Below are 144,179 nucleotides of genomic sequence, written 5' to 3'. Positions count from 1 at the left end.
CAGTTGGAGTGTGACTCTGGCCTGCCAGGCATGTCCAAGGTCCAGGGATGAACGCTTCTGGAGAGAAAGCTCTTCCCCACAGTGAAACAGTGAAACAGACACTCTCAGAAGACTCTCCGTGAAATAACTTGTGCTTTTTATTCCGTGTAGACAGAGACGACATAAACATCGAGGAGTAGAGTGGAACTCAGGAGTAGATGCTTCCACTTGCTTAGTTTGGTCTGCTGGAGATGCTGTTTGCATGGGGAAAGACTCCAGGTGTTTTCACTACACTACAGATTGTCAAGGCCCTCTCAGTGGGATGTCTTGGTTAAGTGTTCCAGAGCAGGTAGAGTTAGCCAGGGAGTTGTCCCCACTCCTACAGTTCTCAATTCTGAGATTCACGGAGTGGAGTGCAGGCTTGCTCAAACTTACCAGTTCTGTTTCGTGGCATGACCCACTGGGCCCAAAGATATTTGTCGCCAAACCTGACTACCCAATTTATTCCTAGAATTTATGTGGTGGAAGGAAAGAACTGGTTCCTGTATGTTGTTGTCTTAGATCCAGACATGCACTGTGGAATTCATGTCTCCGTCTCCTTCTCCTTTGTCTCTGTCTCCTCCATCTCCGACTCTGTCTCCTTCTCTGTCTCCGTCTCTGTCTCCATCTCTCTATCTCTCCATTTCGTCGTCTTTCCATCTCTGTCTCTGTCGTCTCTTCCGCTCCCTCTTCCCTCCCCTCCCCCCCTCTCTCTCTCTCTCACACACACACACACACACACACACACACACACACACACACACAAGCTCACATGCTCACATGCTCACATGCTCACACACACAGGAGTATAAATTTTAAATTGTATTTAAAAGGAAACAAAGTCACAAAGCAATAGAAGACTTTTATTTCCCATATGGATCAGGTTGGTTATCAGCCTCACTGAACTCTTCTTTTTTGTTTCCTTCTGCAAGACTTGAAATGTCATCACCATAAGCTGCTTGACTTGTTGTTATCATTAGCATCAGAAGCAGCAAGGACTTGACATCTCACTTTGGCTGTTTTCTGTCTATCTTATCTTTATTAAAGGCAAATGGGATTTTGATAAAATGTGATATGTAGTCTCCATGAGATTTCAGGACTCTTCTTATCAGTCATTATGAACACTTGATGGTAGGAACTTGTTAGAAATTTCTAGTCTAAGATATCACATATTGTTTTAATTTATAGCCTTCCTTTTCCCCCCAGTGTGTGTTTATGTTTGCAGAACCACATATACTATGACATATGCAGAGTTCAAACTTTGTGCAATTTGATTTTTTCCTTCCATCATGTCGATTCAGGAGATCTATTTTATGTCTTCAGGCTTAACAGCAAGTGTCTTAAACTTCTAAGTCATCTTGCCAGTTTTCATTTCGTTTAGAAATCCTGGTGTCAGTTCTGTTTGTCATGATTATCAAAAGTCACAGCACAAGCCAAACATTTTTGTATTAATGTTATATCTAATATAAATTCACAGAAACAATTCTGAAGGAAGCAAAAAAGACAAGACTGAATACCAAAGTGCTACCATAGTAATATTGGAGATGTTTTAATTCTATCATATAGAAAATGTTGTTAGGATATTGCTGTAGTAAGGGACAAGTATATTGGCACATGCATACTGTAGTAAACTTTGGACAATACATCCATACATGCAGTTCCTGATAAACATAATTCTGATGCCTTCTGTGGGCATCATTGTGAGTATTAATGTGAAATAAGTTATTCTGGAAGATTTATGTAACTAATGAAAAGGTGGCTAGAAATAAATTAGAGCGGATCTCAGGATATACTAAACTTAGCATAATAATTTCTGATCACATGTCAAGCTGCTCATTCTTGTATACATAATCCCCATAATTAATTAATTCTCACATTATAGGACAATTGGGAGGGAAGGATTAAGCTAATTATTTTAATCCTTGTTTCAATGTTTACCAGGCTAATCTATAATAATACTGCCAGTTTCTGGGCATCAATTATACATACAATGTTTTCTTTCTTTAGCATGAATTGTTGTTAAACTGTGATTTCTGCCTCAGCTTTCATTCAGAGATTTGTCTTGTAACCTTGATTTAAAGATCATCTTAACACTGATCAGTGACGACAGACATGAATGGAACTTCCTAGAGCGAAGGCTATTTATATAAACTTACTTTTCACTTTAAAACTCAATCTGAAAGCATGCTTTCACTTTTTCAAGGTTTCTTTTTATTTTTTTATTGACAGTAGATTTTTTCAAAGTACATATATTAATTACAGTTCTTCCCCAAGTCCTTCAATTTCCCTACATCCCTTCCCATCCAAATCCACTGTACTTAGAAAGCAACCTGGCACCTACATGATAGTAACATAATAAGGTAAAACAAAAGCAAAACAACGCAAAAAAATACAGGAATATGACAAAGCAAACAGAAGGAAAAGAGCAGGAGGGAGGCATAAAAAACACCTAAATAAGTTGTTAGGATATTGCTGTGGTAAGGGACAATTATATTGGCACATGCGTACTGCAGTAAACTTTGAACAATGCATCCATATATGCAGTTCCTCATAAACATAATTCTGATGCTTTCTCTGGGCATCGCAAAGCGAAAGTTTGTATTAATCTAGTATCTTCAGAAGTTTGAAAACTTGGCTTTCATTTTCATGATTACTTTATTTAAGGAAGCATATATTTACATATTTCTGTATCTCTTTCTAGGTATATGTATGTAGAAATTTTCCCTCAGCAACGAAGACTATTTCTGCCCTTCATAAAGTAGGTTGCATAATGTTAAAAACGCTAACTATTATTCCTTAATTTCATTATTAGTATTGAAATTACACTGCCCTGCAAGTGACAATCATTAAGACAATCTGCTAAAAATAATTTTACATCGTGAAGGTTTGGTCTTTTGCTTTCCTGTAGCACTGTCTAGAGTTATGGGCTCTTTTCCTTCTCAGGTTCACTGACTCACAGCAGACTCTTTCCATAAGAAGAATGCAACCTACGCATTTAACTTCATTGTGACCTCCTTTGAGATTCCGCAGTATTAGTAATAATGAGAAAAGCAATGTGTAACTGAAATCTCTCAGTCTACCTTTCATTTTCTGTAGCTACAGTGAGGTTTATAAAAGAACTATTTCAGAAATTATTCTTGACGTCAGTTTTGATGTTGGAAAAACAAGAGACCAGTGTCCTTTGGCTGGAGTCCTGAGTAAAAATAGAAAAGAGTAAAGAATTCTGAGGTGACCACATTGTAACTACAGACTACAAATGAGAAGATCATGTGGCTAACAGTGCTTTCTTGTAAGGACATGATGGATCAGATGTAGGAAAGTCATTTCAAATCTCAACATAGAATCAATACTGACTTATTTCAGAAAGTTTTCAAAGTCAAGGTGGATTCAATTCAAGACTTCTGAGGTTTTGTTTTACTTTTTGTGCATGTCTTGCCTATGCCACAGTTCTCAGCAATTTGATAATTACAAGCTACATGAAGTATCATTATTTCTAACTAGCCATCTGGCTTAGAATTATGAAAATTCATAGTATATTTAATGTCTAAATTAAATTCACTCACTTCATGAGACATATGAAACTATTTATTTCATCCACCCACTTCAATAACTTCTATATCAGTTGAGAGTAAGTGGAGTATTTTAAACTATATTTCCTGGGATAATAGAAACTGTAATTCCTTTGCGTTTGTACATATTTATGCAAGGAATTTGAATTTCAGAATTAAATGAAAATTAGATCTTTTTCTTAAAAATAAATGGTTAACCAATGACCTGAGCAATAAGCTAAAAGAGGAAAGAGAAAATAGCTCATAGCACACACTGGGGTTATTAACTTCTCACTATGCATTAGAATATATTGAGTCAGAAATGCGACTTAAATCATAAACCTAAGGAAATTTATGTTTCCAATTTGAAATATGATTGGTATCAATAAAGATAATTATATGGAGCCAAATATTTTAACCTAAAAAAATCAAGATGCTTCTGTGTCATTGTTTCTTATTTGTTTGCTGTATTCTTGTTATTAGTGATAGAGGACTAATATGATCTGCATTTAAGTAATAATTCTTGTGGAAAATTCAGGACTTAAGAATTTACTCTTTGAAGGCAAGCATGATAGCATGTAACTTTAATCTCAGCACACATAAAGCAGAGGTACGCAGAGCTCCATGAGTTTGAGGCCATCCTGGTCTACCTAGCATATTCCAAGCAATCAAGGCTACAGAGAAAGACCTGTTTCAGGAAGAATGAAGGAAAGAGAGAAAGAAACAAAGAAAGAATCAAAGAAACCAAGCAACAAAGAAACAACGAAAGAATTCACATTTTGAAATATGCATTATTATTATTATCTGTGGTCACTTAATTTAAAATAGACAATTGGCTTTTAATTATAAACTTATTTTCACATAAATGATTGGTATTTTTTTCTTTTTAAACTGAGTAATAAATTATCAACACTATTAAAAATCTACAAATAATCAGATGAGAAAACAGTAAAGTTTAAGTCGTAAATTAGAAAATACTTCAGTATAGTTCGATTTTATTAGCACATTAACTGATGTGCATCCCAGATGTATGATCGATGTCTTGCTCTCCCATGCAGTTGGGGGCGTGAGTCCTTCCACTGGAGATATATGCTATGTATTTTGTCTGGAAGTTGCACTTATCAACATTTGTTGTAGCTATGCAACATGAAAAACATATTGTCCTTCCAGGTCAACGTGAAAATCATCTTAATAAGAACAGTAATCTAACTAGCTCCACATGCTGACTGCTTTTCTGTACCCAGTGACACCTGTTTGTAGGCATTATTACTGTACTTCCGAAAGCAAGCCATAGGTACGAAAGGTGATTCTGTTAAAGTGCAAATTTCACTTAGTTTTAAATGTCTTACCTCCTTCAATCTCCCTTAGTTTTCAATGTTCCCAGCAAAATATTTTATTAAATTTTTGAGATAAAAGGATCATTGGAGATTTTGTTTTAGTTTAATGAGTATGCAGATAAAATACAAATATAAAATGTTCATGTTGCCAAGTACAGCTACAAAATAAAGGCCTTTTGATATTTACATTATACACGAAACAGGTACACCGTATCAACTCAAATTATGCTGAAATCTTGAGGTAGTACTTCTCAATGGATGTGGAAACTTAATAAAGGTATCAGTGCAATGATACAACACTAGGAAAATTTTCAAAAATTGTTCTTTATTGTGCCTGTATTTATTTGTGTGTAAACATCTCTCTGTGCACCAGAACAGCATACATGTGGAGGGGAGAGCAAAATGTTCACAGTCCAGTTCACTCCTTGTACAAAGTGGGATGCATGGATGGAACTCAGGACCTCTGGCATGAGTGGTCATTACCTTTGTCTGCCAATCCTTCTCTCCAGCCCTAATTTTTTCTTAATAGATCATAGTCTTTGACAGTTCATGGCATGTTTAAGCTATAAATAGTGCTCACATCCGTTGTGACTATATTACTTACTGGCAGCATTCACGGTTGTTATCTTTCTTTATGCCCTATAGGCGGGATCATCTATAAATATCTGAATGTATAGAAAAAAGTCAGTAATTACTCCCAAATTAAGTTATTTATTCTATAAATTCTGAAGAAGTGGGCATGCGTGCTTTTCACTTCACACTTTACTTAGACAACACCAGTAGTCTGTACTATACAAGGCAACTAATTTGTAACATGAATTTAAATTTGAGCAAAATTTTAGGACTCTCTTTCAATTATCCTATTGAGGAAATATATAACATACTAGTATATCCTAATTGTGATTGTTTTCCCCAGAACATTATACATGCCTTGGTTATTCTGGGAAAAGTTGTCAGATGGAGTTTTATTTCTTTTTTCAGTCATTTAATATCTGCAGTTTTTCTTTTTGGTGGTCAAACAGGCTTCAAATCTTCTAAGACACAATAATCCACCCTCAAAGCTGTTTCTTCTTTACGAGCCATGCTCAATCTTTCCGACCAAGTGGAGGACCACTTAAGGCAGGGAATCAATCTTGCTTTTCACTGATCTAAGGGCTCAAGTGTCAAAACTTATGTTGCCATCAGTAAGCTGTCAATTTGTCACCGCTTGGTTACTTCTTACTCTATTGTGCTGGTTTCAGGACAATCAATGTGCAAAGAGTTACATCCCAGCTTGTGAGGCTGTAATTATAGTGATTTACTATCAGCATGGTGAAAAGGTTTACAGTTATTCCTTTCAAGACACCATGGCATGACCCAGGTTATTAAAACGACATTTTCCAAATGGGAGTGGTTGGCTGCGAGCTTCCTTTAATTCATCCAGGATCCCAGAGCATCTCTTTTTAAGTTCTGCCTCGTGTATATCTGAAGCTAAACATGAATATTATAAAAAGGAAATGAATTACCATAACCCATTGCTTTTGCCTCAGCAGCTCATCTCAGCTTAGGGGAACAGTTTGTGGGATGTGTTCTTTCTTTTCCCCCTTGAGTATGAGGACTGTACTCAGATCTTCATAGAGACAGCACGCACTGTTGCTGCCTGAGCGACCTTTCTGGCTCTGATTTTAAAATAAAATTAGCTGGGGCCTACCTTCGAGATGCAATTGATTCATTTTAAAAATTTAATTTTCCAGATATTTAAGTGTGTATTCATACTAATAGGCTGATATCTATTCTGTTCACAATCGTGTTGACCTCCTTAAAAGTGCACTTTCTCAAGTTAATTTGAAATATTAAATATAAATACAGGCTTTGCCTGAATTCAAGGTCAGTAGCAAAACCCTTAATCCTCATTTGTATTTACACTTCACATAAGTAATGTTAAAGAACTAACGCAGACTTTACAGTTTTCTTTATCTCCACAAAGACTGAGATAAATTTTCTGACATGCAAAAATTGTGTATATCAGAATCATTTTTAAAATAGACAAGTTAATTAAGCTCTTTGTACAGCCATGAGTTTCTTTCCCAGTGGTAAAGCCAGAACATTATGTATAGGGTGATGCATGAAGCACTAAGGGTAAAAGTTATAATTAAAATGAATTTATGTAGTCATGCTATTATTTTTCAAACTCTATCTAGACATGTTCACATGTCATTTTAACAGTTCAAATTTCAGAAATATATTCATTTAAATAAATTTGTAATTTTAAGATTACTCATTTATTTATTTCTATCAGTGTTTTGTCTGCATGAATATCTGTGTGAGGGTGTCAGACTTCCTGGAACTGGAGTTACAGCTGTTCAACTGCTTTGTGGTTGCTGGGAATTGAACCTGGGTCCTCTAGAAGAGCAGTCAGTGCTCTTAAAAACTGAGGGATTACTCCCACTTTTAAAACAATAATTTTATCAGTTGGAATTTTATTTAACACAATATTTTTATAAGTACTTGTAAACACTATGAAATTAGCTATCACCCAGTGCCTTACAAAGTATACAGAACATGACTTAAAAAGCATTTTGACATCTGTTTTACCCACCAAGCAATTTGGATAGGGAACTTATCTCATAAAGTAATATATCCAGATTTGCTTTCAGTCAACAAATTAATGAAAGATATTGGAATCTTAATGAAATTATTCTAGAAAAACTAATATATGTATTATTTTATATATATTATATATCATATATATACATATATATATATGACATAATCTAACATTTCAGACCACAATGTGTGTATATAGAAGAGATGCAGTAATGTGTATTAGAAAACAATATTTTTTCCAATTTTGGGGGTTTATGTTTATAAATATATTGACAACTGCTTTGAACTGGCTGGTTTTGTGTGTCAACTTGACACAAGTTAGGGTTACAACAGAAAAGGAGACTCAGTTGTGGAAATGCCCTCATGAGAGTCAGCAGAAAGCAATTTTCTCAACTACTTGTCAAGGTGGGCAGATCCAGCCCACTGTGGGTGGTGCCGTCCCTGGGCTGGTAGCCTTGGGTTCTATAAGAGAGCAAGCTAAGCAAGCCAGGGGAAGCAAGCCAGTAAGTAACATCCCTCTGTGGCCTCTGCATCAGCTCCTGCCTCCTGACCTGCTTGAGTTCCAGTCCTGACTTCCTTTGGTGATGAATAGCAATGTGGAAGTGTAAGCTGAATAAACCCTTTCCTCCCCAACCTGCTTCTTGGTCATGATGTTTGTGCAGCAATAGAAACCCTGACTAAGACATGCTTTAATTATAAGTAAAATAATATATTTATTAAAATATTCAAATATTGTAGAAAATATAATTCCTACATATAAAAATAGGGTCTTATATTAGCTGTAATAATGGTTTACCTCATCAGGTGTTGGGGAGGGATAGGACAGATGGCCAAATAGCTGTGAAAATGAATGGAATCCTTTAACTGACTAGGGTGAGGAGGAGGGGGGACATTTCCAGGACAAGACAGACACCAGGGATAAGGGAGGCACTCAAGAATCAATGGGGGTGACCTTATCTATCATTCACTACACTGGGTATATGGAACCTGAAGAGGTCACCTCCTGTAGCAAGGCAGGAACCTCAGTGGAGTGATAAAGACATGACCCCACCCAGAAAACATTGAACCCCAAGTTTATCCTGTCTCCAAGAAATGCTGGGAATGGGAATAGAGCAGAGACTGAGGGAATGGCCAACAAATAAGGGCTCAACTTGAGATGCATCACATGGGCATGCACCAATCTCTGACACCATTTATAAGACTCTACTGAGCTTGCAGACAAGAATATGTTGACCTCTGAGAAGCTTCACCCAGCAGTTGACTCAGACAGATAGAGGCGCACACAGCCAAACATTGGATGGAGCTTGGGAACTCTTGTGGAAGAATAGGAGGAAAGATTGTGAACCCCCCAAAAAGATAAGAACTCCACAGGCAGACCAACAGAGTTAATTAACCGGAAACTTTGGGGCTTTCAGAGTCTGAACCACCAACCAAAGTACATACACGGACTGGACCTAGGCCTCCCCACACAATATGTAGCAGAGGTGAAGCTTAATCTTCATGTGGATCCTGAACAAGAGGAGCAGGGGCTATCCCAAAATCTGTCACCTCTATGTTCTTTTAGCTGGGCTGCCTTATCTAGCCTCCCAGAGACTTGATGTTGCCAGGTGGCAGGACACCCACGGGGCCTTGGACCCGCTCAGAGGAGAAGGGGGGATGGTGGAAGAATTGTGAAAGAGGTTGACCATGATACAGTGGTGGGATTGGGGGAGGGTAGTGAGCAGGATGTAAAGTAAGTAAAAATTAAAGTTAAATTTCAAAAAATAATGATTTATCTCTAAGTTCTTATGGTTGTTCTTTTCAATTGTAAAAGTTCTCTTTGAAAAAGTTGTAAACAGGAAATGTTAATATAATCATACTCAGATGGTGATTATTGCAAGATTATTTTTTAAAATATGTTTCCAATTCTATATAACAAATAATTTCTAGAATAATACCCGAGAAACGCTACAGCGCACAAGTTATTGCATGTAAATGAATACATTTGAGCATAGTCACATTCTTGTCAGGTACAACTGGCTTCCAAATACTTAGCGGTCTGCATAATAACATTTCATTCCATAAAGGGAAGGTGTGCTTAGGACCTTGCGATAACAATCAAGGACAATGGGCTGAAAGGAGAGAAACAGAGAAGTATAAATTAAGTTGCAGATTTGATGCCCATAAATCATTTTTATGATTTAGTGCTTAATAAAAAGAGCTACATTTTTTTTTCTATGGATATAAAACCCACTTTTCACTCTTAAAAATATGTAATAATATTCTCCAAAGGCATGGCAAAATCAAAGAGAAAAATCTTTAAAGGAATTAATCAAAAATGTCATATAATATGCACACAATATTTATGTAACAAAAGTAACTTCCTTGTGCTTTGAAATTTGCCTGCATCACTTTTCAGAAAACTTTGACTTTTTACTTTAAACCCATTAGTTAAAATTTTAAACTAGGTTATAAATGTCTGTGTAAATTTCAAAAGCACACATTTAGATCTGGCACTGGTTATTTCTAATAGCATATAGCTATTGTACATATAACTGGATGCTGATAGACTAGAAAATTGAAATGGCTCAGTACAGTCAGTTGAAAATTTCATGTAAAAATTAAATGAAGCCCCTTTGTTTTGAACATTCTTCTATTTGCCTCTGTTGACAAACAAACTAGCTTAAATCTGTTTCTTCAATGGTATTCATAATTAATAGCAACTACTTTATAGAAAACATATGTAATATATATACTACATTATATGCATATTTATATAATAATAACTAGGTAACATATATCTTAATAAATCCAGTCAATATGAAAACATAGCATTAATAGCTATGGAATTTTAATTTTCTTATATTGAATTGTCATCTAATCATATACATGACCTATGGACTATTGCTAACTTTTCTTTTTTATTAATCATTTCATTCCTTTACATTTCAAATGATTATCCCCTTCCAGTTACCCCTCCACAAACCCCATCCTCTTTCTCTTCCCTCCTCCTTGCCTTGGTGAAGGTGCTTTACCACTCACTCACATCTACATCACAGTTCTGTTTATCCCCCTTCGCTGGGGCATCACGCTTCCACACAATCAAGGGCCTCTCCTCCCACTGATATCAGATAAGGCCATCCTATGCTTCATACGTATCTGGAACTACAGATACATATGTATACTCTTTGGTTGGTGATTTAGGCCCTGGGAGCTCTGAGTCGTAATTAGTTGACATCATTGTTCTTCCTATGAGGTTACAAACCCCTTTAGCTCATTCATTCTTCCCCTAGTCTTCCATTGGGGTCCCTGGGCTCAGTCCAATGGTTAGCTGTGAGTACCATCATCTGTATTGGTCAGGACTGGTAGAACTTCTCATGGAACAGATAGGGGCTGTAAATATTCTTTTATAAGAAAGCTAGAAAAGATACCTTCCTCATGACATTGGGAATAATAAAAACTGGAATATTATCTATGCACATACGTATGCATATACATACATATACACTTTAGAGGAAAATGTGAGTATGTTTCATGGATATTAGTGTTAATATATCATTGTTAAAAAATGACTTCTTGCCCTGTGTAATACAACGTTGCATATAAGTATTTTGTACACAAATTAATCAGATACATAATTAGGTATTCTAGTATTGGTTATATTTATAGTAAACAATTTTGTAATATTATTCTTATATATTATAAACATATATGAATGTATGCAAGCGTATATATAAATTGTCATATACTACATCTCCATGATAAAATTAAATAAACCAATGAGCAACTTATGCAATTGTTCTATTATTGTCTCCAGGTTCAATGTGCAAATCAACATAAACAAGTGTCTTTAATATCAAAATGCTCCAACAAACTCTTAGAACTCTGTTTCTGTCATCAGGCCATCTCTTTCTGTCATTTCACTTATCAGTCACTTTCTTGTTGTTCTTTGATGTAATAGGCATTCTATTAACTTGTGTATTCTTATGCTTGTTCCATTTTCCCCCCAAAATTTAGTTGGGCTACTCAGATAGTTCACTGGGAAAAGGTACTTGCTGTGCAAAAAATATGACTTGAGTTCAATACACGGAGCCCAAGTAAACGCAGACAGAGATATCTATACCAAGAAACACCTCAAACATCATAGTTCCAGATGCCTAAACCAGGTGCAAAATCATATACTCAAGAAAATGTGCCTCTTCCAGTAGATCAGGAACCCTGATACTGTGCTATAGCTAAGAAAAACAAATTAGTTGAAGCAAAAGACAAGGACTTCAAAATATCAATTCATTTACAGTGAATATGTATGGACCGAGGATTATGTTGATAAACTTACTGTGACATGACTATTACATTCTTTAATAGAAATTAAATAAAATAGTAAAATTTATGTATGGACAAAAGACATTCAATGAAGGTGACAACTTAATTCTAGAATAACAAATATTACATATAATATCTTCAAAGTTACCAGAAATAGTCTTTTAGAAGTACCATGGCTATCCTCTGTATCTTTGACTATAATGATACATGTTGAGGTGATACTTGTTCATTATTACCAATTGAAAATACTTCACATATGATAGTTTTGTAGTTCCTGTCACTGTCAATGCAGACAATTGCCAGGCAAATACAGTGGCTGCCTAGTCCCCCCGCAGGCTTGATGCAGCACACATTGTCACACTATTACATAATGATGTGATGAACTGCAATGCCGTTGCTATTTTTTGAAGTTACTAAAATCTGACTTCCCATTTCTAAAATAATCAGCTTTATTTTCAAGAACAAGGGTGGAACACAGTGGGCCTCTCTAATTCATATATAAACTATATTTTAGGATAACCATACGTATCAATTTTTTTCAATATCAGCATGCGAGGAAGACACTATAACAGTGATTTTAATGTATTATTTAAGGTAAGAAATTTCTAATCAAGGATCTAGTTATTAAGTAGCTAATTTATGAGGACAATAAAAAATAAATCCTAAATTATACAGAAAACCATTTAAAATGGTGCAACTGTCACCTCTAGGGCTAGTGAGTAAATAAAATGGATCTGCCTCATTAAAATATGTCCGAACACTAAGTCTCTAAGCAGATACTGTTGGGCTTATGTGCTCCTGTGAGAGGCAATTTTCAGGGGGATCAGGTCCACACCTTCACAAACATTACAATCGTACATAGTATGTAATAAAGCTGTTTGAACAAGTGATAGGCATATTGGTACCTCTGTAAAGAAGATTTACCGCAGAGATGAAGCTGCTTGTGATATGAATAAGAAAGAAGATGGCAAGCACAAAACATGAGAGAGAAAGATAAGTCTTCTTTCCATGGCTTTGCATACTGTCTGGCTTGCTCTGTTACCAGATCAAACATAAGGCTAGCTAACAGGAAAGGTTGTAGCAACACTGATGGGTGTTATGAGGAATATAAGCCTTCAGCAATAAAATGCATGCCCCTTCCTGGAACCTAGTGTAGGATGTGAAACTGGCTAGCTTCTGCAAGCAGAGAATGGAATAGGTATGGTTGCTGAGATGAGATGCCTCCTAGAGGCTGAGTGTTGACTCCCTGCGGATAGGATAGGATAATTATTCATGAAGAATGGCCTTCTTGGATGAAGAATGTTACTAGAGGTGGCTCTAAGAGTTTCATGACTCTCGGCTATGCAAATTTTGTTCTCTCTGCTTCCTCTTTTCAGTTTGAGAAGTGAGCACTCAAGCCACAATCCCAAGTAAACTCTCTTTCAATTAGTTGGCTTGACCAAGTTGTTTCATAGTAAAATAACTAATACAAATAGTTAAAAGGCTGAGTGATGACAACTGATGTTCTAAATGCATAAAGTCTGAATCAGTCATGGGAAAAATGATTTCTTGTGTTAATAGTTTAAATTCAATTGCACACTGTGGCAGATAAAAATAAATGAAAAACTATATATTTTCAACTTCATTTGTGAGTACTAAATGTAATTACCACAAACTCTGTTAAGTATAAAGGTAAAGAGTATGTCAATGATCTTTACTAATCATTCCAGATTGTATTTATATATATATATCATAATATCACATTATTCATCATAAATATCAGCTAGTATAAAGGTAAAGAGTATGTCAACTGGCTTTATTTATCATTCCAGATTGTATTTATGTATCATAGTACATCATTCATCATAAATATCAGCTAGTATAAATGGTAAGAAATGGGATGGTAATAGTAAGAAACGGAATAAAAATAGATTTTTTAAAAAAACTCTAGGGATGAAAATATAATGTACAAAATATGAATAAAGTAAATATCATCATTGCCTTCTAAATCTAAAGCCTGTGTATCACAACACTGGTTTTTCAAAGCAGTCAGACCCTATTAGCTGCAGTTATAGACATAACATGAAAATACGCATGTTTAAATTGTTGTTAGAAATTACACCTAATTTTTATATATAAGAAATTAACTTTTTATATATAATTTTATTAAATATAAATTTAATATTCAAAAATTCTTATGATAAATTATTTGTATATTAGTGATATTAAATTTGTCACTTCAATCATCCTATTTAATTACTTCTTTGATTTACTGAGTTTTCTTTCTATTTGTAAGACAAATTAATCACTCATACGTTTTCATGGACATCCATTAAACACAAGAAGCTCTTTTTTATTATTATTTCTTTCTGAGTGGCATATAATCAGTTTAAGTCCTATGATCTTAACTTAATATGGAAGGGTCATATCAAGTGCATTATAACCTTCTAGCAGTCAAAAGTTAACAGCCTCATAAACATGTCACCATGACAAAAGAGCTAAGAAGTTGTAAATTTTAAATGAATGGTCACCACTCACAAGTGTCTTCCTTTTAATGGCAAAATTACTTTTTTATTATTACCATAATCTTATATAACATTAATAGAGATGCCAGTTGCATTATAATGTATATAATGATATATTTTAAGGACATATCTAAAATGAAGTATAATATAGATGTGATTATAGAATATAGTATAAAATGTATTCACACTTGATATATATGAGGACACTACCTGAAAAATGAAAGACTTGCATATACAGACTTTTAATGTTATTAAGTCACTATAAATAAGAAACCAGTTAATTTTCTTAGTACAGGTAATGTTGTCTATTATGATTGAAATGTGCCTGTAGTCTGTTTAAAGGCATATGGTGTTGCAGGTTATTTGATCACACTGTGAACCCCAAGATTGTGTCTTTTACTGAAAAAAACAAAAAACAAAAAACAAGCATAAAACAAATCAAAAATATAAACAACAAAAACCTTGTGGCCCTTCAGTTCATTGCAAGCAAGGATTTGTGGTATAGCTCAGCCCTACCATACACCTTTAACCCCAGAGCTAAATAAAGTCAATCCTAGGTCAGGAGGTGAATCAAGTACCCAACCAACAGGGAGTGAATAGAAATAAACAGAAGAAAGGTCTTTGAGTTGAAGGCTATTTAAGATACCTTGGAGCAGGAGAAAGAGTTTTTACCTTCTGGGACTTTAGTAGTCATCTGGGTACTTTGTCTACCTCTCTGATTTCACAAGTTTTCACCCCAGCATCTGGCACCTGGTCTTTCTTTTGTATAATGAACAGGTGGGGTTTTGTTTTGTTTTGTTTTTCAAATGACAAAAAGGCTTCAACTTAGAAATTGCTTTGTTTTTGCTATGGACACCTCTCATTCTTTAAAACAAGACTGGAGATGGTAAGCTTACAAATATTTTTACCTATTTACTTGAGTTTATTCCTATACAGAAGATCACTGATATTTACAATTGTGTCAAACAATTAAAATTAAATTAAAATAAAATTATTGAAATTGATAATGATAAATAACTTTTAGTAGAGTTAATGATAATAAAATAATACTCTTACTGGTAACTTGCAAAAATACATTCTTGTATAATTTGAAATAATCTACTATATCATGACCTCAACATTTGACTCTGAAGCCTGGAAATGATCTTATTTGATGCAAGTACTCATAAATGGATAGTAGAGACCTAAACTTACATTTCTTCTTACTTATCATATCAATTTTTGAAGTCCTAGGTCAATTCATTAAGAATCCTAGGACTAAGAGAATTATCAAGGCCTACTAACACTCAACTTCTCAGTTTTCTGAATGACAATGATGAAGCTTTTAAAGAATGTGAAGGGACAGTACAGCCCAGAGGTCAGGGACTGGGAGGTATAAAATGTACTCATCCAGCACTAACCCAGGTCTATAGGTGGATTTCATCCTGTGGTGGTTTGAACATATTTGGCCCAGGGAATGGAAAATGTGTGCTATTGGAGAAGATGTAGCCTGCTTGTAGGAAGTGTGTCTCTGTGGAAGAGGTACTTTGAGGTAGTGTATCTGTTCAAGTGTGAGACGCAGTCTTCTGTTGCCTTCCGAACAAGTTGTAGAACTCTTAGCTTCTCCAGTGCAATGCTTGCCTGGATGCTGTCATGACTCCCAACATGATGATAATGGGCTTAACCTTTGATCCTGTAAGCCAGCCCCAATTAAATGTTGTCCTTTATAAGAGTTGTCTTGGTCATGGTGTCTCTTCATATCAATGGAAACCCTAACTAAGATACATCATAACCCTCCCCTTTACAAGGAACAAGAGCTCCTATACAATGGTTGAGATCCACTACTGGCTCTGCTTCTAAACTCAAACATTCATAGATTTGATTGAATTTCATATCAATGAAGATAACTAAAGTTTTTCCTAATTTTTCTTTCATAACAATATATCTGGCAAAGCCTATTATTAATGAAAGTTCATCTTGTACTTTGGCGAAATTAATTTTGAATAAATTTTAATTGAAAGTCGGTTGATAAAATTTTTATAATAAATCCTCCTTCACTTTTTTATCTAGTTATACTTCCCTTTAATTGTATTTTTCTGCCATTTGCATATCACTGTGGTAATATGTGACAGCTAATAAACATATCTTCATGATATAACACACACCACACACACACACATATATATATATCATATGACAGTAAGCAATTTTACCAAACTATGTATTGTAGTCTTGAGATATATTCTACAAAGCAAATAGTTCACATTAATAATAAATATTTCCAACAAATTACTTTCTGATTAGCTTGGGAATTTCCTAGCTGTCCACACCACTAAAACAAACAAACAAAACTGAGGCTACAGAGAACTACCACCTAATAAAATTCACTTCTCTATTTTAAGCCTTAGATATTTTTCCAATTTCCGCTGAACAACCTAGACGTTTAACCATCTTACCCTCAAGTGGTACCCCTCAAGTGGTGGGCTTAATTTGTTCCAGTTACCTCATGCAACATTAACTAACTACTATCAACTACATTACAAGATGCAGGATGAGAACACTCAGCACATGAGGCATATTCATCCTTTTACATGAAGATAATGGAGAGACACCCAAGTAAATGCTTGTATTATAGCTGAAGAAGGTCAAAAGTAGGAAACACCAGTCTGTGAAATGGAGCTAATTTCACATCAGGGTAGCCTTTGCTTTGGAAATTGATTGTTTTATTAATGTAGACAGCACAATAAAATGTGGTCTGTGGCCAGTCAAAAGATACACTTTCAAATCCAATCATATTCCCAACATCTTTAAAACTAGGTCTCAACCAGATCTTTTACTTTCTGTGCTAATAAGAATATCAGTCTGAATGAATAGTGTTATAAAATAATTGTATACAATATCCCTCAATACATAGTGAAGTTATTATATTAAAGAGCAAAGGTTTACAATTTAATAAGACATACATACAGAGTATATTGTCATAGAAAGTATTTAAATTTGTGTGGTAGAAATTGAGTGTTCACATAACTAATGTAGCACAATACATTCTGTTTTGGGTAAACCTAATTATCATAAAGTATAGTTTAAAGAGTTCTCTTTTTTATGCTTGTATTATTCTCACAGAGGTATATCTGGATCACTGTCATCTACAGAAATAAATGTGTCTATAGAGGTGGCTTCCAAAGATTATCTGTGCATATGGGATGCTGCCACACAGTACTGGTAGAGGAATACCTGACCTACAAGCCAGCATAGATACATTGTGATTTACAGAGTAGCTTCCATAGAAAATGGAAAGAGAACAAGCATACTTGCAGAAGCAAACACTTGAGATAGACTTAAACTGTAATTAGTAAATGTTGATGCATAAGAATTTATTCAACGTATACCACCTCCAAATAATTGTACTCCTCGTAATTGGTAAACTAGAGAGTATGCCTTACTTATTGCACCTCATTGCTTTTGAGTCAGCAACACACTTAGAAAGAGGGTATGTTAGGTTCTAGAGATGCCCCTTCAACTGAAGGATGAGTGGTTTTAGAATTTGATCATTCAGCAGGCTGATATCTCATTCTGGTAGTTTACAGTTCATTGCATGGAGGAGTGTAGCTCTTCCAAGACTCCTGACCAGAGTCTAACTACTCTTCTAGTCTTACCACCTAGAAATAGGACATCTCACAATGTGGTTTCTTGAGCCAGTAAGAACTACATCTACAGTAAGGATGGAGATCCCCATTTTTCTGAAAGGTCCTATTTCTCATTGAATAAATATGATTCACTAGGGAGCAACTACCTTGAATCATAGAGTAATCCCTAATTCTATTTGTATCTTCTTTGGCAACCATTCTACTGTTATTTCAAAAATTGAAAGCTGGGGGAAAATTTGGCAAAAGGATCATGCCAAATGTGAAAAAGGACAGGAGTATCAGAATGCCCGTAGAAACATATAAACTGTGTTCTAATATAAAACTTTATGTGCAATATTATGCTGGATATTGTATAATACCCACACGTTCCAGATGTTCTTACAGTGTAAACAGAGGACAAATTATATACTTTTGTTTATAACTAAGAAATCATTAATTCAGGGAACTATATCATGATTTGATTTCAGTTTACTTTGTCACTTCGAGCTCCATTGAACAGAAAAGTTCATTGCCTACAAAACTTTCAGAGAAAATATAGGGTTGGCATCAAAGACGGAGTCATAATGGCCTCTCAAATTCTATTATAGCAATGTAAATAGACATTATGCAAAACAGCTGCTGCCCTTGTACAACAGCTGCCTTATATAATTAAATAAGTCAGCTGCTTCAGTGAACAGAACAGGGGATCACATAACAATCCTACTCCCTATAAAAAAAAACCAAAAACAATAAAACAAACGGCCAGCATAGATATTATAATATATCCTCATGTTCAGGCATAAAATTCTAAATAGGGGTAGAGAAATCTCAGCAGTAAGAAATGTGTGCTTGTACTTCAGAGGATCCAAACTTGTTTTCTCTGAGTACCAATGCTAGGTATCTAAAACCCACTTGACACTCCAGCACTGAGGGAAGCAACACTTTTCTGGACTCTACAGGTTCTACATCATTGCACAAATCTCTGTCATCACACACACACACACACACACACACACACACACACACACACTAAAAAGTAGGTTATGATAAAAAAAATATAATCCTGTGGAGTCCCAATCTCCATGCTCCATTTTTCAAGCTCTGGCTAGACCTGCCATATGTCTTTCACCAAAGTCTAGAAAGGTGATTCTGTCTGATCCTCCTATGCATACAATAACCACAATCCTCCAGAACAAGTCCATCTAGAAAATCTAATGTTCCAACCTAGTTTGACCATGACTACATGCTTCCTGACCACTCGTAAGAATTCTCTGACCAGCCTCTCATCTCTAGGATTTGAAGAAATACTAATCTTGCTCCGAGACAAACTCTTTTTCCTCCTTTAAGTTACTAACCAAGATAATTGACAATGTAAAAAGATGGGACTAATACTCGGTAGGTTAAGGTCCCAAGTTCCTGCAACAGTTCATCAGTGGTCCATTTACAGTCTACTTCAGTTTCTGTCAACAAGAGGAGATCATCTACATGCTGCTAAAGTATTGTCTTAGGACATCTCTGGTGAAATGGCAAGAGATTGGAATATAGTAAGCCATAAACACAGATGGGGACTTCATAAGTCCTGGAGTAATCAGGTCAGAGTAAGCTATTACATCTTCCATCTAGAACTGTCAATCTGAAAGCAAAGATAGGTTGACTCAGTTCTGCTGGCATAAAAATATCTTTCAAGTCCAAGATTTCTCCACATAATGCAAACTTATCAAGATATGTTGGTTTGGGGCTCTGGAATAAGTATAGATCCTGTTGTTTACATGTTTAAGGTCCTGGACCCACCAATCATCATGGTTTTCAAGTTTTTGATAAGCAAGAGGGGTATGTCTCAGGGTAACTTGCGGGGGCTGATGCCTAACTTCCTGACTTTGGACATGTGAATAACAATACCTTTCTTTGCTTCTAGGGCCATGACATATTGCTTGACACGAAAAGGTGTGCCTGAATCTGTTAACTGAACATGATTCTCATGATTTAGCTACCATCAAGGGATTGGGATCTTCCAACACTCCATGAAAGCTCTGCTACAGGTCTGAGAAATAGTCTGATTGTTTTCCTAGAATGGAGATAGGAACTTCTATTAGGAAGCGAGAAAGACAATAAAATTTGACTAGGTGGCTGTAGGTACAATTGTGCATCTTTACAGCTTTATGAGAAAAGGAGGTGGAAGTTTTGAGTTTAGGAAAGAGGTCTCATGCTACTACAGTTTAGGAGTCATCGGGCATAACTAAAACCTAGTGAGTTATAATTCCTTTTTCAAGATCAATGAAATAGGCAATAAGAGGAAGTTTTATTCTTTAACTTCCCAGACTATAGTCATTTGCTCAATCAGCTAGCTGGCTTAGTGTTCACTAAACAGTCAATTTATTTGCTCCCTATGTATTTCTTTTCTTTCTGTTTGGGAACATTTAATTTTTCCAATGTCATTTGTTCCTTAAAGTGGGCATTTGTATCTTTCTTTTGTGGTGGGTCTACTGGGTCCTTCCCACTTTTCACATAGGAAAACTTTATTTTAGGGGCTGCCTTATAGGGCAGCAACTAGTCTGTTAGCTACCCATCGAGTCTAAATTGTTAATTATCTTGTGAACCACCTCCAATATCTAAGATTATTATACCTCAAAACATTATAATCTTTGTATTCTTTTTTCTAATATCTGGAACCAACTGGATCATAAATGCAATGTTAACTTCCCATGCATTCTCTGGTACCTCCGGATCTCTGGGTATATAAGTATGGTCTGCCTGAAATAGTCATTCCAGGAATATAACAAGGTGCATTTCCCTGCATGAGCTTACTTACATTTGACAAATTTGTGGGCTTCTGAAATGCTATTCAGAGTCTAGGATGAAAATCCAGTGCTAGATTCCAAAGTTCCCATAACTTTGTTGCTGTTAGAATTTCAGTTGTGTCAGCTGGTGGGAGAATACATTCTCAAGTTGAAAGATTTCAAATCTATTCATTTTATCCCTCTATTGTAAATAGGGTAGGTGGTCAGTGTCTATTGTGAATTGTCCTAGTGTGGTAAGTTGCTTTGTAGCAGAATTTACCAGAGTTTCATTTTCTTAAATCCATCGTACAATTTCAATTACAGCACAGACTGACAAAATACACAACCAATAAAAATACACAAAACCAAATTGGTTGCCACCACAGCTTACAGATACAGAACAAAAAGTTCTATGGCATCCAGATACATCGAGCACAAATATAGTGAGTGCTTTCAGTATCTCCTTATGCCCCAGAAAGGAACCTGGGCTAGAAGCACGTTTAAATTCACCTCTAGAAGTCAGAACCTGCGGACTTGCAAAGAGGACTTATGTGGTAGCAACAGAAGTCCCAAGACTGCTACAATACTGAGAACACTTTTTGTCATCTGGAGCCTTCAAATGTCTCATGTTGAGCATCCTCTAGGAAAGCACCAATTGTGTACAGCAGTCTGTGGCTCACTCAATATCCCAAAGGTCTAGCTAGCTAGGGTTCCTTGAGATATCTTACTAGGGCCTCAAAATGTCATCTCAACAATAATAAAAATAAGTAAAAATTGTACAAATTTTATTGCCTTTTTTCATACCTCAGCAAGCAAATATAAATGCGTAATTCCAAAATTTCCTCAAAGTCCTAAACTGGAGTAAAAATTCCTTATAAAAGAGAATGAACGGGGTTGGGGATTTGGCTCAGAGATAGAGCGCATGCCTAGCAACCGCAAGGCCCTGGGTGCAGTCCCCAGCTCCGGAAAAAAAAAAAGAGAATGAAGTCATGGTATCATTCTCAAGTATTTTACTCTTAGCATTTCTGTGTATATGATTGTAATCAAAGCAATTAAAACTATATAAGTGAACATTAAAGTCATTTTGGTATCATAGTAAACAATTGATTAGAATAATACAAAGTTAACATTTTTATTGTCAAAACATAACTCCAGGATCCACTTATAACTGTAATCAATTAGAATTTAGTGTCCTAATTGTATTATAGCAGCAAATGTATATTGCCATTTTCTGAATTTAAATGTTATTATACATGTTAAATAAAGTAATTATAAATCGTGACTAAAACTCTACATTTAATTTAACTTATGTTTATTTATTAAGACACAACTGTAACTTACTAATAATGGGTTAAGTTCTATTCAGTAGGACGGGACTATTGTAAGTGGACAATATGAGTCGTCTCACTGAATCCTAACCAAAGCACTGGGAATTACGTTATTTCTTACAATTATCATTTCTTGTGAACAAGCAGGCACATCCTCAAGAACCTCAAAGATATTGATTTGCCTGTTTCTCTAGGTTGATATGAAAACACAGCAAAGAGGATAAGAAGCACATGTACTGTTAAAGACTCAGCATTGACAAGATAATTGTAAAAATATAGGTAATAAGGTCATTGCTCTTAAAGACAGTACCTCACACCCAAATCCCCTGGGATAGAGAACTCACCACCCAGACAAGTGGGCACTCCTGACTGCAGAACGGGAGAGACCACCAATACTGCCCACCCTTGCCCACATCTCTGGCCCAAGAGGAAACTGTATAGGGCCTCTGGGAACCGGAAGATAGGGTCACTCAAGCAGCAGGTCCTCTGTGGTCCAGACACCACCCGGATCTGAAGGGACCCAATCAAAAGCTCCCTGCACCCAAATCCTGGGGGAGGGAGAGCTAAACCTTCACAGGGGCAGACAAGCCTGGGAAGCCAGAAGAGACTACATTCTGCCCACATTTCTCACTCCAGAGGAAAACACCTAATGCCATCTGGGACCCCAGTGCGTGGGAGGAGGGGCCCGGGAAAAAGCTGAGCAGGTCCTCCTGGTTGCCGCACTCACGGAGAGCTCAAAAGCAGCCCCCTATGAGCAACTTCAGTCGTGGGACCACAGGTAAGACCAACTTTTCTGCTCCAAGGGACCTGCCTGGTGGACACAGGACATGAGCCCACAGAAATAGCTGAAGACCAGTAGACAGGAAAGACTACACGCCCGAAAGCAGAACACTCTGTTCCCATAACTGGTTGAAAGAAAACAGGAAAACAGGTCTACAGCACTCCTGACACACAGGCCTATAGGAAGGTCTAGCCACTGTCAGAAATAGCAGAAAAAGGTAACACCAGAGACAACCTGATGGCGAGAGGCAAGCAGGGACCCAAGCAACAGAAACCAAGACTATATGGCATCATCAGAGCCCAATTCTCCCTCCAAAGCAAACACTGAATATCCAAACACACCAGAAAAGCAAGCATGAACAAATTAAAATCATATTTGATCATGATGCTGGAGGACTTCAAGAAAGACATGAAGAACTCCCTTAGAGAAATGCAGGAAAACATAAATAAACAAGTAGAAGCCTATAGAGAGGAATCACAAAAATTCCTGAGAGAATTCCAGGAAAACAAACACATGAAGGAATTAAAAATGGAAATAGAAGCAATGAAGAAAGGGCACAGGGAAACAACCCTGGATATAGAAAACCAAAGGAAAAGACAAGGAGCCATAGATACAAGCATCACCAACAGAATACAAGAGATAGAAGAAAGAATCTTAGGAGCAGAAGATTCCATAGAAATCATTGACTCAACTGTCAAAGATAATGTAAAATGGAAAAGGCTACTGGTCCAAAACATACAGGAAATCCAGGACTCAATGAGAAGATCAAACCTAAGGATAATAGGTATAGAAGAAAGTGAAAACTCCCAACTCAAAGGACCAGTAAATATCTTCAACAAAATCATAGAAGAAAACTTCCCTAACCTAAAGAAAGAGATGCCCAGAAACATATAAGAAGCCTACAGAACTCCAAATAGATTGGACCAGAAAAGAAACTCCTCCAATCACATAATAGTCAAACCACCAAATGCACAAAGTAAGGAAAGAATATTAAAAGCACTAAGGGAAAAAGGTCAAGTAACATAAAGGCAGACCTATCAGAATTGGGTATTTCTTATTTACATTTCAATTGTTATTCCCTTTCCTGGTCTCCAGGCCAACATCTCCATAGCCTCTCCCCCTCCCCCTCCCCCTCCCCTTCTATATGGGTGCTCCCCTCCCCATCTTCCCCCCATTACTGCCCTCTCCCCAACAATCTCGTTCCCCTCAATATCAGTGGTCTTATTCCCCAAGAAAAAGAATAACAAAATGAAGGAGACAACATGATCCATCCATATATGGAACATTTCCCAACATTTAGAACAATCATCTTACAGCAAAGGATTGGTTAAATTACACCAAGTTAATGGACCTAAGAGGAAAGCTGACGTAGCCATTTTAATATCTGATAAATTAGACTTCAAACAAAAGCTTATCAAAAGAGGTGGTGAAAAACTTTTTGTACTCATCATACATTCTTCTCTGTACATGTTGGAACTTTCTCCAGACACAAAGTGAAAGCAGGGCTAAGAGGAAAGTTTGTATCACTAAGTGTCTATATTGAGACAGGGCGTGTGTGTGTGTGTGTGTGTGTGTGTATTAGAGAGAGGGAGAGAGAGAGAGAGAGAGAGAGAGAGAGAGAGAGAGAGAGAGAGAGAGAATTTTACAGTAACAACTTAATGCATACCTTAAATTCTAGAACAGAAAAGTAATTACAGTCAAGAGACCCAGACAGCAAGAAAAGCAAGAAATAATCAAAACGTGGGATGAAATCAATGAAATAGAAACAAAAAGAACAATGCAAAAAACAATGAAACAGAATTGGTTCTTCAAGAATCAATAAATTATACAACCCTTATCCAAACTAACTGAAAGACAAAGATAGAATATCCAAATAAACAAAATCAGAAACAAAAAAATGGGAAAACAAAGTGCATCCGATATCCAGAGAACCGAAAAGGACACACGTTCAAAATCTGAACAGGCTTCCTCCAGCAGCTGATGAAAGAAGATTCAGAGACACAAATATTATGCAAAAAGAGACTAAATTGGGGGTTTCTGAAGGGTTTCTTACCTCAGAGCTCATAGAACCCTGCAGAAGTTGGGAAGGAACGATTATGGAAGTCAGAGGGGATGGAGGATAAAAAGCAGAACATGGCACACTGAATTAACTAAGTAGGGGTAATGGGCTCACAGAGATGGAAGTGACAAGTGCTGGGCCTGCAAAAGACTATACCAGGTCCTCTATAAATAGAACTTTTTGATTAACTTGGTTGTTTTTTGTTGGATTCCTAAGTGAGAGAAATGTGGCTCTGACTCTTGCCTGTTCAAGGGAATCTTTTCCTTACTATTGGATTTCTTTCTACAGTCACAATAGGAAGGCATTTGTCATGATTCACTGTATCTCCTTTTGTTGTGTTTGGTTGTTGTATTCAGGAGATCTGTTCTTTTCTCAAGAGAAACAGAGAAAGACTGGATCTAGGAAAGATGGGATTCTTGTGGAGGAATATCAGAGTTGTGAAGTGTGCGAAACTATTCTAGGGTCATATTGCATAAGAGAATAATCTATTTTCAATGAACAAACAAACAAACCAAACATGTACTCACCAAATTGGAAAATCTAAAACAAATGGATACTTTTCTCAATAGGTACCAGCTCCCAAAATCAAAATCCAGTAAAAAAAATTAAATAGATATATTTATAATATAGTTAAATAGAAGCAGTCACTAAAAGTTTCATGACTTTAAAAACTAAAAAGCCCGATGGCTTTAAGACAGAAATCTAGTAGAGTTTTAAAGAATCACTATACTAATACTCCTCAAATTACTTAACAAAATAGAACCTGAAGGAACATTGCTAAATTTTCTTTATGAGGCTACAGTTACTGTGATATCCAAACCACATAAAGACTCAAAGAAGGAGAAATCCAGACCAATTTTCCTTACACACACTGATACAAATATACTCAGTAAAATACTTGCAAACCTACTCAAAAAACATACAAAAAAGTATTATCTACCATGATCAAGTAAGCTTCATCCCAGAGATTCAGTGAAGGTTCAATATACAGAAAGCATTAACTATAGTCTACCATATAAACAAACTGAAAGACAAATATCAATTGATCAACATATTAGGTGATAAAAGGCCAAAATTCAATACTTCTTTATAAAGGTCCTGGAAAGATTAGGGACGCAAAGGCTGTACCTAAACAGAGAAAAATCTACAACAAACCTATAGATAACATCAAATAAGATGGAGAAAACCTCAAAGCAATTACATTAAAATCCAGAACAAGACAAAGTTGTTCTGACTATATGTACCTATTCAATACAATACTTGAAGTTTTATCTAAAGCAATAATACACTTGAAAGAGATGAAGGGATACAAATTGGAACGGAGGAAGTGTAAATATTGTTATTGCGGATGATATGATAGTATACGTAAGTGGCATTAAAAGTTGCACTAGGGGGACTACTATAACTGATACAAACCTTCAGTGACAGGGTATAACTAAAAAGTAAATAACCCTTCTATACACACCTGACAAATGGACTGAAAAAGAAATCAGAAAATAGCATTATTCCCCAGAGCCTCACATAATATGAAATATTATGGGAAAATCAAGTGAAAGACTTGTATTACAAAAATTTCAAGTCTATGAAGAAAACATTTGAAGAAGATATCAGAAGATGGAAAGATCGCTTATGCTCATAGATCAGTTTGAACAACCATAGTAAGAACACTCATCCTACTCTTGGCAATCTACAGATTCATCACAATCCCCATCAAAATCCAAACATAATTCTTTTCAAAAAATTCAAAGAAAAAATTTCAGCTTCATATGGAAAACAAAAAACCCAGGATAGCTAAAACAGTCATGTGCAATGAAAGAAATGCATGATGTAACACTACTCCTGACATAATGTGGTACTATAAAATTATAATAATAAATAAAATTATAATAATAAAACCACATGGTAATGACACTTAATAAATACACTGACAAATGGAACCAAACTGAAAACTCAATATAATTCCAAACATATATAGATACCTGATATTTTATAAAGAACCCAGAAATATATTTGGATAAAAGACTAGTAATTGAACAAATGATGGTGTTTGTGTATAGGAGATTATAAATAGACCCTTATTTATCAATTTGCTCATAACTCAAATCAAAATTGACCAAATTACTCAACATAAAACCACATACACTGAACCTGATAAAAGAGAACTTGGAGAAATATCTTTGAACACATTGATACAGGAGATGATTTGCTGAACAAGGCACTATTAGTATACTCAATAAGATCAATAATTAATAAATGAAACTTGAGGAAAATGAAAAGCCTTTGTAAGGGGAAAACTACCACCAGTTGGACAAATTGAAAGAATATAGAATGGCAAAATATGTTTATAAAACCTCCACATTTGACAGAGTACTAATATCCAAATATGTAAAGAATTCCAGAAACTAAATGTCCAAATAGTAAGACAAAAAGCAAGTAATCCATTTAAAACTGTGTTACAGATCTAAACAAATATTTCTCCATAAAGGAATCTCGAATGGCTGAGAACCACTAGAGTAGTTTTCATCCTCCTTAGCTCTCAGGGAAATGGAAATCAAAACTACTTTGAGATTCCAAGCTCTATCTGCTAGAATAGCTAAGATGCTATCACACACATGACTTCTCATGCTGGTGGGGATTTACAGCAAGGGGAAGACTTCTCTACTGTTGGTGGAAGTGCAGACTTGACACACAAAATATGGAAATCAAAATGGGGGTTCTTCAGAAAGTTGACAATTGACTGACCTGAAGACCCACTGTAGCACTTTTGAGCATATACCCAAAGGGTACTCTCTCCTACCATAGGGACACTTGCTCAGTCATGTTAGTTGCTGTTTTATCATTAATAACGATGATGTAGAAACAATCTCAATATCCCTCAAACTAACAGTGGATAAAAAAGAAAAAACACGTGGTACATTTACTCAATGAAGTATTGCTCAGCTGTTAAAAAGACAACATGAAATTTATAGGTAAGTGGATGGATATAGAAAAAAAAATATCCTAACCTAAGTGAGGTAAGCTGGACCAAGAAAGAGAAATATGGTATATATTCACTTATAAGTGGATATTTGTCATTAGGCAAATTATAAGTAATCTACAGTCCATAGATTCAGAAGGTTGTAGGAGGGATACATGGAGTTCTCTGTGAAGGGTAACTAGAATGGATTTTGAGGATACTGTGGATTTGTGAAAAAAAATACCAGTAGAAGTCAGGTAGATTTTGGCAGAGGGGAAAATGGAATGGAGATAGAGTGCAGGAAGAGGCGACTAGAATTAGGTGGCACTTGAGGGATGGGTGGAAACCTAGTGCAATAGAAACTTCCTCGAGTCAATGAAGGTCATTCTAATGAGGATTTCTAGTTATGGGGATGAAAGACTGTCAACTGATTTTCTTTTGTAGCTAGGCATGCCTTCTAGTGGAGGGACTATGCTGCATTCAAATGAGTTGTTGGTCAAGGAAGTCCAATAAATCTCCAAACAAAATAGGCAGATGGTAAGACAGGGTTGCTCTCCACCAACTTACATAAGGCCCCCATTGCCTAGGATAACCTCCACAGAGCTGTTGAACATTGAAAAATCAAGCTTGTTTAAGGTTTAAAGAACCTTCATCCCTATGTTTTACTCTCTTGAATGTAGGAAGGTGTGCTGGTTGTTTGTTGTCATTGTTGTTGTCGTTGTTTGTTTGTGTGTCAATTTGACATAAGCTGGAGTTATCACAGAGAAAGTAGCCTTTCTTGAGGAAATGCCTCCATGAGATCCAGCTCTAAGGAATTTTCTGAATTAGTGATAAGAGTGGGATGCTCCTTTGTGCATAGTGCCATTCCTGGTCTGGTAATCTTGGATTCTATAAGAAAGGAAGCTGAACAGGCCAGGGGAAGCAAATAGTAAGTAACATGGCTTCTGCATCAGTTCCTGATTCCTGACCTGCTTGAGTTCCAGTGGTGACTTCCTTTGTGATGAACAGCAATGTGGAAGAGTAAGCTGAATAAACCCTTTCCTCCTTAACTTTCTTCTTAGTCATGATGCTTTTGTACAGGAGTAGGAACCCTAAGTCAGAAGGTATTGTGATAGTGCCTGAAAGACCAAGTAGTCACCAACCCAGCAACAAAATCTTTGCTCTGCAAGCTCTCCTGACTGTACAATATGCTAGGACAATGGCAACGCAAACTTATAGAAATAATCAACCCATGTCTGATTTGACTAAAGACCAACTCCATGAGAAGAAACCATACCTGATACTGCCTTGGTAACTAAGAATCTGATAGTGGAGAGGCAGATGTTCAGAGACCTAGAATAAAAATAAACATGATTGGTCTAAAAATGCCAATGATTATATTCTGCTATACTCATCCTGCTTTGTCTAGTCATTATCAGAGAGGATTCCTTTGGCAGCTAATGGAAATCAAAGCTAGAACCAAAATCCAAACAATGTATGGGAAGCAAATTTAAGATGGTGGTCTCATAGCTCAGAGAATTTTAAAAAAATAAAAAAGGATATTGTCTTGTTTATGTTATCTTTACAAAAGGCTGGTAGACCTTATGAGTGCTAATTTTTCTCTAGAGATTATGAGGCTACTGAGCCTCTGTCCTCACAAGAGGATAGATGTTTCAATCCAGAAGGAATAATTGCAAAATTCAATTTATAATCACACAAGAAAACATGTTTTTGTCATAATAACTGTACCCGTTGATAAACCTGTTCCCATGATTTTCTCATATGCAAATCTGTAAATTTAACTATAGCATACATTTAAGCAGTTTTACTGTAAGAGAAACTAGTTAAATAAGATTAATGAGAAAAAGTAAAATACTAATTAATGGTAATACAATAACACTTAAGTAATTCTTATGTCTTTATTTTTTGTTACATGTTTAGTTGTGCACTTACTAATTGTGTAGTGTATATTTCATGATTTCAAATTTCATAAAAATAAAATAAGGTAAATAAACCCCCTAAAGTACATTTGCAGTTATTAAAACTTATATTGTTTCATTGAGCAAAAGTAGTGGTCTCACTTGTGAACTTGGGAGTGACAGCACTCCTGGGAGACCAGCTCTCTCTGGGCAGGATTTGGATACAAAGAGCTGTGGCACAGCCTTAGCTTTGGGTCAAACCTGATATAGCTGTCGCCTGAGAGGCTCTGCCAGAGACTGATAAATACAGAGGCAGATGCTTGTAGCCCAGGGACCCCAGTGGAGGAGTTAGAGAAAGGACTGAAGGAGCTGAAGGGATTTGCAAACCCATAAGAACAATACCAACCAACCAGAGCTCCCAGGGTCTAAACCACCATCAAAAGAGTACACATGGACAGACCCATCACTGCAGCCGAATATGTAGCAGAGGACGGCCTTGGAGGGCATCAGTGGGAGGTGAGAAACTTGGTCCTGTGAAGGCTTGATGTCCCAGTGTAGGGAAATGCCAGGGCAGGGAGGTGGGAATGGGTAGGTGGGTGAGGAGCACCCTCATAGAAGCAGCAGAATTGGGGATGGCATAGGGGGTTTCCAGATGGGAAACCGGGAAAGGGATAGCATTTGAAATGTAAATAAATAGGATATGCAATTTAAAAATTTTTTAAAAATGTCTCATTGAACAGTGAAATTTTAGTAGGATTAGTTTTTTAAATTATTTTTGAGATCATAATGTAATTACATTTTTCCAATCACTTTCTTTCATATAAAATTTCAAATTCCTTCAAATTTATGAACTTTCTTTCATGAATTGTTACTAAATTCATATGTAGGTACATATATACACCAAAATATAAACATACATATATATATCTTTGTATGTATACATGCATATATAAAATATGCATATATGATGTATGTATTTCTAATTATATCCCATTGATTATGTGTAATATTATTTGTTTTATATTTTGCACGAATAATCATTTGGTACTAGACAACCATTGGTGTGCTCTCAATAGTGTATTCTTAAATGTTATGTTTTAAACCATGCTTTAGACTATATCTTAGTATGTATGTGCTACTCAAACAGCAGGATTCCTTAGAAAATAAGTACTTAGTTAATTCAAAACATTCTTCAAAGAAAGTAATGAAAAGGGTAAAGGGCAATAAATGAGTAATTATTTTTTTTTACATTTTATTTTTTTTATTAACTTGAGTATTTCTTATATACATTTCGAGTGTTATTCCCTTTCCCGGTATCCGGGCAAACATCCCCCTCCCTCCTCCCCTTCCTTATGGGTGTTCCCCTTTCAACCCTCCCCCCATTGCCGCCCTCCCCCCACCATAATATTGGTATGAGGTCTTCTATGAAGGTTTGATAGAATTCTGCACTAAACCCGTCTGGACCTGGGCTCTTTTTGGTTGGGAGACCTTTAATGACTGCTTCTATTTCCTTAGGAGTTATGGGGTTGTTTAACTGGTTTATCTGTTCCTGATTTAACTTCGGTACCTGGTATCTGTCTAGGAAATTGTCCATTTCCTGAAGATTTTCAAGTTTTGTTGAATATAGGTTTTTTTTTTTTTTCTTTTTTTTTCTTTCTTTTTTTTTATTAACTTGAGTATTTCTTATATACATTTCGAGTGTTATTCCCTTTCCCGGTTTCCGGGCAAACATCCCCCTCCCCCTCCCCTTCCTTATGGGTGTTCCCCTCCCAACCCTCCCCCCATTGCCGCCCTCCCCCCATAGACTAGTTCACTGGGGGTTCAGTCTTAGCAGGACCCAGAGCTTCCCCTTCCACTGGTGCTCTTACTAGGATATTCATTGCTACCTATGGGGTCAGAGTCCAGGGTCAGTCCATGTATAGTCTTTAGGTAGTGGCTTAGTCCCTGGAAGCTCTGGTTGCTTGGCATTGTTGTACTTTTGGGGTCTCGAGTCCCTTCAAGCTTTCTCTGATTCCTTCAATAGGGGACCTATTCTCAGTTCAGTGGTTTGCTGCTGGCATTCGCCTCTATATTTGCTGTATTCTGGCTGTGTCTCTCAGGAGCGATCTACATCCGGCTCCTGTCAGTCTGCACTTCTTTGCTTCATCCATCTTGTCTAATTGGGTGGCTGTATATGTATGGGCCACATGTGGGGCAGGCTCTGAATGGGTGTTCGTTCAGTCTCTGTTTTAATCTTTGCCTCTCCCTTCCCTGCCAAGGGTATTCTTTTTCCTCATTTAAAGAAGGAGTGAAGCATTCACATTTTGATCATCCGTCTTGAGTTTCGTTTGTTCTAGGGATCTAGGGTAATTCAAGCATTTGGGCTAATAGCCACTTATCAATGAGTGCATACCATGTATGTCTTTCTGTGATTGGGTTAGCTCACTCAGGATGATATTTTCCAGTTCCAACCATTTGCCTACGAATTTCATAAACTCGTTGTTTTTGATAGCTGAGTAATATTCCATTGTGTAGATGTACCACATTTTCTGTATCCATTCCTCTGTTGAAGGGCATCTGGGTTCTTTCCATTTTCTGGCTATTATAAATAAGGCTGCGATGAACATAGTGGAGCACGTGTCTCTTTTATATGTTGAGGCATCTTTTGGGTATATGCCCAAGAGAGTTATAGCTGGATCCTCAGGCAGTTCAATGTCCAATTTTCTGAGGAACCTCCAGACTGATTTCCAGAATGGTTTTACCAGTCTGCAATCCCACCAACAATGGAGGAGTGTTCCTCTTTCTCCACATCCTCGCCAGCATCTGCTGTCACCTGAGTTTTTGATCTTAGCCAATCGCACTGGTGTGAGGTGAAATCTCAGGGTTGTTTTGATTTGCATTTCCCTTATGACTAAAGATGTTGAACATTTCTTTAGGTGTTTCTCCGCCATTCGGCATTCCTCAGCTGTGAATTCTTTGTTTAGCTCTGAACCCATTTTTTAATAGGGTTATTTGTTTCCCTGCGGTCTAACTTCTTGAGTTCTTTGTATATTTTGGATATAAGGCCTCTATCTGTTGTAGGATTGGTAAAGATCTTTTCCCAATCTGTTGGTTGCCGTTTTGTCCTAACCACAGTGTCCTTTGCCTTACAGAAGCTTTGCAGTTTTATGAGATCCCATTTGTCGATTCTTGATCTTAGAGCATAAGCCATTGGTGTTTTGTTCAGGAAATTTTTTTTTTCCAGTGCCCATGTGTTCCAGATGCTTCCCTAGTTTTTCTTCTATTAGTTTGAGTGTGTCTGGTTTGATGTGGAGGTCCTTGATCCACTTGGACTTAAGCTTTGTACAGGGTGATAAGCATGGATCGATCTGCATTCTTCTACATGTTGCCCTCCAGTTGAACCAGCACCATTTGCTGAAAATGCTATCTTTTTTCCATTTGATGGTTTTGGCTCCTTTGTCAAAAATCAAGTGACCATAGGTGTGTGGGTTCATTTCTGGGTCTTCAATTCTATTCCATTGGTCTATCTGTCTGTCTCTGTACCAATACCATGCAGTTTTTATCACTATTGCTCTGTAATACTGCTTGAGTTCAGGGATAGTGATTCCCCCTGAAGTCCTTTTATTGTTGAGGATAGCTTTAGCTATCCTGGGTTTTTTGTTATTCCAGATGAATTTGCAAATTGTTCTGTCTAACTCTTTAAAGAATTGGATTGGTATTTTGATGGGGATTGCATTGAATCTGTAGATTGCTTTTGGTAAAATGGCCATTTTTACTATATTAATCCTGCCAATCCATGAGCATGGGAGATCTTTCCATCTTCTGAGGTCTTCTTCAATTTCTTTCCTCAGTGTCTTGAAGTTCTTATTGTACAGATCTTTTACTTGCTTGGTTAAAGTCACACCGAGGTACTTTATATTATTTGGGTCTATTATGAAGGGTGTCGTTTCCCTAATTTCTTTCTCGGCTTGTTTCTCTTTTGTATAGAGGAAGGCAACTGATTTATTTGAGTTAATTTTATACCCAGCCACTTTGCTGAAGTTGTTTATCAGCTTTAGTAGTTCTCTGGTGGAACTTTTGGGATCACTTAAATATACTATCATGTCATCTGCAAATAGTGATATTTTGACCTCTTCTTTTCCGATCTGTATCCCTTTGATCTCCTTTTGTTGTCTGATTGCTCTGGCTAGAACTTCAAGAACTATATTGAATAAGTAGGGAGAGAGTGGGCAGCCTTGTCTAGTCCCTGATTTTAGTGGGATTGCTTCAAGTTTCTCTCCATTTAGTTTAATGTTAGCAACTGGTTTGCTGTATATGGCTTTTACTATGTTTAGGTATGGGCCTTGAATTCCTATTCTTTCTAGGACTTTTATCATGAAGGGGTGTTGAATTTTGTCAAATGCTTTCTCAGCATCTAATGAAATGATCATGTGGTTCTGTTCTTTCAGTTTGTTTATATAATGGATCACGTTGATGGTTTTCCGTATATTAAACCATCCCTGCATGCCTGGGATGAAGCCTACTTGATCATGATGGATGATTGTTTTGATGTGCTCTTGAATTCGGTTTCCCAGAATTTTATTGAGTATTTTTGCGTCGATATTCATAAGGGAAATTGGTCTGAAGTTCTCTTTCTTTGTTGTGTCTTTGTGTGGTTTAGGTATAAGAGTAATTGTGGCTTCATAGAAGGAATTCGGTAGGGCTCCATCTGTTTCAATTTTGTGGAATAGTTTGGATAATATTGGTATGAGGTCTTCTATGAAGGTTTGATAGAATTCTGCACTAAACCCGTCTGGACCTGGGCTCTTTTTGGTTGGGAGACCTTTAATGACTGCTTCTATTTCCTTAGGAGTTATGGGGTTGTTTAACTGGTTTATCTGTTCCTGATTTAACTTCGATACCTGGTATCTGTCTAGGAAATTGTCCATTTCCTGAAGATTTTCAAATTTTGTTGAATATAGGTTTTTATAGTAAGATCTGATGATTTTTTGAATTTCCTCCGAATCTGTAGTTATGTCTCCCTTTTTATTTCTGATTTTGTTAATTTGGACACACTCTCTGTGTCCTCTCGTTAGTCTGGCTAAGGGTTTATCTATCTTGTTGATTTTCTCAAAGAACCAACTTTTGGTTCTGTTGATTCTTTCTATGGTCCTTTTTGTTTCTACTTGGTTGATTTCAGCTCTGAGTTTGATTATTTCCTGCCTTCTACTCCTCCTGGGTGTATTTGCTTCTTTTTGTTCTAGAGCTTTTAGGTGTGCTGTCAAGCTGCTGACATATGCTCTTTCCTGTTTCTTTCTGCAGGCACTCAGCGCTATGAGTTTTCCTCTTAGCACAGCTTTCATTGTGTCCCATAAGTTTGAGTATGTTGTATCTTCATTTTCATTAAATTCTAAAAAGTTTTTAATTTCTTTCTTTATTTCTTCCTTGACCAGGTTATCATTGAGTAGAGCATTGTTCAATTTCCACGTATATGTGGGCATTCTTCCCTTATTATTATTGAAGACCAGTTTTAGGCCGTGGTGGTCCGATAGCACGCATGGGATTATTTCTATCTTTCTGTACCTGTTGAGGCCCGTTTTTTGACCAATTATATGGTCAATTTTGGAGAAAGTACCATGAGGAGCTGAGAAGAAGGTATATCCTTTTGCTTTAGGATAGAATGTTCTATAAATATCCGTTAAGTCCATTTGGCTCATGACTTCTCTTAGTCTGTCTACATCACTGTTTAATTTCTGTTTCCATGATCTGTCCATTGATGAGAGTGGGGTGTTGAAATCTCCCACTATTATTGTGTGAGGTGCAATGTGTGTTTTGAGCTTTAGTAAGGTTTCTTTTACGTATGTAGGTGCCCTTGTATTTGGGGCATAGATATTTAGGATTGAGAGTTCATCTTGGTTGATTTTTCCTTTGATGAATATGAAGTGTCCTTCCTTATCTTTTTTGATGACTTTTAGTTGGAAATTGATTTTATTTGATATTAGAATGGCTACTCCAGCTTGCTTCTTCTGACCATTTGCTTGGAAAGTTGTTTTCCAGCCTTTCACTCTGAGGTAGTGTCTGTCTTTGTCTCTGAGGTGTGTTTCCTGTAGGCAGCAGAATGCAGGGTCCTCGTTGCGTATCCAGTTTGTTAATCTATGTCTTTTTATTGGGGAGTTGAGGCCATTGATATTGAGAGATATTAAGGAATAGTGATTATTGCTTCCCGTTATATTCATATTTGGATGTGAGGTTATGTTTGTGTGCTTTCATTCTCTTTGTTTTGTTGCCAAGACGATTAGTTTCTTGCTTCTTCTAGGGTATAGCTTGCCTCCTTATGTTGGGCTTTACCATTTATTATCCTTTGTAGTGCTGGATTTGTAGAAAGATATTGTGTAAATTTGGTTTTGTCATGGAATATCTTGGTTTCTCCATCAATGTTAATTGAGAGTTTTGCTGGATACAGTAACCTGGGCTGGCATTTGTGTTCTCTTAGTGTCTGTATGACATCAGTCCAGGATCTTCTGGCCTTCATAGTTTCTGGCGAGAAGTCTGGTGTGATTCTGATAGGTCTCCCTTTATATGTTACTTGACCTTTTTCCCTTACTGCTTTTAATATTCTTTCTTTATTTTGTGCGTTTGGTGTTTTGACAATTATGTGACGGGAGGTGTTTCTTTTCTGGTCCAATCTATTTGGAGTTCTGTAGGCTTCTTGTATGTCTATGGGTATCTCTTTTTTTAGGTTAGGGAAGTTTTCTTCTATGATTTTGTTGAAGATATTTACTGGTCCTTTGAGCTGGGAGTCTTCACTCTCTTCTATACCTATTATCCTTAGGTTTGATCTTCTCATTGAGTCCTGGATTTCCTGTATGTTTTGGACCAGTAGCTTTTTCCGCTTTACATTATCTTTGACAGTTGAGTCAATGATTTCTATGGAATCTTCTGCTCCTGAGATTCTCTCTTCCATCTCTTGTATTCTGTTGGTGAAGCTTGTATCTACAGCTCCTTGTCTCTTCTTTTGGTTTTCTATATCCAGGGTTGTTTCCATGTGTTCTTTCTTGATTGCTTCTATTTCCATTTTTAATTCCTTCAACTGTTTGATTGTGTTTTCCTGGAATTCTTTCAGGGATTTTTGCGATTCCTCTCTGTAGGCTTTTACTTGTTTATTAATGTTTTCCTGTGCTTCCCTAAGTGTGTTCACGTCTTTCTTGAAGTCCTCCAGCATCATGATCAAATATGATTTTGAAACTAGATCTTGCTTTTCTGGTGTGTTTGGATATTCCATGTTTGTTTTGGTGGGAGAATTGGGCTCCGATGATGGCATGTAGTCTTGGTTTCTGTTGCTTGGGTTCCTGCGCTTGCCTCTCGCCATCAGATTATCTCTAGTGTTATTTTGTTCTGCTGTTTCTGACAGTGGCTAGACTGTCCTATAAGCCTGTGTGTCAGGAGTGCTGTAGACCTGTTTTCCTTTCTTTCAGTCAGTTATGGGGACAGAGTGTTCTGCTTTCGGGCGTGTAGTTTTTCCTCTCTACAGGTCTTCAGCTGTTCCTGTGGGCCTGTGTCTTGAGGTCACCAGGCAGCTTTCTTGCAGCAGAAAATTTGGTCTTACCTGTGGTCCCGAGGCTCAGGTTTGCTCGTGGGGTGCTGCCCAGGGGCTCTCTGCAGCGGCAGCAACCAGGAAGACCTGTGCCGCCCCTTCCGGGAGCTTCAGTGCACCAGGGTTCCAGATGGTCTTTGGCTTTTTCCTCTGGCGTCCGAGATGTGTGTGCAGGGAGCAGTCTCTTCTGGTTTCCCAGGCTTGTCTGCCTCTCTGAAGGTTTAGCTCTCCCTCCCACGGGATTTGGGTGCAGAGAACTGTTTATCCGGTCTGTTTCCTTCAGGGTCCGGCGGGGTCCTGCCGCTCCTGGGCCCTCCCCCACGGGAGCCCAGAGGCCTTATACAGTTTCCTCTTGGGCCAGGGATGTGGGCAGGGGTGAGCAGTGTTGGTGGTCTCTTCCGCTCTGCAGCCTCAGGAGTGCCCACCTGACCAGGCGGTTGGGTTTCTCTCTCACCGGGTCTGGGAGCAGAGAGCTGCTGCGGGCCGGGATCCGCGGGTGGGGGACTTCCGGTAAACACAGAACGTGCTGGGTCCTAGAGAAATTCTGCTTCCATGTGTCCCAAGCTCACCAGGCAGCTTTCTTGCAGCAGAAAATTTGGTCTTACCTGTAGTCCTGAGGCTCAGGTTTGCTCGTGGGGTGCTGCCCAGGGGCTCTCTGCAGCGGCAGCAACCAGGAAGACCTGTGCCGCCCCTTCCCGAATATAGGTTTTTATAGTAAGATCTGATGATTTTTTGAATTTCCTCTGAATCTGTTGTTATGTCTCCCTTTTCATTTCTGATTTTGTTAATTTGGACGCACTCTCTGTGTTCTCTCGTTAGTCTGGCTAAGGGTTTATCTATCTTGTTGATTTTCTCAAAGAACCAACTTTTGGTTCTGTTGATTCTTTCTATGGTCCCTTTTGTTTCTACTTGGTTGATTTCCACTCTGAGTTTGATTATTTCCTGCCTTCTACTCCTCCTGGGTGTATTTGCTTCTTTTTGTTCTAGAGCTTTTAGGTGTGCTGTCAAGCTGCTGACATATGCTCTTTCCTGTTTCTTTCTGCAGGCACTCAGCGCTATGAGTTTTCCTCTTAGCACAGCTTTCATTGTGTCCCATAAGTTTGGGTATGTTTTACCTTCATTTTCATTAAATTCTAAAAAGTTTTTAATTTCTTTCTTTATTTCTTCCTTGACCAGGTTATCATTGAGTAGAGCATTGTTCAATGTCCAAGTATATGTGGGCATTCTTCCTTGATTGTTATTGAAGACCAGTTTTAGGCCGTGGTGGTCCGATAGCAGGCATGGGATTCTTTCTATCTTTCTGTACCTGTTGAGACCCGTTTTTTGACCAATTATATGGTCAATTTTGGAGAAAGTACCATGAGGAGCTGAGAAGAAGGTATATCCTTTTGCTTTAGGATAGAGTGTTCTATAAATATCTGTTAAGTCCATTTGGCTCATGACTTCTCTTAGTCTGTCTACATCTCTGTTTAATTTCTGTTTCCATGATCTGTCCATTGATGAGAGTGGGGTGTTGAAATCTCCCACTCTTATTGTGTGAGGTGCAATGTGTGTTTTGAGCTTTAGTAAGGTTTCTTTTACATATGTAGGTGCCCTTGTATTTGGGGCATAGATATTTAGGATTGAGAGTTCATCTTGGTGGATTTTTCCTTTGATGAATATGAAATGTCCTTCCTTATCTTTTTTGATGACTTTTAGTTGGAAATTGATTTTATTTGATATTACAATGGCTACTCCAGCTTGCTTCTTCTGACCATTTGCTTGGAAAATTGTTTTCCAGCCTTTCACTCTGAGGTAATGTTTGTCTTTGTCTCTGAGGTGTGTTTCCTGTAGGCAGCAGAATGCAGGGTCCTCGTTGCGTATCCAGTTTGTTAATCTGTCTTTTTATTGGGGAGTTGAGGCCATTGATGCTGAGAGATATTAAGGAATAGTGATTATTGCTTCCTGTTATATTCATATTTGGATGTGAGGTTATGTTTCTGTGCTTTCATTCTCTATGTTTTGTTGCCAAGACGATTAGTTTCTTGCTTCTTCTAGGGTATAGCTTGCCTCCTTATGTTGGGCTTTACCATTAATTATCCTTTGTAGTGCTGGATTTGTAGAAAGATATTGTGTAAATTTGGTTTTGTCATGGAATATCTTGGTTTCTCCATCTATGATAATTGAGAGTTTTGCAGGATACAGTAACCTGGGCTGGCATTTGTGTTCTCTTAGGGTCTGTATGACATCAGTCCAGGATCTTCTGGCCTTCATAGTTTCTGGCGAGAAGTCTGGTGTGATTCTTATAGGTCTGCCTTTATATGTTACTTGACCTTTTCCCCTTACTGCTTTTAATATTCTTTCTTTATTTTGTGCGTTTGGTGTTTTGACTATTATGTGATGGGAGGTGTTTTGTTTCTGGTCCAATCTATTTGGAGTTCTGTAGGCTTCTTGTATGCCTATGGGTATCTCTTTTTTTAGGTTAGGGAAGTTTTCTTCTATGATTTTGTTGAAGATATTTACTGGTCCTTTGAGCTGGGAGTCTTCACTCTCTTCTATACCTATTATCCTTAGGTTTGATCTTCTCATTGAGTCCTGGATTTCCTGTATGTTTTGGACCAGTAGCTTTTTCCGCTTTACATTATCTTTGACAGTTGAGTCAATGATTTCTATGGAATCTTCTGCTCCTGAGATTCTCTCTTCCATCTCTTGTATTCTGTTGGCGAAGCTTGTATCTACAGCTCCTTGTCTCTTCTTTTGGTTTTCTATATCCAGGGTTGTTTCCATGTGTTCTTTCTTGATTGCTTCTATTTCCATTTTTTAATTCCTTCAACTGTTTGATTGTGTTTTCCTGGAATTCTTTCAGGGATTTTTGCGATTCTTTCAGGGATTTTTGCGATTCCTCTCTGTAGGCTTCTACTTGTTTATTAATGTTTTCCTGTGTTTCCCTAAGGGAGTTCTTCACGTCTTTCTTGAAGTCCTCCAGCATCATGATCAAATATGATTTTGAAACTGGATCTTGCTTTTCTGGTGTGTTTGGATATTCCATGTTTGTTTTGGTGGGAGAATTGGGCTCCGATGATGCCATGCGGTCTTAGTTTCTGTTGCTTGGGTTCCTGTGCTTGCCTCTTGCCATCAGATTATCTCTAGTGTTACTTTGTTCTGCTATTTCTGACAGTGGCTAGACTGTCCTATAAGCCTGTGTGTCAGGAGTGCTGTAGACCTGTTTTCCTCTCTTTCAGTCAGTTATGGGGACAGAATGTTCTGCTTTCGGGCGTGTAGTTTTTCCTCTCTACAGGTCTTCAGCTGTTCCTGTGCGCCTGTGTCTTGAGTTCACCAGGCAGCTTTCTTGCAGCAGAAAAGTTGGTCTTACCTGTGGTCCCGAGGCTCAAGTTCACTCGTGGGGTGCGGCCCACGGGCTCTCTGCAGTGGCAGCAACCTGGAAGACCTGTGCTGCCCCTTCTGGGAGCTTCAGTGTACCAGGGTTCCAGATGGCCTTTGGTGTTTTCCTCTGGCATCTGAGATGTATATACAGAGAGCAGTCTCTTCTGGTTTCCCAGGCTTGTCTGCCTCTCTGAAGGTTTAGCTCTCCCTCCCACGGGATTTGCGTGCAGAGAACTGTTTATCCGGTCTGTTTCCTTCAGGTTCCAGAGGTGTCTCAGGCAGGGGTCCTGCTGCTCCTGGGCCCTCCCCCACGGGAGCCCAGAGGCCTTATACAGTTTCCTCTTGGGCCAGGGATGTGGGCAGGGGTGGGCCGTGTTGGTGGTCTCTTCTGCTCTGCAGCCTCAGGAGTGCCCACCTGACCAGGTGGTGAGGTCTCTTTCCCACGGGGTCTGGGAGCAGAGAGCTGCTGCGGGCTGGGATCCGCAGGTGTCGAGTCATTATATTTATTTTCATGAATTACAGAACATGTCACAAGATTAAATTGTAGCATATGATATGGAAAATGTATATATGTGTATATATATTTATTATATTGTGCCCAGTATTTGGACAAATTGTACTTTAATAAAACATTCATCACAGCGTATGACCTGAAGTGATACCAATAACCTTGTTAAAATCTTGCACTAAGATCCATTTACTTTTCTGTTCTTTGCCTTGAATCATTTTTTACTTTGTAGGATATGGAAAACTATGGTCCTTTGTTAAGTGTCATTTGGCAAATGACCTATATTCCCACATGTTGGCAGATTCCATTAGACAATGGAAAGTACCACGCTTACCTATCACTGTTCTCTTCTGATCAGATATGTTCTAGGATCCAATAAGCTGTCAAATTTCCAGTGGCAGAGGAATTTTAACAAATATGATTTTCTTTGAAAGCTCAAATTCTGTTGTTGACTGCAAGTACCTTCAGTTGTTTATCTTGGCATGAAAGACTTACTTTTCTCACTGTCAAAGAGAGGTCTGCTACTCTTCCAAATCAGAATCCTAGCAGTTTGTCATATTTTCACAGTGAGTTAAATTGTTGATAAGGAATATAACTAGTTTTGCTGTACTCAAGGGATTTTATAAGCAGTTTTCCTTAAGCTAAGCAGTGACATTTACTCTTGCAAAAATGCTGTGCCTGGAGCTCTTGTTCATGATATGGGTTACTAATCCAATGTCAAAATTCAATGTAATATAAGTTATATTGCTTTATTAAGAACGGTAAAATACTAAATAACAAACTGATAACAGTGCTCTGTTTTTACAATAGGAATGCTGACTTTGTAACTTAAATGACCATCTAAAAAGATGAACATACCTGGGAAAAGTTAAGTGTGTTCACACAATGAAATGCTATTGGTCCTTAAGAATGATGAGCATTAAGCCACCCCTATCTACATATTTCTTTGCCTGTAGATTAGTGCCACTTTCAGTCTTCAATAAAGGCATCTCTTTTTATAGCAGGCAATGGTGGTTACTAAAGAATCCTACAACTCGTCAAAATGTACAGGACTACTGCATCAGCCATAAAAGAGACATCCATATCATTAACCTCCCCCAAAGCTCATGGAGGCTTAAGAAGAAAGGGTGGGAAGACTGTAGGTAAGAGCCAAAGGTCAGAAATGAGTAGAGAAAAAAATCATCTTCTGAACATGACAAGACCACTGCATTTTAAAAACTCATAACAGCTGGAGTTGCTCTTGTGAAATGGCATAATATCAAGCCAATCCACACTCAGGACAGGTTAGGGAGGGGCTTTCAAGCTGCTATTACTATCTGAGGCCCCGTGAAGAGTTGATGGATGCTTGGGAAATGTCAGTTATTGTTCTACTGTTTGGAATGTGGTCCTTGATAGTTTACCTCTGTCCTCCTAGATAGCTCCACACCCATGTACACATGAAAAGAACTAATTAGACTTAGTGCGTTATAAAACAAATAAATGAATACTGATAGGTAAATGGGAGATGGATGTGGTACGGTCTGTAGAAGCTGGGAGGAAAGCAGAAAGTATGATCAAAATACTTAGTGCGCATGTGCAAAATTCTCAAATCAAAATATAATTTTAAAATAGTGAGAGTCCTAACATTTCATGAAATAGTCATGAATCTAGTAGAAATATTTTTGAGTGAAATCCATAAAAAATACCAGTACAATGAGGAATGTAGCAAGAGCTATATTTAACAACAAAAATGTAATGACTCAAAAATTCTTGGGTTTCATTTGAGTATTATTTGTCTTTATTTCTCACAAGTCTCCAATAAGCCACACTACACAGTAACAACATAATAGAACAATTGTTAATGAACATTAAAATACTACACTTGTAGAACTCACAAATACTACACTATATGCAAAACTTTTGTGATGCATTCAAAAATAAAATAATGCACGAATATTTGAAAATGTTAGGGAACGACAAGAGCCTGTGCTTGTTTTTTAATATGTAGGTTATTTTTTATATGTATATATATATATATACATATATGTATATATATGTGGGGGTGTTTAATTTAATAAAATTAAAATATTACTATAGTTTATCTTACTTTTTTTTAGATGTGGAAAAACTTCATTTTACTAACAAAATCCATTAGTAGAATAATATTTTGACTGTAATAATATATTTCTGTCTTTAGTTCTTAAAATGAAGTTCACATACATAATCCATTGAAATCATTAATAAAGCCTACATAAAAACTCTTGTATTTTAAATGAGCTATGAGCAGGCAAAATACATAAATTAGCCTTTATCTCATGCCATATAAAATGTCATCCCCAAGTAGATTAAAGACAAATATAAAATTTCTAAATACATAAACCCCTGAAAGCAACAACTTCAGTTTATAATACAATTAACATTGGCTATGATGTCAAAACTATATAGCAAATAAAATAAATTAGGGAAAAGCTGGAAGAAGCTAAGGAGGAGGGGGAACCTGGAGGAAGACCAGCAGTCTCTCCTAACCTGGAACCCCACCCCCAAGATCTCTCAGACACTAAGCTACCAACCAGGCAGCATACACCAACTGGTTTGAGGCCCCCAACACATATACAGCAGAGGACTGACAGGTCTGTACTCAGTCAGAGAAGGCGCACCTAACTCTCAAGAGACTTGAGGCCCCAGGGAGTGGGGAGGTCTAGTGGTGTGGGAATGGAGGAGTGGGGGCATCATGGTGGAAACAGAGTGAAGGAGGGGTTATGGCATGTAGAACAGTCAGAGGGTGGACCAGGAAGGGGATAAAATCTGGACTGTAAAAAACGTTAAGTAAAAAATAAATAAATAGACTTGCATTAAAAAAAATATTCTTCTCAGTAAAGGAAACATTGTAAAAATGGGCAGGGTCTCAAAATGTACACATACTTCTGTACTTGTAGTAGTGGTTTGTCTAGAAAATAGTATTGTAAGTTGAATATCATAGTTTAAAATTATGTTAATAGATAACCACAGGATGTCACAAGTCGCATAGTCCATTATGAAGATGTTAAAACGTGCTTTGATATTATGGTAAGCTAGATCACTATTTCATCATCACAAGAAAGCACCATGTCTAATGTCCCTATCCCAAGAGAAACTGCCATTTAAGATCGAAGTTCAACTGTTGATGAATACACAGAATTCATACCTGTGAAATGTTGAGTTGAAATCAGTAGGTCAGAGAGCATCTGTACCATGATTAAAGCTAACATGAAAAAAATGGGGGTTAAAACATAGGCAAAGCGGGGTTGGGGATTTAGCTCAGTGGTAGAGCGCTTGCCTAGGAAGCGCAAGGCCCTGGGTTCGGTCCCCAGCTCCGAAAAAAAAAAAAAAAAGAACAAAACATAGGCAAAGTACTTAAATAGACATTGATTTTTTTAAAGTAGATATAAAAGGCCAAAATACACATGAAAAATATCAATATTACCATAAAATAAATATTAATTGGAACCTCAGAAGACAGCATTTCAAAAAAGTTAGAAGGACTCTATCCAAATGGTTGAAAGATAGTAAGAAGATTAGTTTTCATGGGTTCAAGTTGAAAAAGGAACTTCCAAAAAAATTTTAATGGGAACATAATTTACTTCCTTGGAAGAAAAAAAATCTTTAAAATTATAAACTGGGTTGTAATACCATACAAGCTATATTGTTATGACCAAAATATATGTTGAAAGGAATAAAGGATGCAAGATTTATTTAGGATAAGGAGCTTAAAGGGCTCACTGCATGGTTAGTTGACAACATGGCCTGGACCTCCACATCAAACCAGATACACACAAACTAATAGAAGAAAACATGGGGAAGAATCTCGAACACATGGCCACTGGAGAAAATTTCCTGAACAAAACACCAATGGCTTTTGCTCTAAGATCAAGAATCGACAAATGGGATCTCATAAAACTGCAAAGCTTCTGTAAGGCAAAGAACATTGTTGTTAGGACAAAACAACAACCAACAGAGGGCTTATATCCAAAATATGCAAAGAACTCAAGAAGTTAGACTGCAGGGAGACAAATAACCCAATTAAAGATTGGGTTCAGAGCTAAACAAAGAATCCACAGCTGAGGAATGCCGAGTGGCTGAGAAACACCTAAAGAAATGTTCAACATCTTTATTCATGAGGGAAATGAGAATCAAAACAACCCTGAGATTTCACCTCACACCAGTGAGAATGGTAAGATCAAAAACTCAGGTGACAGCAGATGCTGACGAGCATGTGGAGAAAGAGGAACACTCCTCCATTGTTGGTGGGATTGCAGACTGGTACAACCATTCTGGAAATCAGTCTGGAGGTTCCTCAGAAAATTGGACATTGAACTACCTGAGGACCCAGCTGTACCTCTCTTGGGCATATACCCAAAAGATGCTCCAACATATAACAAAGACACATGCTCCACTATGTTCATAGCAGCCTTATTTACAATAGCCAGAAGCTGGAAAGAACCCAGATGCCCTTCAACAGAGGAATGGATACAGAAAATGTGGTACATCTACACAATGGAATATTACTCAGCTATCAAAAACAATGACTTCATGAAATTCATAGGCAAATGGATGGAACTGGAAAATATCATCCTGAGTGAGGTAACCCAATCACAGAAAAACACATATGGTATGCATTCATTGATAAGTGTATATTAGCCCAAATGCTCGAATTATCCTAGATGCACAGAACACATGAAACTCAAGGATGACCAAAATATGAATGCTTCACTCCTTCTTTAAAAGTGGAACAAGAATACCCTTGGGAGGAAATAGGGAGGCAAAGTTTAGAACAGAGGCAGAAGGAACACCCATTCAGAGCCTGCCCCACATGTGGCCCATACATATACAGTCACCAAACTAGATAAGATGTATGAAGCAAAGAGGTGCAGGCTGACAGGAACCACTGAACTGAGAACAGGACCCCCGTTGAAAGAATCTTAGAAAGGACTGAAAGAGCTTGAAGGGGCTTGAGACCCCATATGAACAACAATGCCAACCAACCAGAGCTTCCAGGGACTAAGCCACTACACAAAGACTATACATGGACTGACCCTGGACTCCAACTGCATACGTAGCAATGAATAGCCTAGTAAGAGCATCAGTGGAAGGGGAAGCCCTTGGTCCTGCCAAGACTGAACCCCCAGTGAACGTGATTGTTGGGGGGAGGGCAGTAATGGGGGGAGGATGGGGAGGGGAACACTCCTAGACAAGGGGAAGGGTAGGGGCAGGGGTATTTTGGCTCAGAAACTGGGAAGGGGAAAAGCAATCGAAATGTAAATAAGAAATGCTCAAGTTAATAAAGATGAAAAAAAAAGAATATGTCAGAAGCACTGGTCAGAGAGTCTCAAGAAGTGATATGAGATGGAACTCTCAAAGTCATGAGTAGAGTAACTTTTCTCCAACTATACCTAGCTGTTTAAAGTTTCTAGAAATTCCATAAATAGTAAGAAAAACTGCAGACCTAGTATGTAAGAAAAAAGCCCATTGGGAAACACTTCATTTCAGCTCAAAACCATTTCATTCTGGTCCACAATGGGCCATCTTACAGGGTCAAATGTACTTAGTCCCTGTCTAACGGTTTTCAAAATCTTACCATTTTATGTGTAAGTTTTCACATACAGGTATACATGTGTGCATATGTGCATGCAAACACACACACATACACACATGCACACACACACATGCACACACACAAGCACACATGCAAACACCCACATACACACATGCACAGACACACACTCACTAATGGGAAGGAGTGCTACTATAATTTGGTCTTAAAATTGTCGACATTCTAATTTTGTGATAATTATTAATTTGGAGTACTCAATTCTAATGAATTCAAACAGAGAAACACAAATGTTTCCATCAAATATCGCCCCTCTAAGCTCATTGAACTCCTGTGGAAGAGGAGGCAGAAAGAGTATAAGAATGAGAAGGGATGGTAGGCACACTGAAAACAAGGCCCTCTAACTCAACAAGGTTGACACAGCAGTGAATTCACAGTGACAGAGGCAGCACGCATTGGTTCTTCATGAACCAGATCTTAAAAAAGAAGTGAATACATGCCCTCATTACTAATCAATAAGCAATCTCTAATTGATAACCATTTGCAAATGTAAATTTAAATTTCCTCTAAGCAAGATTTACTGTGGAAACAAACTCCTTTAAAGGGTAAGCTTCATGCACAGCAGTAGATGGCCATAGAAAATGAAGTTAATAGCATCTTTTTTCCCTGTTAATTTATATATTTTTTCGCTTTACATCCTGATCACAACCCCTTTATTTTCCCAGCCACTCTCTTATTCAACCCCTCCTACCACCATTCTTTATCCTCACCTCTAAGAAGAGGGAGACCTTCCTCCTTTGATATCAATCCACCATGGCACCTCAAGTCACTGCTGGTCTAGGTACATCCTTTCCCACTAAGATCGGAAAAGGTAGCCTAATTAGGGGAAGAGGATCCACAGGCAAGCAACATAGTCAGAGTAAGCTCCTGCTCCAGTTGTTGCGGGACACACCTGAAGATCAAGCTGCATATCTGCCACATATGTGCAGGGGGCCTACATCCAACCTTTCTATTCTGTTTTGTTGGTAGCTCAATCTTTGGGATTCATCAAGGGTCCAGATTAATTGACTGTTGGTTTTCTTTTCGTGTATTTTTGCCCTTCAGGTCCCTCAATCCTCCCCCCAATTCTTCCACAAGACTTCCTGTGCTTGGTCTAATGTTTGGCTATAGGTTTATGAACCTGTTATTATCAAGTACTAGGTGGAGCCTCTCAGAGACTTAATTCTCTCAGAATACTCAGTGTTAGGCTCCTATCTGTGATTCCAAGCTGGCAGAAACAAACATAGTCTGAGGTTCCAAGGTAGTAAAAGACCGAAGGCAGACCTCAGATGTGTTCCTACTGATCCTCTGAGGACAGCTGGGTACATTCCCTCCTAATGAAAAGGCTTGCTACTGCATTCATTTATATCCATCTCACACAGGACACCTATGTATCCAGTCCAGCAATGATGAATATAGCTGTCAACAGTGTCTTTTCATGTTGTATATTGTGACAAGGCTTTAACTAACAAAGAGGCATCAAAGTCTCACAGTGTGTACTCATGAATCAACTACGTATGCAGTTACAGTCGTAGTTGTTTCCTCCATCCACTCCACAGACACATGCACGACTTGCACATTCATCAAAGCTGAGTTCACAGTGGTCTTCTGGGATTGCAAGTGCAGAATCACAGAGCTAAACCCAGAGGCAGATAATGGAAGTCAGGGCATTTCAATGGCATCGTCTAAAATTATTTGTCTCATAATGTCATGTCATAACTTTGCCTTTTTAAAAGTTTATCTTATTTATTATTTGTATTTATTTCATTTCATATATTTTCTTCTCTTTTTACCCTGCAGTTCCTTTGCATATTTGAAAAGAGTGGGTCTTTGTTTCTCATGCTTTTAGCCTCTTTTCCTTCTGCTTGATTTGTCTAATTCCTCAGTGTTAATTTTAGTTTTACCTTCTTTTATTATTTTCTTAAAGATGCCTGTTTATTTCCTAATGAGAGACAGAAAGTCAGTGGGTAATGATGGAATGGAGCCTCGGAAGGAATTGGAAAGAGTAGGTAGCAGGGATATGGTAATCAGACTATATAACGTGAGAAAAACTATAAATACAGGGGAGACATAAAATTATATTTACACATATAAAAAAGAATGGGGTTACAATTTAGACTCTACGAAGATATAAAAGTAATTCATAGACACATTTTGAAAAGTTTGAAAAGTTTGAAAAGTCATGTTGAAAGCAACGTTGTGATACAGAGAAACATATTTTAAAATTCTTTCAGATGAAATAATTGAATGATTTATTCACTGTATAAAGAAATATGTTGAACTACTTGATATGAGATAATATAACAGCCATTAAAGGTATTACAGTGAGCAACACTTGATTACTGCCCTTAATTGAAAATGAGAGGAAATTATGACCAATTTTCAATAGCAGCATACACAGAGCTTTTATGTATTTTTACTTTTCCCAAGAAGCATACAAAGTGCTCACAATAAATCCTACATCAAGAAATCGACAGTTTTACTTATTATTCATTCTGATAATAATTGCAGTCATATTCTCGGCAGGAAGAACATCTAATAATCAAATGAGTGGCACTGGACATTTGACCAATAGAAAGTAAAGTAAGAATGGTCAGTTAAATGCCATAATGGATAACTGTGCTATCCACACCCAGTTACTGAGGGGAGAGAGCTGATCTCACAGAAGTGCAGACACACCCAAGAACACAGGTAAAACCACCATTTCTGCTCACATTCTGGCCCAAGAGCAACCTGTACTGAATGCTCAGGACGCAGGAACCAAGGAGCAATCTGGAACAGGAACCTTATGGTTTCTGCCCGCACCTGGGAGACACTATGCTATGCCACAGCTCTCTGTACCCAGATCCCCCTGGGAGAAAGCTGGTCTACCAGGAGTGCTGACACACTTGAGACCACAGGTAAGACCACCACTTCTGCTCCTGGGGAAATGCTTGGAGCCCTCAAGACCTAGGGATTAAAAGCAGTCTGGGACAGGATCGTTCCGTTTTCTGTTTGTGCCCTGAGCTGATCCTGTGCCACATCTCTCTGTACCCACATCCTGCCAGGAAAGAGCCGTTCTCTCAGTCGTTCTGACAAACAGGCTTACAAGAGGGTCAACCCACTATCAGAGACAGCAAGACCAGCTAACACTAGATACAAGCAGATGGCAAGAGGCAAGGGCAAGGACCTAAGGAACAGAAACAAAGCCCACTTGGCGTCATCAGACCCAGTTTCCCCACCACAGAAGGCCTTGCATAGAACAACGCACTAGAAAAGCAAGAGTTTGATTTAAAATCACAACTCACGAAGATGTTACAGGACTTTAAGAAAGACACAAATAACTGCCTTAAAGAAATACAGGACCACACAGGTAAACAGGTAGAAGCCATTAAACAGGAAACACAAAAATCAACCAAACACGTGAAGAAGTTGAACAAAACCATTCAGTATCTAAGAATGGAAATAGAAATAATAAAGAAATCACAAAGAGAGACAACAGTGGAGATAGAAAACATAGGAAAGAGATCAAGAGTCATAGATGCAAGCATTACCAACAGAATATAAGAGATAAAAGAGAGAATCTCAGTGAAAGAAAATACCATAGAAAACAGACACCATCATAAAAGAAAATGCAAAACACAAAAAGTTCCTAACCCAAAATACACAGGAAATCCAGGACACAATAAGAAGATCAAACCTAAGGATAGTAGGTATAGAAGAGAGTGAAGATTCCCAACTTAAAGGGCCAGTAAATATCTTTAGCAAAATTATAGAAGAAAAGTTCTCTAACCTAAAGAAAGAGATGCCCATAAACATGTAAGAAGCCTACAGAACTCCAAATAGATTGGACCAGAAAAGAAATGCCTCCTGTCACATAATAGTCAAAACGCCAAATGCACAAAAGCAAAGAAAGAATATTAAAAGCAGTAAAGGAAAAAGGTCAAGTAACACATAAAAGCAGACCAATCACAATCACACCAGAGTTCTCAACAGAGACTTAGAAGCTTGAGGATGCTAGGCAAATGGCATAAAGACCCTAAAAGAACAAAACTGCCAGTCCAAGCTACTGTATTAAGCAAAACTTTCAAAGGCTGTAAATGGAGAAACCAAGACAATCCATTACAGAACCAAATTTACACAATATCTTTCTACAAAGGCCTACAAAGGATGATAGATGGAAAAACCCAAGACAAGGAGGGAAACTACATACTAGAAAAAGTAAGCAAGTAATTTTTTTTCAACTAACCCAAAAGAAGAGAGTCACAAAAACATAATTCCACCTCTAACAACTAAAATAAAAGGAAGAAGCAATCATTGGTTCCCAATATCTCTCAATAGCAGTGGACTCAATTCCCCAATAAAAAAGACATAGACTAACAGACTGGATATGTAAAGAGGACCCAGCATTTTGCTGCTCACAGGAAACATACCTCAGAGACAAAGACAAATACTATGTCAGAGTAAAAGGCTTGCAAACAATTTTGCAAGCAAAGAGTCCCAAGAAGCAAACTGGAGTAGCCATTCTAATTTCAAATAAAATCGACTTTCAATGAAAAGTTATGAAAAAAGATGAGTAAGGAAGACACTCCATATTCATCAAAGGAAAAAAATTCATGAAGATGAATTCTCAATCCTGAATATCTGTGCTCCAAAGCAAGGGCACATACATTTATAAAAGAAACTTTACTAAAGCTCAAAGCACACATTGCATATCACACAATAATAGTGGGAGAGTTCAACACTCTCATCAATGGACAGATCATGGAAACAAAATTTAAACAGAGACACAGAAAACTAATAGAAGTTATAAACCAAATGGATGCAGCAAATATCTAAAAAATGTTTCATTTTTATAAATAGAATATACCTTGTTCTCAGCACCTCATGTTACCTTCTCCAAAATTGAGCATATAATCGGTCACAAAATAGGCCTCAACAGATACAAGAATATTGAAATAATCCCATGAATCATATTAGATCATCATGGACTATAATATAACAACAAAAAAGACAGAAATTCCACATATACATGGAGGTTGAAAAACACTCTACTCAATGATAACTTGGTCAAGAAAAAAATAAAGAAAGAAATTAAAGACTTTTTATAATTTAATGATAATGAAGGCACAACATACCCAAATTTATGGGATACAATGAAAGCAATGCTAAGAGGAAAATTCATAGCTCTGAGTGCCTCAAAAAAGAAACTGGGGAGAGCAAACACTAACAGCTTGACAGCACACCTAAAAACTCTAGAACAAAAAGAGGCAAATACAGGCAAGAAGAGTACACAGCAGGAAATAGTCAAACTCAGAACTGAAATCAACCAAGTAGAAACAAAAAGATCTATCCAAAGAATCAACAAAACAAAACAAAACAAAACAAAAACAGGAGCTGGTGCTTTGAGAAAATAAAAGAGAGAGCTAGATACTTAGTCAGACTAATCAGAGGTCACAGAGGGAGTATTCAAATTAACAAAACCAGAAATGAAAAGCCAACATCAAACTTAATGGAGAAAAACTTGAAGCAATCCCACTAAAATCAGGAACTAGATAGGCTGCCCACTCTCTGCCTACCTGATCAATATATAGTACTCAAAATCCTACAAGAACAATCAGACAACAAAAGGAGATCAAAGGGACACAAATTGGAAAGGAAGAAGTCAAAATATCATTATTTGCAGATGATATAGTAGAATACTTATGGGACCCCAAAAGTTTCACGCAGAACTTCTAAGCCAGAAAAACAACTTCAATGAAGTGACTGAGTATAAAACTAACTCAAACCAATCAGTAGCCTTCCTCTACTCAAGGAATAAACAGGTTGAGAAAGGAAGGAGGAATATGACACCCTTCACAATAGTCACAAGTAATATAAAATATCTTGGTGTAACTCTAAGCAATTAAGTGAAAGATCTGTATAAAAAGAACTTCAAGTCTCTGAAGAAAGAAATTGAAGAAGATCTCAGAAGATGGAAAGATTTCCCATGCTCGTGGATTGGCAGAATTAACAGTGTAGAAAAGGCAAATTTGCCAAAAGCAATCAACAGATTCAATGTAATCCCCATCAAAATTCCAACTCATTTCTTCATAGAATTAGAAAGAAAAATTTGCAAATTCATTTGGAAGAACAAAAATACCAGGATAGCGAAAACTATCCTCAAAAATAAAAGAACTTCTGGGGGAATCACCATCCCTGACCTCAAGCTGTATTACAGAACAATAGTGATAAAAAACTATATGGTATTGGTACAGAGACAGGCAGGTAAATCAATGCAATAGAATTGACAACACAGAAATGAATCCACACACCCATGGTCACTTGATCTTTGACAAAGTAGTTAAAACCATCCAGAGGTAAAAAGATAGCATTTTCAACAAATGGTGCTGTTTCAATTGGAGGTCAGCATGTAGAAGAATGCAAATTACTCCATTCTTATCATCCTGAAAAATATTCAAGTCCATGTGGATTTAGGACCTCGACTTAAAACCAGATACACTCAAACTAATAGAAGGAAAAGTGGTGAAGAGTCTCTAACACATGAGCACTGTGGAAATTTTCCTGAACAGGACGCCATTACCTATGCTCTAAGATCAAGAATCAACAAATGGGCTGGGGATTTAGCTCAGTGGTAGAGCGCTTACCTAGGAAGCGTAAGGCCCTGGGTTCGGTCCCCAGCTCCGAAAAAAAGAACCAAAAAAAAAAAAAAAAACATCAACAAATGGGACTTCATGAAATTGCATGGTTTTTCTAAGGCAAAGGATACTGTTATTAGGACAAAAAGGCAACCAAGAGATTTGGAAAAGATCTTTACCAATCCTACTACTGTTAGAAGGCTAATATCTAATATTTACAGAGAATTAAAAAAGTTAGACTCTAGATAATCAAATACCCCTATTGAGAAATGGGTTACAGAGCTAAATAAAGAATTCTCAACTGAAAAATATTGAATTTCAGAGAAAAACCTAAAGAAATGTTCAACATCCTTACTCATCAGGGAAATGCAAATTAAAATGATCCTGAGATTCCACCTCACATCAGTCAGAATGGCTAAGAACAAAAACTCAGGCCACAGCAGATGCTGGTGAGGATGTGGAGAAAGAGGAACACTCCTCCATTGTTGGTAGGATTGCAAACTGGTACAACCTCTCTGGAAATCAGACTGGAGGTTCCTCAGAAAATTGGACATTCCACTACTGAGGATCCAGCTATTCCACTCCTGAGCATATAGCCAAAAGATGCTCTAACAAATAACAAAGATATCTGCTCCACTATGTTCATAGGAGCCTTATTTATAATAGCCAGAAGCTGGAAAGAATCTAGATGCCCTTCAACAGAGGAATGGATATAGAACATGTGGTACATCTACACAATGGAATACAGCTATCAAAACCAATGACTTCATGAAATTCTTACACAAATGGGTAGAATTAGAAAATATCATCCTTAGTGAGGTAACCCAATCACAGGAAAACACAAATGATATGAACTCATTGATAAGTGGATATTATCCCAAAAGCTCAAATTACACAAGATGCAATCAACAGACCACATGAAGCTCAAGAAGATGGATGACCAAAATGTGAATGCTTCCAATCTCTCTATCCATAGGAGTATCCATAGGACGGGATACGGAAGCAAACTTTAGAGCAAAACTGAAGGAACAGCCATTCAGAGCCTGCCCCACATGTGGTCCAAATATATACAGTCATCAAAACTAGAAAGATGGATGAAGTTAAGAAGTGCATGCAGACAGGAACCAGATATAGATATCTCTTGAGAGACATAGCCAGAACATGTCAAATACAAAGGTGCATGCCACCAGCAAACCACTGAACAGAGAACTGGACCCCTGTTTGAGGAATTAGAGAAAGGACTGAAAGAGCTGAAGGGGCTTGCAAACCCATAAGAACAATAATGCTAACCAATCAGAGTTTCCAGGGACTAAACCACTACCCAAAGACTATACATGGACTGACCCTGGGCTCCAACTGCATATATAGCGGTGAATAGCCTTGTTGTGTGGGGCACCAGTGGAAAGGGAAGCCAATGGTCCTGCCAAGGTTGGACCCCCAATGTAGGTGATTGTTGAGGGGATGATAAGGGGGAGAGGAAGGGGTTAGGGGGATGATGGACAGGACCTAGAAAGGGAATAACATTTGAAATGTAAATAAGAAGTACACAATTTAATAAAAAAATGGGGAACAAAGGAAATGCAAATCAAAACAACACTGAGGTTCTACCTACCACCAGTCAGAATTGCTAAGATAAAAAACTCAGGTGACAACAGATGCTAATGAGGATGTAGAGAAAGATGAACACTCCTCCATTGTTGGTGGGATTGCAAGCTAGAACAACCACTACGGAAATCAGTCTGTAGGTTCCTCAGAAAATTGGACATTCCACTACCTGAGGACAAAGCTATACTACTTCTGGGCATATACACAAATGATGCTCTGATATATAACAAGGACACATGCTCCCCTACGTCCAAAGCAGCTTTACTTTCAATAACCAGAAGCTGGAAAGAACCAAGATGTCCCACAACAGAGGAATGGATACAGAACATGTGGTACATTTATATAATGGAATACTACTCAGCTATTAAAAACAATGACTTCATGAAATTCATAGGCAAATGGATGGACTAGAAAATATCATCCCAAATGAGGTAGTGCAAATACAAAAAACACATATAGTATGGACTCACTGATAAGTGGATATTAGCCCAAAAGTTCAGATTACCCAAGATACAGTCCACAAATCACATGAAGCTCAAGAAATAGAACAACTAAAGTGCAAATGCTTTAGTCCTTCTTAAAATGGGGTGCAAAAATATTTACAGGAGGTAATAAAAGACAAATATTGGAGTAGAGACTGAAGGAAAGGCCATTCAGAGACTGCCTCACCTGGCGTTCCTCCCCTTATACAGTCACCAAACCCAGACAATATTTCTGATGTCAAGAAATGCAAGCTGACAGGAGCCTGATGTAGCTTTCTCCTGCGAGGCTCTGCCAGAGCATGACAAATATAGAGATGGATGGTCATATCCAACCATTCGAGAACAAGGTCCCCAACGGAGGAGTTCGAGAAAGAATTTAAGGAACAGAAGGGGTTTGCAATCCCATAAGTGCAATAACACCAACCAACCAGAGTGCCCTAGGACTAAACCATCATCCAAAGAGTACACATTGACAGACCCATGACTCCAGTTGCATATGCAGCAGAGGATGGCCTTGTTGGGCATCAATGGGAGGAGATGCCCTTGGTCCTGCCAAAGCTCAATGCCCCAGTGTAAGGGAATGCCAGGGCAGGGATTCAGGAAGGGGTAGTTTGGTTGGTGAGGGAACAGGGGGGAACACCCTAATAGTAGCAGGGGGTGGGGAGATGGGATAAAGGATATAAGGAAGGGAAACAGGAAAGAGGATCACATTTAAAATTTAAATAAAAAATATCCAATATAATATTTTTCAACTCATTCTCAGAAATAACACTGGAGTATATTATTGTAACCACAATTTTGTTTTATAGAACATGTAGAGGTAAATTTTTTGGCAAGTTGTCCTAAAAAAAACCATTTTAGTCTTTGTAAATTTAGAAATATTCTCAAGTTGTAAACAGCATCTATGAGCCCTGTTGAAAATAATAGGTTCAGACAAAAATTATGAAATCCATGAGCACTTCTTCTGGTAATAATAGTTGTCATTTAATGGAGTGAGCCTGACAACTTGCTTCGCAGTTGCTGAGATTTTCAAAGCTATTGATGTAACACTACTCAGGGGCTACTCTTCTAAACCACAGTCTAAAGGAAATTCTGGAAACATTGAAATTTACTACCTAAAGAACCTAATACACTAGGGTACATAATAATAATAATAGTAATAATAATAATAATAATAACAGAAGCAACAATAATAATAGTTCAATAACTTCAATGCCTTGTATGTGACTTTATTCTCAACACTGGTTATATGTATAGATAGATAGAGGACAGAAAAATAGAAAGGTTGATAATAGATAGATAGATAGATAGATAGATAGATAGATAGATAGATAGATAGATAGATAAGTAGATAGATAAGTAGATAGATAAGTAGATAGATGCATAGTTACATAGATAGATACATAAATGGGTTGTCTGGAAGGGAAGCATCAAATCTACTGAAGAATAGATAATTTATCTCCTATTCTCCTATACCCTCTTTCTCCTTCCCTGGACCTTTGTTCTTCACATGTTAACCTAAACTAGTCATATTCTAATTATGTAACTCATTCACTGTTTAACTTTTTCTGGTAGAATTTCTCTAGAAGGATACTTGGTGTCTTTAAATACTTCAAACTCCATCTAGTCATTGATCCAACCTCTCTAGCTGCTGGCTTGTTTACCTTAGAACTTCCATGTTAAAGGAACAAAGAACTGCAGAATGTTGAAATGTGTTAATATTCATAAGAAGAGAAAGTTTAAGAACTTTTGATTATCCCTGCCACCATGTGAAATATTAGCAGATGCTACTCTTTCTAGATACAGACCTACTTCATGCTTGTATGAGCTTCAATTACTTTTAAATTTGCACACAATTAAGTCATAACTCTTTCTATCATATTCCTTAGATTTTTCTTATCTGTTACTTTTGTTATGTGTGTGTGTGTATGTGCGTGTGTGTGTGTGTGTGTGTGTGTGTGTGTGTGTGTGTACAGTATTCTTCTATAGACTGTCAATCTATAGGTTTCATCCTCCCCAGTACTTGAATTACAGTTCTGTGCCACCATATATAAGTTTTATCTGCAATATTTTATGCATATATTTCTGAACCTTATTTCTTTAGATTATTTGTAATTCATGCCTTCCAGGGGCCATGCTCAGGCTTTTCTTTCTTTCTTGGTTCCCTCTTGAAGGCAAGCCAATGGGGAGGAGTGTCAGTGGAGGCGGGATATTTAAGAGTGCTGAATAATAATAAAATGTTTATCCATCTTAAGTCTGTCATTTGGCTGCAGTAACTGACCTGCCTGCCTAAGTTGCTCTCAGTACAGAGCTACACTCTCTTGCATTAGCACCTTATCTTCAAACAGCAGTGGTTTAAGTAATGGATTAATTGCTAGGGTATCCTTCCTCTTTTCCAGATGCCTCTCACTTGTCAGGCTAGGGAAAAGTTTGCAGTAAGACACTTATATTGAAATAGGAGAAAAGAGTTACACATCAGAAGTAAAAACTTTTACATGAGCAAATATGAATTAAACTCACATAAATTCATATACAGATTCATGCTTGTTAAATTTCCATTTGATCCAGTCATGCCAACTTTCATAGTATCTCATAATTGCATACCTACACACACACACACACACACACACACACACACACACATATACATATACATACATATATATATATATATATGGAGCAAGCATGAATCCAGAAAGAGCTCATTCATTCTTGATGAAAAATGAGCTCCAAGCTCCAATATTTATTGCATAGAGAAAGAAAAAGTTCTTACCCTTTTATTGCTAAATGAATTAAAACCAAGTCTGTAAGGAGAAAGTTTTGTTCTTTTTAGTAATATTAATCCTGCCTTGCTCTTAAGAAAAGACTAATTCTGTCCCATGGTAAGGAGAACTGCCTGCCTGTTCCTTCTGCTCTCTCTGTCACTTCTTTTTCCCTCTTTTGCTCTTCATGCTGCGTTAATGTTTTTAAGTTGCCCTATTATGCCACCCTTCATTCTCCTTCAATATTGCTCTCTGCTCTTTCTCTGATGTAACAGTAATGCTCTTACTCCCAACGCCTTTACTTCTAAGTTGTTCTTGTCTTCAGTACTATCTAAAAAGTTCTTCTCAGTTCTGTCTCTTCTTTTTGTCCTCAGCACTTTTAGAATAAATGATCATATGGTAAAATGTTCTCCACAAGTTTAAACATGAATTCAAACCATAAATTGAACAAGAAGTTTACAGCAAAGAACGTTTACATGCATATCCATTAAGAGTACTTGGCTAAACATTCATTATCTGTTACAAGCTCAACAAGGTTCATGGAAAGTTAAAAACCATAATTTTTGTTACTAAGGTGTTAGTGAAGTTTTGTATAGATAATCCCATTTAATATTGTATCTTTTGTCCTTGCACCTATAGTAAATACTTATTTCCCTTTTGGTTAATAGTTTTACAAATTCTTGGAATGTGTCCTGAGTAATGGGTATCTTCTTGTTACCTCAGAAGCAATTAACTCCTGACACTTGAAGACTGCCAAAGTTCTCATTGCAGTTTTGGCATCAGAAAAGTTTTAATAGCAGTCTTATTATAAAAGAGCTTAATAATTAGTAAAATTTTAGGAATTTTTATAGGATCAACATTAAAACTTAAGAGATAATTTATATGTCTATGTAGCATCAACACAAGACAGTACATCTTCATTGTTCGGCTGAGAACTGCTCAAAAGGGTGGGTTAATATATATTTAATAATAGCAGAACATACATATTAATAGCAAGAATCTTTCCTCTAATGATGTTCTCCTGGGCCTTGCTTACAGGAGTAAATCTGCCATAAATTTTAGTCCAAGGTGGAACCATCTCAGGAAGTTTTTAGCTTCTGGTGTTGGCTCCTGGCAATGCCCTACTATTATTGGAAAGAGATCAGTTTATCTGATGTCAACATTGTAAAATGGAAAGTTGTCTGTGTGATCCCACCCCAAATTTCTTTCTTTGAAACAGTATATGACATTCCTCCATGTTTGAAAGCACTTTTGCTCTTCCAGAGGTGTGTTGTTCAATTCTGATAACCTATATAGCACAACTCAGAAGTTTGTAACTTCAGTTCCAGGGAACCCTAGACACACTCCTAGCTTCTGTAGGCACCAGACATACATGAGATGCACAAAACTTTATGAAGATTAATTATTATGGATAAATTTTAAAAATAAATATAAACAAATTAATAAGCCAGATTAGTTAGTAAGGAGCCTCTATATCTCACTACACCTTCACTTACCTCACAGTCAAGAATATACTACAAGAAGAAGAGAGGATTAGGTTGTTACTTCCTGATGTAAAAACCATAGTCACTTTAATGACATTTTCTTATATGCAACTACAACCCATCTATACAGCATTATACCAAGCAGTAATTTAAACTGTGTGCAAACATTTTTCTACAGGGATCATTGTCTCTACAGACTGCAGTGCAGGTTCTCCAGATATCTGGACCCATAGAGAAACCTAGTAATTATAACTATGAGAAGATTTATGATCCCATCTCGTGAATTTAGAATCATCTTTGGTCCTCTGGAAGCCAGTATGAGATCCAGGAATATCACATTATCAAGCTTCCAATTTGGTGATTCCAGTAGTGATCTAGGGGGTCACTCCTGGATATGACATTGCTAGATAACATCATCATTTTCAAATAAGAGGAGAAGTGGTGACTTCATTTAAACCATATAAACAATTTGTTTCTTTGGAAAGATAATTTTCAGTGTGGTGGCTGGCAAAGAGAATATTGATAGTTTTTACCTTCTATTAATTAAATGTTTGCTATTTAAAACTGTGATTTCTATATGACAATAAATAAAAAATGTTTTGGGGGAACCTTAACAGTTTAGGAGAAGCACCACCTTCATCACCAGCACCTGTAAGTGGTACCAGACTGAGGATTTGTAGCCAGGAGGTTTGCATTTAGGAGAAGGTGTCTCCTAGAATTTCAAATGTTTTCTAGTGACAAGGGCTTGCCTCTTTTATTCTGAGGTATCTCAGATCTTTGTAACTACACATTCCATATTAATATTGCAGTTATCTAGGAGAACTCTGTGTGTTTGCCTTAAAATATTCACTATAAGTTATTAAATTCAACATCACCTGTTTTCAGTAATTTTACTTTTGCAAATTTTCTTCCTTAATGCTTATATTAAATGTTTCAATTTCTTCTATTAGGGGGAAAGAGAAGATGAACCAGGCATGGTTTGCCAAGCTCTTGTTTTCCACAAATACCAACTGTCTGTTTCTAAAATGAAAGTAATTTGAAAATAAAATAGGATCTGTAGAAAATTATACTACTCACGTTGATTGGCAACACTAAAATGTCTCCAAACAGAAACTTTTTCTGAAACATGCATGAATGGAAGCTTGGAATTCCAAGTTACAATTAATGAAGAAAAATAGTAAGTAAGTAGAAAACTCTCCATCATAACTCAAAAATGAAAGCCGGTAACAGGTAAATGCTAAAGTTTGGGTTAAAAAAATTATTTCAGAATTCACTGGACTGCAGTTAGATTTGCAGCACTAAGTAAGCACAGTTCTATGTCCTGAACTAATCTGCTAGAGCTCAGAGGTGAAGAAAAATGATAGGATGATAAAAGCATTGGATGGGAGCAGAAACCCTGAATAGAGCTTCAGTGTGATTAGTGTATTTGAGATTCTTTGATAAAGATGTAGATCAGCTGCATTAGGAATTATGTATACATACCAACAAAGCCAGAAGATGTAAGACAGAAGCTGATCCACAGGAATGAAGACTCCACCTTTGGCAGATATGTTAACACTCTGTTAACTTATTACAAAGGTGGTTGCTCAGTAATGATTAAACAACTCTAGGCAATTAGGCAAGTAAAAAATGAAAGGAAAAGTGTACAGTTTCTTATACGTGTTTCCAAATTACTTAGGTAAAATCTTTTGTCAGTTAAACCCACTTATTTTCTATGCAGATTTATTGACAACTTACTGTTTGAAAGTTGAATCAATTGACCATTCTATACTCTGGTAAAAAGAGGTCAGTTGTCATAATTCAAATAGCATTCATTAATTGTCATCCTCTGGATTTTGACTTCTTAGTAGGAATGACAGTATTCTGAATTTATTGACTAACAGGGAGTTGATTTTGATTCCTGAACCTGTGAAGGAATCATAATGTCCTGTTCTAAACTACTATGTATATTTCATTTCTGAGAAGACATCAAAACCTGAGTATGACCGGCCCAGATATACACCATGCTGAACCAAGCTGCCTCCACACAGTTGACTACTGATAAGTAAACACTCCTACTGTGTGACTCCTTTTGAATGAACTACAACTCAAAACTCTTCTTCTTGTTACAGTGATTTCATATAAACACTATTTTAGGATTTCTGATAGCTCAAATTATATAGACCAGGCTACAAGAGGGTGTTTGTTTAACTGCTTATCATTGGATCTAGCATAACTATTGAGTTATTCACTCCAGATATTAACACTCTTCTCTTTGCTTTTCTTACTCTCTTCTGTAACTCATCCAAAAATGGTGAAGGGCAAGATTACACAGAGATAGGAATAATAAGAAACTTACTTGACTTGAAAAATATCCAATTAGCAATTGATTTTGTTATTTAGAAAACTTACTTTCAAGTAAGTTTCTTTTTAAAAATGTCCACACTTTCTACAGTAACAAGAAATTATATGTATAGCCCTAAAATCAAGAATTTCGGTCTTCATGGTTGTTGCCGCCGCAGAGAGCCCGTGGGCAGCAACCCGTGAGCAAACTTGAGCCTCGGGACCACAGGTAAGACCAACTTGTCTGCTGCAAGAAAGCTGCCTGGTGAAATCGGGACACACAGAGGCAGAATTCCTCTAGGACCGGGCACGTCCTGTGTTTACCGGAAGTCCCACACCCGCGGATCCCGGACGGCAGCAGCTCTCTGCTCCCAGACCCCGTGGGAAAGAGACCTCACCGCCTGGTCAGGTGGGCACTCCAGAGGCTGCAGAGTGGAAGAGACCACCAACACTGCCCACCCCTGCCCACATCCCTGGCCCAAGAGGAAACTGTATAAGGCCTCTGGGCTCCCGTGGGGGAGGGCCCAGGAGCGGCAGGACCCCTGCCTGAGACACCTCCAGAACCTGAAGGAAACAGACCGGATAAACAGTTCTCTGCACTCAAATCCCGTGGGAGGGAGAGCTAAACCTTCAGAGAGGCAGACAAGCCTGGGAAACCAGAAGAGACTGCTCTCTGCACACACATCTCGGACAACAGAGGAAAACACCAAAGGCCATCGGGAACCCTGGTGCACTGAAGCTCCCAGAAGGGGCGGCACAGGTCTTCCTGGTTGCTACCGCCACAAAGAGCCCGTGGGCAGCACCCCGCGAGCGAACTTGAGCCTCGGGACCACAGGTAAGACCAACTTGTATGCTGCAAGTGACCTGCCTGGTGAACTCAAGACACAGGCCCACACAGGAACAGCGGAAGACCTGTACAGACGAAAAACTACACGCACGAAAGCAGAACACTCTGTCCCCATAACTGGCTGAAAGAAAACAGTAAAACAGGTCTACAGCACTCCTGACACACAGGCTTATAGGGACAGTCTAGCCACTGTCAGAAATACCAGAACAAAATAACACTAGAGATAATCTGATGGCGAGAGGCAAGCACAGGAACCCAAGCAACAGAAACCAAGACTACATGGCATCATCGGAGCCCAATTCTCCCACCAAAACAAACATGTAATGTCCAAACACACCAGAAAAGCAAGATCTAGTTTCAAAATCATATTTGATCATGATGCTGGAGGACTTCAAGAAAGACGTGAAGAACTCCCTTAGAGAAACACAGGAAAACATTAATAAACAAGTAGAAGCCTACAGAGAGGAATCACAAAAATGCCTGAAAGAATTCCAGGAAAACATACATAAACAAGTAGAAGCACATAGAGAGGAGACACAAAAATCCCTGAAAGAATATCAGGAAATCATAAATAAACAAGTAGAAGCCCATAGAGAGGAGTCAAAAAATCCCTGAAAGAATTCCAGGAAAACACAATCAAACAGTTGAAGGAATTAAAAATGGAAATAGAAGCAATCAAGAAAGAACACATGGAAACAACCCTGGATATAGAAAACCAAAAGAAGAGACAAGGAGCTGTAGATACAAGCTTCGCCAACGGAATACAAGAGATGGAAGAGAGAATCTCAGGAGCAGAAGATTCCATAGAAATCATTGACTCAACTGTCAAAGATAATGTAAATCGGAAAAAGCTACTGGTCCAAAACATACAGGAAATCCAGGACTCAATGAGAAGATCAAACCTAAGGATAATAGGTATAGAAGAGAGTGAAGACTCCCAGCTCATAGGACCAGGAAATATCTTCAACAAAATCATAGAAGAAAACTTCCCTAACCTAAAAAAAGAGATACCCATAGGCATACAAGAAGCCCACAGAACTCCAAATAGATTGGACCAGAAACAAAACACCTCCCATCACATAATAGTCAAAACACCAAACGCACAAAATAAAGAAAGAATATTAAAAGCAGTAAGGGGAAAAGGTCAAGTAACATATAAAGGCAGACCTATCAGAATCACACCAGACTTCTCGCCAGAAACTAGAAGAAGAAGAAGGCCAGAAGATCCTGGACTGATGTCATACAGACCCTAAGAGAACACAAATGCCAGCCCAGGTTACTGTATCCTGCAAAACTCTCAATTAACATAGATGGAGAAACCAAGATATTCCATGACAAAACCAAATTTACACAATATCTTTCTACAAATCCAGCACTACAAAGGATAATAAATGGTAAAGCCCAACATAAGGAGGCAAGCTATACCCTAGAAGAAGCAAGAAACTAATCGTCTTGGCAACAAAACAAAGAGAATGAAAGCACACAAACATAACCTCACATCCAAATATGAATATAACGAGAAGCAATAATCACTATTCCTTAATATCTCTCAACATCAATGGCCTCAACTCCCCAATAAAAAGAGATAGATTAACAAACTGGATACGCAACGAGGACCCTGCATTCTGCTGCCTACAGGAAACACACCTCAGAGACAAAGACAGACATTACCTCAGATTGAAAGGCTGGAAAACAATTTTCCAAGCAAATGGTCAGAAGAAGCAAGCTGGAGTAGCCATTTTAATATCAAATAAAATCAATTTTCAACTAAAAGTCATCAAAAAATATAAGGAAGGACACTTCATATTCATCAAAGGAAAATTCCACCAAGATGAACTCTCAATCCTAAATATCTATGCCCCACATACAAGGGCACCTACATATGTAAAAGAAACCTTACTAAAGCTCAAAACACACATTGCACCTCACACAATAATAGTGGGAGATTTCAAACCCCGCTCTCATCAATAGACAGATCATGGAAACAGAAATTAAACAGAGATGTAGACAGACTAAGAGAAGTCATGAGCCAAATGGACTTAACGGATATTTATAGAACATTCTATCCTAAAGCAAAAGGATATACCTTCTTCTCAGCTCCTCATGGTACTTTCTCCAAAATTGACCATATAATTGGTCAAAAAACGGGCCTCAACAGGTACAGAAAGATAGAAATAATCGCATGCATGCTATCGGACCACCACGGCCTAAAACTGGTCTTCAATAACAATCAAGGAAGAATGCCCACATATACTTGGAAATTGAACAATGCTCTACTCAATGATAACCTGGTCAAGGAAGAAATAAAGAAAGAAATTAAAAACCTTTTAGAATTTAATAAAAATGAAGGTAAAACATACCCAAACTTATGGGACACAATGAAAGCTGTGCTAAGAGGAAAACTCATAGCGCTGAATGCCTGCAGAAAGAAACAGGAAAGAGCATATGTCAGCAGCTTGACAGCACACCTAAAAGCTCTAGAACAAAAAGAAGCAAATACACCCAGGAGGAGTAGAAGGCAGGAAATAATAAAACTCAGAGCGGAAATCAACCAAGTAGAAACAAAAAGGACCGTAGAAAGAATCAACAGAACCAAATGTTGGTTCTTTGAGAAAATCAACAAGATAGATAAACCCTTAGCCAGACTAACGAAAGGACACAGAGAGTGCGTCCAAATTAACAAAATCAGAAATGAAAAGGGAGACACAACTACAGATTCCGAGGAAATTCAAAAAATCGTCAGATCGTACTATAAAAACCTATATTCAACAAAAATTGAAAATCTTCAGGAAATGGACAATTTCCTAGACAGATACCAGGTACCGAAGTTAAATCAGGAACAGATAAACCAGTTAAACAACCCCATAACTCCTAAGGAAATAGAAATAGTCATTAAAGGTCTCCCAACCAAAAACAGCCCAGGTCCAGACGGGTTTAGTGCAGAATTCTATCAAACCTTCATAGAAGACCTCATACCAATATTATCCAAACTATTCCACAAAATTGAAACAGATGGAGCACTACCGAATACCTTCTACGAAGCCACAATTACTCTTATACCTAAACCACACAAAGACACAACAAAGAAAGAGAACTTCAGACCAATTTCCCTTATGAATATCGATGCAAAAATACTCAACAAAATTCTGGCAAACCGAATCCAAGAGCACATCAAAACAATCATCCACCATGACCAAGTAGGCTTCGTCCCAGGCATGCAGGGATGGTTTAATATATGGAAAACCAACAACGTGATCCATTATATAAACAAACTGAAAGAAAAAAACCACATGATCATTTCATTAGACGCTGAGAAAGCATTTGACAAAATTCAACACCCCTTCATGATAAAAGTCCTGGAAAGAATAGGAATTCAAGGCCCATACCTGAACATAGTAAAAGCCATATACAGCAAACCAGTTGCTAACATTGAACTAAATGGAGAGAAACTTGAAGCAATCCCACTAAAATCAGGGACTAGACAAGGCTGCCCACTCTCTCCCTACTTATTCAATATAGTTCTTGAAGTTCTAGCCAGAGCAATCAGACAACAAATGGAGGTCAAGGGGATACAGATCGGAAAAGAAGAAGTCAAAATATCACTATTTGCAGATGATATGATAGTTTATTTAAGTGATCCCAAAAGTTCCACCAGAGAACTACTAAAGCTGATAAACAACTTCAGCAAAGTGGCTGGGTATAAAATTAACGCAAATAAATCAGTTGCCTTCCTCTATACAAAAGAGAAACAAGCTGAGAAAGAAATTAGGGAAATGACACCCTTCATAATAGACCCAAATAATATAAAGTACCTCGGTGTGACTTTAACCAAGCAAGTAAAAGATCTGTACAATAAGAACTTCAAGACACTGAAGAAGGAAATTGAAGAAGACCTCAGAAGATGCAAAGCTCTCCCATGCTCATGGATTGGCAGGATTAATATAGTAAAAATGGCCATTTTACCAAAAGCAATCTACAGATTCAATGCAATCCCCATCAAAATACCAATCCAATTCTTCAAAGAGTTAGACAGAACAATTTGCAAATTCATCTGGAATAACAAAAACCCCAGGATAGCTAAAGCTATCCTCAACAATAAAAGGACTTCAGGGGGAATCACTATCCCTGAACTCAAGCAGTATTACAGAGCAATAGTGATAAAAACTGCCTGGTATTGGTACAGACACAGACAGATAGACCAATGGAATAGAATTGAAGACCCAGAAATGAACCCACACACCTATGGTCACTTGATTTTTGACAAAGGAGCCAAAACCATCCAATGGAAAAAAGATAGCATTTTCAGCAAATGGTGCTGGTTCATCTGGACGTCAACATGTAGAAGAATGCAGATCGATCCATGCTTATCACCCTGTACAAAGCTTAAGTCCAAGTGGATCAAGGACCTCCACATCAAACCAGACACACTCAAACTAATAGAAGAAAAACTAGGGAAGCATCTGGAACACATGGGCACTGGAAAATATTTCCTAAACAAAACACCAATGGCTTACGCTCTAAGATCAAGAATCGACAAATGGGATGTCATAAAACTGCAAAGCTTCTGTAAGGCAAAGGACACTGTGGTTAGGACAAAACGGCAACCAACAGATTGGGAAAAGATCTTTACCAATCCTACAACAGATAGAGGCCTTATATCCAAAATATACAAAGAACTCAAGAAGTTAGACCGCAGGGAAACAAATAACCCTATTAAAAAAATGGGGTTCAGAGCTTATCGAAGAATTCACAGCTGAGGAATGCCGAATGGCTGAGAAACACCTAAAGAAATGTTCAACATCTTTAGTCATAAGGGAAATTCAAATCAAAACAACCCTGAAATTTCACCTCACACCAGTGAGAATGGCTAAGATCAAAAACTCAGGGGACAACAGATGCTGGTGAGGATGTGGAGAAAGAGGAACACTCCTCCATTGTTGGTGGGATTGCAGACTGGTACAACCATTCTGGAAATCAGTCTGGAGGATCCTCAGAAAATTGGACATTGAGCTGCCTGAGGATCCAGCTATACCTCTCTTGGGCATATACCCAAAAGATGCCCCAACATATAAAAAAGACACGTGCTCCACTATGTTCATTGCAGCCTTACATATAATAGCCAGAAGCTGGAAAGAACCCAGATGCCCTTCAACAGAGGAATGGATACAGAAAATGTGGTACATCTACACAATGGAATATTACTCAGCTATCAAAAACAATGACTTTATGAAATTCGTAGGCAAATGATTGGAACTGGAAAATATCATCCTGAGTGAGCTAACCCAATCACAGAAAGACATACATGGTATGCACTCATTGATAAGTGGCTATTAGCCCAAATGCTTGAATTACCCTGATGCCTAGAACAAATGAAACTCAAGACGGATGATCAAAATGTGAATGCTTCACTCCTTCTTTAAAAGGGGAACAAGAATACCCTTGGCAGGGAAGGGAGAGGCAAAGATTAAAACAGAGACTGAAGGAACACCCATTCAGAGCCTGCCCCACATGTGGCCCATACATATACAGCCACCCAATTAGACAAGATGGATGAAGCAAAGAAGTGCAGACCGACAGGAGCCGGATGTAGATCGCTCCTCAGAGACACAGCCAGAATACAGCAAATACAGAGGCGAATGCCAGCAGCAAACCACTGAACTGAGAATAGGACCCCCGTTGAAGGAATCAGAGAAAGAACTGGAAGAGCTTGAAGGGGCTCGAGACCCCATATGTACAACAATGCCAAGCAACCAGAGCTTCCAGGGACTAAGCCACTACCTAAAGACTATACATGGACTGACCCTGGACTCTGACCTCATAGGTAGCAATGAATATCCTAGTAAGAGCACCAGTGGAAGGGGAAGCCCTGGGTCCTGCTAAGACTGAACCCCTAGTGAACTAGACTGGTGGGGGGAGGGCAGCAATGGGGGGAGGGTTGGGAGGGGAACACCCATAAGGAAGGGTAGGGGGGAGGGGGATGTTTGCCCGGAGACCGGGAAAGGGAATAACACTCGAAATGTATAGAAGAAATACTCAAGTTTATAAAAAAAAATAAAATGTAAAAAAAAAAATCAAGAATTTCAACCAGGAAGAGAAGATACATATGAGATAGTAGAGGCCATGCATGTATGTTTCTGTATGTATAAAATATTAATATATGTGTAAGAATGAACATTTGTACTTATGTGTATATGTGTGTGTGTGTATACATGTGTGTGCATGATTATGTATGTAAGAGGCCACAAGGCTTAGTTTCTAATCAATTTCACTGAGAGATAAGTCTGAGGAAGGTTGCCTGACATACAATGTTCTTTCTAATCATCATCATCCAGCGTAGTGCTGACAAACTAAGAACAAATAAGGCTCACTCTCCTGGAGTTCTCAGTCAAATCAAGTGAAGTTATATAGAAAGAAGGGAAAACATTGCATGGAAGGGTTACCTTCTATCCTTCCTTCTTCCCTCCTTCCATCCCTTCATTTCTTTTCTCTTCTTTTGTCCCTCTGTCCCTCTGTCCCTCCCTTCCTCCCAACTTTTCTGTTCATTCCTCTGTCTTGTCTGTCTCTTTCTGTGTGCCTGTCTACCTGTCTATCATCTTTCTTAAGTGTCTGGGAAAATTATTTTATAGCCTAGCATAATTTTAGATTCAGAAATTGGCCCAAACTTGTCTTAAACAGACAGCAGTTCTCCCTCGTCAGTATTCTACGTGCTGAGGTTACAGGTTTGTGCTGATATGTACCATGATAGGACAGATAGATTTAGACTCTGAGGCCTTAGGTTGAGTCTATTATGAATTCAGAAATCAAGAATTCGAAGAGACAAGTTCTTGGTTATTCTTTATCAGCTCAGTACACTTTCTTTAATGTGCTGTTGAAACAAATTAATACATTTTAGATGATGTATAGAATTACTTTAATATATTTGCAAGATATAATTTGGTGGGTTCTTATTTTATTTTATAATACTAGTTATTTTATATTTAACAACATGAAATATGATAAGATAAAATGAGCTATTTTACATCAAAGCTAGATGAGGCAAGTAAACAATAGGAAAAGAGGCCAAGAGAAGTCAGAATCCTAGACCCACTTATTCACACAATCTCTATCAAGGAATCATGTCGATTTCTAATGATGTTTCTGACATGGCGCTTTAGAGCTTATCTCTGGAAATAAGTCTATGACAGTGTTTAGATTGTACATAGTACTCTTAGAAAATCCCTCTGTGGCAGGGCAATTTCAAATGCATCATGAATATGACTTCTAGCTTTAATCTACCTTACAAATTATGTTGCCATTATTCTAACGAACAATAAAAACATCATATCTAAAGTAATTAAGATGAATTCTACATGATTACCTTCAGAAACATAAGGTGTGTAGCTTCTAATCACGGCAATATATCCCTCCCTGGGTTTATTCATTATAGACTATGTAATGGATATGCAATAGAGATTAAAATGACATTAATTTATTAAGCAAATGTAAATTAGTTTGGGGGATGATGGAAAATGTAATAAAATGCTTAGGCTATAGAATCTAGAAGAATATCTGTAATCACAGTTCATAATATTACACAAGAAGTTGTCACCATTCATCAAATGCCTGTGAGAATGTCAACAACCTGAGAATTATGAATTAACTCACATGAAATAGAGAATTATTTTTATTTAGTTTATGGTCTTAGAAAATGTGGCATCACAAATAAGAAACCTAATTTGTTTCCTGTTACATTATACATGCTTCAGTGTTGTAGTCAGGAATATATTTAAATCTTAGCCATTGCAAGTTTAGCATCATCTGATTCATAAATCACTATGGAAGATAAATCCAGGCCATTTATGAATTTCTGTTTGATGAGAATTACCACTACTGATGACATAAAGGGACCTCAGCATTCCCTTTAGTACTTTTAATTTGGTAACCAAGTCTATTTGAGGCAACCATGCCCAGTGATATTTTCTTATTATCCCCGTGACAACTTTTTATTATTTCTATCCCTTAGCCTATATGAGTTTTAATAAAATGAAGTGATAACAGCCACTGGAGTGTAGTACAAGGCAGTTGGGTTAGAGCTGACTCAGTGGCAATTTACCAATCACAGTGCAGAGCCATTTCATACCATTAACTTTCTAATAAAAATACTTTGCTGTTGAGAAGTAGGTCAGAGGAAGGCTCATAAATGAACAGACAGGAAAAGATAAAAAAAGCAGGAAAAGTGGATATACTAAAACCTGTAGAATAGAACACATTAGGAACTATAACAGCTATATCTCAATTATGCTGCTTTAAAAAGCAGAGGAGAGATAGAAGAGTATTCTCTCTGCAGGCCTTTAAAACTGCAATACCATAAGGAAGAAACTTGGGTGAGTATCTCACAAAATTTAAGTTCTTTCCATTCAGTCTTTGAATTACATGGGTCATCAGAGTAATATTCAGGTTTGAAAATACAGTTTCATACCATTGCTCTAAATTCTCAACTAACAAGTTTTTTTTAGATTTTTTGTTTGCAATGAATAAAAAAATACAGTATCAAGTATTATTGTAAATATTTTGCTTGGTGTATGAAAGCAATTACAAATTTAAGAATATCATGGGACGTACTCCTCATGCTTCCCTGTTTGAGTTGGACTTTTTATTTTCTCCTGTTTATGATTTTCAATAATGAATGGGCTGCTTTTACCATAAATATTTATAAAATATTTTCTGAGGCATATATTTTATTAATTCATTCATTATATTTGATATGAAGCAATAAAACAAAACTATCTGATGGAACTAAGTCATAAATTCATAATGAAAATTAATTAAAATATTCTAATGTTTCAAACTAAGGGGCAACTATGGCACCAAATATTTAGTACTTTATTTGTATTTTCATTGATTCAGGATTGGCTAACTTTTAAAATATCCACATTTTTAATATAATAGAAAAATGTGTTTGCTTAGAAATCATATTCAAAAATTAATTTACTGATGATTGAAACTGCTAGAAATGACAGACAGAAAACTCTCAACTTTGCTGCATAATATTGAAAATTCAGGCTTAAAATTATGTTTTAAGTAATAAGAAGTATCAAGCATTACGTTACTTAGAGGCCTTAACCTTAGTTTAGAAATTTGCCCAATCCACGTCTTTTTCTCTAAATGGCTCAGTATTTGTTTTTTCATTTGTTTAAAATGCATATGGAGTCATAGTGCCCTGGTTAAGACCTGCTAATTTAAAGCCACTGAAGATGTGTGTGTTTGGTGATCTTGTTGGTTACTGCCTAAAGGCAGTAAGACTTTATATAGTTGTGTTTCTTTTAAAGGGCACTATTTTGCAAGTGGTTTGAAGTTTAAACAAACATTTATACAGTAATTATGCATTAAAGAACTCTGAAAAATTAACACCATTATAGATATAGTGTGTGCTTGGCATTGCTGTGCAATTTAATATGAAATCAAATGAGTATTGTCTTAGTATTAGTATGGCTAGGATGAAACACCATAGCTAACAAAACTTGGAGAGAAAAGGGTATATTTGCCTTAAACTTCTATATTGTACTCCATCACTGAAGGACCTCAGGACGGCAATTCAAACAGGGCCAGAACCTGGAACCAACAATAACTGCAGAGGCCATGAAAGAATGCTGATTACTCGTTTGATCCTCATGATTTGCTCAGCCTGCTTTCTTAGAGAACACAGGACCACCAGTCCAAAGATGGCACCATCCAGCATACACTGGGAACTTTTCCATCAGTCACTAAATAAGTCAGAAACCTCCATGCTTGCCTACAGTCTGATGTTATTTAGGGATTTTCATAATTAAAATTTCCTCTCAGATTATGTTTGCTTGAGTCAAGCTGATGAAAATCTATCAAGCAAAAGTAGTTATTGTCACCAGTAATGTACTTCAATATACTGTATTTTTTTTAGTTTTTGAGAAATGTTTATTTGTAAAACAAATGTTGATAAATAATTTAAAATATGTATCTATTCTTTCTTTTACATTCATTTAAATTAGCATATAAGGTAATGAGGATCATTATGGTATTTTCAAATATACTTTTTTAATTGGATATATTATGTACTTACATTTCAAATGTTATCCCCTTTCCCAGTTTCCCCTCTGCAAACCCCCTATCCCATCCCCCTCCCCATGATTCTATGAGGGTGTTCCCCTACCCATGTACCCACTCCTACTCCTATCTCACCACCCTGGCATTCACCTACACATGGGCATCAAGCCTTCACAGGACCAAGGGTCTCTACTGCCATATACGGTATTAAACATTATAAAAATGTATGAATTCCACATCTTGATGCCTTCATTTCTATTTCAGCATTTTAAACAAGCACATGAATACAGCCAATACTAAAAAGAAAATTCATATTTTACAAAATAGTAAAATTTGGATGTGTACCTTATTTTTGATTCCATGGTCAAACAACCCTATTGCTGAAAACACAAAATGTTATGAAATATTGCCATTTTAAAATCTGAACTAGACTATGTACATGTGCATGCCTGTGTGTGTGTGTGCATGTGTGTGTGTGTGTGTGTGTGTGTGTGTGTTTACCAAAAATTATTGCTTCTGCAATTCGGCTATTACAAAAAATAAAGTAGTGCAAAGCACCTCAGTTCCAAATAGAAAAAAATAAATTAGCATATAAAGAAAAAATTTATACGAAAATTTTAAATGAAAAGCAAATTTACAATGCATAAAGGAAAACTTACAGGATAGTTTCTGACAACCATGTCTGTCTTGTGCTTTCCAAAATGTATACACACATATACACAATCTTCAGTATCCCTGAAAATAGATGACTGACATATATATTCAATGTTATTATTCATTTTAATACATATTTTAATAATTTATAGTATATAATTTAAATATGTGATTGTTAAATTATGTATTAAAATAAAGAGTAACATTGAATATACAAGTGAGGAGTGATTATAATATATATCTTTTTTCTCCATCTTTATTACATTGGGCATTTCTTATTTAAATTTCAATTGTTATTACCTTTCCCAGTTTCCAGGCAAACATCCCACTAACCCCTCCCCCTCCCCTTCAATATGGGTGTTCCCCTCCCCTCCTCCCCCGATTACCGCCCTTCCCCCAACAATCAAGTTCACTGGGGGTTCAGTCTTGACAGGACCAAGGGCTTCCCCTTCCACTGGTGCCCTTACTAGGCTATTCATTGCTACCTATGCAGTTGGAGCCCAGGGTCAGTCCATGTATAGTCTTTGTGTAGTGGCTTAGTCCCTGGAAGCCCTGGTTGGTTGGCCTTGTTGTTCATGCGGGGTCTCAAGCCCCTTCAAGCTCTTGCAGTCCTTTCTCTGATTCTTTCAACGGGGTCCCGTTCTCAGTTCAGTGGTTTGCTGCTGGCATTCGCCTATATATTTGCCATATTCTGACTGTGTCTCTCAGAAGAGAAGTACATCCAGTTCCTGTCAGCTTGCACTTCTTTGCTTCATTCATCTTATCTAGTTTGGTGGCTGTATATGTATGGGCCACATGTGGGGCAAGTTCTGAATGGGCGTTCCTTCTGCCTCTGTTCTAAACTTTGCCTCCCTATTCCCTCCCAAGGGTATTCTTGTTCCCCTTTTAAAGAAGAAGTGAAGCATTCGCATTTTGGTCATCCTTCTTGAGTTTCATGTGTTCTGTGCATCTAGGGTAATTTGAGTATTTGGGCTAATAGCCACTTATCAATGAGTGCTTACCATGTGTGTTTTTCTGTGATTGGGTTACCTCCGTCGGGATGATATTTTCCAGTTCCATTCATTTGGCTATGATTTTCATAAAGTCATTGTTTTTGATAGCTGAGTAATATTCCATTGTGTAGATGTACCACATTTTCTGTATCCATTCCTCTGTTGAAGGCCATCGGGTTCATTCCAGCTTCTGGCTAATATAAATAAGGCTGCTATGAACATAGTGGAGCATGTGTCTTTGTTATATGTTGGAGCATCTTTTGGGTATATGCCCAAGGGAGGAATAGCTGGGTCCTCAGGTAGTGCAATCTCCAATTTTCTGAGGAAACTCCAGATTGATTTCCAGAATGGTTGTACCAGTCTGCAATCCCACCAACATCTTTCTCCACATCCTTGCCAGCATTTGCTGTCACCTGAGTTTTTGATCTTAGCCATTCTGACTGGTGTGAGGTGGAATCCCAGGGTTGTTTTGATTTACATTTCCCTTATGACTAAAGATGTTGAACATTTCTTTAGGTGTTTCTCAGCCATTCGGCATTCCTCAGCTGTGAATTCTTTGTTTAACTCTGAACCCCATTTTTAATAGGGTATTTGTCTCCCTGCTGTCTAACTTCTTGAGTTCTTTGTATATTTTGGATATGAGCCCTCTATCTGTTGTAGGATTGGTAAAGATCTTTTTCCAGTCTGTTGGTTGTCATTTTGTCCTAACAACAGTGTCCTTTGCCTTACAGAAGCTTTGTAGTTTTATGAGATCCCATTTGTCGATTCTTGATCTTAGAGCATGAACAATTGGTGTTTGTTCAGGAAATTTTCTCCAGTGCCCATGTGTTCCAGATGCTTCCCCAATTTTTCTTCTATTAGTTTGAGTGTATCTGTTTTGATGTAGAGGTCCTTGATCTACTTGGACTTAAGCTTTGTACAGGGTGATAACAATGGATCGATCTGCATTCTTCTACATGCTGACCTCCAGTTGAACCAGCTATAATATATATCTTATATATCGTTTTCTACTATAAATATTTTATATTTAAAAAAATTGAGATTAGAAAATACTGCTATTGAAAACTATCTAATTAATTTTAGAGGATTATACATTTTAAATGTATCTATAAAGTAGATATTTAGAAAATTGTGAACAGGTCTTATTAATAGGAGCTGGACCAAAGTATTAGAAATTTCAATCTGCAAATTTACATCAAGATTTTAGAATCTCTATTTTTGAATCACAGAGAATAAACCATTAGTAGTTTAATAAATATTAATCTTAAACATTTGTTTTGACTCTTGTGTGAGCCTCTAGTAAAAATAATAGACTGTAGTTAAACTTTAACTTAATCTGAAATATGTTAAATCTTATATGAATGTTTTATAGAGGTAAAAAGAACAGCAACAAAAATCAGCTTCATGATAAAATTTACAAAGAGAATTATTTGGATGCAAGGCTTCAATCCCTTGGCAGTTTGAAAAGTGTTTCCTGGTATCAAACACGAGTGTGCAACAGTGGGAAGATGGCTTTCAAGTCAGATCCATTTCATCTACTCTGAGTTCTATTCTTTAGGTGTGTGATATCATTAGAAATAGGAGCCCACTGTTAACATTTCAGAGGCCACTCTGAGGTGCTCAGCAAAACTCTTATACATTTTAGAAATACCTCATAACAGCTATGAGTAATAGTAAATAGCATACATCTTCATTTGCTAATATTTTGAAAAGCACGATAATTGTAAAGCAAAATAAAACACTGATATAAGTTTATACATCAAAGCAAAGCATAAAAACCTTGTAGTAAATACACTCATATGACTTCATGTGCCACAGCACAGTTGCTCCTTGACTGCCTCAAGGTGTGTGGTGGTTTGACTAGTTTTGGCACCCATACATTCATGTGTTCCAATGTTTGGCCATAGGGACTGGCACTATTAGGAGGTGTGGCTTTATTGGAGTAGGTATGGCCTTGTTGGAGGTAGTATGTCACTATTTGGTGGGCTTTGAATCCTCCTCTGATCAAGGTCTACACAGTGTGGAATTTCAGACCGTCCTGTTAACCTTTGGATCAAGATGTAGAACTCTCAGCTCCTTCTCCAGTACCGTGTCTGCCTGCGTGCTGCCATGCTTCCTACCGTGATGATAACAAACTAATTCTCTGAAACTGTAAGCCAGCCTCCAATTAAATGTTTTCCTTTATAAGTGTTGCTTTGGTCATGATATCTCTTCACAGAAATGGAAACCCTAAGACAAGGGGGTATATTCCGAGATATTTATCATAATATTGCCCATTTTTATTTGGATCCTAGTGACTGGCTTCCTAACAGCACTATGTGTCCCAAAATCTTCCAAACTTTACTATATTTTGAAGTATGAATTTTTGTCCTAATTTTTATCAGTGTATATTCTTTAACATTAGAGAAAGTCAGAATGGACATTACTCTTTTCTGCCCTGAAGACCAAGAAAGGAACTTGCCTACTGTGTTTATAGGTGCTATATTTATTCAGAAAATATTTTCAAAAGAGTCACATGGCTTACATTCTGTCAAGCAATCGAACTATTCTATTCTCTCTGGAATAGAAATAAAGATGGAAATTACTCATCCATAATATTTAAATATTAATCACATGTCAAATGGATACCCTCTATCCTTTCTTTTCACAAAGTACTAGATAGTTCAAACATACATAGTAAATAAAAGTGGAAAGCTAATAAAATACTGTGACTCATTTAATTTTATTTAAAATGATAGTATAACTTAAGAAAGCAGAAAATATTGCAAAAAATGAAAATTCATATAAAAATAATGCATTCTTCTGGAACACTACACAGGATTAAACAAATCATGACACTAGCAGGAATGCACAACTAACATGTCCTCTGTTTGGTTTGCTGCAAAATGTCCACTTAGTAATGGATGAGTGAAAAATTTTAAAATTATATTCATGAATTTAGAATCATTTATAATTAAATTACTAATTGGATTGAGTACAAACTATTCAAATTGTTCAAAGGTATTGATTCTTTTATACATTTAAAATATTTACCTGCTGACATAATTGTTGAAATGCTTTACAATTTTGGAAACAATTATGTGCATATAACTACACAGAAGTTTTACAACATACAAAAAAAAAACCAAAACTGTATTTCACACGGTCACCGTCAGCTGACCTATGAAGCAAGGATGCTCACCATTGATCTTCCCATTCATGTTAAAGGGCATGAAATGGAAGCAAGCTTGATCCTAACCTTGATACATATGAGAAAAGTTTCTAGGGTGTAGAGGAGAGAGGGTATAGAGAGAGAGTGTAGAGAGGGTATATAGAGAGTATGTCTGGAGAGAGGGTGTAGAGAGAGTGTATAGAGGAGAAAGGGTATAAAGGAGAAATGGAATAGAGAAGGTTTAGAGACAGGATGTTATTCTCCAGGGCTCTTTTATTGTAAATAGCCATGAATCAGCACCAAGAAAAATGAACAGTGATAATATAAACCACTCTTTAATCTCCTAGTTTTCTCTGAAGTATCTTCTGAAGTCAACTGTTTCCATAATGGCTTTTCATTCTTACAAAACACTTCTTAAAGAAATGTAGAAACTGTAGAACTCTCATGGAAGATTATTAGCCAGATTACTTTAAGCACTAGAATCCAGGAATGCTTTAGGCATTCCTGAGGAGTGTGACTATAAAAAGCTCGTCTAGGGCACTGAGGCACAGATTGTTTCAACTTATTATAGATCCAACATTATGTACATGTCAATATGGAAAATGAAATAAGTAAAGCGTTAATAATACTAGTCCTAAAAATATATTTAATCAACAAATATCTTCTTTTTCACAATATTTTAGCAGTATACTTAATTGTGCCTATCTGGGCATGAGTGGATGTTTCAATTTATACAATAATCACCAAACATATGTAACAGCTTACAAGACACATTCTCAAAATACTCATGTCACCCTACAATATCACATGTCTGTAGGAGTGAAGAGACATTGTAAGTGTATAATTTTTAGCAATCAGAATGTGTCCTGTCTTGAAAACAAAACTACCTCTGCTATTAATCATGTAGTATTCTGTCCCAACCCTGCTGATGCAATTTTATGGAGACTTAATGTCACTGTCAACATGAAAGAAATTATCAAAGAAAATCTAATCCTTCATCATTTGAATAGTTTACATAATCTCCATTGAAAAATCATTCTGTGCTTTAGACTTTACTGATTTAAGTATATATTTCTAATTACTATTTTGTGATATCAAACATTCTGTTTGGTGTTTAAATATAAGTTTGCTTATTGTCAGCTAAAAAAATTCCTGCATAGTGTTTATAAAAATGTTTTCTCTGATCTGTTGGTAAGATTTAAATTTTGATTGTTTATCCTTTTAAATAGTCAATTGCAAAGTAAAATTCATTGTTTAGTTAACTGAATGAGAACTGAAGCATAGTGGTATTTGACATAATTTAACAGTACATTTAGGGAGAGGGTCTGGCTCACAGGTTAATAGCCCTTACCATACTTGTAGAGTACCCAGCTTCAGTTTCCAGCAGCCACATGCCAGCATAGAGCAGTTTGCAACTCCAGTTCCAGATGAATCAACACCTGCACACACGTGGTACACAGAGTACTTCAGGAAAACACACGTGCATTCATATAAAACAAACAAACAAACAATGTACATGAAATGTTAAACCATGAGCTCTTTTAGGAGGTTATGTTTTTTAATATCAATAAACCATGTAATCAAAGAGCATGGTTACATATTAGATAATTTTAATGTGAACTATAACATTTTACAATTGGAATGAATGAGAAGCACTTTTGATCATATAAAAAATAAATAGCTTAAAATTAATGTCTGTGAATGATTGGTGAAGTATAGCTAAATGAGTTCGACTTATATGTTAGGAATAGGATATTTGAGGTTGGGGATTTAGCTCAGTGGTAGAGCGCTTGCCTAGCAAGCGCAAGGCCCTGGGTTCGGTCCCCAGCTCTGAAAAAAAAAGAAAAAGAAAAAAAAAAAGAAAAGGAATAGGATATTTGAAAATTATGCCAAAGCTAAACATTCAGAAAGTGAAGATTCTGAGTGTTAAGATGGTTTAAAAATTAATGTGTGGGATTTTAACTAATTTATAGGCAAGTGGCTAAAAAAATAAAAGCAATTCTCCATTTGAATAATAATAATAATAATTGCATACAATATGTAATGTTCGGCTATAACATCAGTACAGAAAAAAAGAGAATTTTTTAGGTTACTTTTTTCACTATGCATTAAGTCATATGGAAAATCCAATGCAAAAACTACTAAGGAACCACGGGAGAAGGGTCAGAAGGAAAAGCATAGCTAGGTTAATTCTGTGGGAGGCTTGAGTTCAAGTGAGATTCCATGATTATGTAAGATAGAAAGCAATTAAGACAGACATCCAAATGTCATCCTTTGGGCTCAACATGTATGATCACCATACAATGTGTACCCATACACATAAATACTCTTACTTTCAAATGTACACACACAGAGATGTGCACACACACAAACACAAATATACACTGGTGACTTCAAGGACTATTTTATCTTTTTATGTTTGGTTCATTAAGAAACTTTACAAAGCAGAACTACCAGAAGTGAGGTTCAAACCCATGTGGATATAAATTCATTGGATCTTTAGTCCAACTCCTTAACCACAAAGCATAAGGCAATGAAGATGACTGAGAAGAAACATTTGTTTTCAGCACAATGATTAGTGTGTGACTCTGGTTCTTTTTTCTTTTTTATGATTATCATTTTTTGGTGTTCTTATGGTTATTTTAATAGAATATGTGTCTGTACATTACGTGCATGTCTGGTTCCCATAGAGACCAGAAGAGAACATCAGACCCTCTGGGACTGGACTCACAGTTGCTTTTTGAGATCCAACACAGGACCTCTGGAAGAGTAATCAATGCTTTAACATGCTGAAGACTCTCCTGAGCCTCTCTTTGGGAGATACTTTGCTCATTAGTCTAAATGGTATGACGATACATATTCTCTAAGGACAATTAAAGTGTAAATGTTCTTAGAGATATAACAATGGATTTCAATAAATTATAATATATGCTTATACATTTTGGTAGAATTTCAATGTAATAGAATAATTGCTTATACAATTTGGTAGACATAACATAAAAAGATTACAGACACACACATGCACACGTACACACACTTGCACACACACAGACACACATGCACTCACGCATACACACACAAACACACATATGCACACACAAACACACATATGCACACATACATGCACACACACACACAAGCACTTTATTAAGCTCATGAAATGAGTTGTACAAACTGTTAAGTTTTTAGAAATATGGAGAACAGCATAGTACAATAATAATTTTCTAATACTTAGTCATCTAAATTATGAACAAAAACTATGCAGGAGAAAGAAAAAAAATCAATGGTTTCCCCAATGTTAACATCTCATTCAGGATAAAATCTATAAATTAACAACATTGTATAAGCACTTTACATTTCAGTGAAAACTTCTTGAAGCAGGAATCTCTTACTAGGGATAAAAGAGTCTAAGAAAGACAAAAATGAAGTACCAAATAGAATTCAGGCCTGTAAAATAGTCACCTTCAAGGATTATTAGGATGGAATCTTCATCAAAGAAGCTTTATTACAGTCAGTGATATATATTTTTAATGTTGAAGATGGGACAAGAGGTTAACCCCTGTGGCCTATGAATTAGATGGCTGTAAAGACACTGTAATCTTCTAGGAATATTCAATGAAGTTGTTAGTGCCTAACTCATGTCCCAGAGTATAGCAAGTCTTCAAAATTTTATGTTACATAGATTCTTTCATAGGCTATTGAGATCTACAGGATACCAAAGCAAATTATAAAGACAAATGTGCTTAAAAGAAAATTGTCAGTTGTCAATCCAAGTTAGTTTTTGATAACTATGGGGATAGGACCCCAAAACTGGAGTGTTTTGGTAACTTAAGTATTCAGAAATGAAAAGTATTTACAGAGAAAAGAGTCACTGTAACATCGAAGAAAGAAAGATTTGGAATTCTAAAGTAAAATGGAAGACCCCATGGCTCCTTAGCATTAAACATATTACTTAAAACTCTAAGCTACTACTTATGGTTTTTAATTATAAAAATTCAAGTCAATGATGATTTTAGATTTTAACTATATGAATTGTTAGAAAATACTTTTAATTTTTTAATTTAAATTACTCTTTTTGATTTATTTTCTCTCATACTCCCCCTGTCTCCAGGAGGATGTCCCCATTCCCACCTCCAGCCCAACCCTCACCCCCTCTCTAGTAGATCTCTCAATACATACCCTGGGGCCTCAACTCTTTCAAGGCTTAGGTACATCTTCTCTCACTGAGGCCACCCCAGGAAGTCCTCTACTGTGTATGTGTTGGTGGCTTCATATATGCTGGTGTATGCTGGCTGGTTGGTAACTCAGTGTCTGAGAGATCTCTGGGGTCCCATTAGTTGAGGCTGCTGGTCTTCCCTGGGGTTGCCTGCATCCTCAGCTTCTTCTAGCTTTTTTCTAATTCAACCACAAGGATTCCTGGCTTCTGTCCATGGTTGGGTTTAAGTATCTGCATCTGACTCTTTTAGCTGCTTGTTGGGCCTCTTAGTGGGCAGTCTTGCTAGGCTCCTGTTTGTAAGCAAGCTGTAGCCTCAGTAATAGTGTTAGGTCTTAGGGCCTCTCCTTGAGATGGATCCCAATTTGGGCCTGTCCCTGGAGTTCTTTTACACAGGAACAATTATGGGTCAGAGTTTTTGACTGTGGGTTGGCAACCCCATCCATTTACATGTTGTCCTGAGATTCTCTCACTTCCCAGGTCTTTGGTACATTCTCCTACTCCCTGAAATTGTCGGTTTCCATTCTTTCTGCTGGCCCTCAGGTCTTCACTCCTGTTCTCCCCAATACCTGATCATGTTCCCTTTTCCCCTCATTGTGCCCTTTCCTACCCAGGTCCCTCCCTCCCTCTACCCACCCCCATGTTTGCTTTCTTCTCCTTCACAAGTGTGATTGAGGCATTCTCACTTGGGCCTTTCAGCTTGTTAACCTTCTTGAGTTCTGTGGATTATATTCTGGGTACTCTGTATTCTTGGCTAATGTCCACTTACTAATGGGTACATAACATGCATGTCCTTTTGGGTCCGATTTGCCTCACTCAGGATGATATTTTCTAGTTTGATCCATTTTCCTTCAAAATGTATGGTTTTCTTATTCTTAACAGCTGACTAGTAGTATTCTATCTTGTAAATGAACCAATTATTTACTGTATCCATTCTTCCATTTAGGGATATTTGGGTTGATTCCAGCTTCTGGGTATCACAAATAAGGCTGCTATGAATAGAGTGGAACATGTGCCTCTGTGGTATGGTATGGTGTAGCTGGGTCTTCAGTTAAATCCATTTCCAATTTTCTGAGGAACCTCCAGTTTGATTTCCAGAATGGTTGTACCAGTTTGCAATTCCACCAGCAACGGAGGAGTGTTCCTCTTTCTACAAATCCTGTCCAACATGTGCTGTCACCTGCGCTTTGGATCTTAGCTATTCTTCCTGGTGTAAGGTGGAATCTCAGGGTTGTTTTGATTTGCATTTCCTTGATGAGTAAGGGCTTTGCACATTTCTTTATGTGCTTTTCAGCCACTCTAGACTCCTCTGTTGTGAATTTTCTGTTTAGTGCTATACCCCATTCTTTGATGGAGTTTTTTTGGTTTTTTTGGGTTTTTTGTTTGTTTGGTTTTTGGTTTTTGGATTTTTTGTTTTTTGTTTTTTTGTTTTTGTTTTTTGTGGTTTACTTCTGGTATTCTTAGCCCTCAATCAAATGTGGGCTTAGTGAAGTATTTTTTCACAATCCATAGGTTGCCATTGTGTTCTATTGATTATGTTCTTTGCCTTACAGAATCTTTCCAGTTTCATGAAGTTCCCATTTATCAATTTTGATCTTAGAGAGTGAGCCATTGGATTTCTGTTTAGGAAATTTCCTCCTGTTCTAATGAATTTGAGATCCTTTCCACTTTATTTTGTATTACATCCAGTGTATCTGGTTTTACCTTTAGGTCCTTGATCCACTTGGACTTGAGCTTTGTGCAAATATGGGTCTATTTTCATTTTTCTATGTACAGACTGCCAATTAGACCAGGACTATTTATTGAAGATGCTTTTTTTTATTTTATATTTTTGGCTTCTCTGTCAAAGATCAAGTATCCATGTATGTGTAGTTTTACTTCTGAGTCTTCAGTTCTATTCCATTGATCAACATTTGTCTCTGTAACAATGTTATGCAGTTTTTTTAATATTTGTATTTATTTATCTATTTATTTATTTATTTATTTATTTTATCTTTATTAACTTGAGTATTTCTTATTTACATTTCGATTGTTATTCCCCTTCCCACTTTCCAGGCCAACATCCCCCTAACCCTTCCATTACCCTTCTTTACCATTGCTCTATAATATAGCTTGAAGTCAGTGGTAGTGATTCTCCCAGAAATACTTTTATTGTTATAAATTGTTTTCACTATTCTGGATTTTTTATTTTTTTCCAGATGAATATGATAATTGCTCTTTCCATGTTTTTCAAGAATTGTGTTGGGATTTTGATGGGGGTTTTGTTAATAAATAAGAAAAATTAGTAACTTTTAAAATTACTTTCAGAAGTAGACCCTGAAATGGTTATCTCCTATAACAAACCAAGATTTCCAGTGGAAGGATTTAGACACCAACTCAGCTACAAACCCTTCCACTTACCATGCCCATAAAATGTCCTAGGATAAAGGCAGCACAAAAATTGTGGGAATGGGCCACCTATATCTGGTTTAGCTAGAGATCCATACCATGAGTAGGAACTCACTCTTGACATTGCCCATAGGGCCAGGAGCAAAGAGTTGGCATGTCCAGACTGTACATCCACTACTAAATCAAACATGAATGTAAATGAAAGGAAATTAAACGATTTCCTAATCATATTTCTGCTATACTCAACAGAAAGGCTTTACCCAGCATCTGGTGGAACCAGAAGAAGAAGAGAGGGAGAAGTACTGTAGGAGCCAGAGGAATCAAGGTTACCATAAGAAAACCCGCAGAACCAACCAACCAATCTGATCCAATAAGGGCTCACTGCCAAGCAGAGAGTCTGCATGGGACTGCCCTAAGGTTTTCATATATATGTCACCATTGTATACCTTGATCCTCTTGTGTGATTCCTAACAATGGCAGCAAGAACTATCTCTGACTTTGCTGCCTGTCTTTGGAACCTGTTCTCCATACTGGTTGCCTTAATTCGCCTTAATAGAAAAGGAGGTAACTAGTCTCATTGCATCTTAATATGCAATGTCTGGTTAGTATCAGTGAAGGCTGGCCATTTTCTGTACAGAAAGGGAAGACGAGTGGATGTGGTATAGGGGGAAAACCACTGGGAGGTGAGAAGGGAAGAGAAACTGTGGCTGGCATGTAAAATAAAATAAAAATTAATAAAGAGTATTTTCAAGAATAAGAACTACAGGGCCTATAATGACTGCCCTCCAAAAGACCCGACAAGCAGCTGAAAATGTCAGATGCAGATCTTTGCACCCAGCCAATGGACAGAAGGTGATGATCCCTGTGGTTGAAATAGGGGAAAGCTGTAAAAAGCTGAGGAGGAGAGCAACCTTATAGGAGGACCAGTAGTCTCAACTAACCTGGACCCCCAAGATCTCTCAGAAACTGTGCAACCAACTAGGCAGTGTACACCAGCTGAGATGAGGCACTATTTTCCATCCTTTCTCATCAGACACTGCATTATTCTGCAGACAGAACTTAGATATCTACGAGAAAAATTAACTGTAGACTTGTAGTTTGATCTTAGACATGTACTGAAAAATATAATCAAGAAACAGAAGAAGCCTTCTTTTAGAATTCTACATAGTATACCAAGATAAAAATAATGGCTTGTTGAAGAATATACTAAATTCTTTCTTGGAATCTACCCATAATTATCTAAAGAGAGTAATAGATTTTCTTTTCAGAAATAGTGTTCTCTTACCTACTAGGAGAAATTGTTTTAGTTTAATTCTTTGGCAGTACTAATTCAATTAATTCTTTTTATCTTTCTCATAATTAGTTTTTCCATTTAGCGTTTATTATGCCTTTTAGTATTAAATGCTTTATGTAAGGAAAGAGAGGGGAAATGGAAAAAGCAAGCAATCCCGCACCTAGAGGTACATTTGCCATTCCTTACCTGCTGGATGCTGTGATTCCAACTCCCAGGAAGTTGAAACAGAAGACATATTTTCCAGACTAGCTTCCCCTACAGCTTGCTTTGATCTTCTCCATTTAGCATGCTGTTTAATGTGGGTTTGTCATATTTAATCTTTACTATGCTGAGGTATGTTCCTTCCAGGCCTATGCTCTCTGTGACTTCTATCGTGAAGACGTGTTTACATGGTTTTGCTTTTTGTTTCCTCCCTCAGGGTGTTCAAGTGCTGCTGCCTGAACAACAAAGGATGAAGTGGAGTCTAGAACAGGTTAGTTCCAGGATTTCAGTCCTGCAGTGAGTGCTGATAGGGAGGTCTTCTCCGAGGATTTCAGTGTTACAGCTCTTTTAGGTGGTATTTAATGCCACAGTTTCTGCATATATGTTTATTCAGGTTGAATAGGGCTATATAACCCTCAGAGAGTGGGAAGGGGTCTTCTTAGGGTGAATGTTCATTGGTTGAGTCTTACGGTACTGAAAACACCTATTTTGCATGGAGAGTTGTGGGTTGGCAGGCGGTGAAAGGTACCTGATTCCTGGTCAAGATAGGTTGAACCCCTGGGTGACCCTAAAAGAGACGACTGGTACATTCCCAGTCTCCCAGAATATTAGGGCCTCACATAGCTGTGTCCCGCCCCAAAAACCCTGTAGAGAGGTTTAAGACAGACCATGTAGGGCAATGCCTTAAGTCCCTCCTCCACAAGTGAGGATGTGATCACAGGTTACGTAGGCTCAAAACAGATCAGCCACAGAGGACAATGCCCCAAACCCCTCGTCCACAGGTCATGTTGGCTCAAGAAATATCAGTCATAGAAACAGGACCACGCTCCTGAATATGTAGATGAGATCTTCCCAAGCTCTCAGGCCAAATCAAAAAGAAGTACCTCCTTTCATACAGTAACCCATCCAAAAAACTGTATTTAAGTGTCGTGTTCAGAATTAAAGGTGTGCAGGAATTATTCCATGGTCTGAGAGGATCTGTTATAAGAGCTGTAACGCCACCACTTGGGGAAGAGATCTGCTCTCCTGAAATCATCACTGCCAAAAGCCCCACCCTGCATCCCAAACAGGGTTAGTCAGTCTCCTTCTGGTTTAGCTCAGCCCAAGTAACTCAAGTAGCAGCAGCACAAAGGAGAAGGACCAGCAGCTGGGGTGGCAAAAGCTGTTTTCCCTCCGTGCCTGAGTTCTTTCTCCCCTCACCTGAACGCACACATCTAGCTGGGCATATCGCTGTGAAAAGCCCACAGGGAGGTATTGTAGGAAGTTGAACCTGTAATTTTGCCAAGGGCTCTATGACACTCCTATGGTAGAGGATGAGGGGGTCAGGCTCCCCAGGTAAGGTCATACTGAGAAAAGGATCCAGGAAAACGTGAGTCCTCCATTTTTCTCTGAGCTCTGGGACCTATCAGAAAATATTTAAAAGCAGGATTTCCCAACATGTTTTGTTTTAGGAAAGACCTTTTTTCTATCCATTGAGATTATAATGTGATGGCAGAGGAACTCTTCATGGGACTAAGGTATGAATATAATGTGGTTATTTTGCTAAATTATCATGCACCATGCTAACTTCTAAATGTCTATTTTCATATCCATAGACAAATTCCATTCTCAACTCTATGCAAAGACATGAGCGTTTGAAATGACTGGCAGCAGCTGCAGAGGTCTGGTGCTGCTCAGGGTATGAGAACAATTACCTGTTGAATGCTCAATCCTCATTGCAACATTTGCACCATCACCTCTAAGGCTCATTGATCTTCATAGAAAATGTGTAAGAATGAACATAAAAGCTAGAAGAAAGGAAGAAGGACTAGCAAACAGTGAAGGTTACACCTGGACACAACAGTGACAAAACTGTCATGGAACGGTAGTTTTGCCTGCCTGAAATGGACATACACAAGACTGGCCTATTACTAGTCTATTATCAGTTGGAGAGGGAGAAATGTTAGTCCCATTCCCTGCTGAACTATTGGATACTTGGGATTTTCAAGGGAGTGGTAGTCACTGCCTTCATTTATGTATTTTCCTTTGTGTCCACTAGGTTATAATTGGTAGTTCATTCTAAGATCATGATCACAGGTAGAATTCAGTTTACAACAAAAACAACAGCAAGAGTAGAGGTTTTGTTTATTTGGGAGTAACTTCAGAGAGAAGGGAAGTTTAAGGTATGATAGGAAGAATAGAGAAGGTGGAGGGACTCTAGTCAAAATGCACTTATAGATGAACATCTTAAAGAAAAAGTCAACAAAAAGATAACTCTATTATAGTCAGAAAAACAAACAAACAGAACCATACAGTTGATAGCGTACAAACATTTGGAACCTAAGCCAAGATGTCTCCGCTAACACTATTCAGTTCATGTGGTTCAATAGGAAGCACAGTGGAGAATATGCATGCAATAGTCAAGGTTAATATGAAATCCTTTAATACACTATGGTAACTGTGTTTCTGAAACATGTACCATCTGTCCCTTGTGTGATTGTGAATTATTCTTTGGTACTTATACTCAGAAAGGCTTATTTAACTTTATTTTTCTTGAATATTTTATATATTTACATTTCAACTATCTCCTTTCCCCCTTCTCCATACCCCCTTACCCTTTCCCCTGCTTCTATGAGGATGATCCCACTCCCCACTCCCACCTCAATGCCCTGGTATTACCTTACATTGGGGAAACTAACCTTCACAGGACCAAAGGCTTTTCCTCCTATTGATGCTGGAAAATATGATCTTCTGCTACAGATATGGCTGGAGTCATGGGTCCCTCCATGTGTAGTCATTGTTTGGTGGTTTGGTCCCTGGGAGTTCTGGTGGGGTCTAGTAAGTTAATATTATTGTTCTTCCTATGGGGTTGAGAACCTTAAGCTCCTTCAGTTTTTTTCTCTAACTCTCTATTGAAGTCCATTTGTTAAGTCCAATGGTTAAGTGTAACCTTCCTCATCTATATCCATAGGACTCTGGCAGAGCCTTTCAGGAGACACCCATATCTGGCTCCTGTCAGCAAGCATATCTTGGCATTAGCAATAGTGACTGGATTTGGTGGCAGCATATGGATGACCCACGTAGGACAGTCTCTGGATGACCTTTTCTGAAGACCCCGTTCCACTCTTTGTTCCTGTATTTCCTCTCATGAGTATTTTCTTCTCACTTCTCAGAAGGAATGAAGCATCAACATTTTGGTCTTCCTTCTTCTTGAGCTTCATATGACCTGTAAATTTTTTCTTAGTTATTCCATGCTTTTGGGCTAATACCCGTTTATCAGTGAGTGCATACGATGTGTGTTCTTTTGTGACTGGGTTGATATATCACTCGGGATGGTATTTTCTAGTTCCATCCATTTGCCTAAGAATTTCATGAACTCATTGTTTTTAATAGTGGAGTTGTGTAAATATACCCCATTTTCTGTATCCATTCCTTTGTTGAAGGACATCTGGGTTGTTTCCAGGTTCTGACTATGATAGACAAGGCTGCTATAAACATAGTGGAGTATGTGTCCTTGTTATACATTGGAGCATCTTTTGGTGAGTGTTATAGCTGGGTCCTGAGGTACTACTATGTCCAATTTTCTGAGGAACTACCAGACTGATTTCCAGAGTGGTTGTACCAGCTTGCAATCCCATCATCAAAGGAGGGGTGTTTCTACTTCTCCACATCCTTGCTAGCATCTACTGTCATCTGAGTTTTTGATTTTAGGCATTCTGACTGGTATGAGGTGATATATCAGGATAATTTCTATTTGCATTTCCCTGATGACTAAGAATGTTGAACATTTCTTTAGGTGATTCTCAACTATTTGCTATTCCCCAGTTGAGAATTCTTTTGTTAATCTCTGTACCCCAGTTTTTAATAGGATTATTTGATTCCTTGAAGTCTAACTTCTTGAGTTCTTTGTATATATTAGATATTAGCCCTCTATTGGGTATAGGGTTCTGATCCTACATCCCAATCTATTGGTTTTCTTGATCTGATGGTTGCCATTTTGTCCTATTGATAGTGACCTTTGCCTTACAGAAGCTTTCCAACTTTATGAGGTCCCATCTCAATTCTTGATCTTAGAGCATAAGCCATTGGTATTCTATTCAGGAAATTCTTCCCTGTGCCTACTCCAATAAGGCCACACCTACTTTAACAGAGCTACACCCTCTAGTAGTGTCACTCCCTGGGCAAAGCATACGCAAACCATCACAATTAGCAAGCAAACATCTGCACAGCAATGTAAGAAAAGAGCTCTCAAAAAGAACAGCATCCCCAGCTGCTCTTGTCAAGCTACAGACATGAGCATCAACAGTCTTGTTGCTGAGGGAAAAATAGAAAATGTTTTGTTTAATAGCTATACTAAACTTTGTATACTAGCCAAAGACACTAAGCACAATGTTCTGAAACTTCCTAATATTACAAATCTTTAATAAAAGTTCCCCATGCAGTGGTGATCTCAACCATAAAATTATTTTGTTGCTACTTCATAACTGCAGTTTTGCTAGTGATATAAATCATAATGTAAAATATGATATACAGAATATCTGATATGTTACCCCCATAAGGGCTCATGAAACATGGTTGAGAACTCTTGCCCTAAACCAACTCTCTGCCCTTAATCAATGCTTTTGTTCATTGAATTGTTCAAAATATGCAACTAACTTAAAAATGTTAAATTATGGTTTTATCTCCAATAATCTGCACCAATGTATATAATAATTACTGGCATTTGTGTAACAAAAATAAAAGGGAACGAAATTTTGTAACTACAACCACCTGAATTCTCAAAATTCTTGAACCTTTCTTAATGATTTCAGTACAACTCCTACCTCAAGTTGGCCACATGTCTTTTCATAATTTTTATTGGTGAAATGTATCTGTGTTGATTCACATCTGTGTAACTAATGGCAATAAATTATTTAAATAATTATAAAAACTAAAAACAAAGAAGATACCCATGTTGCTCTTGCAAACATGGGTAATTATACTAAGAACATATGATTTTACTTATAGTAAACATATCTAACAGGAATATATGTGGACTTTCAAAATATTTTATTAGCTTCTATGATAAAGAATTGATCTCAGATTAATATGAATTATGTTTTGGGATATATTAAATGCTATCAACAGATCAGGAGTATCTAATTTTCTAAGTGGTGAACTTCTTTTCAAACAGTATAGGATTCTTTATATATGAAATGTTCACCAACAACTTTATCTGTGCTTATGTGGAAGTGGCAAAGACAAACTTTTTCTTAAGTTTTTAATGTTTTTGTTTCTTTGGCAGATTAAAAACTAAAAAGGTTGCTTAGTTAGTTATATGTTTGGAACAAGGTTTCTTTATTTGAAAAATTTAAATATCCGATACACCTTTTTCCTTTTTTTACAGAATCTTTCTGAAATGCATTTTATAATTCTCATTTTGGTTTCGAGCCATTTCCTCGAAAATTAGTCGTTTGTTGGTTTGTTAGGTGTCCCTGCTGGTGAACCTAGAGGAATTGTTAAATTTTCATCATAGTGCTAAAGGATGAGGTTGTTCCTAGAGGAAGTATTAAGTCAGCCTCTTGTGGAGAAGTTATATGGTACAGATTGTTTTCTTACAAGTGGTTCTATATTTCAAGACATCTGTGTTCTGTGACAGTTCTCTTTATTGCAGCATCATGAGGTAAAAAGTTGTGTCAGTAAGAGCCTCGTTCATTCAGTAGGTAACAGAGCAAGCGAGTATTCAATGTGGATCAACCTGCAAATACAAGTGAACTAGGGGGATGGTTAAGGCCACAGTGGTCCATGGCAACTCCTAATTAGACACTGTGATCAGAAGTTAGAGAGCATTCCACTATAAAGGACATAGGTGAGAATACAAAGGTGTTCCCGAGATGAGGACAACAAAAGCATCCATCAAATTTAGGAACAAAACATAGCTGAAAATTCATACCATGGAATATATGGAAGAGTACTTTAACCTAGATCATTAGAAAAACTCTCTTTCCTATGTTCTTTGAGGTGAGTTCACAGATTGAAAAATCCCTCATCTGGAAAATAGAGACTTCCTGGAGATGGATGTATCTATCAGCTAAAGCAAAAAAAAAGTCTTTTCTGCATTTTGTAAGATGTATGTGTCTGAATTTTTTCTCTGAGAATGACCAAGGACTCTTCAAACCCAAGCTTTCCAGAGTTCATTGGCTCATTGCCTGTATGTGATCATATTAGGGAAGCACTGTATCTTTAATTGTTCTATCCTTGATTGCAAGGGCTTATTAGGTCATAAAATTAGCATAGACTCATTTAATGATAATTCCAAATAAATTGCCCTATCAATATAATGTTTCCATTACACAAAGTACATTCTTGTCAGTTTCAGACCATGTCTGAAATCTAAATTCACACTTTGCTAATAAAGACACTATAAAAATTTCATGTGTAATTTAAGTCTTCCTTTTCATTTGAAGCAAATAATGCAGGTTTACAGGTAAGTCAGGGAAGGAAGCAAAATTCTCAGAGGAATGCTTTTGGTTTGCTCCATCTCAGAGTCATGTTTAGCTGTTGAACAGAGCCAAGGGCTACCTAATCCAGAAACTGTACAGCTCACAGAGAGCTCAGCCATCCTATGTCAATTAACAGTCAAGACGATCCACACATGTGTGAACACATGTCAATCAGAACTAGGCAATTCCAACTGAGTCCTTTCCAAAAACTTTGCAGCTTTTGAAGTTGATGGTTAACGGCCCACTAGGACACGTCATGGTGAAAACGGAGTAGAATGAAATCAAGAAAGCAAGATAAAAGAAGGTTAAGAAAAAAAGAAAAGAAAAATACATAGTGGGCGACTCTAAGAAATGAAGAATTGTGATAGAAACAACAGGACATGAGCCAACTGGTGTGAACAGTGCTTAGTGAATGGAGCATATGACAAAAATAGATGCTTCTCTAGAGCCAACAGAGAAAGACATATACTGGAGAGCCCATGAATTACCCTAAATAGTCTGATCTAGATTTTTAACCTACAGAACAGCAAGATAATGCTATCCTTAACCCTAACCCTAACCCTAACCCTAACCCTAACCCTAACCCTAACCCTAACCCTAACCCTAACCCTAACCCTAACCCTAACCCTAACCGTAGTTTGGGTTAACATAAGAAACTATATGGTAATCAATAATTTATGTTATATAGTTATTAATGTAATATTAATAAAGAATTAAAGTTTCATTTACTAAAATGATATTTTCTATTATTTTCCTTGTACCCAGATATAATCTGTTTAAATCATATATTAATTTTTTTCTTAGCTATTTTAATTGCCACTATAATACCTTGAATGTGTAGCAGCAATATTACAAGTACATCATTTCCCCTATTACCTTTCCTCCCTCCAATTTATTTAATGCCTTCCATTTCGTCTCCTCTCTAATTCTTATATTCTTATTTTTTGTTACTGCTGCATTTTTAGATTCATATGTATAAATGAAAACTGTTGAGTTGCTGAGTCCATTTAGTGTATGTGATTTCAGAGCTGACCACTTGATACTGGATAACCATTTAAGAGGCTTATTCCTGGGGATGCCTATTTCTCCTGCTGACAACTTTTCTTGGTTACCTATAGTTCCCTCTCTATGGGTGGCGTCCTATGATATTTCCTTTCCTAAGTTCCCTAGTTCTATTGGTGTTTTCACTGTTCAGGTCTTTTTTAGGTAGCTGTTTGTTGAAAACATCATGGATATGGTAGTTTCAAAGAAAATGGCCTCCATTGGCTCATAGGTAATGACACTATTAGAAGGTATGGCCTGGTTGGAGTAGGTGTGGCTTTGTTGGAGGAAGTGTGATGCTGAGGGTGGGATTTGAGGTCACAGAAGCTTAAGCCATGACTAGTGCCTCACAGTCTCTTCCAGCTGAATGTGGATGCAGATGTAGAGCTCCCAGGTTCCGCTCTAGCACCATGTCTGTCTGCATCTCACCATGCTGCCCAACCTGATGATAAAGGACTAAATCTCTGAACCATAATCCAGCTCCAATTAAATGTTTTTCTTTGTAAGAGTTGCCATGGTAATGGTGTCCCTTCACAGCAATAAAATGAAACTAAGACAATGACTGAAGCTTACTTGTCAGTTCTAATAGACACTGTCTTACAACAGACTTCCCAATTCTCTGGCTCTTAAAATATTTTAGTCCCTCTTCTCTTCTGTTCTGTAAGCCTTAGGTGTAGAAGCTGTTTAGTAGATGTATCAATTGTAGGTCAGCTTCCTACAAATAGATGTTCTCTGCAGGACCCATTAGCTGTGGTTTCCTGTAGCATCCTCTGTTGCAAAGAGAAGCTTCTTTGGTAAAGTTTGGGATCTACATTGATCTGTGGTAAAGGATAATTATACCATAATTAAAACTTATGTTGGGTTAGTAAAGCAGCAGGGTAGGTTCTGTTCTAAGATCCAGGATACAATGAGTCCTTGGTAGGTGTATAAGTTTCTAGTACCAGGCATTATTTTTTTCTGTCCTGTTGAATATGCCCTAAGTCCAACTTGTCACCTGTTGGTTACCACCAAACATGAATGCTGTCATTACACATTACAAGAAATGTTACCATACTGGTTGTCATTCTTTATAAGCTTCTTAGCTGGGTAGAATATTGGTTATTTCCATTGCTTATTACTTTATGTATTACCGTCCGGGAATGTAAAAGAATTTGAATGGAAGCTTTTAGTTCAGATACATCAAAAACCCTCTGTTCAAAGTGTATCTACAATAGGTATTTACATGTGACCTCTGGGAGACAATTAAAAACAACAGCAATAGCCCGTATTGTTTTGGAAGTCCTTTGAATTAACTCTGAAAACGACTTGAAGGAGTTTTCTCATGCCTAGTACTAGATGTTTGTTTGTTTGTTTGTTTGTTTGTTTGTTTTAGTCTATGGCTCTTGGAAAGAACATTCTCAGCTCAAGTGTTTTAACATGGTTTAAATTATTTATGTATATATGTGCATGCACACTTATATGTGTTGGGTATAATTTGGTGTAAATAAAAAGTATTACTCCTTTTATTTATTTGCTCTCCTTTTTTAAATGATATAGAAATGTTTTTCCATGTTTAGTATTGATTTAAAGCTGGATATACAATCAAAAATTGACTACATGAAAGTATTTGTCACAAAAATTGCAGAAAGTAGAAATAGAACATCTAACTCCACACCTGAGAAAAATAGAAACTCTGATTTTAAACCTGTGCTTAAAACTTTATGTAGGTCAATCTAAATGCAGTAAATCACACAGTTTATATCAGAAACTCAATTCCCGACACTGATTCTGTCCTTTCCAAAGTTGCTAAAAGCACTGAGGTGAAAATAACGTGTAAGTGTAAAAGCCTTTTCTCACTTATTACAGCAAGACCAACGGAGGCAAGGGTACATTTTCCATAGTCCAATTTTCTCACCAAATCAGGATTTTAATTAATAACATGGTAATTTTGACTACAATGAATATTTCAGTAAAATTAGGTAACCTTTTAAAACTGGACATTTTATATTTCATGAAGCATCACATAAAAGTAATACACCAATGAGATAATTGTAAGAAAATTGAAAGCTCAAAGTTACATAGCATTCTTACTCAAAATTAATTTATTATTAGCCATGGTATGGAGTCAAGGCATTCTATTTATTTGATAATTATAAAACTTGGTCACTAGCATCACAGACTCTAGAGGTACTTTTCTGTGCTGTATTTCTTCTGTTTTATTACCGGTGTTCGGTTTCAACTCAATGCCTCACAAATACTGTGTTTGTATCACAAGTGAACTACATTCCCATGCCTTGACCCAGCCTTCAACTTCTCTTCTCTACTTTTTCAAGGATTTTCAATGTAAGTCTCATCGGACAAGTGAGGGACACCTGAGATAGTGCTTTTAATATAGTGACGAAGTTCTGTTATATGGTAAGCACACAACATGTTAAGTTTTAGGACTTTTTTGTATTTTAGTACCGTCGTGAGACTATCATGTGTTGTATATCTACATATCCATACATACACATATAACAATCCTAAAGTATGACATAATTATAAAACATGGAAATGACTAATTAGCTTACATATAACTTATGTGGGCACCTTAATTATACGTGAATAAAATGTTTCTTTTGTTGAAAATAGTTTTTCCCACACAACGTACTCTGATTATGGCTTTCCTCTATCTCTTCCCAGTTGCTCTTGACCTCCCCTCCATTCCATATCCCCCAAACTTTCTATCTCTTCTTTAAGTAATAATGTAAAGTAAAATAAAAACAAGAGCAAACAAATCAGAATAGGACAAAACACACCAAAGAAAAGGAACCAAAGAAATACACATAGATACTGAACCACACATGGTTGTACACACAGGAATCTCCTAAAAACACAACAATTCAATCTATTGGAGATTGCATCACCATTAGGTGTGTCTGTGTGTGTGTGTGTGTGTGTGTGTGTGTGTGTGTGTGTGTGTGTGTGTGTGTGTGTGTGTGTACTTCTACTCTCAGCTCTAGGACCATATCTGGTGAAGACCTGTGCTGACCTTATGAATGCTGCTTCCTTTTCTATGGGTTCATATGTGTATTGGTCCTACTACTGTGTTTGAAAGTACTTGTTTCTTTCAAACTCTCCATCCCCTCTGACTGTTACTCTCTTTCTACCTTATCTTCCACAGAATTCGCTCAGATCTTAGAAGGATTTCATGGAGACGTTACATTAAAAGATGAGTACTCATAAGTCTGTTATGCCCTGCACCTATTGTGGCTGAGGATCTCTGTATTTGATCTCATCTGTTATAGATGGAAGCTTCTGTGACATGAGTGACCAAGACACTGGTCGATGACTATAGGAAAATATTATTCAGAGTTGTTTTGATGCTATATGCCTTTGGTTTAACTGTAGTATTCAACTTTCCCCTAGACCTCTAGTAACAGGTTCTTGACTACCAGGTTTGGGTATAAATGACATCTCACAGAGTGGGCTGGAAATGAAATCATATTTTTGTTTATTAACACCTTTCTGCTACTTTGTACTAGTGCATCTTGGAGGCAGGTCACCATTGCAGATCGAAGAGCTTGCATGTGGTATTTACCTTTCTTCTTTCTATTGTGCAGAGTACCTTCAAAGACCATAAACACTAGTAGTAACGGTGAGGCTACAGGTAGGCACCAGCTCAATTATTCTTTGATCAGTGACTTGTATAGGTTTTTCTATGTGTGGCAAGCAACCTGCAGCCTTGGCAATATAGCACAGGTTGTATGAGTGTTCCTGGAGCACATTTTTGGCCAATGAGATGTGATTCATCTCCAGTGCTGTTAAGTTTCATTTGGTGACAGAAGATGCCTGCTTGAGCCTCTTTCTCTCTTGTTTTTATTTTCTTTGACAATTTCATTTAGATCAACTTCATATGTGTATTTATTTTATTATGCTTCTACTGTGCTGTTTCCTTTATGATTCTCTAATGAGCTTAGTTTTAGCTTTTTCCTTCCTTTATTCCCTCTTTCAATCCTCTTCCCTCTTCCCCCTACATTTGATCCTCCTGGCCCATCCCATACCATCCCTCTACCACTACTCATCCCCCACCACCTATCCCCAAGTCGATCCATGAAGATCTATTCTCTTTTCCCTTCCTAGGGAGATCCATCTCTTTCTGCTACTCCTTCCCATCTGAGCTCTGTGGTTATACTAACTGAAGAGTTAACACCTAACACTCACATAAAAGTGAATACATACCTGAGACTGAGTTACCTCATTATTGATGATGGCTTATTAGCCGTATCCATCTACCTGCAACTAGTAATGTTTCACTGTGCACATGGACCACATTTTCTTAATGCCTTCTACCATTCAGAGATACCTAGGTTGTTTCCTAAAGTAAGAGGAAGTGTCCTTTCTGTGTATACTTAAAAGTGACATACCGCATCTCTGGGTAGATTGACTGTTTTCTTTCTGTGGATTTTAGGTTGGCTACGGCTTTTAAAAGTAACTAGTATTATTACTTCCCCTGTTTTATGGAGTAATTTGAAGAGGATTTACATTATTTTTTCTTTGAAAATCAGATAAAACTTTGTGCAAAAATCCTATCAACCTCAAGAATTTGGTTGGAAGAATATTAATTACTGCTTGTTGTTCACTAGAATTTATTGATCTATTAATTATAGATATATTGCTTATCTGAACTTGACTTAACTTTGGTAAGTGGTATATATTTTTAAAAATTATCCATTTATTTTAGATTTTTCAACTTGATAGAGTACAGTTGTTTTCTTTTTTTTTAAAGTACATTCTTATGATCCTCTGGGTTTCCTCATTATCTGTTGTTATCATCTCTCTTTCATCTCTAAATTTATTTCCTTGGAACTTCTCTTACTGCTTTTTGGTTAATTTAGCTAAAGGCTTGTCAATCTCATTGATTTCTCATAGAACCAACTCTTTTTGGATCATTGTTGTTATTGCTGTTATTGTTGTTGTTGTTGTTGTTTCTGTTGTTTTGATTTCAACCCTGAGATTGATTATTTCACATGATCTACTCCTTTTATGTGTGGTTTCTTTTTTATTGGATATTTTATTTGTTTATATTTCAAATGTTATCTCCTTTCCCAGTTTCCCCTTCAGAAACCCCCTATCCCATTCCCCCTCCCCATGTTTCATGAGGGTACTCCCCTACCCACCTACTCACTCCTGCCTCCCCATACTGTGCATCAAGCCTTCCCAGGACCAAGAGCCCCATTTATGCCCCACAAGGCCACCCTCTGCGGCTGGAGCCATGGTTCCCTGTATGTACATTCTTTGCTTTGTTGTTTACTACCTGGAGCTCTGGAGGGATGGTCAGTTGATATTGTTGTTCTTCCTATGGGGCTGCAAATCCCTTCAGCTCCTTCAGTTCTTTCTCAAACTCCTCTATTCGGGACCCAGTGCTCAGTCCAATCGTTGGCTGTGAGCATCCGCCTCTGTATTTGTCAGGTTCTGGCAGAGCCTGAAGAGACATTTTGTTTGTTCCACAGCTTTCATGTGTGCTTTTACATTGCTAATATATGTCCAATTTCCTTTTATAGCAACTCAGCACTAGTGTTATGAACTTTTTTCTTGCAACCACTTTCATTGTGTCCTATAACTTCAGGTATGCTATATTTTCATCGTTACTCTCTCCTAAAGAAATTTTTTTCTTATAGTCTGCATTAATTCATATTTCATTTACTAGTGAGATTTTTCTGTTACTATACCTTTGTAAACTTTCTGTTTCTGTTGTTGATTTCCAGCTCTAATCACTGGTAGTCTGATAGAATGCAAGAAGTTAGTTCAGAATTGTGTGGGGTATGTGTGTGTGTGTGTGTGTGTGTGTGTGTGTGTGTTTTTCTTGGTTTTGTCTGAATCTCTTGGTTAGAGGGGGGTTTTCACTTATCCACTATACCTTCTTGAGACTCAATATGTGATCTGTAGTAATGTTTCTTTACTAACTTGGATGTCCTTGAGTTTGGTGCATAGATGTTAAGAATTATACTCTTCTAGATGATTTTTCCTTTGATGAGTAAGTAGTGTTCTTTCATATCTTTTCTGATGAGTTTTGGTTTGAAATCTTTAGTAAAATATTAAAATGGTTACACCGGCTTTCTTCTTAAATACATTTGCTTGGAATAACCTTTTTTATTCTTTTACTCTCAGATGATATCTATCCTTGATGCACAACAAAAGAAAAGATACTATTTTTACAATCATTTTGTTTCTTAGTGGAGTTCTTTTATTTTTTTAAAGGGAGAATTAAGACGTAGTTTCAAGATCTATCAAAGAGCAGTGTTTTGTTATGTGGGCAGAGTACTTTTTTATTACCTTCTTTTGATTTGTAGGTCTGATGTTAACTATTTTTATGTTTTCTTGACTGTAGTTAATTTTTCCAGGTTGACATTTTTATTCTAACACCTTCTGTAGGTTTATATTTGGAGACTGAAATTAGGTAAGTTTGGTTTTATCATGGAAAGTCTTATTTCTCCATTTATTGTGTTTGTAAGTTTTTTCTGGGTAGAGTGATGTCTGCTGACTTCTGTGGCTTCTGAGTTTGTAGAACATCCTGCCATACTCTGCCTTTTGAATTTTCCATTGAAATGTCAGGTGCTGTATTCTAATCAGTCTGCATTAATATGTAAATAATCTTTCCCTTGCAGATTTTAATATTTTTTCCTGTACATTTAGAATTTTGATTATTATATGCAGAAGGGAATTTCTGTTTTGAACCAATCTATTTTCTGTTCTGTATGCCTTTTGCACTCAGATGGGCATCTCCCACTTTAGTTTTGGGAAATTTTCTTGTATTAATTTTGAGAATATTTTCTTATGCTTTGACCTGTGTTCCTCCTTCTTGCTCTATTCCTCTTATTATTAGATTTTATATTTTCATAGTGTCCCAGATTTGTTTTTATTTTTTTATTTAATGCTTTTACATTTGTTTTTTTTCTCCATTGACTGACATATCCATTTCTTCTACCTTGCCTTCAGTGATTGAAATTCTTAATTTCATTGATTTTATTCTGTTGTTGAGAGTTGCCTTTAAGGCTTCTATTCAAGGATTTTTTATCCAGTTTTTCCTAACCATTCCTTTTCCATTTTCATGATACTATTTTTTTAAAAATCATGTCATTTCACTGTTTTTTTATAGGTTTCATTAATAGATTTATTCATTTCCTCTTCAAGGACCTCTAACATATTAGCAAAGACTATTATGAAGTTTTTGTCCTGTGTTTCAGCAGTATTGCATTCCTCAGACCTTCTTTAGTGGGGTATCTGGGCTTTAGTGGAGGCATATTATCCTTGCTGTTTTGATTCTGTTCTAAACTGGCTTCTGGATGTCTGGGTTTCAGATTATTATAGTCCAAGGTGCTGATATATGGTCTTGTCTTTTGTATTGCAGAATATTCTGCTTCTTAGTTTCTATTTCCCTCTCATTCTTAAGTGAGTGTCTTAGCTACAAGTTGCCCTGTAGAAAATGCTTTTGAAATCCTGCCAAGTTCGTCCACTTAAAGTCTATGGTAGAATGTGTTTCTAGGTATGGGGAGCTGACATTTAGAAACAGAGATGGGCTAGGATTCATGGGGGATTAAGAGGTCCATTGGAATGAAGGATGCAGAGTTTGTTAACAAGCTCTGTGTAGTGCCCTGGGGAAGGAGGCTGAAAGACAAGAATAAGCCACATCAGGTAGTCTCCTATAGAGCTGGGATTGAGACTGGGGGAGTGAATTGAAGAAAATGAGGAACAGTAAAGATCTCCAACCTGCTTCTCTAATCTACATGACCAGCAGTGGTTGAAATTGCTCCAAAGAGATGAGTTAAAAATAAAGCAAATTAAGTTTATGCAGTTGTATGTTTTCTTAGCACACTACTTTCCACAAGGAATTTCTGGAAGAATCGCAAATATGTAAATGTACTATGCTTATCCTGTTACACTGAATATTTAAATTTTCTCACTCTTACAATTCATCAGGCTTTTCCTGACATATAGAAGTACATAGTTTTACATTTGAACATCTATTTAAGGTAGCCAGTCTCTCAGTCTATTTGTCTTGTCAGTCCAAACACCTGTTACGTAAATTATGTTTTTCCTTCATTTCAGAGTTAACTAACACGTGTAAATATGGGCTTTAGTATTAGTTTAGTCTTAGTTCATATCATTATCATCTTCTAAGTGAATCATTTTGTTCTATTCTGATTGACTACTGCAAGTTTAGTCCATAAGAATGAGTAAGTTGCCATATCAGACCATAAATAACAATGACTAAAATCCTCTAGCAATTAGAAGTGAATAATGAAAGTGGGTTCTGTGATTGCTTTCATCTGCAAAAAGCACTCTATCTTCACTGTAACTATGAAAACTTGAGAAATCAATGAAAACAAGCTGTGTTCTTACAGTGCTTATTAAAGGCAAATCACATGCTATGTGTCCTTTTACACTATAATTAAGTGATAAAGTACATCATTCCAGTCCCAAAGGGAAATGATTATTTATTAAGTAGAGTGAGTGAATGGGCGAATGGCAATGACAAGGTTTATTATTGACTTTAACTTCAATATCAGAATGAGATATTTTGAGCTTACTCAGAATAGTTGCCGATGAATGGCAGCAGGGATGATATTAGGAAAATTTCTTTAACCACAGTATATTTGCTAAAGATAATCACCATTCCTTTCTTCTGAAATCCTGCAGAGTTTCAGGGACTCAGCAAACTACAAAGTACTGTTGAGTCTTGTTGGAGGATGGGTGTCAGTATACACATGGGCTGTGAGACCCTCCTAGCTGCCTGGAAGCAAGTATTTTGGCTGCCTTTCCTTCAAGATATAGAGCTCTTTGCTCCTTCTTCAACACTTTGTGTGCCTGGATGCTGCCATCCTTCTTGCCATGATGATAATGGACCGAACTGTTGAACCTGTAAGACAGACCCAATTAAATGTTGTTCTTTCTAAGGGTTGCCTCGGTCATGGTGTCTGTTCACAGCAATGGAAACCCTAAGCAAGACAGTTAAGTGTCTTTTAAATTCACATGATCTTCAGTTCTTTATTTTCTTTCTGTCACCAGTCAGCCAAAAGGCGAATACCTCTCGCCATCACAATATTTTTATATCATTTCTAGCACAGGATCAACAGAGTTGAGAAGCACCGAAGGAAATTTCTGAAACCATGAATCAAAAGAAATCTTTCCGCCTTGCAGCCATTTTTGTCATGTATTTTGTCACAGGAACATAAAGCCTAAAGCAATGGGCAATGAAACTTGAATGCCATACAAGCTTTGTGTGTCAGGGATTAATCTAGCTCTGACTCTCTCCATCACTTATAAAGGTAAAACACCACTCCTCCTGTGAGTCTCTGTATGAAAGAAAGCTGCAGACCGTGTTTAGCCTGCAGCCTTCAGTTCATCTTGCACTGCTCTAAAAGCATTATAAGCTATCATTTCTACAGTCTTGAAGAGTGCTGAATGAAACCCTTCTGTTTTACTTCCAGGAAGGATTTTCAGTGAAGCTTCCCTGTCCACATGATCCATAAGCAGCAATGCACTAAGTGACGGGTACTAAAAATTGGCCACAAACCATTATAGATGAGATCATCATTCTGAGCAGGTTCTTAGATTTTCACAAATTGTGGGTCAGTGGTGAAGAGTTACATTATCTTAGAAGAAGGGATAAAATCAAATATTCAGGTGCATAAATCTGATAATGAAACTGTGAAACCCAAGTCCTATGCCCCAGGTGTTCATTCCTGTGAGGCTCTAGTCATGTAGGGAATTTCCACAGTGACACTTTTTCCCTTTGTATAATATAGGTGATGATCTGATTATAAGAGGAAATTCGCCTGTTGTTCCTATTATGTTTCCATAGTTATGACATTACCAGCTCCATTCTGAGCTATTCTATGTTTTAAGATACTTTTACTCATATGTAGTTCCAAACTTATTTCTGATTAATTCTAAAATATGGAAGGTACAATTGATTTTTTCAAAAATATAAATTATATGTTAAATTGAGAATTTGTTTGTAATTTATAGCCACTCAAGAGTTGGTATATATTTAGAGCTGCTAATAGTAAGTGAGATATATCCTAAACCATTTCAGGGATAATAATTAAATTATTGAGACTAAGTTGAATAAAATCTTGCCTCTAAGAACTGGAAAATGTGTATGTGTGTGTGTGTGTGTGTGTGTGTGTGTGTGTGATATTTGAAAAATATCCTGAACTACATTTATTTTTGTAAGTAAACTTTAAATATGTTATTATTCAATATACTAAAACAAGTTATATAATAATACCATTCTTCTAAAAAGTTATTTTGAAAATTAGTTTATATTTAGATATTTTATTGAAATTGAATTGCTTCTTCACTTTCCCTTTCTTTTTCCTTCTTCCAGTCCCTTTTACCCCTCATGTGGACTTCATGAGACCCTCCTGTATTCTCACCAGTATTTTCAATTCTAAAATTGATCCCTTTTGTTATTTGACCACATTGAACCTTTCCACTTTTACATTAGCATCTCTATTGTAATTAGCATTGAAGTGGAATTGTTTGCTCTCCTGTATTTCTTTAAGGGAGTTATTTATGTCCTTCTTAAAATCCTCTATCATCATCATGAGTTGTGATTTAAAACTCAAATCTTGCTTTTCCTGTATGTTGGGATATCCAGTACTTGCTGTGGTGGGAGAACTGGGCTCTGATAATACCAAATAGTCTTGATTTCTGTTGCTTAGTTTCTTTTGCTTGCCTCTCACTATCTGTTTATCCCTGATGTTAGTTGGTCTTGCCTTTGGCTGAAGCTTGTTCCTCCTGTGGGTCTGTAAACCTGTGATCTTAGGAGTGAGAGCACTCCTGGGAGACTAGACCTCTTCTGGAAGGGTTTGGGTCTGGAGGGCAGTGGGACAGCCTTAACTCTGGGTGCTAATGGAGACCGGAAGGGTCAGTCCCAGGTTCTTCAGTGCGCTCCTGGCAGGTCCCTCTTTGTACAATCAATGGAATGAAAGTGGGACCTCCCTTGTGAGCTTAGGAAGAGTGCTCCTGAGAATGCAGCTATGTCCGGACAGGTTTTGGGACCAGAAGACTGAGGGACAGCCTTAGTTCTGGGCACAGATGGAGCCCGGAAGCTGGAATTGTTTGTTCTGCTGTTTCTAAGAGAAACTGTTCCACAGAAGACTTATTGGGATACTGCTCTTAAGTTCTTACCACCTCCTTTTTCATGATACTCCAAGCAACAAATGCAGGGGTTGTTAGCAGAAGTTGCAACTGAGGCTGGGGTCCCGATAATACATTCACCCTTGCCTTGTGTCCCACTGTGATTTTCTATGATTGTCCCTATTTACTGTAAAGAGATGCTTGTTTGATAAAAGTTTGGAGCTAAATTTATCTCGATATGAAGGCAAGATTTAGAAAGTGGTAAGGAATTAAGCTGGTCTAGCAAAGTGGGAGATAAATTTTAAAGTCCATGACCTCACTGGCCCTGAGAAGTTGGCGTGGGAGGAATGACTTTTCTCTCATTGAGAGAGCCAAAAGATCAATTAGAAATGTCTTGACTATCACCAACATGTGAGTGTTACTTATTACAGATATTTATGGACATCTCATTATGCTGGTCCGTATTGGGGTTCATAGGTGAGTCAACTGGGTAGGACTATTAATTTCTTCCCATCTACAGCAGCTTGCATAGTACTTTCTGGTGCTATAACTGCAATGGGGGAAGAGTTAAGGTTAAATCCAGCTCAAATAATACAAGTCCTGTATCCTAATTATCAGAAGTCTTATTTAATAAGGCCCTTTGTCCCTCTCCTGCCTCAGATAGGCAAGCCAGGGCTAAGTCAATTGTTTATATTGCTTTAGGAATCATTTGAAATTCCCTGACCTACCATCAGACAGAAGATTCTCATGTCCATTTTTGGGATTTATGCTTCTCTATGGACTTTGTGGGTAGTCATGCTACTTGGGCTGACCATGTTCATAAGATATTGAATAATAAAGATAGGCACTGAACTTGATACAAGACGTTGCAATACCCCTTTTAAAATACAACTACGTAGTATGTACATCCTTGAGAATAGTCTTGAAGACACCATGAGTACCATTTTCATAGTCAGAGGTTCTGTAAAGAAAAGGAGAAGGATGAGGAAAATACAGCATAAATAGAGTAATTTTTATCAGTATATTTTATTGTATTAGTTATTATAGAGAAATACATTAGTCAGATGATTTTTAAAGAAAGAAGACATATCCTCAGTATTTAATACAATTCATCTCTTCTTACTCTGTATCACTATATAGCAGATGTTAATATATCTCTCATAATATCCTCTTCATAAAATATCTATTTTAGTTAAACTCAAATCTAATGTTTTCAGAACAGTTGTCAATAAAATTGACAAATCTAATTTTTTTCACTGAAAAATAAGTGGCAGTCTTAGAGTCTCGTGTTCCATTTTTAGCTCAACACCAATTTGTTTTCATTGTTAAATGTCTTCAACACTTGAGAAACAGCATTTTTTTATTAACTTGAGTATTTCTTACATACATTTCGAGTGTTATTCCCTTTCCCGGTTTCCGGGCAAACATCTCCCTCCCCCCTCCCCTTTTTATAGGTGTTCCCCTCCCCATCCTCCCCCCATTGAGCATTTTTTATTTAATGTCGTATGTAAATACTTGTATAGATAGAAATATTTGAATTGTTCCACTTTATATAGAATTATGGTCACAAATGGTCATGGCAGCATAGCCATTAATGCAAATGGTACAGTGATTGAAAATATGTTAATAAAGAAGGAGGTCATAGGTTACTAGTACAGTGTTTGCCTAACACGTCAGATGCTGCAAAACTGATCCTCAGTAGTAAGAAGAAAATAAAACAAATCAAAAAATACATTTCTAGACTCAGTTTAATACCATTTAAAACAATTTTACTTTATTTATTAATTATTTTCATACACATGAACCTCATAGTATTCAAAGTTTCAAACTCTAATGTGCTAAAGTTTGCCTAAAACTAACATCTTGTAACACTGCTCCCTTTGAGCTATATCTCCTTCTCCTTTCTCCCCTTCTCTTCTCTCCCTACCCTTCTTTCTTTCTCAATCTCTTTTACCCAACTTCTCTCTCACTTTCTCATGCTATGCTCTAATTCACACTTCAATGTACTTCAACCTTTGCTGAATATTCCAAATATTTTTGTGTAGAAGGAAAACAACTGTGTAGAAGAAGAGTCTCACCCTTCTTTACCCAATAAGAATAGGGATTCCTGTTCCCTTACTGGTGAAAATGGATTATTGCTTATCAGAGCATGCAGTGATGGCTTATATGAAGAGAATAATTGTAAGTATCCTGTCATTCTTATGATGATGACGCTGACAGGTGTAGGTTTAAATTTTTGAAATGGCACATAAATCTAATCAGAAAGTCATTAGTTACTCCCATGACTCTCATGCTAATATTGTACCAGAAGGCATGCCTTGCTCAGCTAGTTTTTACTGTAGCTCATAGCTCATATATTTAGTGAACTTCTTTCCTACAGTAGCATGTATATATCTTCTAGTACTATGATAGCTAGCCATTATAAATGAAACTTCCATGTCATTTCCAGCTGGATTTTTTTTATGTTCTATGGCTTAAGTATGTTGTATATCATCAGTAGACTTTTATCATCAAGTTATGGAAGGGCATCAACATCATACCATTGGTAACAGGCTGCAGTGTTTAGGGTTCTATGGGACCTCACTGGGCAGCACTCCTATATTGGGAACCCATTCCTAGCCCTGGGGTTTTAATTTGCTAGCATGTATTCATTGTTTTTTAGTGTGCATTTGTGGTTTATCCTGGATGTTTATACATAAGAGTAGGCTTCATAATAGGTATCATATAATTTCCTTAAAAGGTCTTTAGTGTTATAAATCCTTCAATTCTCTCTGCTTTTACATAAATATTTATCACCATTTCTATTCAGTCCTGCCTGGATCATTATTCCCTTATACCCAGGGTACATCTGTCTATGACACATTGTCTAAGACATAACCCAAAACACAGATTTCTATAGCAAATCATTTTCTCATGCTAAGTGCTAAAGAGTAAAATTCCTCTTGTAAATCCAAATCAAGCTATGCATGTAGGGCCTCATATTATCTTCAAACATTTGTTAGAGAGTTAGGAAAGTAGTCTGAAATAGGACCAAATTCTAGAAAACACATAAGTTTTCATTTAACCAAATATTTCAGTACTTAAAATTATAGTGAGTACTGTAGTTAGTCAATGAGTAAATTTCAAATAATGAAACTCTAAAAACTAGATATCAGCTTCTCTTAGGTTCCACACCATGTGATCAGAAGTGATAATGGGTAGTATGTTTACAATATTACAATTGTAATGGTTTGCATGTTCAAAATATGACTATATCTAAACCATATAATAGCCTTACATAAATATTATTATTATTAATCATATTATATTATAGTGATATGATAATTATTATATTACAATAAGTAAGTATTATTATTGTTGTTTTCTGAGGAAAAAGTTGCTGCACAGATGTCAAGTGGCTTACCATGGCCATTCCGCAAGAGTGTTGACATGCAAGGATTAGCCAGGAAAGCCCTGGTTACCAGGGATGGGCTCACTATTTATTAGCAGTGGAATCAAGGAACCAACTCTATGAGGGTAATTTTGCCCTTTTTGTTTATCCGTAGAGAGGATACCTTAATTTTTTCTACATGAATGCAATAAAAGTATAAGAATATGGAAAAATTTTGAAAATTGCAATGTGAAAAGTAAAGTATTTGAGGACCACTTGGAGAACACACTATATAGCTTGACTAAAATACCACTTAATGTTTCTTCTCATCACAGTGTCCTAGATTAACACATCACACATATACATAACATATCAAACAACTGATTCATTGTTCTTTACAGCTTCTATATACTGTGAACTCAGTGCAGATAATGCTATCCATTTTTAGTCCAATCTCATTTTCATTTTCAGTCATGACACTGTGGCTGGGCACCATGATGTATATGGATTTGTCTCTCTGGGTGGGTAACAATGACTTCCATGAGTCTCTTCACATGAATTGTTTAGCATGCTAGGTTTCAGATTCACAGTAGTTACTTCATGGCTCAAGATTTTAGCAATAAGGCACAGTTTTGCCTTATTCATTTTTAGTATGTCCATGGAAGTCAGGCAATGTTACCTCTGATAAATGACTGAATTAAGACATCTATTACAAATAATTTCAAGATCCCATTGTGAAATGGTTTATAGAATAGAAGATAGGCTGAACCATATTCTTAGATAAAGACTGATTACATCTTATAGAAAATTATGGCCTTTCATAATTGTTATAGAAATGATTGAAGGTGGGCTTCATGGGTTTAGCACATACAAACTCCCCTGACAATAGTAGATAATAACTAGAATATCTTTCTTCTAGATAATATGCATGCTAATAAGTTCCTGTAGATTGCTTAGGATAATTGGGATAATAGAATTCTCTGTGAAGAAGACATTATCTTTCTTTTTATTATTAACTTGAGTATTTCTTATTTACATTTTGATTATTATTCCCCTTCCCGGTTTCCAGGCCAACATCCCCCAACCCCTCCCCCTCCCCTTCTGTATGGGTGTTTCCCTCCCCATCCTCCCCCCATTACTGCCCTCCCCCCAACAATCCCGTTCACTGGGGGTCCAGTCTTAGCAGGACCAAGGGCTTCCCCTTCCACTGGTGCTCTTACTAGGCTATTCATTGCTACCTATGAGGTCAGAGTCCAGGGTCAGTCCATGTATAGTCTTTGGGTAGTGGCTTAGTCCCTGGAAGCTCTGGTTGGTTGGCATTGTTGTTCATATGGGGTCTTAAGTCATCATCTTAAGTGTGCCTGTATGAAGGGGAAGGCTCAATATATGTAACTCTCGAGAACTGAAGTCTTAATTCACACTTGATACATAAAATAGATTTTAATTGCAAAAATGGAAAATGAAAGACAAAATGCTTATCTTTTCATTATGGATGTGATTATAATGCACATATGTATTCTAATGAATATAAGATTCTAGAAAGAATCTACTATATGCTAGTTTGTCTTTAATCATTACAAAGACTGTTGTTCTTAATGAGAAATTACAACTGACTAATATTTCTATCCCCTAAACTTTTTGTCTTTTAGATGATAAAATTATATAATTATGCCTATCATACAGGGAGTGCTAACATTTTATCTCATCATCATTACTATGTGACTTCTTAGAAGCCCCAGTGAACTCTCAGTAGTTGTTACAAGATAGAATAAGAGTATATAACCTAATTCAAACAACCTAGATTCTCTTACGGTATCCATATGTTGAAATGTATGAAAATTACTTTATATATTTCAATGTGATGACTATTTTATTGCTAAGCATTAATTTTCTAAAATCAGTGAATATGTAGCAGAAATCATACTAATTTTTTTGGATCCTAATAATGAGTTCAATATTTTATTGGATATTTTTATTTATATTTCAAATGTTATTTCCTTTCCCAGTTTCCCATCCATAAACCCTCTATCTCATCCCCTGTCCCCCTTCTTCTATAAGAGTGTTCACCCTCACCAACAACCCCTCTTTGTTGCCTCCCACCCTGACATTCCGCTACACTGGGGGTTCCAGCCTTGGCAAGACCAAGGGCTTCATCTTCCACTGGTGCCCAACAAGGCCATTATCTGCTACATATGCAGCCCCTGGGAGCTCTGGTTGATTGGTATTGTTCTTATGGGGTTGCAAGCCCTTTCAACTCCTTTAATCCTTTCTCTAACTCCTCCAACAGGGACCCCATTCTCAGTTCAATGCTTTGTTGCTAGCATTCTCCTCTGTATTTGTCATGCAGTGGCTGTGCCTCTCAGGAGACAACTGTATCAGGCTCCTGTCAGCATGAACTACTTGAAATATATATATATATATATGTATATATATAATTTCATATATAAATATTTCATATTTATTAGATTTAAAAATTATGATTTAAGCTCTGTACTGGTGGCACATGCCTTTAATCCCAGCACTTGAAGGCAAAGTTGGAAAGAAGTCTGTGGGTTTCTGGCCAGCCTGGTCTACAGATTGAACTCAAAGACACCAGGACAAGCTGCATAGAGAAATGCTGTCTCAAAAGAAAGTGATCCAAAATAATGTTAGAAATGATGGAAAAGTAGTGTTTTTATTAGTGACAATATGAAAAGAGAAAGGTAGAGTCTAGAAATGCTTCTCGGTGGCTAGGACCACTTGCTGCTCTTGTAAAAAACCAGAGTTTGGTTTTTAGCACCCATAAGGCAGTTCGTAATTATAACACAAAAATTAAAAATATGTGAATTATTTATAAAAAGATTACAATACAGCATATGTATGTGTGTATCTTAGTATCTGAATTCTGGTTGTATAAAATTTGCAAAGGCCAACACTCTGCACAAATTATCTGTGATAAATGTGATTTATGAAGCATGTCCCTAGATGTTGGTAAAATGTGAATGTCCAATGTTTTAGTTACCTGAGCTTTATGGGGGGTTTTATATGACTGCTATAATGGCTTAAATAACCTTTTGGTTTTTCAAGTCATAAAAACACATTCTGTCCCTGCAAATATAAATTATACAAATTTAGTGCGATTCTGTGGGACAACAATCTTTTCAGGTCACTCCACTCATAATTACAACTAATTAAAATGTGCCAAAGAAAGGATAGAAATTTATCACTGCTCATTAAACCTGTAAAGACTGTGTTAATTAGATGTCAGGCTCAGTAACTCACATGAATGTTTGATGCTGGTCTAATTTTAGAGAAAATGGAAAGTGAACTTCAGAACATTCTATCTGGGAGATGAAAGCTGCTAAAATTAAGAAAAATGCAGTTTATAAATGGCACGTGTTTGTGGATTTTTTTTATGACTATGATTGTCATTAACCATTGACCTCAACAAACAGAATAAATTGACAGGGTATATGTTGAATTTTTTAACTGTCTTCAAGTTTATAGAAATACACAAGACAGAGATATGAAAAAGCTAAGCTCATTTGTAAAGCTGAGGAACTGGAAACAAAAATATATGTTAAGTGGCTTTACTCCACAAATTACACAAGATATTTTCAGTCATTCTATATACACTGATGTGGGCTAAGTTATTATTTTTATTCAAATGGAATATATTTTGTTATATTCTTTATCAAATTATTGTATTTAAAATCATTCATTGTGAAAATAATGAAGAATTATGTGATAAAGTGCAATCTCGAGGAGAATCAGACATATTTCTACATCCTGAGGCCAGTCGTGGCACAAATAGCAATAGTGAGTGCTTACTTCCTTGTATCAATCTGTTCATTGTGCTTATTAATAGGTTGTTCATCAATCAATCAGCACAAGTTTGGGTTTGATGTTACAGAAGTGACGTTCCAAGCAACTATTGATTGATATCTATTATGACTCCAACTTTAGGATCTAGATAAAATGTTCATTTTGTGATTGCTCCTGGGCCTTTTGTCATATATCTTCTTATACTCTTGCTTGAACAATATAATCAGTCTTTAGAGGAAGGTTACACGACTGAAATACTAAGAAAAAACTATGTGAAGTCAAGTGTGATGATTTTTGCTTGGAATCTAGGGATTAAGAAGTATGCATCAATACTACTGCTAAAAGTTCAAATCTAGGTATCCAGCTTGTATTGCTCAAAAGAAAGGGAGGGAGGAAAAAACTATTTATATGACCATTTCATTGAACTTATATATTATATAATCAAAGAGTACCAGGATTTTTACAATCTCTTCTTTCACTTTTCTACAGAGTAAGATATTCCACAAAGACTCATAATTGCTAAAAGGTATTGCAAGTCTTCTCTCTGTCATAGTGACATATATCAATGTGGTTCGTAAACATTATCCACATAGTCCATGGTATATGCATTTAGGTATTGTGATGAGAAGTCCTCCAATTGCAAAGTTTTCACCTTGATACTTTTCAATGATTGTCTATTTTAAAATGTACTAAGTTTATTATGATGCCCTTAGTTTAGTTGGTTTTCTCACATAATAATTATCTTGGTGAAAATGTCTTGGATGTACACTATGATCTAAGATTCAATTCTCTTCTGTTGAAAACCCATTTCCCTTTGAAATGCTGTTTTCTTAAATACAAAAGAGGTGTTAAATTGACAACCTGTGGATTCTTTTACATTAATAAGCAGCAGCAACAGGAAGCAATTAGTTGTCTAAAATTTTCATTACTTCAAAATATTCAAAAGCATAGTCACATTCTGTGTGTGTGTGTGTGTGTGTGTGTGTGTGTGTGTGTGTGTGTGCTTAATGTGCTTGTGTGTTAGATTTCAGGTCTAATATTGTCTTGAAGATCCCAATTTTCTCCTTATTAGATATTGTGGAGATCAGAGATCACTCTTATCACTAAGAAAACTTATCACAGGCTTCATGTGTCAGCATCATCAAATTTAGGGAAGGGACTGTAAAAGCTGTTGTGTCTCCTGAATACTAGCACTTTGCCCTTGTGCCTTACTATGAAATTTTCCTTTTGGTCTTAATGGACATTTGCCTTCATAAATTCAGTCTCGATACTTGGTATTGGAAATTTCTCTTTTAAGTTAACTACATGGCTACGCAGAGTATACACACTCTCATTATTATCCTGATGATGTTAAAATGGCTACTCACAGTATACATACTCTCGTTATTATCCTGATGATGTTAAAATGTTAACCTAGATACCAACTTAGCCGCAAAACCCTCCTGCTGGTAAAATGGGTTAGATAGTGGTGGCACAGAAATGCTGGAAGAGGCCAATCAATGTTGGGTTTAACTTGCAACCTATGCTAGGAGAGGCAACCTGTGCTGGACACTGCCTGTAGGTCTAGGAACTGGGGTCTGGATTGCTAGAGCCCAGGACTGATTCAAACTAGTAGAGTCATGCAACAAGTCAGAGAACAAGGAACCCAGTTAAAGAGTAGGAGTCAGAGGGGTTGGAGAACATTAGGAAAATAAGTCTCACAAATTAAGTAGGGCTCATAGAGACACAAATGACAAAAGCTATATCTGCATGGGTCTGGATCAGGTCCTCTTGTATTTTTGTGAAACTTGTTACAGTAGGAACAGTCTATCTCTGACTTTACTGCTGGCTTTTGAGACTTTCTTCTTCCCATTGAGTTCCTTATTTAGCTCAATGAGGGCATGTACCTTGTCTTGTTCTAGCTTGCTTTGTCCTTTTGGCTGTTTTCTCTTGGAGGCCTCCTTTTTTCTGGAGCAGTGACAAAACCAGCTCAGAAATCAACAGAGTCTCCAGGGAATGACTGAGGATTAAAGAAAGAAAAGACAAGAAAAGTCACATTGTAATGTGACTTCAGTCAGTGCAGAAGCTGAAGAACGTTTATTTTTTCCAGTCTGCTTTTATACCATTCTACATACATGCAAAGAATAGGGTCAGTTCTTAGATCAAAGACAGAGTAGTCAAATAAGGCAATAAACAAAGTCTCATGGTCACTGCATCTAGGGGTTTATCAGGAGGAACAAGGTAAAAGGAAAATCTTACATTTCTTGACTGTATCTACCTTGAGCATACTTCCTTGTTTAGCCCAATGTCAAATTCCTGCCAAATTCCTATAAGGCTGCACCAAAAGCTCTCCACAGAGAGGAAATACTGGGAGAGTAGATCTGGGGAAGAGGAGAGGGAGTGGCAGCTAGAAGTAGTGAAGAGAGGAAAATGCAATTTGGATATATTGTGTGAGAAAGTAATTATTTTCAGTAAAAATAATTTCAAAAATTAAAAAATAAAATATTAACTTCAAAATCACCTTATAAATTTGAAAGTCACTGAAGAATGTATTGAAAAAATGGATTTTTCATTAAGCAGTGTGTGAAAATTAGATATCTAAAGGCAGAAGAATGAGAATATAAACTTCTCTCCCATGCCCTCTCCCTCTCCTCACTTTCCCTCTCCCTCTTTCACTCTTACACACACACACACACACACACACACACACACACACACACACACACAAACACACAGGCACACACACGTACACACAAACATAATCACAATCATACCAATGGCTAAAAGTAAAACTTGAAAGTAATTAACAGAACGGAGACACTTTGAGACACTAAAATATCAATCTTTTTCAAATTCTTGACATTGTAAATATCAATTTCTTTCCTAAGCAAGTCTTCTACTTTCTGTTTTGATGTTATTGCTAAACTCCATTTCAATCTTCTCTCTTTTGAGAATCAAGAATTGTGAACTTTATCTAAATTAAAAGCTAAACATGAAAAAAAGACTGTATCTTAAGGTATAACTTCTAGCTTTAATGGTTCCTTTTACTCAATTACTAAACAATAATACCCTAGCAAATACAAAATATTGTATATCAAGGAGATTCTTTTTCTGTGATCTCATTCATTCTTATCCTATGTTCTTTATTTTCTTTAATTTCAAAGAGTTACATTATTTGCTCTTGGTACTAGTCTCATTCTGTACTGTGGGAAACAGATCTAATGAAGACATGGTCTAGTCTTGCCTTGTAGTACACTAATGAACAAATAAAATCATAGAGCAATTTAAAGCAATGTATGATAAATGTTGAGACAGTGAAATCTCAGGTATCTGAATATTATTTTGCCTAGTATATTGAGAAAATTTGAAGATACTCCTGAGAATTGAACTGAAAAAAATCTCTGTAAAGAAATGTAATAGCAAAAATGTAACATGAAGAAAATTACATTTAAAAAGTATGATTATTTCATAGCAGTATGCCAAAGGGGAGGAAAGATTATAAAGTATAAAAACAGTTGAGAAATAGTTGTCTAATTGGTTCCTGGATGTAATAAGGTACAGGAAATTAACCTTAAATGACATGGAGAAGCTAGAACAAATATTTATTTTCTAGGATGTTGTGGTTTACATTTTGGTGAAAGTGTACGCTAAAGTTTGCTTCAAAAATAGCTTCATGAAGCTGAAGTTAACAACTTGGTGCCCAAGGCGATAGAACCTATAAGGTGAAAGTTTTCTAGAAGTGATTTTGGTTACTTGGAACATGTCTTCTTATCATCTGATTTGAAACATTTTGCTCTTTTAAGTATTTGCATCCAATAGGTTACCATAACCACAACCCCAATACTAGGCTTAATTGTTCATTAGCTGAAACATTCAATGGTCAATAAAATATAGGGTTGCAAAAGAAAAACCGCTTGCTACTCTGAAATACTTTGAATCTCAACTTCAGTGATGGTATGCATGTGTATAATTCAGAATATATATTCAGAATATATCAGGTTTTATAGATAATTTATTTTAACATATGTAAATTTTTCCTTCCACTAAAAAAAAATTGAAGATTTCTGGAATAAATTTTCATGTCCGTTTCTGTAATTTACTCATTGCTGTGTTCCAGAATCAGCAAGATATTGTTCCTACTTTGCAAAATTATACCATGCAAATTATACTTCTCTTTCTTTCAGCTTTCACCTTGCTGTTTCTTTGGTTTTATTGAATGCTTATCTTTAGCACTTCTACTGTGAGGGACATTTTCTCATTAAAGTAGGGTAAAAAGAAGAATGAGCTTTTGTTGTTGAAATTTTGAATAATTTTACAAAATACTAGGAGCCCAAAAGATAGCTCAGCAGGTAAGGCACTTCCCTACCAGAGTTCAGTCTGAGAGGCCAAAGGGAAAGTCATTGAGTCATCATCTGAAGAACATGCGTGCCCAAACACACACACACACACACACACACACACACACACACACACACACACAAAATTTATCGATGACTTAATTCAAATAATTAAGATCTGTACTACAAAGAAGACTGGCAGATGTTTTGAGATCTACCTACAAAAATCATTTATCAGCCTTAGCAAATGGAACACTTGAAAGAATCCTGTAAGCTTTAATCTTCAAGATTAACGAATCTGGATTGATTAGTCATTTTACAATTAAGTTAAATGTTATCCATTAATAAGAATTCAAAGACATTCAAACCCTTCTCTATTTTTTCAAAAGATACTGTTTTGAAGGATTCATTTCTTTGGTTCCTTACAGATCTCCATCTCCAAGTTCTTTACATGTAAGCTTCCACAATGTGAAGGAAGGGTAGATGGTAGACAGATGGGAAAGAAGAGAAGTAGAGTACCTTGAGGATTTCAAGAGCGACTCGAATATGAAGATGTGTAGCCTATTGTGAGCAATCATCTCTGACACCTGAGGCCATGGTGATGCCACAGCAGGAGTTCCTGCTGAAGGCTATTTGTACCTCCTTGGCTACAAAGCAATAGGTATCCATGGTGCTTATTACTATTAAAAAACATGGGGAAGTTCCTGGTCAGGACAGCCATTTGGACCACTTGGATGTCCAGAAGCTGTACAGAACTGTCCCTCCCCTTATTGGCCGCTCTATTCTGAAAAGCTGGACCTGCCTTTCACCTGCTACAGCCTGAAAGAGAAGGCCCTGCACCTCACCCCAACAACACAGTGGATTTGGCCTAAAACACAAGTGTGGGACCCTGCTTATCATGCCACTAATGTGTCATGGGATAGAACAGCTGCTTAGAAGTGATGCCTGTTCTCTCTTGCTACCTCTGTCAGTCTGCCCACCAAGTCATGAGTGTGAGAGAGCTCAAAAGCTGCAGCAGTCAGGAGAGCCTCACCTGACAGCACAACAGACCTGATCCTGGTAAGGGGATGCAAAGGAATTGGCTCCAAAGCCATGCTTACAGGAAAGCTGGCCCTGCCACTTGATTACCGTGAGGTGTCTTGGATTCATGGAATGATGTTCTCTTCCCCATCATCCCTTGTCACCTTTGGTGCTTAGAAGAATTGGCCCTAGTACATTAGAGCAGGTGAGCTAGCTAGGCCCCATCATTGGCTGTGGCACTCTGGAGAGCAGGCTCTGCACCTCACTTAGCCATCACAGTGGAAATGACCCTGATGACAAAGGGAGTTACAGCTCCAAGGGTATAAGAGCAAGAGAGCTTTCCTAGCCTCTCACAAGCTGCGGAACATGAGAGACGCAGTCAGGAGCCTTGACTGTGAAGCACAGTGCAGCTGGCTCTGGAGGCATGCATGCAGATAATTTGGCCCCAAGGGCACAAGAGCAGGAGACCTACCTTGACCTATTGCCGGTGGTGGTACTAGGGGGTGTAGCCAGAACAGTGTTGTCAACCATGTCTTAGTTGTATGGATAAGGGAAATCTAGTGTGCTGATTAGCTCAGCTAACACATAAGCCTATATCCATGGCTCTGAATTGGCCCACCCCCAAACCTATATCATAAGTGGTTGAAGCTTGTGGAAGGGTCCGTCCTGCTGATCCAAAGCTGTAGAATCCCCATAACACAGATCAAAAATAGGAGGCCTAGTGATGATTCAATAGTAATGGTATCACAGAAGCCAGGGACCTCATACCAGACCCATGACTCATTGCAAAGAACACATGAAAGGGAAGATGTGTGGAAAGAGGAATATACTCTAGGACACTGTGACATACCACTGCTTCCATAATGAGATTTGTCTATGCTTTGGGCTTTTTGTGTTCATTGTTGGTGGTGGTGATACTGTTGTTGTTTTTTGGTTTTGTTTTGGTTTTTGTCTATGTGTATTTTTGGGGGGGGGTGGGTTGCAAGGGTGAAGGGCAGACATGAGGGGACAAGGAGATGAGCATGAATGGGGTGCATGATGTGGCAATTACAAAGAATGAACAAAAAGTTCATGAAAAAAGTTAGTGTGGACTGTCTTCATGAATCCCTTTAAAAGTCATACCAAACTCTCCATGTAATTTTCTCTCCCTTAAGAATGAATTTGCCATATATAAGGTAACATTGCTTAAAAATTTACTTAAAGTCATGTATACATCAAGTTAGTTGTTAAAGTATGTGTTTTTCATGAGGCATACATTATTTACTTAAGAGCATTTATCACATTCTATATTTTTTAAAAAATAGGCAGAAAAGTTTACAGAGTGGTAGCAATTAATTTGTTATTTTGTTCTACCCAGTCTGTCTATACTCTGAATCTACAGAGATCTTTAAATGCTGGGAAATCCCACTAAGGAGCTGGGAATTAAGAGCCGAAGCCTATTTAAAAAATCCTAGAAACCCTTGTCGAAATAATTAAATGGGCTCTAAGATTTTCGTCATTCTAAGCTTTCTTTGAAATAAAAGACTGTTGACATGCCTCTGCTCAACCAATTGCTTCTGTGTTTATATTAAAATTAAGTTTAGATAATCAGAAGAATAACATAAAACAAGTTTTAATTTGAAAGAAAAATGTGTCAGAGACAAGACAGGTGAGTAATGTATATTTCAAAGTGTGTGCTCTAAAGTAGATGAGAGTGGATATCAAATAACGGTATATATAAAGATAGATCCATAATTTGAGTGTCAATTTAAATGTACATGTTCATAAATTGGTTAGTTCAATGACATTTTAGCTCTGGTGTTTATTCACATTAAATGGGCTCCTGCGGTTCTGTGTCTATGAGAGTTAGACATTTACTGGAGATACACTTGAAACAAAAGTGGTGATTAGGTCATTTTCTTCATCATTCACCCATCAATAAAAGTTATTGTTAAAGTGTTTGTCCCTAAATGGTGCCAAGAATAGCCAAATTCTTGGGGTATAGCCTCTGATGTGCTTTCTTCATTGACTTTCAGTCATTTCTAGGATTAATGTAGGTGCCAACATTTGGTTAACACAGTGGGAAGACATTGTTCCATATGAGTTCTTTGTCCTCACCTTTCCCTTATCTTCAAGGCAGCCCTAGAAAGCCTTCATTACTTCTGACACGTCACACCAGTCAGAAAGGGAAATCGTAAATAATAAATAGGACACAATGTCAAATAATGTGATGAAATTGATGACAAAGTAAAACATATTTTCTTATTAAATTCTATGAAGTGAGGATTCAATCCTTTAGCTTTTTTCCATTTTTATTAGTTGGAATCATGATTTTAACAGATAACATACTAGGCAGATTGAGTGACATTTGACAAGATGAGAGCATCCTCAGAATGTACCTTGCAACACAATGGGGGTGCCTAGTCTTCTCTTGCAAAAGAATCTATTTTGTCAATAACCTGAGTAGTCAAGAAGAGGAACGGTGAGCTTCAGATTAAATAAAGGATTGACTGACACATAGAATTCAGCACAGAGACTGAGTACATTGGTAACCCATGCCTGGAACTCTGACTCATAGAAACTCTCTGGTAATTTGTTCATATTATAACCTCAAGTATATGGAAAGTCACACAGCAGCAGCACATGTTAGGAAAGAAAAGTTGTTCAAAACTCATGCAAGTAGTATATGTTAAATTTTACTATGCAATCACTTTGAAGGCACTATTTAAAAAAAAGAACTATCAAATTAAAAACAACATGTTCAATCTATTTTAAGCATTTTTTTTCTGAAGTCAAGTCTGGTGACAAGGGTCCTGATAAGATTTTTTTTTATTTAAGAATTTTCCAGACAAGGTTCCTCTGTGTACTCCTAGCTGTCCTGGACCTAGCTCTGCAGAGCAGACTGGCCTGGAACTACAGAGATCTGGCTGCCTCTGCCTCCCAAGTGCTAGGAAACAAATTGTGCACCACCACTGTCTGATGTAAGTTTTGTATTGGGTCTCATCCATGCCATCAAGGGACCATCATAAACAGCCACATCAGTGCTTCTGAAGAGCTGTCTCCTCCTGTACAGGCACCAAACTACCAATTGTAAATCTCATTTGAGGCCTTGGTAAGACTTGTGAAATTTTAGCATTATTTTGAACTCTGTGAGCCTATTATGCTGTAAGCAGCCTCATTTATCTTAATTAAACTTTATCTAAATATTGCCTGTCAGACACTATTTCTTGAGAGACAGTTGTTAGTCTCATCAACAAAATCATTCAAAAGGAAAACACCACCAAGAGTAAATACTTAAAAAAAAATCAGACTTGAAAAAAAAATCAGTCCAAAACTTTAGTTCTAAGATTTGACTTGTTTAAATATCTAGTATAGTATTCTAGCAATCTTTTTATTTTCTGAGTAGATGATTAAGATAATAAAATCGCAATTAGTATATTATAGTACTTAAGTTATGCAAACATTTCTTATTAGGGAAAATTATTTTGAAAAATATATAAATATTTTGCTTGTATGCATTTAAATTATTGTCTGACAATGGGTGAATTGATAATGAGGATGAGGTATCCTCTTAAAAAAGAGCTTTATTTAGGCTTAATGAAGAATAAAATTAGAACCTTTGTCCCAAACAGAACAATTAGGTCATAACTATAATTTATTAATTTAGTCATACTCAGGATGAACTTGTTTTAAATTTAAATGTAAATGGGTAATTTTGATTAGTCACAGGATGAGATGAGATATAAGGGCACAGAGTCAAAAAAAAAAGTTTACTCGTGGGGTTGGGGGAAAAGGGAGTGTGAAGGGCACCAAAAATTCCATGTATCAGGAGAACCAGGATTTTAAAGGAGCAAAGGCAAAGCTTTTCAGAGAGGAGGAAAGACCTAGAATCTGGGAGATGCTGTCAGCTTGGTGAGGAAGGGCCTTTTCAGGACTCTGCTCGTGCACTGTACAACCTCTGTGATCAGAGAGCTCATCCCCCCACCTTTTTTTTTAAGGGCATAGAATAGCTTTGTTTTCCTTGGGTCTGTTTCCATGAATCCCTGCTTACAGACTGGAGCTGCCTTATTCCTGGCTACTATCAGTGAACTAATCTCTGGTTCTCATTTTATACTCCTACATGGGGCTGTCGTTAGGTAACTTCCATTCAAATTACGTAGGCATTATAAAACCGTAGACTGTTCAAGGTTAATAATTTCAAACAGAAACTGATTAATGGAAACATTTCACTCAGTCGTTTTCCTTATTTGTTTAATTACTTAAAAAATCTGCTTAAATGCAGTAAAACTCATGTAGTGTGTTGAAAAATAGATAGAGGCATCCTTAGTTTGTCCTTAAATTATAAGAATATTGAGATAACCCAATGTTCTATTACACTTTTAAAATACTGATCACTTAAATTTATATGGTTGCAACCACTGAAAATACCAAAGACTTTGCAATTAGTTTCAAATAGTGTGTGTGAGTGTGTATGTGTGTGTGCGTGCATGCATGCGTGCGCGCACTCTCGCATCTGTTTTCACTTATTCTGAGCACATAACTGAAATTCTTATCTGTATTAATAGAAATAAGAAGAGTGATTCCTATTATTTGTAATAATCTCCTCTCAAGTTTAGGTTTCTGAGCCTTTGAGGTCATTTTTGGAGGATGGGAACTGCTTGCAAGAGGATCCACAGAGACAATTAAATTTTAGCCCTCCCCTCTGGCTTGTGGGAAGGTGAAAGCTCTGGAGGCTGATTCCACTCACCAACAGCCAGGGATAGACGGGGTCACGCTTACAGTCACTCATGTGTGCTATGATCTGTGGACTCTCCTGAAGCTGTAAAAGGGACGATGGTAGAGAATGAAGTAAGCGTAGCACATACAGTCCCGTGCTTAAGACGGAAGTTAATAAAGATGGAGGGAAAAAAAGAAGAAGAATCCTGTTCTGTAGGTTGTTCAATTTCTAAAGATCCGTCTTTTGTATTTTAATTACTATGAAATGAAAGAGAATACTAAATTAAGTCCTTGTGATTCTGACTTGGTTGGACACTGCAAGTTTCTTCTTCTAAACACAGTGATTTTTTTTTCTTCTGTTTTCCTATTTACGTAGTCATTCTAAGCAGACTAAGAAAATAGAGTATTGAACTGAGCTTAACATGCCATTCCTTTCTAAATGCACTACTATTTCATGAGCCACTAAAACGAGTAACTTCCATATTAGTTTTATATGTCATCACTATGTAGAGGTATTGAAGACGTTAAATGTGCAAAAGTGATACCAAATTAAATGAGCCACGAACATATTGAAAATACAGGGCAAATAAATGAACTGCAACAATCCATATGAAATTAATTTGGTTTTACATTTTTAATGTGTATAATTGGAATATAAATACATTTCGAGTCTCTATTCTGAACTTTTAATTATTTCAGCAAGATGTGTTTTTGCATATTTGGGTCAGTACTTTTCAGAAACTAAAAACTGTAGACAACAATACAAGGTTTTGGAATTCTCTGGCCTTTTAAAAGCTTAAGAAGTATGTGTGTAACAGTGACAAATTGATGGAGAATATTAACTTCTTATGCAATTAGAGTATTCAAATGGCACTGTGGTGTACCCTTAATCAACTTTCATTGAAACAAAATAGGACCAGAGAATAAAGATTAAGGTGAAACATAACTGTTAAAGTCTTTAGAGTGCAGCTTATCACATCACCATTCTGAAACTGAGGGCTCACTACATTATCTTTCAGCTCAGCAATCCCTTAGGTGAGTGAAAGCATTTCAAGATAGAATTCAAGTTTGAAATTGAGAGGCAAGTATAAAGGATTTTTAAGAGATAAACCAAAGCAACTATCACAAGTCCTTGAAGCCTGGTTAGCTAAGGACATATAGGATACCTTTACTTTATGCTGCTCCTTTAGAGGAATGTCCTCTCTCCCACAGTTAATGATTCTATGGTAATCATAGACAGTAAAAATCTGGGAGGCAAGGGTGGGCCTAATGTTCTTAGCAAAATGGCAAATGCTATGACCTTAAGATGGCTGTGGGAAAGGACTCTGAGAGAACAAGAATGTATAATTTCTCAACTATGCAGAACCTAAGGGTGCAATATGAATTATATGAGGGACTTCACAGACCTACAACAAAAGAGGCAGTTGCACTGTGAGTCAGCTTATCAGAGAGATATTAAAGAAAAAGATAAAGAGATTTTGGGGATGGTGATCTTAGAGTTGGATCCTACATAGCTAGCTTATTGTCTGAGCTTACAAAATCAGGCTGATCTCTGAATTCATTTGCCATGCAACAAAATGTGTACTTGCTGTCTTTGAAGAATCAAGGGGCTAAGGTCATAACATGCTGATTCATGGGATAATCAAAAGACAGCCTATGTAAAGGATTGAACTAATTTGTAAATAAAAGACTGGGCTTTCATCTACAAGGTAGAACTACCCAGAGGGAACTGCTTAGAGAGTGAATACAGCTCTTTTTTTTTTTTTTTTTAATGACAGCATTTCTCACTTTGGTCAGAAAACCCATGAGCTATCCAGAGAACTTTTAGATATTTTTCTCTCAAGAGAAAGTTGGTTTGCACAAAAAGCAATCTCAAGCAGAGTACAGGGCTATCCATTAGAGATAAATACAGCTCCCCAGCAACAAAGATGTCTTCATCTTTCACAGCTCCAAAACACCCCTCACCCATTTCTCAGAATCCCTCTCGAAGATGCGGCTGGTTTCCGGCAGGTACACAATCTCACAGTAGTACTAATGTACTAGTGAGCATTTAAGGGAGATCAGGGCCTGAGAAGCACGTGGTCTTCAATTTACATAGCTTGCCTTTTGCTGTACCTGAAAAGTGTGAGGATGAATGCAGAACTCCAAATTCAAGGTTGAGAAAGAGTCTCAAATGAATTGTTATCATATTCTCTGTCTCCCTCTGTCTATCTCCTTTATTATTTTTCTAGTTCTCTGGTTGAATCATTTGAAAAGAAAATTGCTAATAGAATATCTGTTCTACACAGTGATAAACATCAAAAATAAACATAATGGATTTTCTTAAAAAACAAAAAAAATTAAATGTGTCTACATTCTATGGTAAACCTAGTGAAGTTTACAAATATATCCATTCACAAGTGTTATCATTGCTTCTTTTTCTTCAGTACCAGGAATTAAATCTTTGAAATGCTAAGCCTTTTAACACTTTGCTACATTCAAAAAACAATAGTTTTTTTCCAATATGGAAAGTAATACTGACTAGATGATCTGAATATCTTAATTATGTCTATACTTGAGTAAACGTAGAAATCAAAAGGATAAAAATGGAAACATATTTAGTCATTTGGTTATAGTATATTTTCTTTTTTAGCTTTTTATTGGTTGCTTTGTTTATTTATATTTCAAATGTTATCCCCTTCCTAGTTCCCCTCCACAAGCTCCTTATCTCCTCCTCCCTCCCCCTGCCTCTATGAGGGTGCTCCCTCACCTGCCCACACACTCTTGCCTTAGCAGCCTCGTGTTCTCCTATCCTTGGACATCCAGCCTCCATAGGAACAAAGGGCTCCCTTCCCAGTGATGCCAGATAAGGCATATATATACAGCTGGAGCCATGGGTAACCCCTGAGTACTATTTGATTGTGGTTAAGTCCCTGGGAGCTTTGGGGGATCTGATTGATTTATATTGTTGTTCTTTCTATGGGATTGCAAAACTCCTCAATTCCTACAGTCCTTGCCCTAACCTCCCCATGGGGATCCCTGTGCTCAGTTCAATGTTTGGCTGTGTACATCCATGTCTGTATTGGTCCGGCTCTAGCAGAGCTTCTCAGGGGACAGCTAGACTGGCCTCCTGTCAACAAGCACTTTTTGGCATGAGCAATAGTGTCTGAGTTCTTCTCCCAATTCCATCTTCTCTCATTAAACCTCTCTACATGAAACCATGCTGACTTAGTGTGCTTTGTTCAGGCTTAACGATTTAAACCCCAACATTAAATCATTTTGAGCCCCTGTTTCCTCCCATATGTGAACTGGCCACTCTTTTTCCTTCCCCTCCTCTCTCCTTCCCAGATCCCACTCCCCATCTACTTCCCAGAGATTATTTTATTCCCCCTACTGAGTAGTACTATAGTATCCACACTTTAATGTGATATCCTTTCTTCTTGTGTTTCACATGGTCTCCGATTTGTATCATGGGTATTCTGAACTTCGTTTTGATTAATATCCACTAATCAGTGAGTACATACCATATGTGTTCTTTTTGTGACTGGGTTTCCTCATTCAGGATATTTTCAAGTTCTATCCATTTCCCTATGAATTTCATGAAGTCATTGGTTTTTGTTTTTGTCTTTTTTTTTTTTCGTCCATCTTTATTAACTTGGGTATTTCTTATTTACGTTTCAATTGTTATTCCCTTTCCGGGTTTCCAGGCCAACATCCCCCTAACCCCTCTCCCTTCCCTTCTCTATGGGTGTTCCCCTCCCCATCCTCCCAACATTATCGCCCTCCCCTCAACAATCGCTTTCACAGGGGGTTCAGTCTTGGCAGGACCAAGGGCTTCCCCTTCCACTGGTGCTCTTACTAAGCTATTCATTGCTACCTATGCAGTCGGAGCCCAGGGTCAGTCCATGTATACTCTTTGGTTAGTGACTTAGACCCTGGAAGCTCTGGCTGGTTGGCATTGTTGTTCATATGGTGTCTCAAGCCCCTTCAAGCTCTTTCAGTCCTTTCTCTTGATTCCTTCAACGGGGGTCCCCTTCTCAATTCAGTGGTTTGCTGCTGGCATTTGCCTATGTATTTGCTGTATTCTGGCTGTGTTTCTCAGGAGAGATCTACATCCGGTTCCTGTCAGCCTGCACTTCTTTGCTTCATCCATCTTATCTAGTTTGGTGGCTGTATATGTATGGGCCACATGTAGGGCAGGCTCTGAATGGGTGTTGCTTCAGCCTCTGTTCTAAACTTTGCCTCCCTATTCCCTCCCAAGGGTATTCTTGTTCCCCATTTTAAAGAAGGAATGAAGCAACCGCATTTTGGTCATCCTTCTTGAGTTTCATGGGTTCTGTGCGTCTAGGGTAATTCGAGCATTTGGGCTAATATCCACTTATCAATGAGTGCATACCATGTGTGTTTTTCTGTGATTGGGTTACCTCATTCAGGATGATATTTTTCCAGTTCCATCCATTTGGCTATGAATTTCATAAAGTCATTGTTTTTGATAGCTGAGTAGTATTACATTGTGTAGACGTACCACATTTTCTGTATCCATTCCTCTGTTGAAAGGCATCTATCTGGGTTCTTTCCAGCTTCTGGCTATTATAAATAAGGCTGCTATGAACATAGTGGAGCATGTCTCTTTGTTATATGTTGGGGCACCTTTTGGGTATATGCCCAAGAGGGGAATAGCTGGGTCCTCAGGTAGTTCAATGTCCAATTTTCTGAGGAACCTCCAGACTAATTTCCAGAATGGTTGTACCAGGTACCAATCCCACCAATAATGGAGGAGTGTTCCTCTTTCTCCACATTCTTGCCAGCATCTACTTTCACCTGAGTTTTTGATCTTAGCCATTCTCACTGGTGTGAGGTGAAATCTCAGGGTTGTTTTGATTTGCATTTCCCTATGACTAAAGATGTTGAACATTTCTTTAGGTATTTCTCAGCCATTCAGCATTCCTCAGCTGTGAATTCTTTTTTTAGCTCTGAACCCCATTTTTTTTATTAACTTGAGTATTTCTTATATACATTTCGAGTGTTATTCCCTTTCCCGGTTTCCGGGCAAACATCCCCCTCCCCCCTCCCCTTCCTTATGGGTGTTCCCCTCCCAACCCTCCCACCATTGCCGCCCTCCCCCCATAGACTAGTTCACTGGGGGTTCAGTCTTAGCAGGACCCAGGGCTTCCCCTTCCACTGGTGCTCTTACTAGGATATTCATTGCTACCTATGGGGTCAGAGTCCAGGGTCAGTCCATGTATAGTCTTTAGGTAGTGGCTTAGTCCCTGGAAGCTCTGGTTGCTTGGCATTGTTGTACTTTTGGGGTCTCGAGCCCCTTCAAGCTCTTCCAGTTCTTTCTCTGATTCCTTCAATAGGGGACCTATTCTCAGTTCAGTGGTTTGCTGCTGGCATTCGCCTCTGTATTTGCTGTATTCTGGCTGTGTCTCTCAGGAGCGATCTACATCCGGCTCCTGTCGGTCTGCACTTCTTTGCTTCATCCATCTAGTCCAATTGGGTGGCTGTATATGTATGGGCCAAATGTGGGACAGGCTCTGAATGGGTGTTCCTTCAGTCTCTGTTTTAATCTTTGCCTCTCCCTTCCCTGCAAAGGGTATTCTTTTTCCTCATTTAAAGAAGGAGTGAAGCCTTCACATTTTGATCATCCGTCTTGAGTTTCGTTTGTTCTAGCGATCTAGGGTAATTCAAGCATTTGGGCTAATAGCCACTTATCAATGAGTGCATACCATGTATGTCTTTCTGTGATTGGGTTAGTTCACTCAGGATGATATTTTCCAGTTCCAACCATTTGCCTACGAATTTCATAAACTCGTTGTTTTTGATAGCTGAGTAATATTCCATTGTGTAGATGTACCACATTTTCTGTATCCATTCCTCTGTTGAAGGGCATCTGGGTTCTTTCCATTTTCTGGCTATTATAAATAAGGCTGCTATGAACATAGTGGAGCACGTGTCTCTTTTATATGTTGAGGCATCTTTTGGGTATATGCCCAAGAGAGGTATAGCTGGATCCTCAGGCAGTTCAATGTCCAATTTTCTGAGGAACCTCCAGACTGATTTCCAGAATGGTTTTACCAGTCTGCAATCCCACCAACAATGGAGGAGTGTTCCTCTTTCTCCACATCCTCGCCAGCATCTGCTGTCACCTGAGTTTTTGATCTTAGCCAATCGCACTGGTGTGAGGTGAAATCTCAGGGTTGTTTTGATTTGCATTTCCCTTATGACTAAAGATGTTGAACATTTCTTTAGGTGTTTCTCAGCCATTCGGCATTCCTCAGCTGTGAATTCTTTGTTTAGCTCTGAACCCCATTTTTAATAGGGTTGTTTGTTTCCCTGCGGTCTAACTTCTTGAGTTCTTTGTATATTTTGGATATAAGGCCTCTATCTGTTGTAGGGTTGGTAAAGATCTTTTCCCAATCTGTTGGTTGCCGTTTTGTCCTAACCACAGTGTCCTTTGCCTTACAGAAGCTTTGCAGTTTTATGAGATCCCATTTGTCAATTCTTGATCTTAGAGCATAAGCCATTGGTGTTTTGTTCAGGAAATATTTTCCAGTGCCCATGTGTTCCAGATGCTTCCCTAGTTTTTCTTCTATTAGTTTGAGTGTGTCTGGTTTGATGTGGAGGTCCTTGATCCACTTGGACTTAAGCTTTGTACAGGATAAGCATGGATCGATCTGCATTCTTCTACATGTTGCCCTCCAGTTGAACCAGCACCATTTGCTGAAAATGCTATCTTTTTTCCAATGGATGGTTTTGGCTCCTTTGTCAAAAATCAAGTGACCATAGGTGTGTGGGTTCATTTCTGGGTCTTCAATTCTATTCCATTGGTCTATCTGTCTGTCTCTGTACCAATACCATGCAGTTTTTATCACTATTGCTCTGTAATACTGCTTGAGTTCAGGGATAGTGATTCCCCCTGAAGTCCTTTTATTGTTGAGGATAGCTTTAGCTATCCTGGGTTTTTTGTTATTCCAGATGAATTTGCAAATTGTTCTGTCTAACTCTTTGAAGAATTGGATTGGTATTTTGATGGGGATTGCATTGAATCTGTAGATTGCTTTTGGTAAAATGGCCATTTTTACTATATTAATCCTGCCAATCCATGAGCATGGGAGATCTTTCCATCTTCTGAGGTCTTCTTCAATTTCTTTCTTCAGTGTCTTGAAGTTCTTATTGTACAGATCTTTTACTTGCTTGGTTAAAGTCACACCGAGGTACTTTATATTATTTGGGTCTATTATGAAGGGTGTCGTTTCCCTAATTTCTTTCTCGGCTTGTTTCTCTTTTGTATAGAGGAAGGCAACTGATTTATTTGAGTTAATTTTATACCCAGCCACTTTGCTGAAGTTGTTTATCAGCTTTAGTAGTTCTCTGGTGGAACTTTTGGGATCACTTAAATATACTATCATATCATCTGCAAATAGTGATATTTTGACCACTTCTTTTCTGATCTGTATCCCTTTGTTCTCCTTTTGTTGTCTGATTGCTCTGGCCAGAACTTCAAGAACTATATTGAATAAGTAGGGAGAGAGTGGGCAGCCTTGTCTAGTCCCTGATTTTAGTGGGATTGCTTCAAGTTTCTCTCCATTTAGTTTAATGTTAGCAACTGGTTTGCTGTATATGGCTTTTACTATGTTTAGGTATGGGCCTTGAATTCCTATTCTTTCCAGGACTTTTATAATGAAGGGGTGTTGAATTTTGTCAAATGCTTTCTCAGCATCTAATGAAATGATCATGTGGTTCTGTTCTTTCAGTTTGTTTATATAATGGATCACGTTGATGGTTTTCCGTATATTAAACCATCCCTGCATGCCTGGGATGAAGCCTACTTGATCATGGTGGATGATTGTTTTGATGTGCTCTTGAATTCGGTTTGCCAGAATTTTATTGAGTATTTTTGCGTCGATATTCATAAGGGAAATTGGTCTGAAGTTCTCTTTCTTTGTTGTGTCTTTGTGTGGTTTAGGTATAAGAGTAATTGTAGCTTCGTAGAAGGAATTCGGTAGGGCTCCATCTGTTTCAATTTTGTGGAATAGTTTGGATAATATTGGTATGAGGTCTTCTATGAAGGTTTGATAGAATTCTGCACTAAACCCATCTGGACCTGGGCTCTTTTTGGTTGGGAGACCTTTAATGACTGCTTCTATTTCCTTAGGAGTTATGGGGTTGTTTAACTGGTTTATCTGTTCCTGATTTAACTTTGATACCTGGTATCTGTCTAGGAAATTGTCCATTTCCTGAAGATTTTCAAATTTTGTTGAATATAGGTTTTTATAGTAAGATCTGATGATTTTTTGAATTTCCTCTGAATCTGTAGTTATGTCTCCCTTTTCATTTCTGATTTTGTTAATTTGGACGCACTCTCTGTGTCCTCTCGTTAGTCTGGCTAAGGGTTTATCTATCTTGTTGATTTTCTCAAAGAACCAACTTTTGGTCCTGTTGATTCTTTCTATGGTCCTTTTTGTTTCTACTTGGTTGATTTCAGCTCTGAGTTTGATTATTTCCTGCCTTCTACTCCTCCTGGGTGTATTTGCTTCTTTTTGTTCTAGAGCTTTTAGGTGTGCTGTCAAGCTGCTGACATATGCTCTTTCCTGTTTCTTTCTGCAGGCACTCAGCGCTATGAGTTTTCCTCTTAGCACAGCTTTCATTGTGTCCCATAAGTTTGAGTATGTTGTATCTTCATTTTCATTAAATTCTAAAAAGTTTTTAATTTCTTTCTTTATTTCTTCCTTGACCAGGTTATCATTGAGTAGAGCATTGTTCAATTTCCACGTATATGTGGGCATTCTTCCCTTATTGTTATTGAAGACCAGTTTTAGGCCGTGGTGGTCCGATTGCAAGCATGGGATTATTTCTATCTTTCTGTACCTGTTGAGGCCCGTTTTTTGACCAATTATATGGTCAATTTTGGAGAAAGTACCATGAGGAGCTGAGAAGAAGGTATATCCTTTTGCTTTAGGATAGAATGTTCTATAAATATCCGTTAAGTCCATTTGGCTCATGACTTCTCTTAGTCTGTCGACATCACTGTTTAATTTCTGTTTCCATGATCTGTCCATTGATGAGAGTGCGGTGTTAAAATCTCCCACTATTATTGTGTGAGGTGCAATGTGTGTTTTGAGCTTTAAAAATATGGAACGCTTCACGAATTTGCGTGTCATCCTTGCGCAGGGGCCATGCTAATCTTCTCTGTATCGTTCCAATTTTAGTATATGTGCTGCCGAAGCGAGCACTGAACCCCATTTTTAATAGGGTTATTTGTCTCCCTGCAGTCTAACTTTGTGAATTCTTTGTATATTTTGGATATAAGCCCTCTATCAGTTGTAGGATTGGTAAAGATCTTTTCCCAATCTGTTGGTTGCCATTTTGTCCTAACAACAGTGTCCTTTGCCTTACAGAAGCTTTGCAGTTTTATGAGATCTCATTTGTCGATTATTCATCTTAAAGCATAAGCCATTGGTGTTTTGTTCAGGAAATTTTCTCCAGTGCCCATGTGTTCGAGATTCTTCCCCACTTTTTCTTGTATTAGTTTGAGTGTGTTGTGTCTGGTTTGATGTGGAGGTTTTTGATCCACTTGGATTTGAGCTTTGTACAGGGTGATAAGAATAGATCGATCTACATTCTTCTTCATGCTGACCTCCAGTTGAACCAGCACCATTTGCTGAAAATGCTATCTTTTTTCCATTAGATGGTTTTGGCTCCTTTGTCGAAAATCAAGTGACCATAAGTGTGTGGGTTCAATTCTGGGTCTTCAATTCTATTCCACTGGTCTGTCTGTCTGTCTCTGTACCAATACCATACAGTTTTCGTCACTATTGCTCTGTAATACTGCTTCAGTTCAGGGATAGTGATGCCCTGGAAATCTTTTTATTGTTGAGGATAGTTTTAGCTATCCTGGGTTTTTTGTTATTCCAGATGAATTTGCAAATTGTTCTGTCTACCTCTATGAAGAACTGGGTTGGAATTTTGATGGAGATTGCATTGAATCTGTAGATCACTTTTGGTAAAATGGCCACACCTTCAGCAAAGTGGCTGGGTATAAAATTAACTCAAATAAATCAGTAGCCTTCCTCTACACAAAATATAAACAAGTCGAGAAAGAAATTAGGGAAATGACAACCTTCATAATAGTTCCAAATAATATAAAATACCTCGATGTAACTTTAACCAAGCAGGTGAAAGATCTGTATGATAAGATCTTCAAGCCTCTGAAGAAAGAAATTGAAGAAGATCTCAGAAGATAGAAAGATCTCCCATGCTCATGTATTGGCAAGATTAGAATAGTAAGAAATCATTGTTTTTAATTGCTGTGCAGTACTCCATAGTGGAAATGCACCACATTTTCTGTATTCATTCCTCTGTTGAGGAACATCTGGGTTATTTCTAGCTTCTCGCTATTTATTAAAAAATAAGGCTGCTATGAGAATAGTGGGGAGCATGTGTCTCTGTTATATTTTGGAGCATCTTTTGGGTATAGGTCCAGGAGTGTTGTAGCTGGATCCTCATGAAGTGCTGTTACGATTTAATGTTGGGATTTATATCTTGGCCTGAGCCCGGACAAAGCACACCAAGCCAACATGGTTCCATGTGGAGAGGTTTAATGAGAGAATAGGAGAAGAGAGGAGAGGAGACCGGCCATGGGAACATGAACGGAAGTGGGAGAGTGGGGAGAGAAGGGACAGGGACAGAGGGAAAGAGAACAGAGAAGAGAAGAGAACAAAGAGAGAGCAAGAGGGAGAGGAGGGGTAGCAGCCCCTTTTATAGTCAGGCACAGCTGGCTGTTGCCAGGTCACTGCTGGGTGGAGCATACCTGGCTGTTCCCAGGTAGCTGTGGGGGTGGAGCTTAGACAAAATACTAACATCCCCCATTTTGGTTTAATTAAAAAAGAAAAATGAAAGGCGATGATGGAGCAGGATTAAGTTAATGATCTATGACTACTTCCTGATTGCAGGGAAATGTGTCTCTAGGGAACCTAGAAAAATGGGTATGGGTTGTTTGTCCAGTCTTAGAGTTGGATGTTTCCTTGTTGTACAAAGTCTGTGGAACCATCTGAGGATAGATCAGAAGGAACAGGACCAATAAAAGCACTGTGTCTGTGAAAGGAGTTTGGAACATCTGGATTTCGCTTATCTAGAGCTGTCCTGGGTGTAGTATGCGCCTGGACTTGACAAGATCCTGGAACACACACATATATTTTTTATAGGTAGAAAATAATATTAAGTGCATTTGGGAGAAAAAAATCTTTCCTAGATGTGTATTTGAAACCCAGAGGAACCCTACCCTTTGGAATAGGTAGTAAGTGGGAACTTTAGGCAGATGTACTCATCTGAGTGGAGTCTATTTGGTCTATAAGCTTTTTGTGGAGCAGAAGGAACAATTTGTCCTACAGAACGTGTCCTGGCTGTCTTAAAACAGTTTGCCATGACAAAGACAGAGAAAACAGCTTCCAGATCCTATTTGGAAAGACTGTTTGTTTAGCAACAGAGAGGTTCTGGACCTTCCAGACTTGGGGGTCTACCTGAGAAGCTGGTAAAATACAATATCTGGGTTAGTAGGTTGGATGGCTAGTAGAAGCAGAAGACCTGCAGACAAACTTGAGTTTGGACAATGGATGGAGCAAAATAAGGCTTCCAATTTAGCTAGAAGATTCCTTCCGAATAAGGGGACAGAGCATGTTGGCACTACCAAAAAGGAATGGGTGAGAAGTACACCCCTAAAAATGTAACTAAGCAATGGGGCTTGGTGACAAAGGTAAGATTGTTCCCTACCCTAGTGATAGGGAAACTGGAGAGAGAGGTGGGTCCCCAAAACCCTGTTAGGACTGAGTAAGTGTCTCCAGTGTTCAAAAGGAAAAAGATGGGCTGCCCACATACCATGATAGCTCCTTGGGCTCCCTGCTGGTGATGGCGGTAGTTGAGTCTAGGGATCTTGGGCCCCTTCATTCAACCATAGCCAAGCCTAGGAGGTCAGCTGGAGGGTTACCTGGATGTGATGTCTCCCTGTCCTATGCAACATGAGGGCAATTGACAGCCAATGGTCCCTCTTGGTGGCATCTAAGACACGGTCCTCTTGGTTTGCAGGGATTAGGGCAAGCCCTTACCCAGTGACTCTTTTGGCCACATTTGTAGCAGGAGGCTAGTGGTTCCTTAGCCATAGAAGGCTAGGGATCCGGGACAATAGCTGGGGCTGGTTAGACAGCCTTTACCAGCATCTGGCATTTTTGTCTGAGAGCCTTTTCATCTTTCCCATAATACACCTTGAAGGCCAGAGCCAAAATTTCTGCCTGTGGAGTTAGGGACCCCCTCTCTAGCTTTTGAATATTGTCGCTTATGTCAGGGTAGCTCTGGGAAAAGAAATAGGTTATCAGGAGTTTCTCCTGGATTTTCAGGGTATAGATTAGTGTATTGTACTAAAGCCTTTGTAAGGTGTTCTAAAATTTGGGATGGGTTTTTCTGTTTGTCCTGGATGACTTCTTGTAGTTTTTCAAAATTCACTGGCTTTAAGGGTGCCCTGTGGAGACTGGCCAGGAGACAGGTTATAGACTAATTTCTGGCTAGGATACCACCTGTGGAATTACAGTTCCCTTGGGGATTGGTCAGGAACTGCCTCAGATCCAATAGGACACGTTCCATCTGTTTGATGTATCTTCTCTACATGTATTTTGCCTGCTCCAAACTTGCCAGAGTTCCTCTGGAAGTAAATTATTATTAAGAATTATATCTACATCGTGGAAAGTCAAGCTATAAGATTGGGTAATGTACTAGAACTCTTTAATAAAGGTGGATGAGTGGATGAGTTGGGGTATAGGAACCCAGTCTGTTTTCTAGTTGAGAAAGTTCATTCAGCAAAAAGGGGCCATCTACCCTGACCTCACTGGCTACCTCTCTCAACGGAAGAACTGGTGCTGGGTCAGGGGTATCTGGCAATGAAGGGTTTGGGGGTTCGGCTATGGTCTTGGAGCAGATAATAGGAAAGGTGAAAATAAATTCCAGTTCAGGAAGATTGGAGCATCCTGCAGCTGGCACAGGAGGGGAGGGGTCTGGAAAGGTCAATCGAGGAGGCTCTGGGGTAACCTGGTGAGAAGGAGAAACTGAGGCAGCGGCTTGGGTTGGGTTTTTGGTAGTGTGGAAGCAGGCTTGCAGCGAAGAGGAGGCGCTTCATTAGCTAGGTCAAGGGCTGTACTGTCATCTGGTGCCTGTTTAATAGCTAAGAGGAGTTGGGTGGGGCTACAAGAGGAACACAGAGAGGGGTTAGAGCAAAGATACGTGAATACTTGTTCATAAAGAATCTCTTTCCATTGACCAGACTGCTGGCTGTAATTGTGAAGATCCCATAAAATTGAGGAATTTAGAGTGCCGTTATGCAGCCATTTTGAACCATTATCTAATGAATACTGGGCCCTAACATTATTGCATAGGTGTATCAGTTTTGATGTCCTTAGGTGAGGCAATAATTTTAAAAATTTGAAATTCTCTAAAAGATATTCTAATGGTGCATTTGGGGATACGGTTGAAGACCTCAAATTTCCCATTGTGGGAAGTCAACAATTAATTATCACTGTTGTCCAGAAAAAAATAATGGCAACGGAAGTATTCTGCCAAGGCCGGGTATCGGAGTCGTCACTTAGACTCCTGGAGGCTATAAATGATGGGTCCCAGACCCGACAGAAAGCCTTCCTACCTAGGCCTGGGATTTTGTGTCAGCTGTAAGAGCCCAGAGTGAGAGGGGATCGGGAACTGCTTTTAGGAAAACTCTGCCCAATGATTGAGATCCTATCATGTATGCTAGCTAAGGAAATTCCCATAATCTCAGGAAGGCTGGCCGGGCTTTATCTGGGAAATTGGGGTCTTCCTTGCCAACTGGAATAGACCTACCAATCTGCTGTTTGTGTGGATATTGTAGCTACAGTCCGGTAGCAGGAAAAGTGGAACCATGTGGTTGATGAGGGCCCCTCTAAGCAGCAAAAACTGGCACAACATGGTGAACCACAAAAGGCAGGAGCTCATGAAGAATTCTGTTTGGGAACCAGCTGAAGCAGTAACTCATGCGGTGGAAGTCCTGAGTCTCACAGCAGCCAGCAGGTGGTGGTGTCCAAAGGCACAGCAAATGAAATGGATGAAACAGTGAGATGCACCAGGAAGCTGGGCAGCAGCAGTGCTTCATCACTGCTTGCCACAGCCTATGCGAGCGGGCAGCCCAAGCCTAGTGAGTGACCTCAGGCTGGAGGCCGGCAGGTACCGCTGAGCGAGCAGTCGGTGTGCATGGTTCTGTCCCTCCCTACTGTATAGCACTGGGCCCAGGGTGGGCTGGGGCCCATGGTGAGCGGTAGAGTGCCAGGCCACGTAGGCATGGGGAGATCAATCACCGCATATGGGCCACCAATGCTAAGATTTAATGTTGGGGATTAAATATCAGCTTGTTAGGCTGCTCGAGCCCGAACAATGCATACCAGACTAACCTGATTCCATGTAGAGAGGTTTAATGAGAGGAGAGGGGAGGAGAGGGGAAGAGAGGGGAAGGGAGGGGAGGGGGGAGGTGAGGGGAGGGGAGACGAGTCATGGGCATGTAGATGGAATGGAGGGATGGGGAGAGAAGGGACCAGGACAGAGGGGAAGAGAGCAGAGAAGAAAAGAGAACAAAGAGAAAGCAAGAGGGAGAGGAGGGAGCAAGCAGCCCCTTTTGTAGTCAGAGACAGCTGGTTGTTGCCAGGCAACTGAGGGACAGAGCATACCTGACTGATCCTGGGCAGCTGTGCAGGTAGAACTTAGACAGAATATCAACAAGTGCAATGTCCAATTTTCTCAGGAAACACCAGACTGATCTCCACAGTGGTCGTGCCAGGTAGCAATTTCACCAACAATGGAGAAGTGTTTCCCTTTCTGCACATCTTTACCAGCATCTGCTGTCACTTAGGTTTTTGATCAAACCATTCTGACTGGTGTGAAATGGAATACCAGGGTTCTTTAGATTTGCGTTTCACTGATGACTAAGGATGCTGAACATTTCTTTAGGTGCTTCTCAGCCATTTGATAATCCTAAGATGAGAATTCTTTGTTTAGCTCTGCAGCCTACTTTATTTTATTTTATTTTTCTTGGATATTGTATGTATTCACATTTCAAATGTTATCCCCTTTCCCCTCCCTCCAATAGTCCCTCCCCACGTCCCCTGTTTCTATGAAGATGTTCCCACTCCCTTAGTCAATGCTATGGCATTCCCCTACATTGGGGAAATGAGCCTTCACATGACCAAGGTCTTTTCCTCCTCTTGATACTGGGCAATGCCATCCTCTGCTACAAGTGGCGCTGGGGTCATGGCTCCCTCCATGTATATTCATTTGTTGGTGGTTTAGTGCCTAGGAGCTCTGGTGGGGCTGGTTGGTTGATATTGTTGTTCTTCCTACGGGGATGCAAACCCCTTCAGATCGTTCAGTCTTTTCTTTAACTCCTCCATTGGGTCCCCTTGTTCAGTCCAATGGTTAGCTGTGAGCAGCCTTGTCTGTATCAGTAGGACTCTGGCAGAGCCTCTCAGCCTAATTTTTTTTTATTAACTTGAGTATTTCTTATATACTTTTCGAGTGTTATTCCCTTTCCTGGTTTCCGGGTAAACATCCCCTCCCCCTCCCCGTCTATATGGGTGCTCCCCTCCCCATCCTCCTCCCCTTGCTGCCCTCCCCCCAACAATCTAGTTCACTGGGGGTTCAGTCTTAGCAGGACCTAGGGCTTCCCCTTCCACTGGTGCTCTTACTAGGATATTCGTTACTACCTATGAGGTCAGAGTCCAGGGTCAGTCCATGTATAGTCTTTAGGTAGTGGCTTAGTCCCTGGAAGCTCTGGTTGCTTGGCATTGTTGTACATATGGGGTCTCGAGCCCCTTCAAGCTCTTCCAGTTCTTTCTCTGACTCCTTCAACGGGGGTCCTATTCTCAGTTCATTGGTTTGCTGCTGACATTCGCCTCTGTATTTGCTGTATTCTGGCTGTGTCTCTCGGGAGAGATGTACATCCGGCTCCTGTCAGCCTGCACTTCTTTGCTTCATCCATCTTGTCTAATTGGATGGCTGTATATGCATGGGCCACATGTGGGGCAGGCTCTGAATGGGTGTTCCTTCAGTCTCTGTTTTAATCTTTGCCTCTCTCTTCCCTGCCAAGGGTATTCTTGTTCCCCTTTTAAAGAAGGAGTGAAGCATTCACATTTTGATCATCCATCCTGAGTTTCATTTGTTCTAGGCATCTAGGGTAATTCAAACATTTGGGCTAATAGCCACTTATCAATGAGTGTATACCATGTGTGTTTTTCTGTGATTGGGTTATCTCACTCAGGATGATATTTTCCAGTTGCAACCATTTGCCTACGAATTTCATAAAGTCATTGTTTTTGATAGCTGAGTAATATTCCATTGTGTAGATGTACCACATTTTCTGTATCCATTCCTCTGTTGAAGGGCATCTGGGTTCTTTCCAGCTTCTGGCTATTATAAATAAGGCTGCTATGAACATAGTGGAGCATGTGTCTTTTTTATATGTTGGGGCATCTTTTGGGTATATGCCCAAGAGAGGTATAGCTGGATCCTCAGGCAGTTCAATGTCCAATTTTCTGAGGAACCTCCAGACTGATTTCCAGAATGGTTGTACCAGTCTGCAACCCCACCAACAATGGAGAAGTGTTCCTCTTTCTCCGCATCCTTGCCAGCATCTGCTGTCACCTGAGTTTTTGATCTTAGCCATTCTCACTGGTGTGAGGTGAAATCTCAGGGTTGTTTTGATTTGCATTTCCCTTATGACTAAAGATGTTGAACATTTCTTTAGGTGTTTCTCAGCCATTCGGCATTCCTCAGCTGTGAATTCTTTGTTTAGCTCTGAACCCCATGTTTTAATAGGGTTATTTGTCTCCCTGCAGTCTAACTTCTTGAGTTCTTTGTATATTTTGGATATAAGGCCTCTATCTGTTGTAGGATTGGTAAAGATCTTTTCCCAATCTGTTGGATGCCGTTTTGTCCTAACCACAGTGTCCTTTGCCTTACACAAGCTTTGCAGTTTTATGAGATCCCATTTGTTGATTCTTGATCTTAGAGCATAAGCCATTGGTGTTTTGTTCAGGAAATTTTTCCAGTGCCCATGTGTTCCAGATGCTTCCCTAGTTTTTCTTCTATTAGTTTGAGTGTGTCTGGTTTGATGTGGAGGTCCTTGATCCACTTGGACTTAAGCTTTGTACAGGGTGACAAGCATGGATCGATCTGCATTCTTCTACATGTTGACCTCCAGTTGAACCAGCACCATTTGCTGAAAATGCTATCTTTTTTCCATTTGATGGTTTTGGCTCCTTTGTCAAAAATCAAGTGCCCATAGGTGTGCGGGTTTAGTGCAGAATTCTATCAGACCTTCATAGAAGACCTCATACCAATATTATCCAAACTATTCCACAAAATTGAAGCAGATGGAGCACTACCGAATTCCTTCTATGAAGCCACAATTACTCTTGTACCTAAACCACACAAAGACCCAACAAAGAAAGAGAACCTCAGACCAATTTCCCTTATGAATATTGATGCAAAAATACTCAATAAAATTCTGGCTAACCGAATCCAAGAGCACATCAAAACAATCATTCTCCATGATCAAGTAGGCTTCATCCCAGGCATGCAGGGATGGTTTAATATATGGAAAACCATTAACGTGATCCACTATATAAACAAACTGAAAGAACAAAACCACATGATCATTTCATTAGATGCTGAGAAAGGATTTGACAAAATTCAGTACCCCTTCATGATAAAAGTCCTGGAAAGAATAGGAATTCAAGGCCCATACCTAAGCAGAGTAAAAGCCATATACAGCAAACCAGTTGCTAACATTAAACTAAATGGAGAGAAACTTGAAGCAATCCCACTAAAATCAGGGTCTAGACAAGGCTGCCCACTCTCTCCCTACTTATTCAATATAGTTCTTGAAGTTCTAGCCAGAACAATCAGACAACAAAAAGAGGTCAAGGGGATACAGATCGGAAAAGAAGAAGTCAAAATATCACTATTTGCAGATGATATGATAGTATATTTAAGTGATCCCAAAAGTTCAACCAGAGAACTACTAAAACTGATAAACAACTTCAGCAAAGTGGCTGGGTATAAAATTAACTCAAATAAATCAGTAGCCTTCCTCTACACAAAAGAGAAACAAGCCGAGAAAGAAATTAGGGAAACGACACCCTTCATAATAGACCCAAATAATATAAAGTACCTCGGTGTGACTTTAACCAAGCAAGTAAAAGATTTGTACAATAAGAACTTCAAGACTCTGAAGAAAGAAATTGAAGAAGTCCTCTCAGCCTAATTTTTAGTAGGATTATTTGATTCTCTGGAGTCTAACTTCTTGAGTTCTTTGTATATTTTGGATATTGGCCCTTTACTGAATATAGGTTGAAGATCTTTTTCCAATCTGTGTATTGCCATTTTGTCCCTCCTGTGATCCTGGTTTGGTCACAACTCCTCAGAGTCCAGGTGTCTCTGGGATCCTGTGATTCTAGGATCCTGTGGTCCTGAGATCGTGTTGTGTCAGAGCTTCTGGGAGTCAAGCTTTCTCTAGGTGTTGCAGGATTGGGTGAGGAGTCAGAGCCCTGGGTTTGCTCTGAGCTCTGGTGAAAGCCTGAAAGTACCAGTGCCTCTGGCCAGGCGTGGGTTTGTGTTTCCTTGGTTCATGTGGGTGTCCCCGTTACACCGGGTGTTGGGAAAGATATTTTGGCTTCAACTGTTAATCTTGAGTGTGTCAGAGCTCCAGTGATTCTGGATGTTTCTAATCTCCTGGTTGTCCGGCTCCCTCTTTGATCCTGTGAACCTGTGAGAACCTGGGAGTTGGGCTCCTTTTTAGTATTAATTGAATGGATGCAGAGCCAGTCCCCCAGGTCCGCTTCAGATGTAGGTTTAAACAGGAAGGAACCCATGTCAAAGGCTGGATGGGAGTTTCTGCATCCCATGGGTCCCAGTTACTCCAGTTTTTGGGCAGATGTTGTGGCCTCACCTGTAATCCTAGGCATTTCAGAGGATGTGGGAGTCAGTCTCAATCTGTTAGTTGTAGGAGTGAGTACAGAGCCAGCACCCTAGACCTGCCCTTGTTACCAGTTCCAACAGAAAGAATCAGTATATTTTCTTAGACATTACCTGTAAATTATTTTAAGTCGGCATTATACAACATTAAATTTAAAAAAAACCCTTCAAAGTAGGAGGTGTAGCCATGTTCAAGAAAGTGTGCCCGTGGAGATAGGCTGTGAGGTTTCAATAGGCCTCCATGGTAGTCTGAGAGTTCCCCAGAGGTTCAGTAAGAATGTGACCTCATCACAATCATAATACAATAATTTTCAAAGAGACAAGAACTGAGTAATAGGTAAATAACAGCTTTTAGTTACCCCTTGCCATCATACTGAATTTGGGTTTGATTTGTTCTTGTTTTCCAAAATTCTTGAGTTGTTTTATTCAATTGTTTATTCTCTACATTCTGGTTTTATTTATTATTGATATTTTACTTTAATTACAATAGTTCTCCTTTCTCTCTAAACCATCTCATATATTGTTAACCCCATTCTCCTTCAAATCCAAGTCCTCTTAATTGGCATTTTTTTTAATGTATGCACTTAGAGTTATAAATTTCCCTTTAAGGCATCTTTTACTGGGCTCAAGAGGTACTGTTGTGTTACATTTTCAGTTTCATTTATTTCAAGAAAATACTTTAGAGATATTTCTGAATTTCTTCTTTAAGCCATTCACAATTCAATAATGAGCTAGGTGATCTCTGAATTTATGTAAATTTTATTTATTTGCAGTTGAGTTTAAGTTTTATTGCATTGCAATCAAATAACATGCAAGGAATTATTTCAAGTTTTCTGAATTCATTAAGATCTGTTTGTTCTGTTTAAGAGAAATTCTAGTGGACTGCTAAATACAGTATATATTATCTGGTGTTTGGGTAGAACATTCTATAGATACGTGTTCTGTCCGTTAAATGTATTATGTGACTTATTTCTAAAATTTCTTTGTTTATTGTTTGTCAAAAGACCTGTCTATTAGAGAAATTGGGTATTTAAATCACCCATTCTTATTGAGTTAGATTTATTCCATGTCTTTGCTTTCAGTAATAATTTTTTAATAAAATTGGATGTGCAATAGTTAGATGCATTATAGGGATATAATGCATCCTGGGTAATTGTTTCCTAAATTAAGTTGAAATGTTTTTATCTCTGCTGATTTGCTTTAATTTGGAGTATATTTTGGTAGATATTTAGATAGAAATACCTGCTTGCTTCCTGGTTCCATTTTATTGGTATTTGTTTTTCTATTCGTTTACTTCACAAGCCCCACAACATAGACGAAGAGCTATAGGTAACTTGTGACAACTGAGACAGGAGGAACCATCTTTCCCTGAGATGAGCCCCTTAGTGATTTATCCAATTCCAAGTGGTCAGCTCTAAATATATATAAATGTATGACAATAAATGGCATAGTTTATATTAACATATTTATTTATATGTATGGAGGTATGTATATGTAACAATAATAGAAGATGAAGCCATGAAAATTTGTAAAAAGCATTAAAATGGTCTTTATTCTGTAGTTATGTTAATGTGTGATTTAATTCCACAATTAACGTTTCTCTTTACTTACTTTAGTAATTCTTTACTAAAAAGGAATTGAGTTTGCTTTACTTTCATTCTTTAGATTTTCTTTGCCATAACATGTAAAACATAATGTAGCAAGTTTGCATTGATTGTTTTTGAAAGTTTAGTACAAGTGAATTATTCATTTCCTGAATATCTTACATCTATTAAGTCCATGAACTCAGAAGAAAATTTTTATCATTTTAACATTCATTACAGCATTTTTATTATTATACCCATTTAAATCTGTGTAGAAATTAAGTATCAGTAAGGAAAATATCTTTGGAAAGATATTTATGGAAGGGTAAATATCTGATAGATTATGACCTCAGCTAAATCAAAGGGGCATTAATACCCACAGTGGGATCCAGACTCACTTTAACTTTCCCAATAAGATGTTGAGACAAACAAGTAGACTATCAGTATGAAGAGAGTTTAAGAAAAGATAAAGCGCTTGGGATTCATTGTTCAGCATTCTTGTTAATGAGGTAACTCTGAGTGCTTTAACTGCAGTTTGGAGCAAGGTCACCCATGAACTTATTTGTCTATATCATAAAATTAGAATGATACAGCAATTAATTTTATGATTCATAACTAAGTGATTGAAGATATGAATGGCCAATCTATAAGTTTAAGTGTTCCTCCCTAGTGAATATATAAATTAGCTACATTAGTGTATATTCTTCGTATATGACAGAAAGACAGTTTGAGCTCTATTGTAAGCACAGCCAAGCCCAAATTGCTTACTAATCTGTTTGAACACATCAAAGACTGTCTTTTATGAGGGGAGTGAATTTATTATATTGAGAAAAGTAAGCAAAAATTACTCAGGTTCAGGTTTTGATAAAAAGGTAATACTACATGAAGATATAAAGTACACCTAAACATTTGATCTATATCTTGTTAAAAGTGAAGGAAAATATTATTAATACATCTGAAATATTGTAGAGGAATTTTACTCCAGTAACATGGTTGCTCTAGCTAAAATGCAGACACATTTACTCTCTCTGGCTTGAATACAGATACATCTTAGTACACACTTGAAGGTAAAATTTGTTTGTAAAGCAGCCATCCCACAGTCAAAATCTCTGACCCAGAATTGTTCCTGTCTGAAAAAACTGCAGGGACAAAAGTGGAGAAGAGGCTGAGGGAAAGGAGGTCCAGTGACAGGCCCAAATTGGGATCCAGCTCAGGCGGAGGCCTCCAAAGCCTGACATTATTACTGATGCTATGGTGTGCTTACAAACAGGGGCTTATCATGATTTCCCTCAAAAAGACCCAGCAAGCAGCTGAAAGAGTCACATGCAGATATTTACATCCTACCAATGGACAGAAGCTGTGGCTCCCTGCGGTTGAATTAAGGAAAGGCTGAAAGAAGCTGAGGAGGAAGGTGACCCTATTGGAATACCAGCAGTCTTAACTAATATGGAGCCCCCCAGGATCTCTCAGACACTAAGACACCAACCAAGCAACAAGCACAAGCTGATATGAGGCTCCCAACACATATACAGTAGAGGACTCTGTAGAGTACAGTAGAGGTCTGGACTCAGTGAGAGAAGATGTATGTAACCCTGGAGAGACTTGAGTCCCCAGAGTGTAGGAAGGTAGAGTGTGGCTGGGGGAAAGACGTTCTCTTGGAAAAGGGGGGAGGAGGTGTGGGATGTGGGACAGTTGGAGGGTAGACTAGGAGGTAAATAAAGTTAGTACTATTAAAAAATTAAACAATAAAGAAATCAAAAATAAAAATAAATCATCATGAAAGCTACAGTTTATTAAAGCTTGTCAATTAAAATTGATAAACCTTTTAAATCTCTTTTAAAATAAAAAGAAAGTGACATCTAATTGAGGGACAGACAAAGTGATGAATGAGAACAATTTGACAGAGTGGGTGACATATAGTATATGCCCAGTGCTCACGAGAGCAGCACAGGAAAGAGAAGCTTTTTT

General features: G+C 37.7%; 1 non-coding gene across 1 annotated transcript; it reads right to left on the bottom strand.

Moving 5' to 3' along the window:
• Window positions 1-130,719: 130,719 nt before the first annotated feature.
• On the bottom strand, window positions 130,720-130,826 carry LOC120097643 (U6 spliceosomal RNA). The gene has a single exon (XR_005495190.1). It is a non-coding gene; the product is annotated as a U6 spliceosomal RNA (small nuclear RNA).
• Between the last annotated feature and the right edge of the window lie 13,353 nt (window positions 130,827-144,179).

This window comes from Rattus norvegicus, chromosome 16 (genome assembly GCF_036323735.1).
Source record: "Rattus norvegicus strain BN/NHsdMcwi chromosome 16, GRCr8, whole genome shotgun sequence".
NCBI lineage: Eukaryota > Metazoa > Chordata > Mammalia > Rodentia > Muridae > Rattus > Rattus norvegicus.
Note: the sequence above shows the minus strand (reverse complement) of the source record. Positions and strands in the feature narration are given on the sequence as shown.